This window comes from Cherax quadricarinatus, unplaced genomic scaffold (genome assembly GCF_038502225.1).
Source record: "Cherax quadricarinatus isolate ZL_2023a unplaced genomic scaffold, ASM3850222v1 Contig225, whole genome shotgun sequence".
Classification (NCBI taxonomy): Eukaryota; Metazoa; Arthropoda; class Malacostraca; order Decapoda; family Parastacidae; genus Cherax; species Cherax quadricarinatus.
The window spans coordinates 60,809-204,987 of NW_027195251.1; the positions used below are offsets into that span (position 1 = coordinate 60,809).

General features: G+C 45.2%; 1 protein-coding gene across 1 annotated transcript; it reads left to right on the forward strand.

Annotated features, from left to right (window-relative positions):
* Window positions 1-29,465: 29,465 nt before the first annotated feature.
* LOC128693884 (uncharacterized) lies at window positions 29,466-99,428 on the forward strand. The gene is made up of 5 exons (XM_070080216.1): window positions 29,466-29,658; window positions 30,982-31,332; window positions 80,812-80,945; window positions 98,918-99,155; window positions 99,339-99,428. The coding sequence occupies exons 1-5, from the start codon at window positions 29,466-29,468 to the stop codon at window positions 99,407-99,409; spliced, it is 987 nt and encodes a 328-aa protein (XP_069936317.1). The 3' UTR covers window positions 99,410-99,428.
* The last annotated feature ends 44,751 nt before the right edge of the window (window positions 99,429-144,179 follow it).

Sequence of the window (144,179 nt, forward strand, 5' to 3'; positions counted from 1 at the left end):
ACGAACGAGTGGTATTGATCTATAACAACTTCACTAGCCAAGGATTCGAACCCATGCTGCTTTGGCCCGCCTTATGGTGGGCGAAAACGCATGACACCCTAATCCACTGGACTATACGATCCTTAAGAGTAGCGCATCCAGCGGAACTGGATGTTTTACTCGCTACCCAAGGACACACGATGGTGTGGATGACTCTAGACTAATTTCATTTGGACATTGTTTGGTGTACTAGTACAGCAAGCAGTATCTTATATTATTGTGACCACAAACTAATGGTATTGATCAGTAACAACACTGCACTAGCCAAGTACAACATTCAGTTCTGCTGGATGTGCTACTCTTAAGGATCGTATGGTCCAGTGAATTAGGGCCTCATGTGTTTTCGCCCACCATGAGGCAGGCCAAAGCAGCATAGGATCGAGTCCTTGGCTAGTGCAGTGTTGTTATTGATCAACACCACTCGTTCGTGGTCATAACAATATATATATATATATATATATATATATATATATATATATATATATATATATATATATATATATATATATATATATATATATATATATATGCAATAAGATCACAGTAAACAAATGATTTCAGAATATGCAAAACAACCACTGTGAAAGAATAGAGAAATTCCAAGCGCATTCGTGATTACTCACATTATCATAGTTCGTTGATAATGTGAGTAATCACGAAAGCGTTTGGAATTTCTCTGTTCTTTCACAGTGGTTGTTTTGCATATATATATATATATATATATATATATATATATATATATATATATATATATATATATATATATATATATATATATATAATAATATTATTATTATTATTATTATTATTATTATCATTATTATTATCACACTGGCCGATTCCCACCAAGGCAGGGTGGCCCGAAAAAGAAAAACTTTCACCATCATTCACTCCGTCACTGTCTTGCCAGAAGAGTGCTTTACACTACAGTTTTTAAACTGCAACATTAACACCCCTCCTTCAGAGTGCAGGCACTGTACTTCCCATCTCCTGGACTCAAGTCCGGCCTGCCGGTTTCCCTGAACCCCTTCATAAATGTTACTTTGCTCACACTCCAACAGCACGTCAAGTATTAAAAACCATTTGTCTCCATTCACTCCTATCAAACACGCTCACGCATGCCTGCTGGAAGTCCAAGCCCCTCGCACACAAAACCTCCTTTACCCCCTCCCTCCAACCTTTCCTAGGCCGACCCCTACCCCGCCTTCCTTCCACTATAGACTGATACACTCTTGAAGTCACTCTGTTTCGCTCCATTCTCTCTACATGTCCGAACTACCTCAACAACCCTTCCTCAGCCCTCTAGACAACAGTTTTGGTAATCCCGCACTTCTTCCTAACTTCCAAACTACGAATTCTCTGCATTATATTCACACCACACATTGCCCTCAGACATGACATCTCCACTGCCTCCAGCCTTCTCCTCGCTGCAACATTCATCACCCATGCTTCACACCCATATAAGAGCGTTGGTAAAACTATACTCTCATACATTCCCCTCTTTGCGTCCAAGGACAATGTTCTTTGTCTCCACAGACTCCTAAGTGCACCACTCACCCTTTTCCCCTCATCAATTCTATGATTCACCTCATCTTTCATAGACCCATCCGCTGACACGTCCACTCCCAAATATCTGAATACATTCACCTATTCACCTCCTCCATACTCTCTCCCTCCAATCTGATATCCAATCTTTCATCACCTAATCTTTTTGTTATCCTCATAACCCTACTCTTTCCTGTATTCACTTTTAATTTTCTTCTTTTGCACACCCTACCAAATTCATCCACCAATCTCTGCAACTTCTCTTCAGAATCTCCCAAGAGCACAGTGTCATCAGCAAAGAGCAACTGTGACAACTCCCACTTTGTGTGATTCTTTATCTTTTAACTCCACGCCTTTTGCCAAGACCCTCGCATTTACTTCTCTTACAACCCCATCTATAAATATATTAAACAACCACGGTGACATCACACATCCTTGTCTAAGGCCTACTTTTACTGGGAAATAATTTCCCTCTTTCCTACATACTCTAACTTGAGCCTCACTATCCTCGTAAAAACTCTTCACTGCTTTCAGTAACCTACCTCCTACACCATACACCTGCAACATCAACATATATATATATATATATATATATATATATATATATATATATATATATATATATATATATATATATATATATATATATATATATATATATATATATATATATTTATATGAACTAACTGTCTAAATGATCAATACAGTTTATACTGTGTGGCCTTAATGTTGGTCGTAAAAACAATGACACCGATCTTCTGAAATTAGACGCATAAGATTATATGACAGCAAATGTAATTCATTAGATCAAGGGAAGGTAGATGAATAAATTTAAATATATTATTAGAAAGTTATGATTAACTCTTTCTTCATGCGTGTGATACAATGGAAGAAAAGTGCAGTTTGACACACGACAAGGCCAGTGGACCTGACCCAGCAGCAAGACATGACGGCTCATGCATTCTTTAAGGTGAGTGACCAGAGTGTCCATGAGAGAGACATGTTGCATCATGTAACATAGTGAGTGACCAGAGTGTCCATGAGAGAGAGATGCTGCATCATGTAACATAGTGAGCGACCAGAGTGTCCATGAGAGAGACATGTTGCATCATGTAACATAGTGAGCGACCAGAGTGTCCATGAGAGAGACATGTTGCATCATGTAACATAGTGAGCGACCAGAGTGTCCATGAGAGAGATATGTTGCATCATGTAACATAGTGAGCGACCAGAGTGTCCATGAGAGAGATATGTTGCATCATGTAACATAGTGAGCGACCAGAGTGTCCATGAGAGAGATATGTTGCATCATGTAACATAGTGAGCGACCAGTGTCTCCATGAGAGAGAGATGTTGCATCATGTAACATAGTGAGCGACCATTGTCTCCATGAGAGAGAGATGTTGCATCATGTAACATAGTGAGCGACCATTGTCTCCATGAGAGAGAGATGTTGCATCATGTAACATAGTGAGCGACCATTGTCTCCATGAGAGAGAGATGTTGCATCATGTAACATAGTGAGCGACCATTGTCTCCATGAGAGAGATATGTTGCATCATGTAACATAGTGAGCGACCAGAGTGTCCATGAGAGAGATATGTTGCATCATGTAACATAGTGAGCGACCAGAGTGTCCATGAGAGAGAGATGTTGCATCATGTAACATAGTGAGCGACCAGTGTCTCCATGAGAGAGATATGTTGCATCATGTAACATAGTGAGCGACCAGAGTCTCCATGAGAGAGATATGTTGCATCATGTAACATAGTGAGCGACCAGTGTCTCCATGAGAGAGAGATGTTGCATCATGTAACATAGTGAGCGACCAGAGTCTCCATGAGAGAGAGATGTTGCATCATGTAACATAGTGAGCGACCAGAGTGTCCATGAGAGAGAGATGTTGCATCATGTAACATAGTGAGCGACCAGAGTCTCCATGAGAGAGATATGTTGCATCATGTAACATAGTGAGCGACCAGTGTCTCCATGAGAGAGATATGTTGCATCATGTAACATAGTGAGCGACCAGAGTCTCCATGAGAGAGATATGTTGCATCATGTAACATAGTGAGCGACCAGTGTCTCCATGAGAGAGATATGTTGCATCATGTAACATAGTGAGCGACCAGAGTCTCCATGAGAGAGACATGTTGCATCATGTAACATAGTGAGCGACCAGAGTCTCCATGAGAGAGACATGTTGCATCTTGTAACATAGTGAGCGACCAGAGTCTCCATGAGAGAGACATGTTGCATCTTGTAACATAGTGAGCGACCAGAGTGTCCATGAGAGAGACATGTTGCATCATGTAACATAGTGAGCGACCAGAGTGTCCATGAGAGAGAGATGTTGCATCATGTAACATTGGATCACGTAACTATACATATATCACATTGTTATCACAATTTATTAATCTGGAGCTTAAATAACAACTATTAACCTCAGCCTGATTGTTTCATTCTCTGCACAGTATTTTGCAACAAATTTAAACATTATTATTATTATTATTAATGTGATTGTTATCGTTATTACAAATATGCTGCTGCTGCTGCTGCTGCTGCTGCTGCTGCTGCTGCTGCTGCTGCTGCTGCTGCTGCTGCTGCTGCTGCTGCTGCTGCTGCTGCTGCTGCTGCTGCTGCTGCTGCTGCTGCTGCTGCTGCTGCTTCTGCTTCTTCTGCTGCTTCTGCTTCTTCTGCTTCTTCTGCTTCTTCTTCTTCTTCTGCTTCTTCTTCTTCTTCTGCTTCTTCTGCTTCTGCTTCTTCTTCTTCTTCTGCTTCTTCTTCTTCTTCTGCTTCTTCTGCTTCTGCTTCTTCTTCTTCTTCTGCTTCTTCTTCTTCTTCTGCTTCTTCTGCTTCTGCTTCTTCTTCTTCTTCTTCTGCAAGATATTAAATAATTACCAGAATAAACTTTAAAAGTATTCAAGGAAGCGATTTTTTCGTGAAACAATCAAGGAAGTTATTTCTAGAGATTGTCTTAAACAACTGAAGAAAATATTGAAGAGTTTTGGAGGAGTTATTGGACTATACCAGAATCTCTTGTTAAATTATCCCTTAGTGGAGACAATTAACAAGAAATGTTAGACAATTGTTATGCCTATCGTTCCAGGACGTCGGGACTGAGAAACAAGTAACAGACTAGTTTCCTCTGTGTTGCTCAAAACCTTGTCGATGTCATTCGAAGAAGTGAAATACGTTCCTAGAAAATGGATAAGCGTTTGTGAGTTTGGATATAAAAAATTGTAAAGAGACAGAAGACATTAGTGAGTGAAAAAGTTATTAGGAGACCCCAAAATAAATAACTCATTCCAATTTTTAAAATAAAATAATAAACAAGAGAATTCATACCTTTGAGGGATCCAGAACTGTCATCGCTCAGATGGATATTATAGCACCAAATATAAGTGAAAGTGTGATCTTGACTCGTTCTTCTCCTATCAAATCCATTTTCTCCATCAATGGCAGAGAATAACCAAGTATCATTCATTGAAATCTTACGTCATCGAGTGCCTTCAGAAAGAAGTTAAAGAAGAACTAGTTTTCTCAGTGCACTTATCCCTCTTCTTCAATTACTTTGCTGTAGATTAATGAGCACTCGTTCACACACAGGTAAAGTCTCAGCTTCCAAAATCTACATGAAGCACAGTCAAATGTTCTTGTAATGGTCTTCTGTCTCCATATTGTATGAGACTCCTGTAGCCAAGAATCCTTCAAAAATGGCACCAGATCATTACGAGGAGCAGAAGTGAGTTTAAAAGTTGGTCCGATTATGAAAATAAGTGAAAAATAATCTGAGTTTAGGTGAGTTAGACATACATTTCGTCCCAAAGGAGCGTATATCTAGCATTTTAAATATATCTGAAATGCCTAATGGTATTCACTGGGTTTTGTTGATGGTTTTCCTATTACGGTCTCTAAGGGGGCAATATTCTACTTACATATACCTGAACACTGGAGTGTCTTGGGAAAATGAAAGGGGAATAAAACCTGGCTGACTTACAGCTGGAGTCGTGTGTCACTGGTGTTGACACGAGGCCGAAATCGGTGACTTGACTGAAGACTTGAGAGTGGAAATATTGCACTAATGTTCACCACAAACGTCGTGAATGTTCGTTGCCATCACTCGCAATAGCTTTTATACACTACGTCACTTAATACCATCATTTGTTCGTAGTTTCGTGGATAAACACTACATGATTAGTTCTACCACGAATTTCCTGACTTGTATAAGGGAACTAGTCTAACTTTCCTAGTTTCCTGAGATTATCAGAATGAACAAGAGTCAAGAACACACTGGTCACTACTGTACCTTTGTCCTTTAACGATAAGGCGGCAACGCCCTCCTGACACACGTCTCGTACGTTCCTTGAAGCAATCTAAGCCTCGCCGCCCTCCTTCACCCTCGTTTCTTGTCCGCACAAAGGAATATACTGAATTCAGATTTATATACCTTTCTTGCTACATATTGAAACAGAGAATAACACAAGAAGGTTATCTCAGTAAAATCGAAAACCGAGGCCCTGAATTAAAATCGAAAACCGAGGCCCAGAATTAAAATTGAAAACCGAGGCCCTGAATTAAAGAACAATGACTTCTTGTATATTGAATTTTTATGATTGTTCCATATATAATAATTTTATCCAAATAAAAATCTTTCGAAATAATCACAGATAAAGAAATTTAAATCAAATCAAATACACTATTATCATTGACTCTAAATTGTTATTCAGCGAAATTCTTAATTTCCTGTAACTCGACTTAAAAAAACTGGAAAACTCCAAAATATTCCATAAAATATATACCTAGTAACAGACTTCTTCCCTAAACATGTACAGGTGTCGTAAAGTTCATCAAGTCAGTGTATCCATGAACTTTTGCCCTGATTCTAGTGACACTTACTGGTATTTAACAATATTTCAGTTAATATTTTCCAAGAAATTCAACATTTCGTGGTAATAATTACAAATGATATAAAAGCACACACTTTGTACATTGTTAACTACGGGTATAATCATACCGACTGGTAAGGCAAATATAAAATATTTAGTAAAATTGCCTTGTATCTGGGATGTGTAATTTTGTAATGAAAATTAATATATTGGTAATGATTTATTTTTTGTATTATTAACACATTCCCCCAATGAAAAGCATGGGTGTAACTAGCACGTTAAGAGACAATACAATAAGTGTCAGGGGCCCGAGACTGTTCAACTGCCTCCCAGCATACATAAGGGGGATTACCAATACACCCCTAGCTGTCTTCAAGCTGGCACTGAACAAGCACCTAAAGTCGGTACCTGACCAGCCGGGCTGTGGCTAGTACGTTGGATTGCGTGCAGCCAGCAGTAACAGCCTGGTTGATCAGGCTCTGATCCACCAGGAGGCCTGGTCACAGACCGGGCCGCGGGGGCGTTGACCCCCGGAACTCTCCAGGTAAAGTCCAGGTAAGCATCGGCCGTCTCCCACCAAGGCAGGGTGGCCCGAGAAAGAAAAACTTTCATCATCATTCACTTCATCACTGTCTTGCCAGAGGCATGCTTACAGTACAGTTATAAAACTGCAACATTAACACCCCTCCTGACAGAGTTGTCACGATGTGGAATAGTCTGGGAAGTGATGTAGTGGAGGCACGATCCATATATAGCTTTTAGATGAGGTATGATAAAGCTCATTGAGCAGGAAGAGTGACCTAGTAGCCACCAGTGAAGAGGCGGGGCCAGGAGCTGTGACTCGATCCTTGCAACCACAACTAGGTGAACACACACACACACACACACACACACACACACACACACACACACACACACACATACAAAAGCAAGAGCAGCAGGCAGGAATAACAGGAGAGGGATTGCAATGGATCAGATAGGCTGGAAACAAAGAGTGATGGAGGTGTCGAGGTGTCAGAGTGGGCGCCTGTGTCAAGCGGGGTTCCACAAGGGTTAGTCCTAGAGCCAGTGCTCTTTCTTATATACAGTATACAGTATATGAATGACATGAAGGAAAGGATAGATTCAGAGGTATCCCTGTTTGCAGACGATGTGATGCTAATGTGGAGAATTGTAGCGGATGAGGATCAGGTAAGGCTAAAAGGGATCTGGACAGGCTGCATTCCTGGTCCAACAACTGGTTCCTGGAGTTTAACTCCAACAAGTGCAAAATCATGAAGACTGGAGAAGGTCAAAGAAGACTGCAAACGGAGTACAGGCTAGGGCGGCAAAAGCTGCAAACCTCACTCAAGGAAAAGTATCTGGTGTGAGTATAACACCGAACACAGATGAGGCGCACATTTTGCTGCAGCAAATTGGCGCCTGGCAAACCTAAGAATACCGTTTCGACACTACAGTAAGGAATCATTCAAGACTCTGTACATGGTGTACTTCATGCCCATACTGGAGTATGCAGGGCCAGTATGGAACTCACACCTGGTTAAGCACATAAAGAAATTAGAGGAGGTGCAAAGGTATGCAACAAGACTAGTCCCGGAGCTAAGGGGTATGACCTATGAGAAGAGGTTAAGAGAAATCAACTGGACGACACTGGATGTTAGAAGGAATATTCGGGAACATGATAACGACATAAAATACTGGGAGGATGCTCTACAACAAGAGACAGAAGCACAGTGCAACTGAATTTCTTACTCATATGGTACGAAGACAAACGCAGCTTCATACATCAGATTTTTTAGGGATGCTCTTGAGTGTTACTTCCAGTTGATGTCATACGTTCCAGAGTGACTGGAGGAAGAATTCAAAGCGCTTAACATCAGGCTTTCACGTTGTTTAGACTTACATCTGCAGATACCAGTTTTCCTGGAGGAAGACTTGAAGTGTTAGGTCCTCTACAGAGGACCTAAAATTTGCAATCAAATTAACATCCACCAGGACGTTGACACGCATCCCCAAAGCAGTTGCTCTCACGCTGCTAGCAGATTCGCTGACCTCTTGGAGAAACTCAACCATGCTCCTACAAACAACGGATCCTGGCACAACCTACTGCTATTTGGCAATGCCTGTCTGGCTGTCCCACCAAGAAGGGACAAGTCACTAGCCATATATGTTATTAGAGCAATAAATGCATTACCTAAAGATGACAACCTCGTCTGTCTCCCCACTAGCGCGACAAACACCTGCCGGGCAAATGCCAACAACAGGACACCCGACGCCTCAAAAATCAGAGCTCAAATTAGAAAAAAAAATAGAAGAGGGTAATATTATTGGAGCACTGAGGCTTGTAACCAGTGAGGATACCATCGCTCCTAAAGACGTCAGTACGGCACAAGCTCTGAAGGACAAACATCCACCCAGGGCTCCCAGTACCAACATTGACCTCCCTGACATTGCAGCAGGTGAAGAGCATTAAACCCTACAGGACGCTGTTGTTTAAGGTTTAAGGCCACAACACTTAAAACAAATGCTCAGTTCAACACTTGGTGGTGCTTCAGAGAGGTTGCTGTCCGAACTCAAGAAATTTTCTAATATGTGCCTGGCTGGTAGTGTCCCGGAGGCCATCAGACTTCTTTTCTTTGGTGTCTCACTGTGTGCCCTCCGGAAGAAGGATGGAGGAATCAGGTCCATTGCAGTGGGCAACACCCTTCGGCGCCTAGTCGCCAAGGCTGCAGTAAGAATAGTGAGTCAAGAGCCTGCCTCATGTTGAAACCAACTCAGCTAGGTTTCAGTGTTCAACAAGGCTGTGAAACAGCTGCTCATGCAGCACGAGTATACATCAACAACGTGTCGGATGAAAAAGCCTTGATCAAATTGGACTTTGCCAACACTTTCAACTTAGTCAGAAAGGATGCTGCTCTCCAAGCAGTTTCTAGACACTTCCCTCTATCCCTTCATACAATCGTGTTATAGTATGACTTCTAAACTATTGTTGGGGACCATGAAATTGACTCGAGTGAGTGTGTTCAACAGGGGGACCCTCTTCTGTTTGTGCTGTTTTACCAGGAGCACGAGCCATTGAACCAGCTAATAGCACTCTCCTTGGTGCTCCACTGCCATCGATCTGATCCTAGAAAAATATCTCGGACCTCAGGACGATGGAAGGCAGGATGAAAGATCGATACACATGATGCCTTCAGCCTACTCACCAGGTGCCTGACAATCTCAAAACTTACCTACTTGCTGAGATGCTCCCCAGCCTTCAGCAGTCTGAAATTCAAGGAATATGACTCTCTCCTTTAAGACCATGCTAGAGAGTGCATTGAATCTTTCCCTTGAAGATGGACAGTGGTTGCAAGCCTCACTTCCGGTCAGGCTTGGGGAGCTGGGAGTATGTAAATCCTCTGAGATTGCCCTACCAGCTTTCCTCCCCTCTTCCATAGCATCAAATGAGTTAATAAAACAAATTCTTCTGGAAAAACTCAGTGACTCAGCAGGAATACAGGACCCTAGTTATGCCAGTGCCATCGCTGAATGGGAGACTCTTGCTGCTCCAGCACCAAACCCTAGTGCAGCACTGGCCAACAAAAAGTCAAGCTGGGATGGCCTCATCGCTGAAAAGGTGTTTGCCAACATGCTGTAAGAAACAGGGAGATTGCCTGTTTTCAAGCCGTAAGTGCACATCACTCCGGGGACTTTCTCCAAACAGTTCCCATTTCGGCAATGGGAACACGCCTCGACCCTGAGACCCTCTGTATCGCAGTGGCTCTACGCCTTGTTGCTCCAACTCACACGGAATATTCGTGTATTTGTGGCGATGCACAAGCCGACCAATATGGTCTACATGGTGTTAACTGCTCCAAAACCAAGGGCTGGCATGCAAGACACAACGAAGTCAACGACATCATAAAGAAAACCCATGCTACAGCTGGATGCCCAGCCGAGAGGGAGCCCTGATCTCTAGTAGCCAACAATACCCACAACCCAGCAAACCATCCCGATGGGATCACCATCTATCATTGGAAGAATGGCAAGCTCTTAGCATGGGACTATACCTGTGTGTCCACACTGGCTGACACCTACATCTATCAGTGTCGGGCGACAGTGACGAGCTGCTGACCACAGGGAGGAGTACAAGATCAGCAAGTACAGGGACATAAGCCAACAGTATCAATTTGTCCCAGTGGGATCAGAGATCAGGGGATCATGGGGAAAAATTGTCACACGTTTCCTTAAAGAACTGGGTTCCAGACTCATCGATACCACCAGGGACCTAATGACAGCAACTTTCATGTCCCTGCGCCTCAGCGTGGCCATCCAGAGGGGAAATATTTGCTGCATAATGGGCTGGCGTCCGGCTTCGGAGGAGCTGGAGGAGATTCATAACCTTTGATATATTGTACCAATGTATTTATGTTTGTGTTTTCTGTCAATGTATTCTGTCTATTAATAAAATTTCAGATAGAATATAAAATATAGTGGGAGAACCTTGAGTATCTCTCACACCTCATGTACTGTATAAGCCATCTTTATACCAACAATCTATCTCTTAAATATTTGTTTACCATATTATGTAATAAAATATACCTATTGGTAAAAAAAAGAATGAAAAGATGGGGTGGTAGGGGAAGTGGAATATTCAAACGGCTTCAGGAAGAAATCCAAATATTCTTTCTTTAAGCTTTTTTATCCACTTCTCCGAGGCTGTGGGTCATGAAAGCGCTTGGAATTTCACTATTCTTTCACAGTGATTATTTTGCATATATACACATAATGTTCTGAAAATACGTAGTCACCACAGGACTCTCAGAAATTATATAGGCAAGCAATAGGCAAGCACTGGTTTGGCAATAAAGTTGTGTACGAGTTAACAACATTCCGAGCAGAGTCATTGATGTAGAAAACTTTGGTTGCTCTAAAAGTACATTGGACTGGTGTTCGTGGGTGGGAATTAAATGTTTGGAATGGCCGAGTAGACTTGCTTCACTCTTATGTATTATAGTCATAAGTATAGAAATGTTTGCAGAATTTACCACCTAAATTTGAGTATCACTGTGATATTTTGGTTAAATTGTTGAACTGTTGTTGGAATGAACTTTATGAACCTTATTGATGAAAATACAATGGAAGAAAATATCCAAAACATTTAAATAACACACAAAATATGGTAGGGGAATTTTATCTATAGGGGACGTTTTATCCACCATGGACTTTATTAATTAATAAAGACATTGGTGGATAAACCGTCTTCATAAATTAAATGAAATAACCTATATAAAAAGTCTTTTACAGGTCTAACTAATAACTATAGAGAACATGTGAATGAGTATTTTGTTGACATCATTTATCGACATATTCTATTTGTGATAGAATGATGAGCAAGTTATCTTACACCTCTAAACTTTGTGAACTTTAATAGAAAGACTGAAATTAAAGGTATATAGAAAACTCAGCCAATGATGATAATGTCAACGCCTCTTCTCTGAAACATCAAGAGTGGGTTCTCGATCCTGTCCTCTCTCACAACAACATTCAAATTTGCGTGGAAAAAAAACAAGATTTCGTGAGTCAGCTTTGCTTGGTAGTGGATTAAAATAACACTGTCCCATCGGTTTATCTTACAGGAAGGTCGGTTTAACTGCAGTAGCGAGGTTACCAGTGAGAAAATATATGATGATCTCTCAATTTTTAGAGAGGGATTCTTGATACCATCAGTTAACCCTGTTCCGCAATGTGTTTAATAACAGGGGAGAAAAATGTACCATTAATTTTTTCAGAGAGCGACCAATTCTGCATAGGAAAAGTGACCATTGGCTTTAACAAAGGGCTTCAACAACATCAATGCACATATAGAACACACAACACTAACAATGCATGTGTCGTGCATAGTGGTGTGGAAGCTCACTTTACCAGGGAGAAACCCGACTCGTGGAACGTAATGAAGAGTCAGAAATCATGGAAGCCGTCCATTCCATACTTTCTGTACTGTAAAACTTAACTCTGGCTAAAACACTCGCTTATATTCTACTACCTCAATAACTCTGCCCTAATTTAACTTAGCCAGCATGTTTTAACCTCATCCACCTCTTGGCAGAACGGATGTGGTTTGTTAAAACTCACGAAAGAAATATCATATTAATGTTTTATGCAGTTTTATGTCACTATTACCTATTGTCGGTTTCTAGCCTCATCTATTTTAAAACACCAGTTAATTTTTATTAGTATTGTCACTAACAGATCTTAAACCACTCTGTGCCACACAAGTTTAAGAGATAACTTGTTCACAGACTTCTCAAAGTTTTCCAACTTTAGAACGCTTGCGCAGATCTCTCTTTAACATAATACATTTCAGGTTGCAACGATAGATGCTATAAATTAAACAACTTTGAACTTAAGAAGTTTATTAATTAGCTGGTGAGTCCTGGTTTAATATATTCTCTGCTGGATGCTGTCGTTCCAGTACCTTAATAATGACGCAGTGTTCTTTCCCACTTATCCAATGGAAATGTGTTATAATTTAAGTAAATGTAACCACCCTTGCATGAATCAGGAAACCTGTGTAATCATTAGTTTACAAACCAGTTTGGCAGCAAACTGTAAATGGTTCAGCCTTACAACTATCATCCAGCCCATTTGTCAAACTATTTTCCTTCCCATCAGAGTCAAAACAGAGATATTAGAACAGAAGTGAGCCACAAGCTGTCAAACACCACAACATTTATACGTTACTGTGTGTAGTTGTGGGATGAAGTTTAATCCAGCGCCAATAAAGGTTCCTAGTGGAATAACTCATTCTTTTTGCAATTTTCAGTCAGGAGATTTAGTGAATGTTGCAACTACAGTGTTCAGTTTACTGGACAGAGTTCAGCTGCCTGTACAGTGAAGTGTGCATGATGAACAATATAGTGAGTGTTGTGTTGCTCTGCCAAGCTGAGTGCAATATCTGCCTCTGGTGTTCCACTGCACCTTTGACAACATTGATTGGTTATTGACCATGATAAATGTTCCTACAGTGAATATTATTGCATGAAATCGTTTTTGTTTGTTTCATGCACGTGTGCGTGTGTTTGTGTGTGTTTGTGTGTATATATGTGTTTGTGTGTGTGTGTGTGTGTGTGTGTGTATATATATATGTGTTTGTGTGTGTGTGTGCGTGTGTGTGTATATATGTGTTTGTGTGTGTGTGTGTTCGTGTGTGTATATATGTGTTTGTGTGTGTGTGTGTTCGTGTGTGTATATATGTGTTTGTGTGTGTGTGTGTTCGTGTGTGTATATGTGTGTTTGTGTGTGTGTGTGTGTGCGCGCGTGCGTGTGTGTGTACTCACCTATTTGTGGTTGCAGGGGTCGATTCATAGCTCCTGGTCCCGCCTCTTCACTGATTGCTACTAGGTCCTCTCTCTCTCTCTCTGCTCCATGAGCTTTATCATACCTCGTCTTAAAACTATGTATGGTTCCTGCCTCGACCACGTCACTTTCTAGGCTATTCCACTTCCTGACAAAACTGACTGAAGAAATACTTCCTAACATTCCCTTGACTCATAAGAGTCTTCAACTTCCAATTGTGACACCTTGTTTCTGTGTCCCATCTCTGGAACATCCCGTCTTTGTCTACCTTGTCTATTCCGCGCAGTATTTTATATGTCCTTATCATGTCTTCCCTGACCCTTCTGTCCTCCAGTCTTGTCAGACCGATTTCCATTAACCTTTCATCGTAGGACAATCCCCTTAGCTCTGGGACTAGTCTTGTTGGAAACGTTTACACTTTCTCTAATTTCTTGACGTGCTTGACTAGCTGTGGATTCCAAACTAGTGCTGTATACTCCAGTATGGGCCTGACGTATATGGTGTACAGAGACTTGAACGATTCCTTACTGAGGTATCGGAATGCTCTCCTTTGGTTTGCCAGACACCCGTATGCTGCAGCAGTTATCTGACTGATGTGCCCCTCAGGAGATGTGGTCGGTATTATACTCACTCCAAGATCTTTTTCCTTGAGTGAGGTTTGCAATCTTTGGCCACCTAGACTATACTCTGTCTTCGGTCTTGTTTGCCCCTCCCCGATCTTCATGACTTTGCATTTGGCAGGGTTAAATTCAAGGAGCCTGTTGCTGGACCAGGCTTGTAGCCTGTCAATGTCTTTGTAGTCCTGCTTGATCCTCGACCGATTTGATTAACTTCACATCATCTGCAAACAAGGACACTGCTGAGTCTATTCCTTCCGTTACGTCATTCACATATACCAAAAACAGCACAGGTCCTAGGACTGACCCCTGTGGAACCCCGCTCATCACAGGCGCCCACTCTGCCACCTCGTCAGGTACCATGACTCATCGTTGCCTTCCTGTCAGGTATTCTCTGATCCATTGCAGTGCCTTTTTTGTTATGTGTGCCTGATCCTCTAGCTTTTGCATTAACCTCTTGTGAGGAACTGTGTCGAAGGCTTTCTTGCAGTCCACGAAAATGTAGTCTCTCCGCCACTCTCTCTTGTCTTACATCTGTCACTTTGTCATAAAACTCCAGTAGGTTTGTGACACAGGATTTTCCTTCCCTGAAACCTTGCTGGTTGTCGATTATATGCTTGTTTCTTTCCAGGTGCTCCACCACTCTCCTCCTGATCTTTTCCACGATTTTGCATACTATACACGTTAGTGACACAGGTCTGTAGTTTAATTCCTCGTGTCTGTCTCCTTTTTTTAAAAATTGGGACTGCATTTGCCATCTTTCATACCTCAGGTAGTTGTCCAGTTTCAATGGATGTGTTGAAGATCATTGTAAGTGGCACACACAGCATCTCTGCTCCTTCTCTAAGGACCCACGGAGATATGTCTGGTCCCACCGCCTTTGAGGTATCAAGTTCACATAGCAGCTTCTTCACCTCCTCCTCGGTTATGTGTACCTCATCCAGCACTTGTTGGTGTACCTCCCTGTTAGGATTTCCTGGAGTCCTGCCTGTTTCCACTGTAAATACTTCTCTAAATTTCATGTTGAGCTCCTCGCATACCTCTTGGTCGTTTCTTGTGAACTCCCCATCATCTTTCCACAGTCTGATTACCTGGTCCTTGACTGTTGTTTTCCTCCTGATGTGGCTATACAACAGCTTCGGGACAGACTTGACTTTCGATGCTGTATCATTCTCGTATTGTCGCTGAACCTCCCTTTTTATCTGTGCATATTCGTTTCTGGCTCTTCGGCTAATCTCTTTATTTTCCTGAGTTCTCTGTCTTCTGTACCTTTTCCATTCTCTAGTACACCTAGTTTTTGCCTCCCTACACCTTTGGGTGAACCAAGGACTTGTTCTGGTCTTCCCATTGTTTCTTTTTCCCTTGGTAACAAACATCTCCTCTTCCTCCTTGCATTTTGTCACATAGTCCATCATTTCTTTTACTGGTTTTCCTGCCAGTTCTCTCTCCCACTGAACGTCTTGCAGGAAACTCCTCATGCCTGTGTAGTCCCCCCTTCTGTAGTTTGGTTTTTCCCATCCTATTCCTGTTACTCTCTCCACTTGTAGCTTAACTATCTAGTCAAAGCACAGAACCACATGATCACTAACTCTAATGGGCCTTACATGATATCCTCGGTGTCCGAACTACCCAAGGTGAATACAAGGTCCAGTCTTGCTGGATCACCCTCACCTCTCTCTCTAGTAGTGTTTCTAACATGTTGATGCATGAGGATTTCCAGTACCACATCCATCATCTTGGCTCTCCTTGTTTCGGGACCCCCATGGGGCTCCAGGTTTTCCCAGTCAATCTCCTTGTGATTGAAATCACTCATAACTAGTAACTTTGCTCCCCCCCATGTGTGCTCTTCTGGCCACCTCGGCTAGTGTGTCGACCATTGCTCTGTTGCTCTCTTCGTATTCTTCTGTTGGCCTCCTGCAGTTCTGTGTGTGTGTTTATATGTATGTCAGTGTGTGTGTGTGTGTGTGTGCGTGTGTGCGTGTGTACTCGCCTAATTGTACTCACCTAATTGTGGTTGCAGGGGTCGAGACTCAGCTCCTGGCCCCGCCTCTTCACTCATCGCTACTAGGTCCTCTCTCTCTCTCTGTTGCCTGAGCTTTGTCATACCTCGTCTTAAAGCTATGTATGATTCCTGCTTCCACTATATCACTTGCTAGGCTAATCCACTTCTTCACGATTCTGTGACTGAAGAAATACTTCCTAACATCCCTGTGGCTCGTCTGAGTCTTCAGCTTTTAATTGTGACCCTTTGTCTGTGTCCCCTCTCTGGAACATCCTGTCTCTGTCCACCTTGTCTATTCCACGCAGTATTTTGTATGTTGTTATCATGTCTTCCAGTGTCGTCAGTCCGATTTCCCTCAATCTTTCTTCTTAGGACATTCCCCTGAGCTCCAGAACTAGCCTTGCTGCAAACCTTTGTACTTTCTCTAATATCTTGACGTGCTTGACCAGGTGTGGGTTCCAAACTGGTGTTGCATACTCCAGTATGGGCCTGACGTACGCAGGGTACAGTGTCTTGATCGATTCCTTACTAAGGTATCGGAACGCTATTCTCAGGTTTGCCAGGTACCCATATGCTGCGGCAGTTATCTGGTTGGTGTGTGCCTCCAGAGACGTGCTCGGTGTTATGGTCACCCCAAGATCTTTCTCCTTGAGTGCGGTTTGCAGCCTTTGTCCACCTAGCCTATTCTCTGTCTGTGGTCTTCTTTGCCCTTCCCCAATCTTCATGACTTTGCATTTGGCAGGGTTGAATTCGAGAAGCCAGTTGCTGGACCACGTGTCCAGCCTGTCCACGTCTCTTTGTAGTCCTGCCTGATCGTCATCCGATTTAATCCTTCTCATTAGCTTGACATCATCTGCGAACAGGGACACTTCAGAGTCTATCCCTTCCATCATGGCAATCACATATATCAAAAATAGCATTGGTCCTAGGACTGACCCCTGTGGGATCCCGCTCGTCACAGGCGCCCACTGTGATACCTCATCAAGTACCATGACTCGTTGTTGCCTCCCTGTCAGGTATTCTCTGATCCACTGCAGTGCCCTTCCTGTTATACACGCCTGATCCTCCAGCTTCTGCAATAATCTCCTGTGAGGAACTGTGTCGAAGACCTTCCTGCAGTCCAGGAAAATGCAATCAACTCACCCCTCTCTCTCGTGTCTTACTTCAGTTACCTTGTCGTAAAACTCCAGAAGGTTTGTGACACAGGATTTGCCTTCCATGAATCCATGCTGGTTGATGTTTATAATCTTGTTTCGTTCCAGGTGCTCCACCACTCTCCTCCTGATAATCTTCTCCATGACTTTGCATACTATACACGTCAGAGACACTGGTCTGTAGTTTAGTGCCTCGTTTCTGACTCTTTTCTTAAAAATGGAGACTTTGCCGTCTTCCATACCTCAGGTAGTTGCCCAGTTTCAAGGGATGTATTGAAGATAGTGGTTAGTGGGACATGCACAGTCTCTGCTCCCTCTCTGAGGACCCACGGGTGGATGTCCAGTCTCCTCGCCTTTGAGGTGTCAAAGTCGCTTAGCAGCTTCTGCACCTCCTCCTCAGTTGTGTGTATGTCATCCAACAAGTGTGTGTTGTGTGTATGTGTGTGTGTGTGTGTGTGTGTGTGTGTGTGTGTGTGTGTGGGTACTCACCTAATTGTACTCACCTAATTATGGTTGCAGGTGTCGAGACTCAGCTCCTGTCCCTTCCTCTTCACTGACCGCTACTAGGTCCTCCCTCTCCCTGCTCCACGAGCTTTATCATACCTCGTCTTAAAACTATGTGTAGTTTCTGCCTCCACCACATCGCTTGCCAGACTATTCCACTTCCTAACTACTCTATGACTGGAGAAATACTTCCTAATATCCCTTTGACTCATCTGAGTCTTCAGCTTCCAATTGTGATCTCTTGTTTCTGAGTCCCATCTCTGGAACATCCTGTCTCTCTCCACCTTGTCCATTCCACGCAGTATTTTATATGTCATTATCATGTCTCCCCTGAACCTCCTGTCCTCCAGTGTCGTCAGACCGATTTCCCTTAACCTTTCTTCATAGGACATTCCCCTTAGCTCTGGAACTAGCCTTGTTGCAAACCTGTGCATTTTCTCTAATTTCTTGACGTGTTTGACCAGGTGTGGGTTCCAAACTGGTGCTGCGTACTCCAGTATGGGCCTGACGTGCACAGTGTATAAAGTCTTGAACGATTCCTTACTGAGCTACCGGAACGCTATTCTCAGGTTTGCCAGGCGCCCATATGCCGCAGCAGTTATCTGATTAATGTGTGCTTCTGGCGATGTACTTGGTATTATACTCGAGCCTAGGTTTTTCTTCTTGAGTTATGTTTGCAGCCTTTGGCCTCCTAGCCTATACTCTGTCTGCGGTCTTCTTTGCCCTCCTCCGATCTTCATGACTTTGCATTTGGCGGGGTTAAATTCTAGGATCTAGTTTCTGGACCACGCATCCAGCCTGTCCAAGTCTCTTTGTAGACCTGTCTGGTCCGCGTCTGATTTAATTCTCCTCATTAACTTCACATCATCTGCAAACAGGGAAACTTCTGAGTCTATCCCTTCTGTCATGTCGTTCATGTATACCAAGAATAGCACTGGTCCCAATACTGACCCCTGTGGGACCCTGCTCGTCACAGGCGCCCACTGTAATACCTCATCATGTGCCATGACTCGCTGTTGCCTCCCTGTTAGTTATTCTCTGATCCAATGCAGTGCCCTGTTCCTCTAGCTTCTGTACTAATCTCTTGTGAGGAACTGTGTCGAAGGCCTTCTTGCAGTCCAAGAAAATGCAATCAACCTACCCCTCCCTCTCATTTCTTACTTCAGTTACCTTGTCATAAAACTTTAGTAGGTTTGTGACACAGGATTTGCCTTCCATGAATCCGTGCTGGCTGTCGTTTATAATCTTGTTCTGCTCCAGGTGCTCCACCACTCTCCTGATAATCTTTTCCAAGACTTTGCATACTATACACGTGAGTGACACTGGTCTATAATTCAGTGTTTCATTTCTGTCTCCTTTCTTAAAGATAGGGCCTAAATAACAAAAAGGCACAATACCGTGACTGGAACGATACACAAATAACCCGCACATAAAAGAGAGAAGCTTACGACGACGTTTCGGTCCGACTTGGACCATTGACAAAGTCACACTAACAGAGGTGGAGCAGGACGGCTATATATAGGCAGGAAGAGGTGGAGGTAGTAGTAGTAGTGGTAGTAGTAGTACAAGAATTGTATATAATACCGACAGGATGAAATGACACATGCACAACACCCGGGCATCCCCACCGTAGACGTTTCGCCATCCAGCCAGCCACTGGATGGCGAAACGTCCACAACAAAGACAACCAGACGCCGCACATGTGTCTTAATTTCATCAGTAGTTGTAGTAGAAGAAGAAGAGGTAGTAGTAGTGGTAGTGGTAGAAGTGGGAAATAAGGAAGCCGAGCCAGTCAAATACAAAGGGAGGGGAGCACTGCAAGAGAGCTAGAAACCCACAGAGGGAGAGCAAGCGCACCAAGGTGCGTGAAAGGGGAAGTGGTGAAAAAAATAAATGAAGAAGGAACAGAAACACGAGACAGGAGAGAGAAAAACAACCCAGAGGAGAAAAGGAGAGAGGAAAGGGGAAGAGGAAGAAGAAAAAGAAGAAGAAAAAATGAGGATTCAGGTTAAGTCACGGGTGTTCTGAAGTTTGGAGCATTTTACAATGTAGTGGGAGAGGAAGGCATCTACAGAGACGAAGCCAGGGCTAAGGTTCATACAAGGAAAGTTGTGTATAAGAGAGGATTCAACTAAACGGCGACTGTTCGAGTTGGAAGTAGGGAAGACAGTTTTAGCAGAAGACCAGTCAATAGGATGGCTATGATCTCTGACGTGACAGAAAAGAGCATTGTTAGTGTCGGCAAGCCTAACACTATTTTTGTGCTCCCTATGTCTGTCAGAAAGAGATCGACCTCTGTGGGTTTCTAGCTCTCTTGCAGTGCTCCCCTCCCTTTGTATTTGACTGGCTCGGCTTCCTTATTTCCCACTTCTACCACTACCACTACTACTACCTCTTCTTCTTCTACTACAACTACTGATGAAATTAAGACACATGTGCGGCGTCTGGTTGTCTTTGTTGTGGACGTTTCGCCATCCAGTGGCTGGCTGGATGGCGAAACGTCTACGGTGGGGATGCCCGGGTGTTGTGCATGTGTCATTTCATCCTGTCGGTATTGTATACAATTCTTGTACTACTACTACCACTACTACTACTACCTCCACCTCTTCCTGCCTATATATAGCCGTCCTGCTCCACCTCTGTTAGTGTGACTTTGTCAATGGTCCAAGTCGGACCGAAACGTCGTCGTAAGCTTCTCTCTTTTATGTGCGGGTTATTTGTGTATAGGGCCTAAATTTGCCTTCCACACTTCAGGTAGTTGCCCAATTTCAATGGAATTGAAGATTTAGGCTAGTGGTACACGTAGTGTCTCTGCTTCCTCTCTAAGGACCCATGGAGAGATGTCCGGTCCCACCACCTTTGAGGTATCAAGGTCCTTAGTTGTGTGTAATTCATACAACACTTGTTGGTTTCTCCCTTATTGATGTACCGCACTGTTTTGTCTTCCCATTGTCCCTTCAGCCTCCACTGTAAATGCTTCCTGAAATCTCATGTTGAGCTCCTCACATACTTCCTGGTCGTTTCTTGTGAGCTCCCCACCTTCTTTCCTCAGCCTGATTATCTGGTCCTTGACTGTTGTCTTCCTCCTGATGTGGCTGTAGAGGAGTTTCAGGTCAGACTTGACTTTAGATGCTATATCATTTTCATACAGCCGCTGCGCCTCCCTCTCTATCTGTGCATACTCGTTTCTGGCTCATCGACTAATCTCTTTATTTTCCTGAGTCCTTTGCCATCTGTACTTTTTCCATTCTCTAGAGCACTTAGTTTTCGCCTCGCTACACCTTCGGGTAAACCAAGGGCTCGTTCTGTCCTTCCCATTATTTCTGTTACCCATGGGAACAAACCTTTCCTCTGTCTCCTTGCATTTTGTTGTTACAAAGCCCATCATTTCGTTTACTGATTTTCCTACCAACTTCTGTTCCCACTGAACCTCCTGCAAGAAGGTCCTCATTCCTGTGTAGTCCCCTCTTTTATAGTTTAGCTTTTCCCTTTCTACTCCTGTTACCCTCCCCACTTTTAGCTCCACAATGTATTCAAAGCTCATAACCACGTGGTCACTAGCTCCAAGGGGCCTTTCATATATGATGTGCTCAAAGTCTGAGCTACTCAGGGTGAACACAAGGTCCAGTCTTGCTGGTTCATCCTCCCCTCTCTCACTGGTATTGTCCCTAACATGTTGGTGCATGAGATCTGCCAGCACCACATACATCATCTTGGCTTTCCATGTTTCGAGACCCTCATGTGGCTCCAGGTTTTCCCAATCAATCTCCCTGTGATTGAAGTCGCCTATGACCAGTAACTTCGCTCTACTCGAGTGAGCCCTTCTTACCGCCTCAGCTAGTGTGTCCACCATTGTTCTGTTGCACTAATCATATTCCTCTCTTGGCCTCCTGCAGTTCTGTGGTGGGTTATACATCACTGCAATGACTACCTTGTGTTTCCCTGACTGAACTGTACCTATTATGTAATCCATTTCTCTAATCTTGTCCGTTTCTTCCATTTCTTGACAACCCCACCGGATTTTAATTAGTAGTGCAACCCCTCCTCCCCCTCTGCTCCTATCCTTCCTCAGGATCTGATATCTGGGTGGGAAGATTGCGTCTGTTATTATCCCAGTGAGTTTTGTTTCTGTAACCGCTACAATGTCTGGGGACATCCCCTTGATTCTTTCATGCCACTCCTCACATTTATTCATTATTCCATCCATGTTCATGTACCAAACCTTCAATTTCTTTTCAATAACTGTGGTCTGGGGAGACAGGTGGGCTTGAGGGAGCAGGTGCCCTGGCAGGGGCCTATAGGGGGTTGCTGTGGCAGTGGGGTCTGTGGTGTGGGGTGTGGAGGCAGAGGGCCTATAAGGGGTTTCAGTATGGGTAGGGGTGGTGGTGAGGCGGATGGGGATAGAGGGTACAGTGTGTTGGTTGCTGTGGGTTACTGTGAGGGTGGGGTTTGTGGTGAGGGGGATGGGGGGAGAGGGTACACGGTGTGGGTTACTGTGGGTTTCAGTGGGGGTGGGGTTTGAGCTGAGGGGGATGTGTGGGTTACTAAGGGTTACTGTGGGGGTGGGATTTGTGCAGAGGGGGATGTGTGGGTTACTGTAGGTTTCTGTGGGGGTGGGGTTTGCACTGAGGGGGATGAGGGCAGAGGGTACAGCGAGTGGGTTTTGGGTTAGGTCATTTGATTGCTTTAAGATTGCCATGGTTGTGTTTCTTCTGTGGGTGGTACTGGAGGGGGTTGTGTTTGTTCTTCCACCTGGGCCTGATTTCTCCTGCTCTCCACCTTCTTTGCCTCCCATTCCTCCTTGCAACGTTGCACCCTCTCTTTCAGTGTCATCCTTTCTTCTTGTGTTCTGTCTTGGTCGAGGTACACACTCCAGAACTCCTGATTGTCCCTTAGGCGTGCTTTCTCCTGCAGGATCCGGTTTCGAGCTGACTGCCTTGAAAATCACTTTGACTGAACGCTTTTTTCTTCTCGCAAATCACCCAGTTCTCCAAAAATTTGTCAGCTGGGTCATGTCGTCAAGTTGCTTTCATGATGTTTTCTCTCCTCCTGTTTCTTTGCCTCGTAAGTTTCCCCATCTACTTCTCGGAGCCCATAGACAAAAATGGCCCTCTCCCTTTCGTCCTCCCACTGTGCTTCCCTGAGCATTCTCTGATATGAATTAGTTCCTGCCATTAACACATTTCTTAATGTCTCTTCCCTATCCGGTGTCCCTCTGCTTATTTGTTCCTGGACATGGCAGTTGTCTGTTAGAGCCTCTGTGTGTTGTCTAGCTCCTTCATTGTCTTTAGTCCCCACATTAGTTCTTGCCTTTTCCCATGCTCCCCTTGGGTCCGATAGTCATCGTGTACAGTATATCTCCTTTGTTCCCTACTGTCCCCTCATCGGTGACTGATGTTGTGTGTGTGTGTGTGTGTGTGTGTGTGTGTGTGTGTAATACTTCACAATTTCAGAAAGAGAGATATGCTCAATGTGTTCCATCTTCATTGTTAAATTTTTAATATAATTTAAAAGTCAGTATCTCTGAGCATTACTTTCCTACCTTGAACTCCAGTATAACAGTCGTCCTTCCTGGGAAACAAATACTTTTTAATTTATTCTGGGCATCACATGTTTCTAAGATCACTATTATTGTCTCTTCCTCAACAATCCTAAAATTAATCTCATGTAATATTTTTGCCATAAACTTTATTTTATATGCGGATATATATTCTTCCAGTCACTTGATCATTTATCTTGATATCGATACTCAGAATACTCAGTAGCACATTCTATGTTGATCCGACATTTTTGGTACTTCATCACCAACATAACTAAAAGCTATTTCGAAACTTTGCTACAATGACATGCAAATTAATTAAAAGTTATTTTTAGTAGTGATAAAAATCTGTCGTAAAAATTACTCCCAAATCCGACTTCCTCTCTGGGACTGTCAACATTTTCTCCCGAACTTTGTCTTCTTAATGATCTGTTTTAGCTCGCTCTCATTTACATGTTTTCCAATTTATTTATCAATAATTTATCATTTTCCTTGGTCAATATTAGGCAAGATTCCCCAGGAAACATGACAAGTGTTTCCTGACGCTGGTCTTAGTAATATAACGACCCGACACTCAAACTTTTGGTCATCTGATCAAAACTGTTCACTGGCTTACCGATCTTCGCCTTTAAAAAAAAATTACATTATTGTTCTTATTTATACTAAATCATAATTTAAAATTTATTTTGAATAGAATTTTGGTATCTACATTTATGCTGTTAGACCTTATACATGAAAATATATGTGTGTTATAATAGCATAACTGTGAAAGTAAATTTGCCGCTCAGTGTTTACCATTGTTTGGTATAAACCTTGGTAATAAATACCGACAAGTTGGTTCAGAAAGACACGTTTGTTTCTTATCATACCTTCTAGTACTAACATGTTAATTATAACTTAAATGGATGACTTAACTTTTCTGTTGATTCTTTCTTGTTTCAGTGAATTCTCTCTTCTGAACTTTATTGTTTTTGTCTCTATCTATACCCAGTTTCTAAACATTTCTGGTTAATACATTTGTTTGTTGAAAATGGATTTGTCAGTTAAAAATAGGAGAGGAGAGTTATTAAATGGAGAGTTAGAGGTATTGGGAAGATGGAGGGAATATTTTGAGGAATTGTTAAATGTTGATGAAGATAGGGAAGCTGTGATTTCGTGTATAGGGCAAGGAGGAATAACATCTTGTAGGAGTGAGGAAGAGCCAGTTGTGAGTGTTGGGGAAGTTCGTGAGGCAGTAGGTAAAATGAAAGGGGGTAAGGTAGCCGGGATTGATGGGATAAATATAGAAATGTTAAAAGCAGGTGGGGATATAGTTTTGGAGTGGTTAGTGCTATTATTTAATAAATGTATGGAAGAGGGTACGGTACCTAGGGATTGGCAGAGAGCATGCATAGTTCCTTTGTATAAAGACAAAGGGGATAAAAGAGAGTGCAAAAATTATAGGGGGATAAGTCTGTTGAGTATACCTGGCGAAGTGTATGGTAGAGTTATTATTGAAAGAATTAAGAGTAAGACGGAGAATAGGATAGCAGATGAACAAGGAGGCTTTAGGAAAGGTAGGGGGTGTGTGAACAAGGTGTTTACAGTGAAACATATAAGTGAACAGTATTTAGATAAGGCTAAAGAGGTCTTTGTGGCACCTATGGATTTGGAAAAGGCGTATGACAGGGTGGATAGGGGGGCAATGTGGCAGATGTTGCAGATGTATGGTGTAGGAGGTAGGTTACTGAAAGTAGTGAAGAGTTTTTACGAGGATAGTGAGGCTCAAGTTAGAGTACATAGGAAAGAGGGAAATTATTTCCCAGTAAAAGTAGGCCTTAGACAAGGATGTGTGATGTCACCGTGGTTGTTTAATATATTTATAGATGGGGTTGTAAGAGAAGTAAATGCGAGGGTCTTGACAAGAGGCGTGGAGTTAAAAGATAAAGAATCACACATGAAGTGGGAGTTGTCACAGTTGCTCTTTGCTGATGACACTGTGCTTTTGGGAGATTCTGAAGAGAAGTTGCAGAGATTGGTGGATGAATTTGGTAGGGTGTGCATAAGAAAATTAAAAGTGAATACAGGAAAGAGTAAGGTTATGAGGATAACAAAAATATTAGGTGATGAAAGATTGGATATCAGATTGGAGGGAGAGAGTATGGAGGAGGTGAATGTATTCAGATATTTGGGAGTGGACGTGTCAGCGGATGGGTCTATGAAGGATGAGGTGAATCATAGAATTGATGAGGGGAAAAGGGTGAGTGGTGCACTTAGGAGTCTGTGGAGACAAAGAACTTTGTCCTTGGAGGCAAAGAGGGGAATGTATGAGAGTATAGTTTTACCAACGCACTTGTATGGGTGTGAAGCATGGGTGATGAATGTTGCAGCGAGGAGAAGGCTGGAGGCAGTGGAGATGTCATGTCTGAGGGCAATGTGTAGTGTGAATATAATGCAGAGAATTCGTAGTTTGGAAGTTAGGAGGAGGTGCGGGATTACCAAAACTGTTGTCCAGAGGGCTGAGGAAGGGTTGTTGAGGTGGTTCGGACATGTAGAGAGAATGGAGCGAAACAGAATGACTTCAAGAGTGTATCAGTCTGTAGTGAAAGGAAGGCGGGGTAGGGGTCGGCCTAGGAAAGGTTGGAGGGAGGGGGTAAAGGAGGTTTTGTGTGCGAGGGGCTTGGACTTCCAGCAGGCATGCGTGAGCGTGTTTGATAGGAGTGAATGGAGACGAATGGTTTTTAATACTTGACGTGCTGTTGGAGTGTAAGCAAATTAACATTTATGAAGGGGTTCAGGGAAACCGGCAGGCCGGACTTGAGTCCTGGAGATGGGAAGTACAGTGCCTGCACTCTGAAGGAGGGGTGTTAATGTTGCAGTTTAAAAACTGTAGTGTAAAGCACCCTTCTGGCAAGACAGTGATGGAGTGAATGATGGTGAAAGTTTTTCTTTTTCGGGCCACCCTGCCTTGGTGGGAATCAGCCAGTGTGATAAAATATATATATATATATATATATATATATATATATATATATATATATATATATATATATATATATATATATATATATATATATAATAATAATAATAATAAAAATAAAACATTTGTTGAAGATTGAGACACTTATGCAACATATGGGAATCTTTATCGAGGAAACGTTTCGCCACACAGTGGCTTCATCAGTCCAATACAAAGCAGAAAGGTGTAAAGAGAGATGGAATTTGAGGTAATCAGTCCCTTGGAGAACATACAGAGAAGAATGACTAAAATGATTTACTGTATAAGGTATCTCCCGTATGAAGATAGACTTAGAGCCTTGAATCTCCAATGTCTGGAGAAATCATCGAAGTGTGCAAGTGGATGATGGGCACAAACAAATGTGATATTAATTAAGTAGTGAGGGTGTCCAGAGTTGTGGATACATGGAACAATCTTCTGAGTAGGGTGATCGAGGCTAGGACCTTGGGTAGCTTTAAAAAGAGATTGGACAGATATATGAGTGGGAGCTGGGTTTGATTGGTGTCGTGGGTATGGGAGCAAATTCTTGAGAAGTTTTGGGTAGGGGTGGTTTTGATTAGGACCTGCCTTGTATGGGCCAATAGGCCTTCTGCAGTGTTCCTCCATTCTTATGTTCTTAAGTTAGATCAGGGGATGAAATATGCTGTGAGGTTAGGGAAGGAGGGAGAGGCAGACAACTGCAATATCAGGTGCCGAGGTGAAACAGTGGGACAAGCTTATGGGTAACATATTTTTTGTAAGATTCATATACAATATGAGTGGTTGATCCTGCTAATTACATGAATTTCCTTGGTTTGTTGGACTGTAATAGATAATGAATTGTAGTTGTCTCCAGAATCTTGCATTTTGTTCTTTGCTTCCCTAATACAGGCGCAGAGTTGCTCCATTCATGATGAAGAAGTGCAGATTATGTTGAACGATGCTCAGGTTGTTGATACTGCCTATCCTGTGTGAATATTTGTGTTGCTGTAGGCTAGTGTGAAGCAAATGTTTTGTTTCATCAATACAAATCATGTTCTCTCCCTTGCAAAAGTAGTGATGCTCTTGAGCCTTTAAAGTCAAGAGATTTCCTTTACCTGTAACACCTACACAAGACAACTTTAAGAAAATCATCGCACACAAGTCACATATCTGAGGTAATGTAATTTTATTTGATTATTTTCCTTAGACGCTATCATCATCAACAATTAAGGAATGCAAAAAATAGTGGAATCCGTCACGCAGTTTACCCTGGAAGAAGAAAGGGACCAATGAAGATTCTTTACATTCATTTTTTAAAAGAAGGAAGAACTTGAAATAAACTCAAAGTTTATAGAAAACTCACTATTGTGGAGGTTTTGATACCATGTTGTCCCAGCAGGAATGCTTCATCATAGGTTTTGATACCATGTTGTCCCAGCAGGAATGCTTCATCATAGGTTTTGATACCATGTTGTCCCAGCAGGAATGCTTCATCATAGGTTTTGATACCATGTTGTCCCAGCAGGAATGCTTCATCATAGGTTTTGATACCATGTTGTCCCAGCAGGAATGCTTCATCATAGGTTTTGATACCATGTTGTCCCAGCAGGAATGCTTCATCATAGGTTTTGATACCATGTTGTCCCAGCAGGAATGCTTCATCATAGGTTTTGATACCATGTTGTCCCAGCAGGAATGCTTCATCATAGGTTTTGATACCATGTTGTCCCAGCAGGAATGCTTCATCATAGGTTTTTGCTCCTAGCCATAAAAATATATAGTGAATAATTTCATTAAGATTAAACTGACTTTACTTTTCTTTACTCATCATCCACTCTAACAGGAAGAATGATCTACAGAATATATTCTCCAGCAGAGAGAACATCTTATAACTGGAGGATCCAGCAACTGATATGGGAAGCTGCATAAGAGATGGTAAATTCGATTCCCATAGAAATAAAGGGAAATAAAATAGGAAGAGGAGAGGTAGAGGTAAATATTTATTAATGGGGTTGAAAAGGCCAAAAGGAAGATATATGAAGACAACAGTGTGAGATAAAAGAGATTGAAAATATCATCAAACTGACAGGATAGGAGATTATAACTGAGGTGACAGGTTTTCAGAGAATAGGGAGATATGCAAAGGAGAAAAAATACCCAGCCAAACTAATTTTTAAATCAGAAATGGTTAAAAAAAAAAAGTTCTTGCTGTAGAAACCACAGCTAAAAAACTCAAAATACCAGCATGTTAGGTAAAAGGACACAAGTGCAACTAATGTGACATTTTAATGTGGTAACATTTCGCTCTCCAGGAGATTTATCAAGCCATTAACGGCTTGATAATGGCTTTATCAAGCCATCCAAGTGAACCGTTGTCAGAGCTAAACGTTTCCACAATAAAATGTCACATTAGTTGAACTTGTGTAATTTTATGTAACATATTGTCGATAATTCTACCAGCATTAATACAAAATACCAGCAAGTGTACAGAACACAAAAGCAATGACAGAACCTGATAGAAAGGGTACAAAACACAAGGGGCTGAAAAGAGAGAAAAGGTTAAAGACACGGAAACCCAGACCTTGGAGGACCAATGAACACACCCATCAACAGAACCACTCACGTGACATCTCAAACTCTACAACCCCACTGCAACCAAACACAATGACCCATAACAAGCTGTACATAAATGGCATACAGTACCTACTGGGTATCATTATTTGTAGAAGTGGCTTTATCAATATGATACAAGGACATAATTGAAGAATTATATCCAAGAGATGAGGTAATCAATCAGCCTCTGAGTTGTTGAACAGGAAGTTCATCAACTGAAGGAATTGAAGTACAGTCATTTAATGGATATAATTCTTCGCTTTATGTCCTTGTGTTACATTGATAATGGGGTATCCCCAGACATAGCACTCATAGAAACAAAGCTCATGGGGATGATAACTGATGCAGTCTCTGCAACCAGATATCAGATCCTCAGGAAAGATATAGGGAGCATCAAAAAAGGGGAATTCTGGGGACTTAAGAGGAATGCACATATGGTAAGCAAGGGGCTACATAGTAAGAACTCTTCAGAATAGGAGACCCAAGGTGGTGATTGTAGTGATGTACAACCAGAAACAGAATAGGAGGACGCCAAGACAACAGTGCAATGACAGCAACATAGCAATAGTGGACACTAGCTGAGGTAGCCAGACGGGCCCACATGGGCAGGCAAAGTTACTATACATGGGGAATTTCAACCACCAGATCGACTGGGAAAACCTGGAGCCACATGGGGGACCAGAGGAAGGCTAAGATACTGGAGAACTAGAGAACTAAAGTGCTAGAAAACCTTATGTACTAGCATGTTAGGGACGCAACTAGAGAGAAAGGAGAGGACTATCCAGCAAGGCTGGACCTTGTATTAACCTTGAGTAGTTCCGACATTGGGGATATATATAAAAGGTCCCTCCTCGCTAGTGATCATATGGAGCTTAGTCTCGAATATAAAATTTTAACAGAGGAGATTAAAGCAGACCCTAATGAACATGAGAATCCAAACGTCAAAATAAGGAACTACACTGACATGTGGCACTTCCTGCATGAGGTGTAATATGGGAGAGAACTGGAGGAAACGACCATACATGAAATAATGGAACAAGTGACTACAAAGTGTAAAGAGGCAGAGAGGTAATTCGTACTCAAGAGCAAAAAAAATGGGAAGACCAGAGTGGCCCCAAGTGCAGAAAGGTCGAAGTGAAGTCCGCCAGAACATGTAAATAATGTTTAGAAACAAAGTGCCGATGAAAATGAGGAGCTATGCAGGAGAACCAGAAATGAATATGCAAGGGTAAAGAGGGAGGCCCAGAGGCATTATGAAAATGACATAGCATTGAACGCCAAATCTGATTTAAGACTATTATACAGCCACATCAAGAGAAAAGTAACAACCAATGACTATGTAATCAGGATGAGGAAAGGAGGAGGGGAGCTCAGAAGAAACGACCTGGAAGTATTCTCAGTGAACCTCAGTGATGACAGAAAGGCTTCAGCAGACCGAGGTGGTAGGGTACACCAATAAGTGCTGGACACACTACACAGAAGAAACCTCTATGTAATTTAGATACCCTTAAGTTCGGTGACTATAAGGAAACCAGATAAATTAGAAAGCATTGGAATTTATATAACATCTTTAAGTCAATATAGCTGAAAGATGCGCAGTTCCAAAAATCATGCGTAATTTTCGTGGTAAAACATTACTTCAGACGATAACTAATTTTTCCTGTTTTAGACGAATTCGTACAATTTTTTTTTCTAAATAGCCCGTCTAGCATAAAATTCCTAATTTGTAGGTAACGGTAAAACCTCCATATAAACATTAATGTTTTTTTCTACTTGCAGTTGTTGTTACTGGTTTGCACATCACAAAGGTAACGGTGCCGACACCGGTAGCGGTGGGTGATGGCGGATGGCTTGAGTGTGAGTTTGTGGACGAGGGTGACAGCATCTACGCCCTGAAGTGGTACTTGGGCTTGGACGAGATCTACCGCTGGACACCAGCAGAGAGCCCACCCATAAAGACCTTCCCAGTGAAGGGTGAACCCCTGACCGTGGACACAAAGACCTCAAACAGAGGAAGAGTTAGAATCCAGGACGTAACTCTCGGGGCGTCAGGTGTCTTCCGTTGCGAGGTGTCAGCTGAGGCACCAGACTTCCACACTGAGTCTGATGTTGCCACTATGACTGTTGTGGGTGAGTATCAGATGCTTACATGGCTCATTAGTGTCATAATGCATTGCAAAAGTTGTGAATACGACTTGTGAAGAAGGATGCTAGTCCTCTTTGACAAGGAATAAGAGATGTGAGAGTGACTGGTCTCATGTGCAGCTCAGATAAACAGCAAGTTGTAGAGAGATTAGCAGAACATGAATGTCTTGTTCTTCTCTTTCCGGTGAAATTGTCATTATGAAACAATTTATATCTGGCCAACAAGAGGGCGTATAATTGTTGTAAGGTTTTATGTTTGATGGTTTGAACAAGTGTACGTTGTAACTTCTTAATGAAAATAGCTCTGTTATCATATACGTGGTTGTAAGGTTGTGATGTTTAACTTAGAATATTGTACGTGATGGTCACGTTCTTTTATCAATTTTAATATTTTTTATACCACTGTAATATGGCGTATTGATTGCCAACAATGTGTTAGTGGTGTGCAGTGCTGTTAGTGGTGTGCAGTGCTGTGTTAGTGGTGTGCAGTGCTGTGTTAGTGGTGTGCAGTGCTGTGTTAGTGGTGTGCAGTGCTCTGTTAGTGGTGTGCAGTGCTGTGTTAGTGGTGTGCAGTGCTGTGTTAGTGGTGTGCAGTGCTGTGTTAGTGGTGTGCAGTGCTGTGTTAGTGGTGTGCAGTGCTGTGTTAGTGGTGTGCAGTGCTGTGTTAGTGGTGTGCAGTGCTGTGTTAGTGTGCAGTGCTGTGTTAGTGGTGTGCAGTGCTGTGTTAGTGGTGTGCAGTGCTGTGTTAGTGGTGTGCAGTGCTGTGTTAGTGGTGTGCAGTGCAGTGTTAGTGGTGTGCAGTGCAGTGTTAGTGGTGTGCAGTGCTGTGTTAGTGGTGTGCAGTGCTGTGTTAGTGGTGTGCAGTGCTGTGTTAGTGGTGTGCAGTGCTGTGTTAGTGGTGTGCAGTGCTGTGTTAGTGGTGTGCAGTGCTGTGTTAGTGGTGTGCAGTGCTGTGTTAGTGGTGTGCAGTGCTGTGTTAGTGGTGTGCAGTGCTGTGTTAGTGGTGTGCAGTGCTGTGTTAGTGGTGTGCAGTGCTGTGTTAGTGGTGTGCAGTGCTGTGTTAGTGGTGTGCAGTGCTGTGTTAGTGGTGTGCAGTGGTGTGTTAGTGGTGTGCAGTGGTGTGTTAGTGGTGTGCAGTGCTGTGTTAGTGGTGTGCAGTGCTGTGTTAGTGGTGTGCAGTGCTGTGTTAGTGGTGTGCAGTGCTCTGTTAGTGGTGTGCAGTGCTGTGTTAGTGGTGTGCAGTGCTGTGTTAGTGGTGTGCAGTGCTGTGTTAGTGGTGTGCAGTGCTGTGTTAGTGGTGTGCAGTGCTGTGTTAGTGGTGTGCAGTGCTGTGTTAGTGGTGTGCAGTGCTGTGTTAGTGGTGTGCAGTGGTGTGTTAGTGGTGTGCAGTGCTGTGTTAGTGGTGTGCAGTGCTGTGTTAGTGGTGTGCAGTGCTGTGTTAGTGGTGTGCAGTGGTGTGTTAGTGGTGTGCAGTGGTGTGTTAGTGGTGTGCAGTGCTGTGTTAGTGGTGTGCAGTGCTCTGTTAGTGGTGTGCAGTGCTGTGTTAGTGGTGTGCAGTGCTGTGTTAGTGGTGTGCAGTGGTGTGTTAGTGGTGTGCAGTGCTGTGTTAGTGGTGTGCAGTGCTGTGTTAGTGGTGTGCAGTGCTGTGTTAGTGGTGTGCAGTGCTGTGTTAGTGGTGTGCAGTGCTGTGTTAGTGGTGTGCAGTGGTGTGTTAGTGGTGTGCAGTGCTGTGTTAGTGGTGTGCAGTGGTGTGTTAGTGGTGTGCAGTGGTGTGTTAGTGGTGTGCAGTGGTGTGTTAGTGGTGTGCAGTGGTGTGTTAGTGGTGTGCAGTGCTGTGTTAGTGGTGTGCAGTGCTGTGTTAGTGGTGTGCAGTGCTGTGTTAGTGGTGTGCAGTGCTGTGTTAGTGGTGTGCAGTGCTGTGTTAGTGGTGTGCAGTGCTGTGTTAGTGGTGTGCAGTGCTGTGTTAGTGGTGTGCAGTGCTGTGTTAGTGGTGTGCAGTGCTGTGTTAGTGGTGTGCAGTGGTGTGTTAGTGGTGTGCAGTGCTGTGTTAGTGGTGTGCAGTGGTGTGTTAGTGGTGTGCAGTGGTGTGTTAGTGGTGTGCAGTGCTGTGTTAGTGGTGTGCAGTGCTGTGTTAGTGGTGTGCAGTGGTGTGTTAGTGGTGTGCAGTGCTGTGTTAGTGGTGTGCAGTGCTGTGTTAGTGGTGTGCAGTGCTGTGTTAGTGGTGTGCTGTGTTAGTGCTGTGTTAGTGGTGTGCAGTGCTGTGTTAGTGGTGTGCAGTGGTGTGTTAGTGGTGTGCAGCTGTGTTAGTGGTGTGCAGTGCTGTGTTAGTGGTGTGCAGTGCTGTGTTAGTGGTGTGCAGTGCTGTGTTAGTGGTGTGCAGTGGTGTGTTAGTGTGTGTGCAGTGGTGTGCTGTGTTAGTGGTGTGCAGTGCTGTGTTAGTGGTGTGCAGTGCTGTGTTAGTGGTGTGCAGTGGTGTGTGTTAGTGGTGTGCAGTGGTGTGTGCTGTGTTAGTGGTGTGTGCTGTGTTAGTGGTGTGCAGTGGTGTGTTAGTGGTGTGCAGTGCTGTGTTAGTGGTGTGCAGTGCTGTGTTAGTGGTGTGCAGTGCTGTGTTAGTGGTGTGCAGTGGTGTGTTAGTGGTGTGCAGTGCTGTGTTAGTGGTGTGCAGTGCTGTGTTAGTGGTGTGCAGTGCTGTGTTAGTGGTGTGCAGTGGTGTGTTAGTGGTGTGCAGTGCTGTGTTAGTGGTGTGCAGTGGTGTGTGTTAGGGGTGTGCAGTGCTGTGTTAGTGGTGTGCAGTGCTGTGTTAGTGGTGTGCAGTGCTGTGTTAGTGGTGTGCAGTGCTGTGTTAGTGGTGTGCAGTGCTGTTAGTGGTGTGCAGTGCTGTGTTAGTGGTGTGCAGTGCTGTGTTAGTGGTGTGCAGTGCTGTGTTAGTGGTGTGCAGTGCTGTGTTAGTGGTGTGCAGTGCTGTGTTAGTGGTGTGCAGTGCTGTGTTAGTGGTGTGCAGTGCTGTGTTAGTGGTGTGCAGTGCTGTGTTAGTGGTGTGCAGTGCTGTGTTAGTGGTGTGCAGTGCTGTGTTAGTGGTGTGCAGTGCTGTGTTAGTGGTGTGCAGTGCTGTGTTAGTGGTGTGCAGTGCTGTGTTAGTGGTGTGCAGTGCTGTGTTAGTGGTGTGCAGTGCTGTGTTAGTGGTGTGCAGTGCTGTGTTAGTGGTGTGCAGTGCTGTGTTAGTGGTGTGCAGTGCTGTGTTAGTGGTGTGCAGTGCTGTGTTAGTGGTGTGCAGTGCTGTGTTAGTGGTGTGCAGTGCTGTGTTAGTGGTGTGCAGTGCTGTGTTAGTGGTGTGCAGTGCTGTGTTAGTGGTGTGCAGTGGTGTGTGTTAGTGGTGTGCAGTGCTGTGTTAGTGGTGTGCAGTGCTGTGTTAGTGGTGTGCAGTGCTGTGTTAGTGGTGTGCAGTGCTGTGTTAGTGGTGTGCAGTGCTGTGTTAGTGGTGTGCAGTGCTGTGTTAGTGGTGTGCAGTGCTGTGTTAGTGGTGTGCAGTGGTGTGTTAGTGGTGTGCAGTGCTGTGTTAGTGGTGTGCAGTGCTGTGTTAGTGGTGTGCAGTGCTGTGTTAGTGGTGTGCAGTGCTGTGTTAGTGGTGTGCAGTGCTGTGTTAGTGGTGTGCAGTGCTGTGTTAGTGGTGTGCAGTGCTGTGTTAGTGGTGTGCAGTGCTGTGTTAGTGGTGTGCAGTGCTGTGTTAGTGGTGTGCAGTGCTGTGTTAGTGGTGTGCAGTGCTGTGTTAGTGGTGTGCTGTCCGGTGTTCGTGGTGTGCAGTGCTGTGTTAGTGGTGTGCAGTGCTGTGTTAGTGGTGTGCAGTGCTGTGTTAGTGGTGTGCAGTGCTGTGTTAGTGGTGTGCAGTGCTGTGTTTGTGGTGTGCAGTGCTGTGTTAGTGGTGTGCAGTGCTGTGTTAGTGGTGTGCAGTGCTGTGTTAGTGGTGTGCAGTGCTGTGTTTGGGGTGCTGTGGTGTGTTAGTGGGGTGCAGTGCTGTGTTAGTGGTGTGCAGTGCTGTGTTAGTGGTGTGCAGTGCTGTGTTAGTGGTGTGCAGTGCTGTGTTAGTGGTGTGCAGTGCTGTGTTAGTGGTGTGCAGTGCTGTGTTAGTGGTGTGCAGTGCTGTGTTAGTGGTGTGCAGTGCTGTGTTAGTGGTGTGCAGTGCTGTGTTAGTGGTGTGCAGTACTGTGTTAGTGGTGTGCAGTGCTGTGTTAGTGGTGTGCAGTGCTGTGTTAGTGGTGTGCAGTGCTGTGTTAGTGGTGTGCAGTGCTGTGTTAGTGGTGTGCAGTGCTGTGTTAGTGGTGTGCAGTGGTGTGTTAGTGGTGTGCAGTGCTGTGTTAGTGGTGTGCAGTGCTGTGTTAGTGGTGTGCAGTGCTGTGTTAGTGGTGTGTGCAGTGTGTTAGTGGTGTGCAGTGGTGTGTTAGTGGTGTGCAGTGCTGTGTTAGTGGTGTGCAGTGCTGTGTTAGTGGTGTGCAGTGCTGTGTTAGTGGTGTGCAGTGCTGTGTTAGTGGTGTGCAGTGCTGTGTTAGTGGTGTGCAGTGCTGTGTTAGTGGTGTGCAGTGCTGTGTTAGTGGTGTGCAGTGGTGTGTTAGTGGTGTGCAGTGCTGTGTTAGTGGTGTGCAGTGCTGTGTTAGTGGTGTGCAGTGCTGTGTTAGTGGTGTGCAGTGCTGTGTTAGTGGTGTGCAGTGCTGTGTTAGTGGTGTGCAGTGCTGTGTTAGTGGTGTGCAGTGGTGTGTTAGTGGTGTGCAGTGGTGTGTTAGTGGTGTGCAGTGCTGTGTTAGTGGTGTGCAGTGCTGTGTTAGTGGTGTGCAGTGCTGTGTTAGTGGTGTGCAGTGCTGTGTTAGTGGTGTGCAGTGCTGTGTTAGTGGTGTGCAGTGGTGTGTTAGTGGTGTGCAGTGCTGTGTTAGTGGTGTGCAGTGCTGTGTTAGTGGTGTGCAGTGCTGTGTTAGTGGTGTGCAGTGCTGTGTTAGTGGTGTGCAGTGGTGTGTTAGTGGTGTGCAGTGCTGTGTTAGTGGTGTGCAGTGCTGTGTTAGTGGTGCAGTGCAGTGGTGTGCAGTGCTGTGTTAGTGGTGTGCAGTGCTGTGTTAGTGGTGTGCAGTGGTGTGTTAGTGGTGTGCAGTGCTGTGTTAGTGGTGTGCAGTGCTGTGTTAGTGGTGTGCAGTGCTGTGTTAGTGGTGTGCAGTGCTGTGTTAGTGGTGTGCAGTGCTGTGTTAGTGGTGTGCAGTGCTGTGTTAGTGGTGTGCAGTACTGTGTTAGTGGTGTGCAGTACAGTGTTAGTGGTGTGCAGTGGTGTGTTAGTGGTGTGCAGTGGTGTGTTAGTGGTGTGCAGTGCTGTGTTAGTGGTGTGCAGTGGTGTGTTAGTGGTGTGCAGTGCTGTGTTAGTGGTGTGCAGTGCTGTGTTAGTGGTGTGCAGTGTGTGCAGTACAGTGTTAGTGGTGTGCAGTGCTGTGTTAGTGGTGTGCAGTGCTGTGTTAGTGGTGTGCAGTGCTGTGTTAGTGGTGTGCAGTGGTGTGTTAGTGGTGTGCAGTGCTGTGTTAGTGGTGTGCAGTGCTGTGTTAGTGGTGTGCAGTGGTGTGTTAGTGGTGTGCAGTGCTGTGTTAGTGGTGTGCAGTGCTGTGTTAGTGGTGTGCAGTGCTGTGTTAGTGGTGTGCAGTGCTGTGTTAGTGGTGTGCAGTGCTGTGTTAGTGGTGTGCAGTGCTGTGTTAGTGGTGTGCAGTGCTGTGTTAGTGGTGTGCAGTGCTGTGTTAGTGGTGTGCAGTGCTGTGTTAGTGGTGTGCAGTGCTGTGTTAGTGGTGTGCAGTGCTGTGTTAGTGGTGTGCAGTGCTGTGTTAGTGGTGTGCAGTGCTGTGTTAGTGGTGTGCAGTGCTGTGTTAGTGGTGTGCAGTGCTGTGTTAGTGGTGTGCAGTGCTGTGTTAGTGGTGTGCAGTGCTGTGTTAGTGGTGTGCAGTGCTGTGTTAGTGGTGTGCAGTGCTGTGTTAGTGGTGTGCAGTGCTGTGTTAGTGGTGTGCAGTGCTGTGTTAGTGGTGTGCAGTGCTGTGTTAGTGGTGTGCAGTGCTGTGTTAGTGGTGTGCAGTGCTGTGTTAGTGGTGTGCAGTGCTGTGTTAGTGGTGTGCAGTGCTGTGTTAGTGGTGTGCAGTACAGTGTTAGTGGTGTGCAGTGCTGTGTTAGTGGTGTGCTGTGTTAGTGGTGTGCAGTGCTGTGTTAGTGGTGTGCAGTGCTGTGTTAGTGTGTTAGTGTTAGTGGTGTGCAGTGCTGTGTTAGTGGTGTGCAGCTGTGTTAGTGGTGTGCAGTGCTGTGTTAGTGGTGTGCCGTGTTGTGTTAGTGGTGTGCAGTGCTGTGTTAGTGGTGTGCAGTGCTGTGTTAGTGGTGTGCAGTGTGTGTTAGTGGTGTGCAGTGGTGTGTTAGTGGTGTGCAGTGCTGTGTTAGTGGTGTGCAGCTGTGTTAGTGGTGTGCAGTGCTGTGTTAGTGGTGTGCAGTGCTGTGTTAGTGGTGTGCAGTGCTGTGTTAGTGGTGTGCAGTGCTGTGTTAGTGGTGTGCAGTGCTGTGTTAGTGGTGTGCAGTGCTGTGTTAGTGGTGTGCAGTGCTGTGTTAGTGGTGTGCAGTGCTGTGTTAGTGGTGTGCAGTGCTGTGTTAGTGGTGTGCAGTGCTGTGTTAGTGGTGTGCAGTGCTGTGTTAGTGGTGTGCAGTGCTGTGTTAGTGGTGTGCAGTGCTGTGTTAGTGGTGTGCAGTGCTGTGTTAGTGGTGTGCAGTGCTGTGTTAGTGGTGTGCAGTGCTGTGTTAGTGGTGTGCAGTGCTGTGTTAGTGGTGTGCAGTGCTGTGTTAGTGGTGTGCAGTGCTGTGTTAGTGGTGTGCAGTGCTGTGTTAGTGGTGTGCAGTGCTCGGTTATTGGTGTGCAGTGCTGTGTTAGTGGTGTGCAGTGCTGTGTTAGTGGTGTGCAGTGCTGTGTTAGTGGTGTGCAGTGCTGTGTTAGTGGTGTGCAGTGCTGTGTTAGTGGTGTGCAGTGCTGTGTTAGTGGTGTGCAGTGCTGTGTTAGTGGTGTGCAGTGCTGTGTTAGTGGTGTGCAGTGCTGTGTTAGTGGTGTGCAGTGCTGTGTTAGTGGTGTGCAGTGCTGTGTTAGTGGTGCAGTGCAGTGCAGTGCTGTTAGTGGTGTGCAGTGCTGTGTTAGTGTGTGTGCAGTGCTGTGTTAGTGGTGTGCAGTGCTGTGTTAGTGGTGTGCAGTGCTGTGTTAGTGGTGTGCAGTGCTGTGTTAGTGGTGTGCAGTGCTGTGTTAGTGGTGTGCAGTGCTGTGTTAGTGGTGTGCAGTGCTGTGTTAGTGGTGTGCAGTGCTTAGTGGTGTGCAGTGCTGTGTTAGTGGTGTGCAGTGCTGTGTTAGTGGTGTGCCGTGCTGTGTTAGTGGTGTGCAGTGCTGTGTTAGTGGTGTGCAGTGCTGTGTTAGTGGTGTGCAGTGCTGTGTTAGTGGTGTGCAGTGCTGTGTTAGTGGTGTGCAGTGCTGTGTTAGTGTGTGTGCAGTGCTGTGTTAGTGGTGTGCAGTGCTGTGTTAGTGGTGTGCAGTGCTGTGTTAGTGGTGTGCAGTGCTGTGTTAGTGGTGTGCAGTGCTGTGTTAGTGGTGTGCAGTGCTGTTAGTGGTGTGCAGTGGTGTGTTAGTGGTGTGCAGTGCTGTGTTAGTGGTGTGCAGTGCTGTGTTAGTGGTGTGCAGTGCTGTGTTAGTGGTGTGCAGTGGTGTGTTAGTGGTGTGCAGTGCTGTGTTAGTGGTGTGCAGTGCTGTGTTAGTGGTGTGCAGTGCTGTGTTAGTGGTGTGCAGTGCTGTGTTAGTGGTGTGCAGTGCTGTTAGTGGTGTGCAGTGGTGTGTTAGTGGTGTGCAGTGCTGTGTTAGTGGTGTGCAGTGCTGTGTTAGTGGTGTGCAGTGGTGTGTTAGTGGTGTGCAGTGCTGTGTTAGTGGTGTGCAGTGCTGTGTTAGTGGTGTGCAGTGCTGTGTTAGTGGTGTGCAGTGCTGTGTTAGTGGTGTGCAGTGGTGTGTTAGTGGTGTGCAGTGCTGTGTTAGTGGTGTGCAGTGCTGTGTTAGTGGTGTGCAGTGCTGTGTTAGTGGTGTGCAGTGCTGTGTTAGTGGTGTGCAGTGCTGTTAGTGGTGTGCAGTGGTGTGTTAGTGGTGTGCAGTGCTGTGTTAGTGGTGTGCAGTGCTGTGTTAGTGGTGTGCAGTGCTGTGTTAGTGGTGTGCAGTGGTGTGTTAGTGGTGTGCAGTGTTGTGTTAGTGGTGTGCAGTGGTGTGTTAGTGGTGTGCAGTGCTGTGTTAGTGGTGTGCAGTGCTGTGTTAGTGGTGTGCAGTGCTGTGTTAGTGGTGTGCAGTGCTGTGTTAGTGGTGTGCAGTGCTGTGTTAGTGGTGTGCAGTGCTGTGTTAGTGGTGTGCAGTGCTGTGTTAGTGGTGTGCAGTGCTGTGTTAGTGGTGTGCAGTGCTGTGTTAGTGGTGTGCAGTACAGTGTTAGTGGTGTGTAGTGGTGTGTTAGTGGTGTGCAGTGCTGTGTTAGTGGTGTGCAGTGGTGTGTTAGTGGTGTGCAGTGCTGTGTTAGTGGTGTGCAGTGCTGTGTTAGTGGTGTGCAGTGCTGTGTTAGTGGTGTGCAGTGCTGTGTTAGTGGTGTGCAGTGCTGTGTTAGTGGTGTGCAGTGCTGTGTTAGTGGTGTGCAGTGCTGTGTTAGTGGTGTGCAGTGCTGTGTTAGTGGTGTGCAGTGCTGTGTTAGTGGTGTGCAGTACAGTGTTAGTGGTGTGTAGTGGTGTGTTAGTGGTGTGCAGTGCTGTGTTAGTGGTGTGCAGTGCTGTGTTAGTGGTGTGCAGTGCTGTGTTAGTGGTGTGCAGTGCTGTGTTAGTGGTGTGCAGTGCTGTGTTAGTGGTGTGCAGTGCTGTATTAGTGGTGTGCAGTGCTGTGTTAGTGGTGTGCAGTGCTGTGTTAGTGGTGTGCAGTGCTGTGTTAGTGGTGTGCAGTGCTGTTAGTGGTGTGCAGTGCTGTGTTAGTGGTGTGCAGTGCTGTGTTAGTGGTGTGCAGTGCTGTATTAGTGGTGTGCAGTGCTGTGTTAGTGGTGTGCAGTGCTGTGTTAGTGGTGTGCAGTGCTGTGTTAGTGGTGTGCAGTGCTGTGTTAGTGGTGTGCAGTGCTGTGTTAGTGGTGTGCAGTGCTGTGTTAGTGGTGTGCAGTGCTGTTAGTGGTGTGCAGTGGTGTGTTAGTGGTGTGCAGTGCTGTGTTAGTGGTGTGCAGTGCTGTGTTAGTGGTGTGCAGTGCTGTGTTAGTGGTGTGCAGTGCTGTGTTAGTGGTGTGCAGTGCTGTGTTAGTGGTGTGCAGTGCTGTATTAGTGGTGTGCAGTGCTGTGTTAGTGGTGTGCAGTGCTGTGTTAGTGGTGTGCAGTGCTGTGTTAGTGGTGTGCAGTGCTGTTAGTGGTGTGCAGTGCTGTGTTAGTGGTGTGCAGTGCTGTGTTAGTGGTGTGCAGTGCTGTATTAGTGGTGTGCAGTGCTGTGTTAGTGGTGTGCAGTGCTGTGTTAGTGGTGTGCAGTGCTGTGTTAGTGGTGTGCAGTGCTGTGTTAGTGGTGTGCAGTGCTGTGTTAGTGGTGTGCAGTGCTGTGTTAGTGGTGTGCAGTGCTGTTAGTGGTGTGCAGTGGTGTGTTAGTGGTGTGCAGTGCTGTGTTAGTGGTGTGCAGTGCTGTGTTAGTGGTGTGCAGTGCTGTGTTAGTGGTGTGCAGTGGTGTGTTAGTGGTGTGCAGTGCTGTGTTAGTGGTGTGCAGTGCTGTGTTAGTGGTGTGCAGTGCTGTGTTAGTGGTGTGCAGTGCTGTGTTAGTGGTGTGCAGTGGTGTGTTAGTGGTGTGCAGTGCTGTGTTAGTGGTGTGCAGTGCTGTGTTAGTGGTGTGCAGTGCTGTGTTAGTGGTGTGCAGTGCTGTGTTAGTGGTGTGCAGTGCTGTTAGTGGTGTGCAGTGGTGTGTTAGTGGTGTGCAGTGCTGTGTTAGTGGTGTGCAGTGCTGTGTTAGTGGTGTGCAGTGCTGTGTTAGTGGTGTGCAGTGGTGTGTTAGTGGTGTGCAGTGCTGTGTTAGTGGTGTGCAGTGCTGTGTTAGTGGTGTGCAGTGCTGTGTTAGTGGTGTGCAGTGCTGTGTTAGTGGTGTGCAGTGCTGTTAGTGGTGTGCAGTGGTGTGTTAGTGGTGTGCAGTGCTGTGTTAGTGGTGTGCAGTGCTGTGTTAGTGGTGTGCAGTGGTGTGTTAGTGGTGTGCAGTGCTGTGTTAGTGGTGTGCAGTGCTGTGTTAGTGGTGTGCAGTGCTGTGTTTTTCCTAAAATATTTTGTGCCATGAAATGTAAACATTACTTGAATTTTAGGCATTATAAGACTGTCATAGAGCCACCTCATACTGTGGTCACCTTACATCTCTGCAACACTGAGCTGTCACAGTAGGCATTATAAGACTGTCATAGAGCCACCTCATACTGTGGTCACCTTACATCTCTGCAACACTGAGCTGTCACAGTAGGCATTATAAGACTGTCATAGAGCCACCTCATACTGTGGTCACCTTACATCTCTGCAACACTGAGCTGTCACAGTAGGCATTATAAGACTGTCATAGAGCCACCTCATACTGTGGTCACCTTACATCTCTGCAGCACTGAGCTGTCACAGTAGGCATTATAAGACTGTCATAGAGCCACCTCATACTGTGGTCACCTTACATCTCTGCAGCACTGAGCTGTCACAGTAGGCATTATAAGACTGTCATAGAGCCACCTCATACTGTGGTCACCTTACATCTCTGCAACACTGAGCTGTCACAGTAGGCATTATAAGACTGTCATAGAGCCACCTCATACTGTGGTCACCTTACATCTCTGCAGCACTGAGCTGTCACAGTAGGCATTATAAGACTGTCATAGAGCCACCTCATACTGTGGTCACCTTACATCTCTGCAGCACTGAGCTGTCACAGTAGGCATTATAAGACTGTCATAGAGCCACCTCATACTGTGGTCACCTTACATCTCTGCAGCACTGAGCTGTCACAGTAGGCTTTATAAGATTGTCATAGAGCCACCTCATACTGTGGTCACCTTACATCTGTGCAACGCTGAGCTGTCACAGTAGGCATTATAAGACTGTCATAGAGCCACCTCATACTGTGGTCACCTTACATCTCTGCAACACTGAGCTGTCACAGTAGGCATTATAAGACTGTCATAGAGCCACCTCATACTGTGGTCACCTTACATCTCTGCAACACTGAGCTGTCACAGTAGGCATTATAAGACTGTCATAGAGCCACCTCATACTGTGGTCACCATACATCTCTGCAACACTGAGCTGTCACAGTAGGCATTATAAGACTGTCATAGAGCCACCTCATACTGTGGTCACCATACATCTCTGCAGCACTGAGCTGTCACAGTAGGCATTATAAGACTGTCATAGAGCCACCTCATACTGTGGTCACCTTACATCTCTGCAACACTGAGCTGTCACAGTAGGCATTATAAGACTGTCATAGAGCCACCTCATACTGTGGTCACCTTACATCTCTGCAACACTGAGCTGTCACAGTAGGCATTATAAGACTGTCATAGAGCCACCTCATACTGTGGTCACCTTACATCTCTGCAACACTGAGCTGTCACAGTAGGCATTATAAGACTGTCATAGAGCCACCTCATACTGTGGTCACCTTACATCTCTGCAGCACTGAGCTGTCACAGTAGGCATTATAAGACTGTCATAGAGCCACCTCATACTGTGGTCACCTTACATCTCTGCAGCACTGAGCTGTCACAGTAGGCATTATAAGACTGTCATAGAGCCACCTCATACTGTGGTCACCTTACATCTCTGCAGCACTGAGCTGTCACAGTAGGCATTATAAGACTGTCATAGAGCCACCTCATACTGTGGTCACCTTACATCTCTGCAGCACTGAGCTGTCACAGTAGGCATTATAAGACTGTCATAGAGCCACCTCATACTGTGGTCACCTTACATCTCTGCAGCACTGAGCTGTCACAGTAGGCATTATAAGACTGTCATAGAGCCACCTCATACTGTGGTCACCTTACATCTCTGCAGCACTGAGCTGTCACAGTAGGCATTATAAGACTGTCATAGAGCCACCTCATACTGTGGTCACCATACATCTCTGCAACACTGAGCTGTCACAGTAGGCATTATAAGACTGTCATAGAGCCACCTCATACTGTGGTCACCTTACATCTCTGCAACACTGAGCTGTCACAGTAGGCATTATAAGACTGTCATAGAGCCACCTCATACTGTGGTCACCTTACATCTCTGCAGCACTGAGCTGTCACAGTAGGCATTATAAGACTGTCATAGAGCCACCTCATACTGTGGTCACCTTACATCTCTGCAGCACTGAGCTGTCACAGTAGGCATTATAAGACTGTCATAGAGCCACCTCATACTGTGGTCACCTTACATCTCTGCAGCACTGAGCTGTCACAGTAGGCATTATAAGACTGTCATAGAGCCACCTCATACTGTGGTCACCTTACATCTCTGCAGCACTGAGCTGTCACAGTAGGCATTATAAGACTGTCATAGAGCCACCTCATACTGTGGTCACCTTACATCTCTGCAGCACTGAGCTGTCACAGTAGGCATTATAAGACTGTCATAGAGCCACCTCATACTGTGGTCACCTTACATCTCTGCAGCACTGAGCTGTCACAGTAGGCATTATAAGACTGTCATAGAGCCACCTCATACTGTGGTCACCTTACATCTCTGCAGCACTGAGCTGTCACAGTAGGCATTATAAGACTGTCATAGAGCCACCTCATACTGTGGTCACCTTACATCTCTGCAACACTGAGCTGTCACAGTAGGCATTATAAGACTGTCATAGAGCCACCTCATACTGTGGTCACCTTACATCTCTGCAACACTGAGCTGTCACAGTAGGCATTATAAGACTGTCATAGAGCCACCTCATACTGTGGTCACCTTACATCTCTGCAGCACTGAGCTGTCACAGTAGGCATTATAAGACTGTCATAGAGCCACCTCATACTGTGGTCACCTTACATCTCTGCAACACTGAGCTGTCACAGTAGGCATTATAAGACTGTCATAGAGCCACCTCATACTGTGGTCACCATACATCTCTGCAACACTGAGCTGTCACAGTAGGCATTATAAGACTGTCATAGAGCCACCTCATACTGTGGTCACCTTACATCTCTGCAACACTGAGCTGTCACAGTAGGCATTATAAGACTGTCATAGAGCCACCTCATACTGTGGTCACCTTACATCTCTGCAACACTGAGCTGTCACAGTAGGCATTATAAGACTGTCATAGAGCCACCTCATACTGTGGTCACCTTACATCTCTGCAACACTGAGCTGTCACAGTAGGCATTATAAGACTGTCATAGAGCCACCTCATACTGTGGTCACCTTACATCTCTGCAACACTGAGCTGTCACAGTAGGCATTATAAGACTGTCATAGAGCCACCTCATACTGTGGTCACCTTACATCTCTGCAGCACTGAGCTGTCACAGTAGGCATTATAAGACTGTCATAGAGCCACCTCATACTGTGGTCACCTTACATCTCTGCAGCACTGAGCTGTCACAGTAGGCATTATAAGACTGTCATAGAGCCACCTCATACTGTGGTCACCTTGCATCTCTGCAACACTGAGCTGTCACAGTAGGCATTATAAGACTGTCATAGAGCCACCTCATACTGTGGTCACCTTACATCTCTGCAGCACTGAGCTGTCACAGTAGGAATTATAAGACTGTCATAGAGCCACCTCATACTGTGGTCACCTTACATCTCTGCAGCACTGAGCTGTCACAGTAGGCATTATAAGACTGTCATAGAGCCACCTCATACTGTGGTCACCTTACATCTCTGCAACACTGAGCTGTCACAGTAGGCATTATAAGACTGTCATAGAGCCACCTCATACTGTGGTCACCTTACATCTCTGCAACACTGAGCTGTCACAGTAGGCATTATAAGACTGTCATAGAGCCACCTCATACTGTGGTCACCATACATCTCTGCAACACTGAGCTGTCACAGTAGGCATTATAAGACTGTCATAGAGCCACCTCATACTGTGGTCACCATACATCTCTGCAGCACTGAGCTGTCACAGTAGGCATTATAAGACTGTCATAGAGCCACCTCATACTGTGGTCACCTTACATCTCTGCAACACTGAGCTGTCACAGTAGGCATTATAAGACTGTCATAGAGCCACCTCATACTGTGGTCACCTTACATCTCTGCAACACTGAGCTGTCACAGTAGGCATTATAAGACTGTCATAGAGCCACCTCATACTGTGGTCACCTTACATCTCTGCAACACTGAGCTGTCACAGTAGGCATTATAAGACTGTCATAGAGCCACCTCATACTGTGGTCACCTTACATCTCTGCAACACTGAGCTGTCACAGTAGGCATTATAAGACTGTCATAGAGCCACCTCATACTGTGGTCACCTTACATCTCTGCAACACTGAGCTGTCACAGTAGGCATTATAAGACTGTCATAGAGCCACCTCATACTGTGGTCACCTTACATCTCTGCAACACTGAGCTGTCACAGTAGGCATTATAAGACTGTCATAGAGCCACCTCATACTGTGGTCACCTTACATCTCTGCAACACTGAGCTGTCACAGTAGGCATTATAAGACTGTCATAGAGCCACCTCATACTGTGGTCACCTTACATCTCTGCAACACTGAGCTGTCACAGTAGGCATTATAAGACTGTCATAGAGCCACCTCATACTGTGGTCACCTTACATCTCTGCAACACTGAGCTGTCACAGTAGGCATTATAAGACTGTCATAGAGCCACCTCATACTGTGGTCACCTTACATCTCTGCAACACTGAGCTGTCACAGTAGGCATTATAAGACTGTCATAGAGCCACCTCATACTGTGGTCACCTTACATCTCTGCAACACTGAGCTGTCACAGTAGGCATTATAAGACTGTCATAGAGCCACCTCATACTGTGGTCACCTTACATCTCTGCAGCACTGAGCTGTCACAGTAGGCATTATAAGACTGTCATAGAGCCACCTCATACTGTGGTCACCTTACATCTCTGCAACACTGAGCTGTCACAGTAGGCATTATAAGACTGTCATAGAGCCACCTCATACTGTGGTCACCTTACATCTCTGCAACACTGAGCTGTCACAGTAGGCATTATAAGACTGTCATAGAGCCACCTCATACTGTGGTCACCTTACATCTCTGCAACACTGAGCTGTCACAGTAGGCATTATAAGACTGTCATAGAGCCACCTCATACTGTGGTCACCTTACATCTCTGCAGCACTGAGCTGTCACAGTAGGCATTATAAGACTGTCATAGAGCCACCTCATACTGTGGTCACCTTACATCTCTGCAGCACTGAGCTGTCACAGTAGGCATTATAAGACTGTCATAGAGCCACCTCATACTGTGGTCACCTTACATCTCTGCAACACTGAGCTGTCACAGTAGGCATTATAAGACTGTCATAGAGCCACCTCATACTGTGGTCACCTTACATCTCTGCAGCACTGAGCTGTCACAGTAGGCATTATAAGACTGTCATAGAGCCACCTCATACTGTGGTCACCTTACATCTCTGCAGCACTGAGCTGTCACAGTAGGCTTTATAAGATTGTCATAGAGCCACCTCATACTGTGGTCACCTTACATCTGTGCAACGCTGAGCTGTCACAGTAGGCATTATAAGACTGTCATAGAGCCACCTCATACTGTGGTCACCTTACATCTCTGCAACACTGAGCTGTCACAGTAGGCATTATAAGACTGTCATAGAGCCACCTCATACTGTGGTCACCTTACATCTCTGCAACACTGAGCTGTCACAGTAGGCATTATAAGACTGTCATAGAGCCACCTCATACTGTGGTCACCTTACATCTCTGCAACACTGAGCTGTCACAGTAGGCATTATAAGACTGTCATAGAGCCACCTCATACTGTGGTCACCTTACATCTCTGCAGCACTGAGCTGTCACAGTAGGCATTATAAGACTGTCATAGAGCCACCTCATACTGTGGTCACCTTACATCTCTGCAACACTGAGCTGTCACAGTAGGCATTATAAGACTGTCATAGAGCCACCTCATACTGTGGTCACCTTACATCTCTGCAACACTGAGCTGTCACAGTAGGCATTATAAGACTGTCATAGAGCCACCTCATACTGTGGTCACCTTACATCTCTGCAACACTGAGCTGTCACAGTAGGCATTATAAGACTGTCATAGAGCCACCTCATACTGTGGTCACCTTACATCTCTGCAACACTGAGCTGTCACAGTAGGCATTATAAGACTGTCATAGAGCCACCTCATACTGTGGTCACCTTACATCTCTGCAACACTGAGCTGTCACAGTAGGCATTATAAGACTGTCATAGAGCCACCTCATACTGTGGTCACCTTACATCTCTGCAACACTGAGCTGTCACAGTAGGCATTATAAGACTGTCATAGAGCCACCTCATACTGTGGTCACCTTACATCTCTGCAACACTGAGCTGTCACAGTAACAGTAGGAATTATGTAGTGTCTTGAAGCTCTGTGATGTTTAGAAACACTTTTACAGCAATATATCCATGATTTATCTCCGTTATTGTGTTACTTATGTTTCCTTTTACATTACCAATAAGTGATTAAAAAAACAAGATAATCACTTGCAAACTGTATTCATAATTACTCACAGGTAACCCACACCTAGAGAGGAAGCTGCACATAACTAGATGACATTACTCACGAGTACACTACACCTAGAGAGGAAGCTGTACATAACTAGATGACATTACTCACGAGTAAACTACACCTAGAGAGGAAGCTGTACATAACTAGATGACATTACTCACAGGTAACCCACACCTAGAGAGGAAGCTGTACATAACTAGGTGACATTACTCACGAGTAAACTACACCTAGAGAGGAAGCTGTACATAACTAGATGACATTACTCACAAGTAAACTACACCTAGAGAGGAAGCTGTACATAACTAGATGACATTACTCACAAGTAAACTACACCTAGAGAGGAAGCTGTACATAACTAGATGACATTACTCACAAGTAAACTACACCTAGAGAGGAAGCTGTACATAACTAGATGACATTACTCACAAGTAAACTACACCTAGAGAAAAGCTGTACATAACTAGATAACATTACTCACAGGTAAACTACACCTAGAGAGGAAGCTGTACATAACTAGATGACATTACTCACAGGTAACCCACACCTAGAGAAAAGCTGTACATAACTAGATAACATTACTCACAGGTAAACTACACCTAGAGAGGAAGCTGTACATAACTAGATGACATTACTCACAGGTAACCCACACCTAGAGAAAAGCTGTACATAACTATATAACATTACTCACAAGTAAACTACACCTAGAGAGGAAGCTGTACATAACTAGATAACATTACTCACAGGTAACCCACACCTAGAGAGGAAGCTGCACATAACTAGATGACATTACTCACAAGTAAACTACACCTAGAGAGGAAGCTGTACATAACTAGATAACATTACTCACAGGTAACCCACACCTAGAGAGGAAGCTGCACATAACTACCTGGAGTTTACCTGGAGAGAGTTCCGGGGGTCAACGCCCCCGCGGCCCGGTCTGAGACCAGGCCTCCTGGTGGATCAGAGCCTGATCAACCAGGCTGTTGCTGCTGGCTGCACGCAAACCAACATACGAGCCACAGCCCGGCTGATCCGGAACTGACTTTAGGTGCTTGTCCAGTGCCAGCTTGAAGACTGCCAGGGGTCTGTTGGTAATCCCCCTTATGTGTGCTGGGAGGCAGTTGAACAGTCTCGGGCCCCTGACACTTATTGTATGGTCTCTTAACGTGCTAGTGACACCCCTGCTTTTCATGACATTACTCACAGGTAACCCACACCTAGAGAGGAAGCTGCACATAACTAGATGACATTACTCACAGGTAAACTACACCTAGAGAAAATCTGTACATAGCTAGATGACATTTCGGTCAATTCTGAATCATTATGAAGTCACCTGGTATATGAACAGTGCTTTAGAACGCATCATAGTTATCAGTCCACCAATATATCTGATGTATTCAACCTCTGCTAACTTTCTATATAACTCAGGAAGTGTTACAAGTTTTGTATTGAAATGTTAATCTTTTAAACCAAACATTTCCTAATAACATTTTTAATAAATTTATAAATTTCCTGCGTCAGTCCATATGTTTGCGTGCAGATGTGACTGCCCAGACACCACGCCGCACAACGGGGCCCCGTGGCCTGGTGGCATAAGCTCTCGCTTCACACGGTGAGGGTCCGGTTTCATTTCCCGGGGAAGGGGTGGAAACATTGGATGTGTTTCATTACACCTGTTATCAATGTTCACCCATCAGTAAAATGGGTACCTGGGTGTTAGTGGACTGGTGTGGGTCGCATCCTGGGACAAAACTGACCTAATTTGCGGGAAATGCTCAGCATAACAAGCGGCTTTCTATATAGTAGTATGTCATTGATGTCAGCTATGGTCTGTATACCTTGTACATGTACTTGTAGAAATAAAGATATTATTATTATTATTATTATTATTATTATTATTATTATTATTATTATCATTATTATTGTTGTTATTATTATTATTATTATTATTATTATTATTATTATTATTATTATTATTATTATTAACAGACGTGAGCATAACTTGAAATGCCTCCAGTGCCTCGCTGCTTCCCCAGCCTCCATGAAACTTCGTACAATATCTTCATAACTCTAGTAACTTGACTGGAGCAAAGGTAGGGAAACTGCACCTTTACACGAATTATCTAACACTTAACAAGAGTGCGGAAGATAGGCGTTCTACACCGACGCTTGACGAACCAAAAGAATCTCCCTTGACTGAAGCAATCAAGGAAAACAAGTCCTGGCTATTACTCAGAAGCAAGAAAAGGCCATATCTTTTCTACAAAGCAACTATACACAAATACAAGATAACGTTACCAGTCAAGTTAAGAGAATAAGTGAACTGGTATCCATAGATAATTAGCAAATTATCAAAACGAAGCAACCCTGACCACTCAAGATCTGATAACTTCTTTGCAATCACGTTTGGACCCCGGATTCGAGGGATCCAAACGTGATTGCTTAAAAGTCGAAGCAGCCGATCGTGAAGAGCTTAGTCGTTTTCTACAGAAGTACCTGCTGAAAATTGTGTAGGATTGTGTTGGATGCTTCTAAAAGTGACGTTAAATATAATATTAACCCTGAAACATCGAAGAAATATATAGGATAGCAAACTTGTGGCTAGTGTCTTGTTACAGAATGAGACATCTATTAAGTAAAGATATCTCCAGAGAGATTAGTTAGGTTGGTAGACAGCAAACACCCAGGGAGGTACTACCATCCTGTGGTAGTAGGTTGGTAGACAGCAAACACCCAGGGAGGTACTACCATCCTGTGGTAGTAGGTTGGTAGACAGCAAACACCCAGGGAGGTACTACCATCATGTGGTAGTAGGTTGGTAGACAGCAAACACCCAGGGAGGTACTACCATCATGTGGTAGTAGGTTGGTAGACAGCAAACACCCAGGGAGGTACTACCATCCTGTGGTAGTAGGTTGGTAGACAGCAACCTCCCAAGGAGGTACTACCATCCAGCCAAATGCGTGTGTAATGGAATCCTGTGGTTGTTTTACAAGATATCATATAAGGCGTAGTGAATATAGTTTGTAGGACTACGTATTGGTAGTAAAATAACTGATGTGCAGACTTCAGGATGCGCATATTATAGAGGAGCCACAGATATATAAGATCATATTTTAGTTGAAGCGACAGTTATAGTGAAAGGTTTATAAACCAAAGGAGGAGACAGCTAGCATAAGATATAAACAACTATTGGAAGAAAGATGGGCTATGGAGAATATAGACAATGAGATAGATGAGGAATGGTGTAGATTTAAGAATATAGCGTAAGAATGTTTAGCAGAAGAAGAGCTCTTCATAGAATGATAATGTAGAGTAGTAAGAGGGGAAAAAATAGCATATGAGAGGATTTTACAAAGTAGAATTGATTCGAGAAGGGTGAAATATATGGAGAGAAAAGGAAAGGTTAAGAGAGTAGTAAAGGAATGTAAAAAGAGACCAAATGAGAGTGGGTGAGATGCTATCAACAAATTTTATTGGATTGAGATTAATAAGCTGAGACTGTCAACGGAATGAATGGATTTGACTGCTACAAATAGAAGAGGAGAATTATTAGATGGAGAGCTATAGGTGTCGGGAAGATGGAGGGAATATTTTAAGGAACTGTTAAATGATGATGAAGATAGGGAAGCTGTGATTTCGTGTATAGGGCAAGAAGGAATAACATCTTGTAAGAGTGAGAAAGAGCCAGTTGTGAGTGTTAGGAAAGTGCGTGAGGTAGAGGGTAGAATGAAATGGGGCAAAGGAGCTGGGATTGATTGGATAAAGATAGAAATGTTAAAAGCAGGTGGGGATATAGTTTTGGAGTGGTTGGTGCTATTATTTAATAAATGTATGGAAGAGGGTAAGGTACCTAGGGATTGGCAGAGTGTGCATAGTTCCTTTGTATAAAGGCAACGGGAACGAAAGAGTGGAAGAAAAAAGCTCAATACCATAGCTGAAACAACACAAAAATAACCTGCACATAGGAGAGAAGAGCTTAGGTAAGGGTAAAGAGGTTTTAGTGGCATTTATGGAATTGGAAAAGATGTATGATTGGGTGGATAGGGGGACGATAAGGCAGATGTTACAAATGTATGGAATAGGAGGCAGGTTACTGAAAACAGTGAAGAGTTTTTACGAGGATATGGAAGCTCAAGTTAGAGTATGTTGGAGAGAGGGAGATTATTTCCTAGTAAAACTTGGCCTTAGACAGGGATGCATGATGTCACCATGGTTGTTCAATATATTTATAGATGGAGCAATAGGAGAAGTGAATGCTCGGGTGTTAGCAAGAGGTGTGGGATTGAAAGATAGAGAATCTAACACAAAGTTGGAGTTGTGACACTGGTATTTTGTTGATGAAATTCTGAAGAGAAGTTGCAGAATTTGGTGGATGAGTTCGGTAAGGTATGTAAAAGAAGAAAATTTAAACGTGAACATAGAAAGAGTAAGGTGACAATGATAAAAGCTTTAGATAATGAAAAATTGGATATCGGATTGGAGGGAGGGAGTATGGAGGAGGTGAATGTATTCAGATATTTGGAAGTGGACGTGTCAGCAAATGGGTCTATGAAAAGTTATGACACGAATGGCAGTAATAACCAGCCATACCCAGAAATCTCTGGACTCCCTATCTTGTGACCCTGGAAAAGCAGAGATAGTATGAACCTTTGTATCAGTGGGAGTAACATTATCTTGACCAGTGCAAGAACCGAGGTATGTAATCATAGCTTGCTAAAAAGAACACTTTGCCAATTTCACAGTGAAGTCGTGTGCCAGTCTCTCAAACAATGTTCTGAGCCATGTCACTACAAACCACTAAGTCGTCCAGGTATGCTTCAACTCCGTTCAAGCTGTAAGTAAACTCATTCATCAGGCGTTGAAAGGAAAAAACAGCATTGCATAAACCAAACGGTGTGACGAGATAGTTGAACAGTCCATCTTACACAGTTCATTCATGTAGGTTCGCCAGTACTTCCGGCGATGGCGACCCAGCGAGCTTGAGCAGTGAAGGCAGAGATGTCTTGAGCATGCTTAGTAAGTGGAATTTGACAATATCCATGTAAGAGATCTAAAAGGCTAACATACTAAGCTCCCAACACATGATCAATAATGTTGTCAATGCATAGGAGGGGATTATCCATCTTATAAGGTAACTGCATTCACCTTATGATAATCAGTGCACATCCTGAAGCTGCCCTCAGGTTTGGGTACAAAAATGCAAGGTGGCGTTCCACAGGGATCAGTCTTGGGCCCGTTGTTGTTTATAATATATATCAATGATCTTGATGAAGGAATTACTAGTGATATGAGCAAATTCGCCGATGACACGAAGATAGGTAGGATAATTGATTCAAACGTAGATGTTAGGGAACTTCAGGAGGATTTAGACAAACTCTACTCTTGGTCAGAAAAGTGGCAGATGCAGTTCAATGTAGATAAATGCAAGGTTTTGAAGCTCGGGAGTGTCCATAACCCTAGCACTTATAAGTTAAATAATGTAGAACTTAACCATACAGATTGCGAAAAGGACTTGGGGGTTATGGTAAGCAGCAACCTTAAACCAAGACAGCAATGCCTAAGCGTACGTAATAAGGCAAATAGATTACTGGGATTTATATCAAGAAGTGTAAGCAACAGAAGTCCAGAGGTCATACTGCAGCTTTATACATCATTAGTAAGGCCTCACCTAGATTATGCAGCTCAATTCTGGTCTCCATATTACAGAATGGACATAAATTCGTTAGAAAACATTCAGCGTAGGATGACTAAATTAATACATAGCATTAGAAATCTTCCTTATGAAGAAAGATTGAAGACTCTTAAGTTACATTCACTTGTTAGACGAAGAATGAGGGGAGACCTGATCGAAGTGTATAAGTGGAAGATAGGTATTAATAAAGGGGATATTAACAAGGTCTTGAGGATATCTCTCCAAGAGAGAACCCGCAGTAATGGATTTAAATTAGATAAGTTTAGATTTAGAAAGGACATAGGAAAGTATTGGTTTGGAAATAGGGTAGTAGATGAGTGGAACAGTCTACCTAGTTGGGTTATTGAGGCTAGGACTTTGGGTAGTTTCAAATTTAGGTTGGATAAATACATGAGTGGGATGGGTTGGATTTGAGTGGGACTTGCACATCAGAGCTTATTTCTTGGGTAGCATTGAAAATTGGGTAGGTCAAATGTTTGTTAGTGGGATGAATTGTAAAGGACCTGCCTAGTATGGGCCAACAGGCCTGCTGCAGTGTTCCTCCTTTCTTATGTTCTCTTATGTTCTCTTATGAAGCCCATGGACTTATACTGCATTCTATCAATCCATGTGATGACAATCAACTTCTTTTCTCAGTGCTTTGTTTTGTTGGATTCTTATGATGAAATTACTTAACAGGTAATGCACCCTGTACATCCATGTTAGGAACACCCCGTGTAGAGCGTTTAGGTACAGCACTGAACAAGTAATGGTATTCAAGTATTATGAGTTTAATGTCACTAGCTTCATCAGAAATTTCTCGAGTGATTGTAGTGTCAATGAATTTTCTAAATACACCTCTATACCTCTGAAGACGTCAGGTAGACTGACGTGATCTTCCTAGGAATACAGTAACAGTAGGTAGAGGACTAATATAGTATGCCTTGAGCTGATTAACATGGTACACATGATCTAATTTTTCTCTTCCCAGGCATGTATACTAAATTTGTGTCATTAAGTTTTTTGACTACCACCAAGGGGCCATCATGCCTTGCTTGTAGAGCATGACATAAGAACATAAGAAGGAACACTGCAACAGGCCTACTGACCCATGCAGAGCAGGTCCATGTCCCCCCACATGATTAGACCAATGACTGGCCCCCCGGATTAGCGCAGTAACCCACCCAGTCTGGTCACCACCACTCAAGGATGGAGCACTGCACCAGACCCAGCAGCACAAGCTAGTCAGGTCCAACTCACACCCACCCACACCCACTCATGTATTTATCTAACCTATTTTTAAAACTACACAAAGTTTTAGCCTGAATAACTGTATTCAGGAGTTTGTTCCACTCATCCACAACTCTATTACCAAACCAGTGCTTTCCTATATCCTTCCTGAATCTGAATTTTTCCAACTTGAAACCATTGCTGCGAGTCCTGTCTTGGCTGGAAATTTTCAGCACACTATTTACATCCCCTTTATTTATTCCTGTTTTCCATTTATACACCTCGATCATATCCCCCCTAATTCTACGCCTTTCGAGAGAGTGCAGATTCAGGGCCTCAGTCTATCCTCATAAAGAACATTTATGATGCATGGGATCATCTTTGTCATCTCCTCTATACGTTTTCCAGAGAAATTATATCCATTCTGTAATACGGTGACCAGAACTGAGCAGCATAGTCTAAATGAGGCCTAACTAAGGATATATAGAGTTGAACAACCTGAGGACTTCTATTATTTATACTTCTAGATATGAAGCGCTAAGAATTCTGTTAGCTTTATTGCCACTAATTTCTGAATCATCTTATCACTTGCTATCAAGGAATGAGAGTAGAGGCCACCTCTAGAATCCACGCCGACAAAGCATCATGAGTCAGCTTGTAATTATTGACAAGTTTACACTAATCTGATAGAGTACAGATTTTAGGTAAAATTAGACTGTTAGGAACTAATAGAAATATAAAGCGCAGTTTTTGGCTTTAATATATGTTTACACTAGGTAGAAACGAGTAGAGATATTAGATAAGTAGTGACATCTAGCAGTGCTCCAGCTATGTAGAATTTTACCCAGCTAAGTCTATTTAAAGACATGAAGTGAAATATATTTAGGTTCAGTGGATTCGGCCTCCTTGCAGCTGCATCCAAGAAGGCCTTTTCGCTGTGAATCGTGATATCCCCACAAGAGACCTGTAGAATGTTAAATCATTATATTTTGCCCCAAAGGAGCTTATGTTTTTAGGAGTTGTACTCACTTGTTTTGGGCTCAAAGGCCCACCTATCACGACCTGGAATAGTACAGCTTTAATAACTTTGTATCTTCTTGACTACTGCAGTATTTAATAGGCTCTACAAGTGAGAATTAAGACTTACCTTGCTCGTGTATCTTGAGCTATGGTGTTGACAGCACCAATTAGGCCGATATCGGTGACTGGATTGAAGGCTGAGGTGTCTCGAGGAATGTTGCACTACTGGGAATGTTCTGCAATCACTAGCACTGGTTACACTTCACTATTCAGTTCCAGGATTTGTCCATAGTTTCATGGTATTTTACACAACAGGAAGACCAGTTACACTTCACTGAGTAATTAGTTCTACGGCGAATTTCTGAGACTGTCAAAATGAACAAGAGGCAAGAACATGCTAGTCGCTACTGTCCCTTTGTCCCTTTCAGTGGTAAGGGGGCGATGCCCGCGTGACGCGCGTTTCTCGTCTGTCTCTTGAATCCAGCCTGAGCTCTCCTGTGCACTATGCCCTCATTCTAGCCCTGAAATGCTGACCTCTGCATTCTTTCTCTCTTTGCTCAACACTGCAACAATATTCAATACAAATGATAGATTTCTTGTTATCTATCTATGCACTGCAATTCATCATAGTCCCACATTGCAAATAAAGTGGGCAGAGGGTTTTAATTTTCCTGCTGCACTACATGACCTAATAACCATCCCTCTCCCTTTTGCTACCCAGTACCCCAGCATCTTTCCCTGCCCGGCGGCGCTATATGACCCTTCTAGGTTTAGTGCTTTTTAATTATAATAATAAATACCCTAAAACATCATTGAAGGAGAAAGATTAATTAAAAATCCGTCAGCTAGGTTTGCGATTCTACCAAATGTTTATGTGGTAATGAAGACTCATATGCCAGGATACCCAGCCCCTCCTGTTATAAGTCCAGGATACCCAGCCCCTCCTGTTATAAGTCCAGGATACCCAGCCCCTCCTGTTATAAGTTCAGTATACCCAGCCCCTCCTGTTATAAGTTCAGTATACCCAGCCCCTCCTGTTATAAGTTCAGTATACCCAGCCCCTCCTGTTATAAGTTCAGTATACCCAGCCCCTCCTGTTATAAGTTCAGTAGACTCGGACACACACAACCTGTCTAAATGGCTGGTTAAACTTTTAACTTCCATGGTCGGTAGGATCTCGGATGGACATAAAAATAATGTTGACCTCACTGAAAGGCGACGGAAATTAAATGTCCCACATGACTTTACCCAAGTGAGCTTTGACAGACTCCAATGGAAATAAGTCACTTTGTCTGACTTCTCTGGGTTATCCTAGGTTCTCTCTATATATGCTGTTATGAACGATAATATGTAAGTGTATTTGTGTATACCTGAATAAACTTATGTCAGAGTATACTGCCTCTCCAGTATACTGAATATAAGCAACTCACAACCCCGTGTTAAGTCGCAGCTTCATCTGGGCGGAGTCTCGCCAGATACGAACATTTAGTACGTTACACCTGTTCTCAGCAGGGGTATACCTGCTTTAATTGTCAATGACAATACACTTGCAGTAAGACTATTAACTTTTTTTCTTACGACCATAATTTCCCACGAGACGAAGCTTATTGCCTCAAATATTATCACGTTTCAGATGTGCCTTGCCGTGGAGGCTACCGCTAAACCTCCTCTTGTAATTTCCCCATCTCACCAGCCTGTTATAACTACATCCAGTCTGAGAGGTGTAACGGATGTTTGTTCTTGTGGGCCCTAGAGATGTGCCCACATAAGTGGTTAGAAACATCTGCTGTTGGACTCGGGAGCTTCTTTATACCACTAAGTGGTCAGCAGACTACATTTCTAAGTTTGTTTAGGAAAATGACGGACCAGGAGATGTACCCCCAGGATGTGTAACATATAACCCTTGTTTACCCTTAAGAGACCAGAGATGTGTTTAAGAGCCACATAAGTGGTCAGAAACATCTGATTTGGGACCTAAGTTTATACCTACGTAAGTGGATAGGTTTCCTGCTTGGAGGAATCTGAAGATACACCTTTGGTAGTATGCATATACCTATGATTGTACCAGGAGCTGTATCTCCTGGTACCCTCATGATAAGCTGCTTGACAGCTTATGACAGCTTATCACTGAAGCTCCCAGAGACACAATTAGAAACTGGTAAAAAACTGAACTTGAAAAATGGAATAAAATGTCCGAGTCATAGTGTAAAAACCCAAATTTCCCCCCAAAATTAAATAAAAATTTCGAAAAATCGAAAAAAAACTCGATCCCAGGATTTGGAGCGAGTCATTGCAAATGGTAAGGTGCGAGTTATAACGGGGTGGCGAGTCAACGTGAAAGGACTAAATTTAAAAAATAAAAATCGAAAAAATTCGGAAAAACCGAAAAAAATGATTCCAGGATTTGGAGTGAGTCATAGCAAGAGTGTCAATTCCAAGTCATAGTGAGGAGGCGAGTCAAAATGAGGCGAGTCAAAATGAGGAAGCGAGTCATAATGAGGAAGCGAGTCATAGTGAGGAGGCGAGTCATAATGAGGAGGCGAGTCATAGTGAGGAGGCGAGTCATAGTGAGGAGGCGAGTCATAGTGAGGAGGCGAGTCATAGTGAGGAGGCGAGTCATAGTGAGGAGGCGAGTCATAGTGAGGAGGCGAGTCATAGTGAGGAGGCGAGTCATAGTGAGGAGGCGAGTCATAGTGAGGAGGCGAGTCATAGTGAGGAGGCGAGTCAAAATGAGGAAGCGAATCATAATGAGGAAGCGAGTCATAATGAGGAGGCGAGTCATAGTGAGGAGGCGAGTCATAGTGAGGAGGCGAGTCATAGTGAGGAGGCGAGTCATAGTGAGGAGGCGAGTCATAGTGAGGAGGCGAGTCATAGTGAGGAGGCGAGTCATAGTGAGGAGGCGAGTCATAATGAGGAGGCGAGTCATAATGAGGAGGCGAGTCATAATGAGGAGGCGAGTCATAATGAGGAGGCGAGTCATAGTGAGGCGAGTCATAGTGAGGAGGCGAGTCATAGTGAGGAGGCGAGTCATAGTGAGGAGGCGAGTCATAGTGATGTTATTGCTGTTCTTACTGTTGAACAGCGGTTTAGTGCCGATGAAGGTAGCGTAGGTAGCAATGATACGGCCGTGGACTAGATTGGCTTTAATCGGGTAGGAGTGAGTACACAACGGGCAGTGTGAGGAAGTGACCGCAAGCCAGTCCGTGGAGGGGGAGTACCTGTGTACCTCAAGTCGGTCGAAGCGGGAGTGAGAGAGGGTGGACTGTGTGTCCCACCGACCTAGGTAGGCCTACAGAGGGCAGCACTGAATGCCGCGAAATATGAACTAGTCAGAGCAGACGGCTAGGCTGTGTGCTCTGCCAGTACAGGCTGTCTACATTTGCTCGGCCACGCACGACGCGACAATACTGGTGGGCCCATAGGTATAAAGGAATTACACTAGCTACCCCAGAGAGGGACTGGCTTTCGCTCACTGGTAAATAAAAAAAATGGACAAAAAAATGCAACAGGCAAAAAAAAACTCTCCCATCCAGGGGAAGAGAAAACTGGTTTGCCCGCGCTGTTTCATCGAGTAGAGAGCCGGGAGACGTCAGCACTGGAACTAAAATCTTCTATATACAGGTTGTCCGCAGGGCTGAACATCAGTTGACCACTCGTCTACTAACGTTGTTGCACGCTCACATCTGCAAACAATGACTGACAGTAGCATTTCCTAAGGTGTGACATGTAACTCAGAGGGCAGCACTGCCCTGACCGTAATACAGGCTTTTTCCTTTAGTTAAAAAAACACTGGTGCACATACATACAATAATACTATATCCATGGAATTCATTACACTCTGGGTACCCTTCTAAAAGTATTTACATAATTACATGATGTTGTCCACCCTGACTCTATTATCGCCTAGCTATACAATGTGTGTGCATTTATACCCATTTCTGCAAGCAAACAATTAGCATAACTAGCGTAGGAGTCGGACAAGTCAGTAGGTACGTCAATGTCACAGAAATGTACTGTTGTCCTGGGTCACAGGCCATAAGTATGGAGCCTTACTGGGCCGTCTTCCGTACCAGCAGTAGTGGGAGAAGGGGTAGACGGTTTGTCCCTAACATTAGTCTGATCGTGGCGTTGCAACGCACGCGCCTCCAGCTCTACTTCGGCCTGCATATGGTCCACATACTTCATGTGATCAAGGTGGGCTTCCTTGATAGCTCCCGTAGCAATCTCCCTCACCTCGAACTTATTGCCACGGAGCTGTCGTAGGACACGGTAAGGACCCACAAACTTTGGGACAAGTTTGTGCATACCTGGGGTCTGCACTGGGTTGAGCAACATAACTTTGCAACCTGGTTCCACTTTGCTTTCCTTGGCGCGGGCATTGCGCTCTGACGTGAACCTATCAGTAGCTTTCATAAGGTTCTCTCGTACCCGCTGGAAGACAAGCTGCGTTGTCCTCATCTTTACTACACTGGGGTTATCAGTATCGTAAGTAGGTCTAGGTGGAGTAAACAGAATTTCATATGGTAAGCGCTTGTCATAGCCATACAAAGCAAAATGAGGTGTCTCACCGATCGAGCTGTTGAGGGAGGAATTTAATGTACACTGAACATCTGGGATAGCCTCATCCCATGTAGTACAACTTGGGTTAACGGTTACTCTGAGCACCTCCAGGACTTTGCGATTTGTACGTTCAGCAAGACCATTACTCGCAGGGTGGCGTGGAGCTACTGGCGCTTGATGAATGTTGAATCTGGAGCAAAGATCCTGCATTATGCCATTTATAAACTCAGACCCATTGTCTGACAGAAGGACACGTGGGCAAGTATGACGAAGAACAACATGCTCACGGAAAGCACTAGCGACCGTTTCAGCGGTTTTATCAGGAATGGGTACTAATTCACTGTACCGCGTCAAGTTATCTACCATTACAAGCAGGTGCTTATTTCCCTTCTCCGAGGTCGAGAAGTTCGTCAACAGGTCGACAGAAGTTCTCTCCCAGGGCTCCTTTGTAATGGGATACTTTAGAATGGGGTTAGGACCTGTAATGGTACCCTTGTGCTGTAGGCAGACAACACACTGGTGTACATGCTTGGCAATGTCCGATGCCATCTTAGGCCAGAAATATTTCATTCGTGCCTGTTTGATACTGCGGTCCTTCCCGGGGTGCGCTACACCTGGGACATTGTGGATCAACCTAAGAGTAGCTGGTATCATGGACTCTGGTATCACCAGTTGGTATACGGTTCTGCCGGGGTCCACCAGCTGTGCAACACGGCACAGTACTCCTTGGTTGACCACTAAATCCTTCAGTGGAACGGGAGACTTGACCTGTAAGTCAACGTCCTCCTTGGTAAGGAAACGAAGGACTGGAGACCACACAGGGTCCTGTCGTTGGGCTCTCTCGAGATCCTCAACAGAGAACGAATTGCCGACACTCACGAATGCTATATGTCTCGACAGGGCGTCAGCTACAACATTTTGCTTACCTGGGACATAGCAAATTTCAGGGTTGTAGTCATTGAACGTGAGCGACCACCGAGCATGCTTTCCCGAGAGGTTCTTATTTGCAAAAAGGGCCAATAAGGGTAAATGATCTGTATAAATCTTGATAGGATAATGATAGATGATATCCCGAAAATGACTCAGGGCCCATACAATGGCTAAAGCTTCTAGCTCTGTCACTGAATAATTGACTTCCGCTTTAGTAAGAACACGGCTAGCATAGGCAATAGGCTGTTGCTTCCCATTAGATTCTTGTGACAAGACTGCACCGATGCCAACTTTGCTGGCATCAGTCGTCAAGGTAAATGCCTTGGTGAAATCAGGGAATCTAAGGGTTGGGGCTGATGTTAACTTGTTCTTAAGAATGACAAAAGCTCGTTCCTGATCGCACGTCCACTCAAAAGGGGCATCCTTCTTGAGTAAGCGTGTCAGGGGTGCAGCAATGGTGGAGAAACCTGCGATAAAGGTGCGGTAGAAACCCGCCAGGCCTATGAAGGACCGGACTGCATCCGCCGTCATGGGTCTGGGGAATTTCTGCACGGCCGAGATTTTAGACTCGTCCGTCTTTATGCCATTCTGAGTTACTACGTGACCCAGAAATTTTATTTCCTTCCGGAGGAAATGACATTTGGAGAGCTTTACCTTAAGATTTGCCTGAGCTAGCCTGTCCAATACCCTGTCAAGTTTCTCAAGATGTGACGGGACATCTTGTGACATGACTATGAGATCATCCAGGTAGACCATGAGCGTGCCACCTAGGAGGGTACGGAAAATTGTCGTCATCAAACGACTAAACGTGATTGGGCTTCCGCGCAAGCCGAAGGGCATCCTCCTGAACTGGTAATGACCAGTTGGAGTAGAGAAAGCTGTCAACTCTCTACTCTCATCATCGAGGGGGATCTGCCAGAACCCTTGAAGAAGATCAAGAGTTGAAAAGACCTTATTATCGCCGATGTTCTGCAACAGGTCGTTCAGAACTGGCAATGGAAAACGGTCTGGGATGGTACATGCATTCAGTTTCCTGTAATCGATAACAGGGCGCCAGGTTCCGTCTTTCTTGGGAACCAGAATAAGGGGAGCATTCCACGGGGAAGTGGACTCCTCAATAACTCCATCACGGAGCATCCGTGTAATGAGTTCTTCGGCGAAGACTCTTTGCGCATGTGGCAGGCGATACGCAGGTACATAAATGGGTTTAGTACCTTTGTCAAGTGGAATACGGTGAGAGATCAGTGAGGTCAAACCCATTGACTCACCATCTAGTGCAACTGCAGAACGTGCACGATTGAGAACCTGGAGAAGTTTTGGAACCTCTTCAGGATAGTCTGTCAAAGCTAGATCATCTTCCTGCACTGGCCGGGTGTTGGAAGAGTCAGCAGCAGACTCGCCTGGGAGAACTGCACTCACAAGGAAGTCAGCTGGGGCTTCACCCTCCACTCTCACCGGGAGAGGGAATCTGACAAGGTCAACAAGTGAGGTATTCTTCCGCAGGGGAAATTCTCGACTATGCATGTTGACAACAAGGACTTGCAACTTACCACGTTGCACTGTGTGCAAGGATGGTTCAAGGGAGAGGCCCTTGACTCGGCATGTGTCGTTGTCAACCAGCACATGGTCTCCTTCAAAAGCTCTGCTCACGTACACCGTAACAGGAGTGAGCGAGTTAGCTGACAAAGTGACGTCATACTTTGTACAAGCAGTAACTCTGCTCGCTGATGCCATGACACGAGTCAGACAGTCGCCTGCCGACAGGGATACTGCGGCTTGACAACTGCTGGTCTCTACAACAGCGTCAGAGTTAGAGTGAAGGTTAGACTGGGCGTCCCCAGACTGGGTTTCACTGGTAACTACGCGCTGATGGCCAGGAGGTGATGGGCAACGAGCTCTACTACGAGGTCGATCAGGACGAGAGACCGACCCCGGGGAGAATGTGCTATGGAAACCACCGGTTTCCAACGATTCTAGGCACTGTGCGTACTCTGAGACGGAGTAGCACGTAGTGGATCCTAAGCGCACGCCCCAGAAGGGCACATCCACTCCGTTGAATTCCGCTTTCCACTCAGCTGGATCTAAACGGATCCTAAGATCTGCCATGGTTTTGAACCATATGAGCAGGTCACCATGGAAAACAATACCATCTACGACTAAGAATTTTGCGGACAGCTTGTGACCCTGGACCACAAATTCTAGCGTTGTGCGACCGCAAACCGTCAGCGGTTTACCTGAGACTCCTCTCAAGGTCTGAATGGCAGATGGCTCTGTCAACATGGCCGCGTGAAGGCCAATGTCTCGGAAAAAGGTGGAGCGGACAATGTTAACCACCGAACCTGTGTCTAGGAAAAGCTGAACAGGCTTATTGTGGACAGTGGACTCGATGAGCGGTCCACATGGGTTGTCATACCGAACATGAAGGCATGACAGGCCGACGAGATCCCCGGAGTCACAGCTGCTCGAGGCTCGACACTTGTTGACGAGGCTCGACCTGGAAGGTACGGTAAGAGTCTCAGCAACAACGTCAAGACACTCGGTTTCCTCACTGTCGGCAAGCGTATCACTGCCCAGGGCGGCGAATGCATTGCGGACAGGGACAGAATACAGCGACTCCGACAGGGTTACTACGTCTTTCGCTGGTTTTGCGGACGCGCCTCTTCCCCCGAACTAGTGGAAGGGCTTCTACGAGCATGTGCATTGCGCGACGACTGCTTGCTCCACTCAGCTGTCAGCATACTTCGCAGCTTGTTACACTCATGGGAGGTATGACTGGAAGTATTGTGGTAAACACAGATTCCCTCGCGAGACTGGGCATGGGGACGGTGACGGTTACCTTGATACTGAGCGTGGGGACTGTGACGGTTACTTTGCGGGGACTTAAGTTTGTAACACTCAGATCGGTAGTGCCCTCGTTTGCCACAGTTGAAACAAGTCACTACACGCTTACCGGGTGAGGTTGGGGGTGGTGTCTGCTGGCGACGTTTCGCCCTGGTCCAGGAAGTCGATGACTGCCTTTTTGTATAAGACCGACTGTTGTTACTGTGGTCGCTATTTTTACTTAGGCGCGTATTAGTGGGACTGGGGTTAGAACCTTTGTGGGTTGGCTGTCTGACAGCAGCAGCAAAAGTGACTTCCGGCTGCGACCGCGGGGTCACTGCGGACGGCGCTGCAAGGATGGGTAGGGGATCATCCGCAAAGCGGCAAACCTTGCCTTGCTCGGAAGGCGGCTTGAGCGAGTCGATGGCGTCATATGCACCCAGGACGTCGTGCTGAGGGCCGAGTCCTAGCGCATCAATGGCAGCCCAGAGGTTAGGGGCGGAATCCCTCCGCATGATGCCGACAGCCAGCATGGGGATGATGTCTTTAATAGCCATACGGCCATCACCATCCGCCCACTTAGTGGAGTTGACGGCATCAGTAAAGTCCGTGGCGGCTTGCTCGAAACGGCAAACGCAAGCCAGGGGGCTTTCGTGCCGGTATTGACATTCGGCCAAGACGCTGGTAACGATGTCAATGTAATGGCGTTGGCGACTACGCCGAAAATAACGCCTAAATTCCTCCTTAAGTTCACCCCAAGACTGAATCTTACAAACGCGCTTGAGCTGCACAAAGGCACCTATATCACCCTGGGTGAGATCCACTGCTGCAACAGCAGCACGAATGTACTGTGTATCCGTTGGGCTATCAAATAGAGCCTGAACAGTCGCCTCGACTGACTGCAGCCATGGCTCTAAACTATTTGCACGACCGTCAAAAATAAGGGTCAGGTATGGACGATGAGCCGGCCCACTGGTGGTCGAGGCTTGAGCCACAAGTTGACCAACTGTCGCTGGGGCTTCGATGCCCTGCCGCGTGCTCACGCTGGCTGAGGCACCATTGCTGGCACCAGCAGAATCTGGGGTAACGGCATGGCCACTGCGTGTCTTAGTCATGACGTCGATTGTTGAAATGCAAGTAGGTCACGAAGATGGTAAACAGGTCAGAGCAAGAAATGGTATGCACTGGCTACAATTCAAAACAGAGTCAAAGAGAACTCAGCACCACAGTACTAGGTAAACTGCTTAGTGATAGAAATAATTTGAGCAAAACAACAATAAAAAGGGAAATAGTGATACACTCTGAAAACAAAATAAGAGATGTATGCAAGTGAATGTACTACAGGGAAGTGCACAAAATGAAGCTAAGGATAGTCAATAATTTCACCAGGAATCTGGCAACAAAATTTATGAAAAGGAGTTGAACTGTAAACACTGGTAGCAAAAATTGCACAAAATTAAAATAAATCAGGTACTACACAACACTAAACTGTGCTGCAAGTTTAAAAAGATTGCGGGTGCTAGCAGTAGCAAATTGAAACGCAAAAAAAAAGGTAATTCACTTGCACAAGGGAAGTTGGCACAAAAAAGATATCAGAGTATGGAATAGTGCCAAAAATCACACAAAAAAAAATACACTGACCAGAATTGCTATATTGCACACAAAATAAAATTAATAAAAATGCAAATTATTAAATTCAAGAATATGGCAAAGGTTAACTGGTGTTAGCAGGGTGTACACTGGCAAAAAGAAAAAAAAATTTGCACAATCTCAAGGTCAAAATTAATTAACTTCACAAGGAATTTTGGTAATTAATGGTAAATAAGCAGGTTCCCAAAAATACACTCAATGACTTGGGTATATAAAATAGCAAAAAGCAATGCACATAGGTGAATATTCACTGATAAAACATAGAATATATGTAGAGCAAAATAAATGGGGGAACAGAAAAAAAAAAATTTAATGGGCTAGGCACAGATTGTATGACTGCAGGTAGAATATACTAATACTTAAGTACTTGAAGATTACACTTATAAAAAAAAACTAACAAACAAAACAGTGCAGGGGTGTCAACAATCTGTGGCTAACTTGCAGGTGCAACTAAAAAAAAATAACAGCACACAGGAATTACATGAAAACTGTATGTGAGAGGTAAATTGTATAAATGGTTAACACTGAACAATTTAAATCAATAACTGAGGTGCAAGAAGCAGAATAGAAAAAACTGGAATTTAAAATGTAGGAGTGCAAAAATAAATTCACAAAATTTAAGCTGTAGGTAAATGGCAAAATGTGCACTGATGACACTGAACAATTTACTGAAGTATGGCTTCAGTAACTAACTGTATTGGTGCAGGACAGTTAAATAATGTCACAAAATATTAGGAAATGCTAGGTAAGTCACTGTTTACTTAACTTTGAGTGCAGGTGGACGAAGGTACGGCAGGTGCTGGAACTTTCAGTGATGTTCTAGTGACACTACACGCCTCGTAGCATTTGTATACTGCTATGGGGCTTCAATGTCGTAGAAAAAAAATATCAGAAAGGACTTGGGAAGAACAGGAAGGACCGGAGTAACTCTGTGGAGGTATAAGATATTAGACGTGGGTACCCGGCGTGAACCACAGCTGGTGTATGGTTGTTTACACTGGCAAGCGTGTCTGGGCGCGCTGACTGACTGCGGCTTCAGCACACGGAGAACAAAACATTTACTGCACTACTCGAACGTGCTAAAAACAAGCTTAAGTGAAACTTTGAACTGGGACGAGTAAGTTTTACTGTAACAAATCACTGGGGAAAACAGAACTGGTGATGAACTGGGAATAAAACAACAAGGGAAAGGGAAAAAAAAAAAAAAAAAATTTTTAAACTGGGCAACACAAAAAAAAACTGCACTGGCTGGAGATACGTAGGCGCTGAGTAGTAGTAGACACTATGATGAGTCACGAGCTGCTGTAGACGCTGAACTTTGCTGGCTTAGGGGCTAAGCCAACTGGGTTCCCACGTGGCTAAGCCAGGTAGAACTTCTTGGAGGAAACTGGGAAGAACACAACACACATGGACGGCGAGAAGGACGTCTTTGCCTAGCAGATAAGGCTGTATAGAGGGCTGGTGTGTTTACACGCTGATTAGGGTATAAACCAACCCGAGAGCTGCCTCGTGGTCACTCGTGGAGCCACACGAAGCCAACACACTAACGACCTCACCTCTACTTCTTGTAGCTGAGAAGGGCGTAGGGACGCTGTAGGAGGCAGGAGAATGGTGCTGGAGAGTGTTGAAGGGCTGTAGAGAGGGTGATGAGGTGAACACGTGACTGCTAAGGCTGGAGATGACGCCGTGATGCCTATGTCCAGATTTTGTGGGAAAAATCTAGGACGAAGATCTATCTCGGGTCCCGTCAAGACGCTGGGAGTAGCAGATAACTCTTTAGGCTAGCAGGTGCGTTGGATGACGACGGATGATGTTGACTGGTGTCGACCGATCCCCTCCACCCTGAAGAGGCTCACAAGGCCGCTGACTCCGCTGTCACCACTGTTATTGCTGTTCTTACTGTTGAACAGCGGTTTAGTGCCGATGAAGGTAGCGTAGGTAGCAATGATACGGCCGTGGACTAGATTGGCTTTAATCGGGTAGGAGTGAGTACACAACGGGCAGTGTGAGGAAGTGACCGCAAGCCAGTCCGTGGAGGGGGAGTACCTGTGTACCTCAAGTCGGTCGAAGCGGGAGTGAGAGAGGGTGGACTGTGTGTCCCACCGACCTAGGTAGGCCTACAGAGGGCAGCACTGAATGCCGCGAAATATGAACTAGTCAGAGCAGACGGCTAGGCTGTGTGCTCTGCCAGTACAGGCTGTCTACATTTTCACGGAGGCGAGTCATAGTGAGGAGGCGAGTCATAGTGAGGAGGCGAGTCATAGTGAGGAGGCGAGTCATAGTGAGGAGGCGAGTCACAGCCTGAATGAACCAAATATCGAAAAAAAAAAATAGAAAATTTGTCGACGAGCTCTCAGTTCCCGGAGAGAGCTCTTACTTTCTGGAGAGATCTCTTACTTTCTGGACAGAGCTCTTACTTTCTGGACAGTGCTCTTTCTGGACAGAGCTCTTACTTTCTGGACAGAGCTCTTACTTTCTGGACAGAGCTCTTACTTTCTGGACAGATCTCTTACTTTCTGGACAGAGCTCTTACACTCTGGAAAGATCTCTTACTTTGTGGAGAGATCTCTTACTTTCTGGACAGAGCTCTTACTTTCTGGAGAGATCTCTTACTTTCTGGAGAGATCTCTTACTTTCTGGAGAGATCTCTTACTTTCTGGAGAGATCTCTTACTTTCTGGACAGAGCTCTTTCTTTCTGGACAGATCTCTTACTTTCTGGACAGATCTCTTACTTTCTGGACAGATCTCTTACTTTCTGGAGAGATCTCTTACTTTCTGGACACAGCTCTTACTTTCTGGACAGAGCTCTTACTTTCTGGACAGAGCTCTTACTTTCTGGACAGATCTCTTACTTTCTGGACAGAGCTCTTACACTCTGGAAAGATCTCTTACTTTCTGGAGAGATCTCTTACTTTCTGGACAGAGCTCTTACTTTCTGGACAGAGCTCTTACTCTCGGGACAGAGCTCTTACTTTCTAAAGAGAGTTCCTACTTCCTGGAGAGAGCTCCTTCTTCCTGTAGAGAGCTCTTACTTCCCGGATAGAGCTTCTACTTCCTGGACAGAGCTCCTGCTTCCTGGACAGAGCTCCTACTTCCTGGAGAGAGCTCCTACTTCCTGGACAGAGCTCCTACTACCTGGAGAGACCTCCTACTACCTGGAGAGAGATCTTACTTCCCGGTGAGAGCTCCTACTTCCCGGAGAAAATTTCTACTTCCTGGAGAGAGCTCCTACGTCCTGGAGAGAGTTCCTACTTCCTTGAGAGAGCTCCTACTCCCAGGAGAGAGCTTCTACTTCCCGGACGGAGCTCCTACTACCTGGAGAGAGCTCTTGCTTCCTTGACAGAGCTTTTAAGTCCTCGAGAGAGCTCCTATTTCTTGTAGGGCGCTCCTACGTCTTTGGGAGAGCACTTACTTCCCAGAGAGAGCTTCTGCTTGCTGGACAGAGCTTCTACTTCCTGGACAGAGCTACTACTACCTAGAGAGAGCTCCTACTTCCTGGAGAGAGCTCCTACTACCTGGACAGAGCTTCTACTTCCTGGACAGAGCTCCTACTTCCTGGAGAGAGCTCCTACTTCCTGGAGAGAGTTCCTACTTCCTGGAGACAGCTCTTACTTCCCGGAGAGAGCTTCTACTTCCAAGAGAGAGTTCCTACTTTCTGGACAGAGCTCTTACTTTCTAAAGAGAGCTTCTACTTCCTGTAGAGAGCTCTTACTTCCCGGAGAGAGTTTCTACTTCCTGGAGAGTGCTTTTACTTCCAGGAGAGAGCTCCTACTTCCAGGAGAGAGCTTCTACTTCCTGGAGAGAGCTCCTACTTCCTGGACAGAGCTCCTACTTCCTGGAGAGAGTTGCTACTTCCTGGAGAGTGCTCTTACTTCCCGGAGAGAGCTCCTACTTCCTGGAGAGAGCTCCCACTTCCTGGAGAGAGCCCCTACTTCCTGGAGAGAGCTCCTACTTCCTGGAGAGAGCTTCTACTTCCTTGAGAGAGCTCCTATTTCTTAGACCTCCTCCTTCCTGGAGAGAGCTCATGCTTCCCGGAGAGAGCTCCTACTTTCTGGAGACAGCTCCTACTTCCTGAAGAGAGCTCTTACTTCCTCGAGAGAACTCCTACCTCTTGGAGAGAGCTCCCACTTCCTGAGAGACCTTCCACTTCCAGGAGAGAGCTCCCACTTCCAGGAGAGAGCTCCCACTTCCAGGAGAGAGCTCTTACTTCCTCGAGAGAGCTCCTACTTCCAGGAGAGAGCTCCCACTTCCTGGAGAGAGCTCTTACTTCCTCGAGAGAGCTCATACTTCCAGGTAAGAGCTCCCACTTCCCTGAGAGAGCTCCAACTTTGCGGAGAGAGCTTCCACTTACCGGAAAGAGCTTCCAATTCCTGGAGAGAGCTTCCACTTCACGGAGGGAGCTCCCACTTCTCGGAGAGAGCTCCCACTTACCGGAGAGAGCTCAGACTTCCCGGAGAGAGCTCAGACTTCACGGAGAGAGCTTCCACTTTCCGGGGAGAGGTCCATCTTCCCAGAGAGAGCTCCCACTTTGAGGAGAGTGCTCCCTCTACCTGGAGAGAGCTGCCATTTCCATATGAGAGCTCACACTTCCCGGAGAGAGCTCCTACTTTCTCGAAAGATCTTCTACTTCCTAGAGTGAGCTCATTCTTCCTGGAGAGAGCTCTTGCTTCCTGGACAAAGCTGCTACTTCTTGGAGAGAGCTCCTACCTTCTTGAGAGAGCTCTTACTTCCCGGAGAGGGCTGCTACTTCCTGGAGAGAGTTCCTACTTCTTGGAAAGAGCTCCTACTACCTAGAGAGAGCTCCTGCTTCTTGGAGAGATTTCCTACGTCCTGGAGAGAGCTCCTACTTGTTAGAAAGAGCTCATACTTGCTGGAGAGATCTACTTGATGGAGACAGCTGCTGCTACTTGGAGGGAGCTCCTACTACCTGGAGAGAGTTCCTGCTTCCTGGAGAGAGCTCCTACATCCTGGAGTGGGGTCTTCCCGGAGAGAGCTCCTATTTCCTGGAGAGAGCTCCTACTTACTGAAGAGAGCTCTTAATAACTAGAGAGAGCTCCTACTTCTTGGAGAGAGCTCCTACGTCTTGGAGAGAGCTCCTACTTGCTAGAAAGAGCTCATACTTGCTGGAGAGATCTACTTGATGGAGACAGCTGCTGCTACTTGGAGGGAGCTCCTACTACCTGGAGAGAGTTCCTGCTTCCTGGAGAGAGCTCCTACATCCTGGAGTGAGGTCTTCCCGGAGAGAGCTCCTATTTCCTGGAGAGAGCTCCTACTTACTGAAGAGAGCTCTTAATAACTAGAGAGAGCTCCTACTTCTTGGAGAGAGCTCCTACGTCTTGGAGAGAGCTCCTACTGCCTGGAGAGAGCTCTTACTTCCCGGAGAGAGCTTATACTTCCTGCAGAGAGCTCTTCCCGGAGATGCTTTTACTTTCTGGAGAGAGCTCCTACTTCCCGGAGAGAGCTCCAACTTAATGATGAGAGCTCCGACTTCCTGGAGACAGCTCCTACTTTCTGGAGAGAGCTCTTCCCGAATAGAGCTCTTCCCGAAGAGAGCTCCAACTTCCTGAAGAGAACTCTTACATTCTCGAGTGAGCTTCTACCTCTCGGAGAGAGCTGCAACTTCCTGAGAGACCTTCCACTTCCGGGAGAGAGCTCCCACTTCCTGGAGAGAGCTCCCACTTCCTGGAGAGAGCTCGTACTTCTTGGGAGAGCTCCTACTTCCTTGGAGAACTCCTTCCTGGGAGAGCTGCTCCTTCCTGGAGAGAATTCCTACTTCTTGGATGGAGCTCTTACGTCCTTGAGAGAGCTCTTACTTCCCGGAGAGAGCTCATACTTGCTGGAGAGAGCTCCGACCTCTTGCAGAGAGCTCCTACTACCTGGACAGAGCTCTTACTTCTTGGAGAGAGCTCCTACTTCATGAAGAGGGCACTTCCCGGAGAGAGCTCCTACTTGCTTGAGAGAGCTCCTACTATTTAGAGAGAGCTCCTTCGCCCTGGAGAGAGGTCTTACTTCCCGGAGAAAGCTCTTACTTCCCGGAGAAAGCTTCTACTTCCTGGAGAGAGCTCCTACTTCCTTGGTAGGGCTCCTACTTCAAGGAGAAAAGTGCTACTTCCTGGAGAGAGCTCCTACTTCCTGGAGAGAGCTCCTACGTCTTTGGGAGAGCACTTACTTCCCAGAGAGAGCTTCTGCTTGCTGGAAAGAGCTCTTACTTCTTGGAGAGAGCTACTTCCTGGACAGAGCTCCTACTTTCTGGACAGAGCTCCTACTTTCTGGACAGAGCTTCTACTTCCTGGAAAAAGTTCCTACTTCCTGGAGAAAGCTCCTACTTCCTGGAGAGAGCTCTTATTTCCTGTAGAGAGCTCTTACTTCCCGGATGGAGCTTCTACTTCCCGGATAGAGCTTCTACTTCCTGGACAGAGCTCCTACTTCCTGGACAGAGCTCCTACTTCCTGGACAGAGCTCTTACTTCCTGGACAGAGCTCCTACTTCTTGGACAGGGCTCCTACTTCCTGGACAGAGCTCCTACTTCCTGGACAGAGCTTCTACTTCCTGGAAAAAGCTCCTACTTCCAGGAGAAAGCTCCTACTTCCTGGAGAGAGCTCCTACTTCCAGGAGAGAGCTTCTACTTCCTGGAGAAAGCTCCTACTTCCTGGAGAAAGCTCCTACTTCCTGGAGAAAGCTCCTACTTCCTGGAGAAAGCTCCTACTTCCTGGAGAAAGCTCCTACTTCCTGGAGAGAGTTCTTACTTCCCGGAGAGAGCTCCTACTTCCAGGAGAGAGCTCCTACTTCCAGGAGAGAGCTCCTTCTTCCTGGAGAAAGCTCCTACTTCCTGGAGAGAGTTCTTACTTCCCGGAGAGAGCTCCTACTTCCAGGAGAGAGCTCCTCCTACGTCGAGAGAGCTCATGCGTCTGAGAGAGAGTTCTTATGTCCTGGAGAAAGGTCTTCCCGGAGAGAGCTCCTATTTCCTGCAGACAGCTCCTACTTCCTGGAGAAAGCTCTTCCCTGAGAGAGCTCCTACTTCCCGGGGAGAGCTCCCACTTCCCGGAGAGAGCTCCCACTTCCCGGAGAGAGCTCCCACTTCCCGGAGAGAGCACCCACTTTCCTGAGAGAGCACCCACTTTCCTGAGAGAGCACCCACTTTCCTGAGAGAGCTCCCACTTTCCGGAGAGAGCTCCCACTTTCCGGAGAGAGCTCTCACTTCCCGGAGAGAGTTTCCACTTCCCGTATAGAGCTCCAACTTCCTTTGGAGAGCTCCCACTTCCAGGAGAGAGCTCCCACTTCCAGGTGAGAGCTTCATCTTCTCGTAGAGAGCACCCGCTTCTCTGGGAGAGCTTCCACTTCCAGGAGAGAGCTCACACTTCGAGGAGAGAGCTTTTACTTCCCGGAGAGAGCATCTGCTTCCTGGAGAGAGCTCCCACTTCCCAGAGAGAACTCACACTTCCCGGAGAGAGCTCCTACTCCCAGTAGACAGCTATTACTTTCTGGACATGGCTCTTACTTTCCAGAGAGAGTTCCAATTTTCTGGGAAGAGTTCTTACTTCCAGTAGAGAGCTGCCACTTCCATGAGAGTGCTGCCACTTCCAGGAGACAGCTCCCACTTCCCGGAGAGAGCTCCCACTTCTAAAAGAGAGCTCCCACTTCCAGGAGAGAGCTCCCACTTCCAGGAGAGAGCTCCCACTTCCAGAAGAGAGGTCCCACTTTCCGGAGAGAACTACCACTTCCAGGAGAGAGCTCTCATTTCCAGGAGAGAGCGCCTACTTCCTGGAGACAGCTCTTACTTTCTGGACAGAGCTCTTACTTCCCGAAGAGAGCTTCAACTTCCTGGAGAGAGCTCTTACTTCTTCGAGAGAGCTCCCATATCCCGGAGAGAGATCTCACATCCCGGAGAGAGTTCCCACTTTCTGGAGAGCGCTCCCACTTTCTGTAGAGAGGTCCCACTTCCCTGGGAGAGCTCCCACTTCCAGGAGAGAGCCCCAACTCTCTGGAGAGAGCTCCCACTTCCCGGAGAGAGTTCCCACTTCCTGGAGAGAGCTCCCACTTTGAGAAGAGAGCTATCACTTTCAGTAGAGAGCTCTCATTTCCCAGAGAGAGCTCCCACTTCCCGGAGAGAGCTCCCACTTCCATGAGATACCTCCCGCTTCCTGGAGAGAGCTCTTGTTTCATTGGAAAGCTTCTTCTTGGGAGAGCTCCTACGTCCTTGAGAGAGCTCTTACTTCCCGAAGAGAGCTCCTACTACCTGGAGAGAGCTCCTGCTTTTTGTAGAGAGCTCTTTTGTCCTGGAGAGAGGTCTTGCTTCCCGGAGAGAGCTCTTACTTCCTGAAGAGAGCTATTACTACCTGGAGAGAGCTCCTGCTTCTTGGAGAGAGCTCCTACGTCATAGAGAGAGGTCTTACTTCCCAGAGAAAGCTAATATTTCCTGGAGAGAGCTTCTACTTCCTGAAGAGAGCTCCTACTTCCTGAAGAGAGCTCCTGCTTTTTGGAGAGAGATCCTACGTCCTGGAAGGAGCTCCTACTTGCTAGAAAGAGCTCCGACTTCTTGAAGAGAGCACCTACGTCTAGGAGAGACGTCTTGGAGAGCTGCCACTTCCAGGAGAGAGCTAACACTTCCCGGAGAGAGCTTCTACTTCCCGGAGAGAGCTCCAACTTCCTGGAGAGAGCTCTTGCTTCCTGTGAGAGCTCCTTCCTGGGAGAGGTCCTACTTTCTGGAGAGAGCTCCTACTTCTTGGAGAGAGCTCCTACGTCCTTCAGAGAGCTCTTACTTCCCGAGGAGAGCTCCTAATTGCTGGGGAGAGCTCTTACTCCTTGGAGAGAGCTGCTGCTTCATGAAGAGAGCACTCCCCGGAGAGAGCTCTTACTTCTTGGAGAGAGCTCCTGTTTCATGAAGAGAGCACTTCTCGGAGAGAGCTCCTACTTGCTTGAGAGGACTCCTGATTCTTGGAGAGAGCTCCTACGTCCTGGAGAGAGGTCTTACTTTCCGGAGAGAGCTCCTACTTCCTGAAGAGAGCTCTTACTACCTGGAGAGAGCTCATGCTTCATGGAGAGAGCTCCCACGCCTTGGAGAAAGCTCTTACTTCCCGGATAGAGCTTCTACTTGCTGGATAGTGTTTCTGCTTCTTGGAGAGAGCTCCTATTGCCTGGAGAGAGCTCCTGCTTCTTGGAGAGAGTTTCTACGTCCTTTAGAAAGCTCTTACTTCCCGAAGAGAGCTTCTACTCCTGGAGAGTGCTCTTACTTTTCGGAGATTGCTTCTGCCTCCTGGAGAGAGCTCCTACTTAATGGAGGGAGATCCTTCTTCCTGGAGACAACTGCTCCTTCTTGGAGAGAGCTCTTACTTCCCGAAGAGAGCTCTAACTTCCTGGAGAGAGCTCTTTTTCGAGAGAACTCCTACTTCCCGGAGAGAGCTCCCACTTTCCCGAGAGAGTTCCCTCTTTCCGGAGAGAGCTCCCACTTCCCGGAGAGAGTTTCCACTTCCCGTAGAGATTTCCCACTTCCTTTGGAGAGCTCCCACTTCCACTAGAGAGCTCCCACTTCCAGGAGAGAGCTCTCACTTCCCGGAGAGAGATTTCACTTCCCGGAGAGAGCTCCCACTTCCAGGTGAGAGCTCTCACTTTCCAGAGAAAGCTCCCACTCCCCGGAAAAAGCTTACACTTCCCGTAGAGAGCTCCCACTTCCCTGGGAGAGCTCCCACTTCCAGGAGAGTGTTTTCATTTCTAGGAGAGAGCTCCCACTTCCCGAAGAGAGCTCCCACTTCCAGGAGAGAGCTCCCACTTTTCGCAGAGAGCTCCCACTTTTCGCAGAGAGCTCCCACTTCCCGAAGAGATCTCCCACTTCCCGGAGAGAGCTCCCACTTCCCTGGGAGAGCTCTCACTTCCAGGAGAGAGCTCCCACTTCCCCGAGAGAGTTTCCATTTTCTGGAGAGAGCTCTTACTTCCAGGAGAGAGCTCCCACTTCCAGGAGAGAGCTGCCACTTCCAGGAGAGAGCTCCCACTTCCCGGAGAGACCTCCCATTTCCAGAAGAGGGCTCCCACTTCCAGGAGAGAGCTCCCACTTTCAGAAGAGATTTACCATTTCCCGGAGAGACAGTTCCCACTTCCTGGAGAGAGCTCCCACTTCCCGGAGAGAGCTCTCTCTTCCAGGAGAGAGCTGGCGCTCCCCGGAAAGAGCTGCCACTTCCAGGAGAGAGCTGGCGCTCCCCGGAAAGAGCTGCCACTTCCAGGAGAGAGCTCCCACTTCTCGGAGAGCGCTCCCACTTCCCTGGGAGAGCTCTCACTTCCAGGAGAGAGCTCCCACTTCCCCGAGAGAGTTCCCATTTTCTGGAGAGAGCTCTTACTTCCAGGAGAGAGCTCCCGCTTCCAGGAGAGAGCTCTTACTTCCAGGAGAGAGCTGGCGCTCCCCGGAAAGAGCTGCCACTTCCAGGAGAGAGCTTCCACTTCCCGGAGAAAGCTGTCACTTCCGATTCATAGCGAGATATTACCTACTACTTGCTAATATATCACATTCAGCGCCGAGTGTGTCCTGCCCTTCCATCAAGCTAAGATAAGCAGCAGTATGTTCACGTCTTAGAGGGTTGAATAGTGAGAGAATGATTTTATCGTCGCTGCTTCAGTCATGTCTCAGGGAAAATAAAACATAATTATCCCATCACAGTTATTAACTGGGACAATACCTGCAAAAATTATCACTCACGATACCTGGAGCCACAAAAATTATCACTCACGATACCTGGAGCCACAAAAATTATCACTCACGATACCTGGAGCCACAAAAATTATCACTCACGATACCTGGAGCCACAAAAATTATCACTCACGATACCTGGAGCCACAAAAATTATCACTCACGATACCTGGAGCCACAAAAATTATCACTCACGATAACTGGAGCCACAAAAATTATCACTCACGATACCTGGAGCCACAAAAATTATCACTCACGATACCTGGAGCCACAAAAATTATCACTCACGATACCTGGAGCCACAAAAATTATCACTCACGATACCTGGAGCCACAAAAATTATCACTCACGATACCTGGAGCCACAACCTCGAATTTAACTATAAAATATCTTGGCTCTGAAAATCGAAAATATCATCATGTTGATCAGTAACACATCATGTTGATCAGTAACACATCATGTTGTTGATCAGTAACACATCATGTTGATCAGTAACACATCATGTTGTTGATCAGTAACACATCATGTTGATCAGTAACACATCATGTTGTTGATCAGTAACACATCATGTTGTTGATCAGTAACACATCATGTTGTTGATCAGTAACACATCATGTTGTTGATCAGTAACACATCATGTTGTTGATCAGTAACACATCATGTTGATCAGTAACACATCATGTTGTTGATCAGTAACACATGTTGTTGATCAGTAACACATCATGTTGTTGATCAGTAACACATCATGTTGATCAGTAACACATCATGTTGTTGATCAGTAACTCATGTTGATCAGTAACACATCATGTTGTTGATCAGTAACACATCATGTTGTTGATCAGTAACACATCATGTTGATCAGTAACACATCATGTTGTTGATCAGTAGCACATCATGTTGTTGATCAGTAACACATCATGTTGTTGATCAGTAACACATCATGTTGTTGATCAGTAACACATCATGTTGTTGATCAGTAACACATCATGTTGATCAGTAACACATCATGTTGTTGATCAGTAACACATCATGTTGATCAGTAACACATCATGTTGTTGATCAGTAACTCATGTTGATCAGTAACACATCATGTTGTTGATCAGTAACACATGTTGATCAGTAACACATCATGTTGTTGATCAGTAACACATCATGTTGTTGATCAGTAACACATCATGTTGATCAGTAACACATCATGTTGTTGATCAGTAACTTATGTTGATCAGTAGCACATCATGTTGTTGATCAGTAACACATCATGTTGTTGATCAGTAACACATCATGTTGTTGATCAGTAACACATCATGTTGTTGATCAGTAACACATCATGTTGATCAGTAACACATCATGTTGTTGATCAGTAACACATCATGTTGTTGATCAGTAACACATCATGTTGTTGATCAGTAACACATCATGTTGATCAGTAACACATCATGTTGTTGATCAGTAACTCATGTTGATCAGTAACACATCATGTTGTTGATCAGTAACTCATGTTGATCAGTAACACATCATGTTGTTGATCAGTAACACATCATGTTGTTGATCAGTAACACATCATGTTGTTGATCAGTAACACATCATGTTGTTGATCAGTAACACATGTTGTTGATCAGTAACACATCATGTTGATCAGTAACACATCATGTTGTTGATCAGTAACACATCATGTTGTTGTTCAGTAACACATCATGTTGTTGATCAGTAACACATCATGTTGTTGATCAGTAACTCATCATGTTGTTGATCAGTAACACATCATGTTGTTGATCAGTAACTCATCATGTTGATCAGTAACACATCATGTTGTTGATCAGTAACACATCATGTTGTTGATCAGTAACACATCATGTTGTTGATCAGTAACTCATCATGTTGTTGATCAGTAACACATCATGTTGATCAGTAACACATGTTGTTGATCAGTAACACATCATGTTGTTGATCAGTAACACATCATGTTGTTGATCAGTAACTCATGTTGATCAGTAACACATCATGTTGTTGATCAGTAACTCATCATGTTGATCAGTAACACATCATGTTGTTGATCAGTAACTCATCATGTTGATCAGTAACACATCATGTTGTTGATCAGTAACTCATCATGTTGATCAGTAACACATCATGTTGTTGATCAGTAACACATCATGTTGTTGATCAGTAACTCATCATGTTGATCAGTAACACATCATGTTGTTGATCAGTAACTCATGTTGATCAGTAACACATCATGTTGTTGATCAGTAACTCATCATGTTGATCAGTAACACATCATGTTGTTGATCAGTAACTCATGTTGATCAGTAACACATCATGTTGTTGATCAGTAACACATCATGTTGTTGATCAGTAACTCATCATGTTGATCAGTAACACATCATGTTGTTGATCAGTAACACATGTTGTTGATCAGTAACTCATCATGTTGTTGATCAGTAACTCATGTTGATCAGTAACACATCATGTTGTTGATCAGTAACTCATGTTGATCAGTAACACATCATGTTGTTGATCAGTAACACATCATGTTGATCAGTAACACATCATGTTGTTGATCAGTAACACATCATGTTGATCAGTAACACATCATGTTGATCAGTAACTCATGTTGATCAGTAACACATCATGTTGATCAGTAACACATCATGTTGTTGATCAGTAACTCATGTTGATCAGTAACACATCATGTTGTTGATCAGTAACACATCATGTTGATCAGTAACTCATCATGTTGTTGATCAGTAACACATCATGTTGTTGATCAGTAACACATCATGTTGTTGATCAGTAACACATCATGTTGATCAGTAACACATGTTGTTGATCAGTAACACATCATGTTGTTGATCAGTAACACATCATGTTGATCAGTAACACATGTTGTTGATCAGTAACACATCATGTTGTTGATCAGTAACACATCATGTTGTTGATCAGTAACACATCATGTTGTTGATCAGTAACACATCATGTTGATCAGTAACACATCATGTTGATCAGTAACTCATCATGTTGATCAGTAACACATCATGTTGATCAGTAACACATGTTGATCAGTAACACATCATGTTGTTGATCAGTAACACATCATGTTGTTGATCAGTAACACATGTTGTTGATCAGTAACACATCATGTTGTTGATCAGTAACACATCATGTTGATCAGTAACACATCATGTTGTTGATCAGTAACACATCATGTTGTTGATCAGTAACACATCATGTTGTTGATCAGTAACACATCATGTTGATTAGTAACTCATGTTGTTGATCAGTAACACATCATGTTGTTGATCAGTAACACATCATGTTGTTGATCAGTAACTTATGTTGATCAGTAACACATCATGTTGATCAGTAACTCATCATGTTGTTGATCAGTAACACATCATGTTGATCAGTAACACATGTTGATCAGTAACTCATCATGTTGTTGATCAGTAACACATCATGTTGTTGATCAGTAACACATCATGTTGTTGATCAGTAACTTATGTTGATCAGTAACACATCATGTTGATCAGTAACTCATCATGTTGTTGATCAGTAGCACATCATGTTGTTGATCAGTAACACATCATGTTGTTGATCAGTAACACATGTTGTTGATCAGTAACACATCATGTTGATCAGTAGCACATGTTGTTGATCAGTAACACATGTTGTTATCAGTAACACATCATGTTGTTGATCAGTAACACATCATGTTGATCAGTAGCACATCATGTTGTTGATCAGTAACACATCATGTTGATCAGTAGCACATCATGTTGTTGATCAGTAACACATAATGTTGATCAGTAACACATCATGTTGTTGATCAGTAACATTCCTTATGACTGGTGTGATCGTCATCCTCCTCTCTCTTGCACAAACATCAATTATATCAAAGTCGGATTTTCTGTCTTTGTCTTCATCCATTAAACAGTGAAGGTCTTTTATGACTATAACATCAATTATTAATCAATTCTCCTTAACAGTGACCAGTCATCAAGTTCTTCTTACATTTATGGTATTAATGTTGTCAACGTGTATTTCGATTTTCATGTTTTCTTTATTGTTCTCATGCCCCATCATTCGACCAATCCCTTGGAAATCTCAGTATCTCTTTCAATTACTCAAGACTTTTTCCCTCACAGATCTGCCTGATGAGGAGCCCCGAATCAGTGGTGGAGGGTCTGGGCACCAGGTGCATGACATAGTGCTGGTGAACTGCTCCTCCCCCGGGTCACAGCCTCCAGCATCCCTCACATTCTACGTCAACCAGGAGCTGGTAACTTCTCCTCCACCACCAGTACGTGGTTACCCACTCACGAAATCATTATAACATGATTTTAAACAAATCACACAACGGGTGGGTCTGAAACCCATGGTAAGCTAGTCCAAAACTGGCAGACCAGTGTGTTAACCACTGGTCTTTACTGGCCTAACAACATTTATCGTACACTTCAAGAATTGAGACACGCAACATATGGGAATCTTTATTGAAGAAACGTTTCGCCACACAGTGGCTTCATCAGTCCAATACAAAGTAGAAATCGGTAAGGAGAGGAGTACGAGGTAATCAGTCCCTCAGCCTGGAGTCGATGTGTTAGTCCATCATTCTTACAAGACTGATGGACTGAACACCTCGACTCCAGGCTGAGGAACTGATTATCTCATACTCCTCTCCTTACCGATTTCTACTTTGTATTGGACTGATGAAGCCACTGTGTGGCGAAACGTTTCTTCAGTAAAGATTCCCATATGTTGCATAAGTGTCTCAATTCTCAACTTGTCGGTTTTCAAAACCATTCATCACATCATACACTTGCGAGTTTTTTTATTCGCTTACCATGAGTTTGAACCTCTCACATTATGTGATTTGCTTGCAAGAGTGTTATTACGATTTCGTGAGTCATGATGGCGGCTTTGAGGGTACTAGAGATAGAGCAAGCAAACATCATGCCTGCCAAGAGTCTTCTGTAAAATAAAACCTACAACTGTGGACACAGTGGGGCCAATGCCAACATTATTATTGTGTATAAAAATACATCTGTTAGGTCGGCATGAACCAGTAAGTAAGTTTATTCAGGTATACACAAATACAGTTACATAGATTATCATACATAGCATATGTGGGATAACCCAAAAAAGTCAGTGACTTCTTTCCATTTGGGTCCTTTTATTACCATATTATTAAATTATAAAAGAGATAATATCTTGTTATTATATTATAAAGGAGATAATATCTTGTTATTATATTATACCGGAAATCATATCTTATTATACTATGAAGAAGATAATATCTTATTATTATACTCTAAAGAAAATAGTCTAGGAATAAGGTTAATAAGTTATAAATATTTACATGTGTTAGCTAGAAAAATAGCTAACACATGCTATGACTGGCTTTGACATGTGCAGGCAGTCTGTTCCATTCCTTTATTGCTGTACAATAAAGTTGTTTGAAGCCTGGCCACTGACTGTGGCTACTACAAAGTTGTGCTCTCTCCCCCTAGTACTATGATTGCTGCGGTTCCCAACCTTAACAAAATTGGCAGCAAGACATTCTGGACACTGTGAGCAACTATATAAACTTGATTTAACTTCAGTTGTTTTACTCTGTCTTCAACATTCAGCATATCCAACTGCTGTAATTCATCCTGGCCTACATGCTCTCTTCGACCCAGGTCCAGGATGAATCTTACCATTTTGTTCTGGGCGATTTGCGCTCTATCTTCCATTTTGTTTTTTGTCAATGCAGAGTACCATGAAGAGCAAGCGTAGTCCATATGACAATGTATAATGGCTAGACATAGGGTCCTGCGAGCCTCAGTAGGTAGACACTGTGCTTGTCTGTAGAGGAACTTCAGTCTGGCATTCGCTTTCTTTACTACACTGTTCCCTAACAATTCTTCTGACATGCATAGGTCAATGGGGATTCCCAGATATTTTACTGAGGAAACTGAAGTGATGGGCTCCCCATTACACCGGACATTAAAATTATTTACTCTTCTCAGTTTATCTTTCGTGCCAAAGAGTGTGGCTTCCGTGTGACGATAGTTTGTTGTCTACTAACCATTTGTTGCAGGACTTCAGTTCTAGTGTTATTACATTATCTATATCTTGTGGGTCTTTACCTAACATTAATAGAGAACTTTCATCCACATACAGTAGGAGTTTGCACTTGACACCGATGGGCATATTGTTTATATAACATAGGAATAAAAGCGACCCAGAATAGAACCTTGGGGAACTCCACGTGCTATCGACAGGGATTCTGATTCTGTTTTGTTGATTTTGATGATTTTGCTTCCTGTTCCTAAGGTAAGACTTAAACCAGTCTATGGAACCTTATCCGATAACTTGAAGTTTCTTTCATTATATATTGTGGTTGACAGAATCGAAGGCCTTTTGCAGGTCTAAGGTTACCATACCTATGAGGTTCCCCATTGACATTTCAGTTCTCAGGTAATCCATCAGATTAATTAGGGAGGTGTCGGTTGAGTAAGATCTTCTAAAGCCCGATTGATAGCTATGGAGAATGTTGTTGTCATTAAGGTACTTAACTACTTGAGAGTACACCGCCCTCTCTAGAATTTTAGATATACTGAGTATACTAACAGGCCTATAGTTGCTTACATCAGACCTACTATTTTTTCTTGAAGATAGGAGTAACTCTGGCCTCCTTGAACCCCTCCGGTACGGTATTAGTGGTGATGGACAAATTTATTATGTGAGCAATGAGGATTGACAATTTAGAAGCACCATCTTTTAGGAACTTAGACGGGATGTTATCAGGGCCTGTGCTCTTAGTTGGGTTTAACCTGCTTAATTCTTTTTGCACGAAGTCATGAGATACACTTACTAGTTGACAAGCGTTTGGGGTTACCTTTATTGGTATAGTATGTTTTAGACTTATCAGAGTCTGTGCTAAAGGTATTTGATGCAGCTGGTAGTTTACTTACTAGTGTTGATGCGACAGTTGTGTAGTGTGAATTAAAACAATTTGCCACTTTAGTTGTTTCGTGGCATATCTAGTTATCGATATTTAGTACTATGTTAGATCTATCTATTGGTTTATGGCTATATACCAACTGTTTTATTGTTGCCAGAGCTTTCAAGGGTTATTCTTGAACTATTCAATTTTTGAGCAATAGTGCCTTGCCTTTGCTCTTTTTATAAGTCTCTGCACTCTGTTCCTCACCTTTGGAATTCATTTAGTGCTGCAATATCCTGTCTGTTTGCCTTACATCTTTTTAGCAGCTGGTCTCTGAATTTCATATTATCTAATATCTCAGTATTCATCCAGGGTTCAGTTCTTCGTTTAATCCTAACCTCTTTAACTGGTGCAATATTATCAAGGATGGTAGTGAACATTGTTTTGAATTTTTCCCAGGCATCGTTTACGTCCGTGCAACTTGTTATCTCTGTCCAGTCACAGTTGTGTAGCCTATTTACCAGTGTTTCTATACTGTAGTTTCTAGTTGACCTCATTTTTATTGTCCTGTGTAGGCCTATCCTATCCCTAGTGATTTTCCTGGTGCAGTAAATGATGAAATGATCACTAAGACCTGTGGTAATGACGCCTGACTGACTAATGTTCTCAGAGCGGTTACAAAGTAGTATATGGTCAGTTAGGGTGACTGAGAATTGTGCGATCCAATTTGGTGTATTAATTAATTGACTGTACCTCCCGTCTCCAGGACTCAAGTCCAGCCTGCCGGTTTCCCTGAATCCCTTCATAAATATTACCTTGCTCACACTCCAACAGCACGTCAAGTCCTAAAACCCATTTGTCTTAATTCGCTCCTACCTAACACGCTCACGCATGCATGCTGGAAGTCCAAGTTCCCCACATACACAAAAACCTTTACCCCCCCAACCTATCCTATGCCGATCCCTACCCCACCTTCCCTCCACTACAGATTCATATACTCTCGAATATATATATATATATATATATATATATATATATATATATATATATATATATATATATATATATATACATACTACCCATGAAAGCAATAATATTCCTGTTGTTTGAAATTCACAAGTTAGACATGTATGGAGACATGTATGGAGACATGTATGGAGACATGTATGGAGACATGTATGGAGACATGTATGGAGACATGTATGGAGACATGTATGGAGAGTGCATTTTGTAACTGGTTCATCAAGAGACAACGTAGAAAGGATATAAATAAATATAAACATGAAGATACAATAAGAAAAATACTCAGATACCTGCGTCAGTTGTGTCCGCCATGATGCAGAGAAGCATAACACAGAGGTGATGCTGCTAGCCAAGCACACCTTACCTCTGCATTTACTGTAGATCTCTGTTGGGAACGTCTGGTGGGAACGTCTCATGGGAACGTCTGGTGGGAACGTCTGGTGGGAACGTCTCATGGGAACGTCTGGTGGGAACGTCTGGTGAGAACGTCTGGTGGGAACGTCTGGTGGGAACGTCTGGTGAGAACGTCTGGTGGGAACGTCTGGTGGGAACGTCTGGTGAGAACGTCTGGTGGGAACGTCTGGTGGGAACGTCTGGTGGGAACGTCTGGTGAGAACGTCTGGTGGGAACGTCTGGTGGGAACGTCTGGTGGGAAAGTCTGGTGAGAACGTCTGGTGAGAACGTCTGGTGGGAACGTCTGGTGGGAACGTCTGGTGGGAACGTCTGGTGGGAACGTCTGGTCGGAACGTCTGGTGGGAAAGTCTGGTGAGAACGTCTGGTGGGAACGTCTGGTGGAACGTCTGGTGGGAACGTCTGGTGGGAACGTCTGGTGGGAACGTCTTGTGGGAACGTCGGGTGGGAACGTCGGGTGGGAACGTCGGGTGGGAACGTGGGGTGGGAACGTCGGGTGGGAACGTCTGGTGGGAACGTCTGGTGGGAACGTCTGGTGAGAACGTCTGGTGGGAACGTCTGGTGGGAACGTCTGGTGGGAACGTCTAGTGGGAACGTCTGGTGGGAAAGTCTGGTGAGAACGTCTGGTGAGAACGTCTGGTGAGAACGTCTGGTGGGAACGTCTGGTGGGAACGTCTGGTGGGAACGTCTGGTGAGAACGTAGGGTGGGAACGTCTGGTGCGAACGTCTGGCGGGAACGTCTGGTGGGAACGTCTGGTGGGAACGTCTGGTGAGAACGTCTGGTGGGAACGTCTGGTGGGAACGTCTGGTGAGAACGTCTGGTGAGAACGTCTGGTGGGAAAATCTGGTGGGAACGTCTGGTGAGAACGTCTGGTGGGAACGTCTGGTGGGAAAGTCGGGTGGGAACGTCTGGTGGGAACGTCTGGTGGGAACGTCTGGTGGGAACGTCGGGTGGGAACGTCGGGTGGGAACGTCTGGTGGGAACGTCTGGTGAGAACGTCTGGTGGGAACGTCTGGTGGGAACGTCTGGTGAGAACGTCTGGTGGGAACGTCTGGTGGGAACGTCTGGTGGGAACGTCGGGTGGGAACGTCTGGTGCGAACGTCTGGTGGGAACGTCTGGTGGGAACGTCTGGTGAGAACGTCAGGTGGGAACGTCTGGTGGGAACGTCTGGTGAGAAAGTCTGGTGGGAACGTCTGGTGGGAACGTCTGGTGGGAACGTCTGGTGGGAACGTCTGGTGGGAACGTCGGGTGGGAACGTCTGGTGGGAACGTCTGGTGAGAAAGTCTGGTGGGAACGTCTGGTGGGAACGTCGGGTGGGAACGTCTGGTGGGAACGTTCTGGTGGTAACGTCTGGTGGTAACGTCTGGTGGGAACGCCTGGTGGGAATGCCTGGTGGGAACGTCTGGTGGGAACGTCTGGAGGGAACGTCTGGTGGGAACGTCTGGTGGGAACGTCTGGTGAGAACGTCTGGTGGGAACGTCTGGTGGGAACGTCTAGTGAGAACGTCTGGTGGGAACGTCAGGTGGGAACGTCTGATGAGAACGTCGTGTGAGAACGTCTGGTGGGAACGTCTGGTGGGAACGTCTGGTGAGAACGTCTGGTGGGAACGTCTGGTGAGAACGTCTGGTGGGAACGTCTGGTGAGAACGTCTGGTGAGAACGTCTGGTGGGAACGTCTGGTGAGAAAGTCTGGTGGGAACGTCTGGTGGGAACGTCTGGTGGGAACGTCTGGTGGGAACGTCTGGTGAGAAAGTCTGGTGGGAACGTCTGGTGGGAACGTCGGGTGGGAACGACTGGTGGGAACGTCTGGTGGGAACGTCGGGTGGGAACGTCTGGTGGGAACGTCTGGCGAGAACGTCTGGTGGGAACGTCTGGTGGGAACGTCTGGTGAGAACGTCTGGTGGGAACGTCTGGTGGGAACGTCTGGTGGGAACGTCTGGTGGGAACGTCTGGTGGGAACGTCTGGTGAGAACGTCTGGTGGGAACGTCTGGTGGGAACGTCTGGTGAGAACGTCTGGTGGGAACGTCTGGTGGGAACGTCTGGTGAGAACGTCTGGTGGGAACGTCTGGTGAGAACGTCTGGTGGGAACGTCTGGTGGGAACGTCGGGTGGGAACGTCTGGTGGGAACGTCTGGCGAGAACGTCGGGTGGGAACGTCTGGTGGGAACGTCTGGTGAGAACGTCTGGTGGGAACGTCTGGTGGGAACGTCTGGTAGGAACGTCTGGTGGGAACGTCGGGTGAGAAAGTCTGGTGGGAACGTCTGGTGGGAACGTCGGGTGGGAACGTCTGGTGGGAACGTTCTGGTGGTAACGTCTGGTGGTAACGTCTGGTGGGAACGCCTGGTGGGAATGCCTGGTGGGAACGTCTGGTGGGAACGTCTGGTGGGAACGTCTGGTGGGAACGTCTGGTGGGAACGTCTGGTGGGAACGTCTGGTGGGAACGTCTAGTGAGAACGTCTGGTGGGAACGTCTGGTGGGAACGTCTGGTGAGAACGTCGTGTGAGAACGTCTGGTGGGAACGTCGGGTGGGAACGTCGGGTGGGAACGTCTGGTGGGAACGTCTGGTGAGAACGTCTGGTGGGAACGTCTGGTGGGAACGTCTGGTGAGAACGTCTGGTGGGAACGTCTGGTGGGAACGTCTGGTGGGAACGTCTGGTGGGAACGTCGGGTGGGAACGTCTGGTGCGAACGTCTGGTGGGAACGTCTGGTGGGAACGTCTGGTGAGAACGTCAGGTGGGAACGTCTGGTGGGAACGTCTGGTGAGAAAGTCTGGTGGGAACGTCTGGTGGGAACGTCTGGTGGGAACGTCTGGTGGGAACGTCTGGTGGGAACGTCGGGTGGGAACGTCTGGTGGGAACGTCTGGTGAGAAAGTCTGGTGGGAACGTCTGGTGGGAACGTCGGGTGGGAACGTCTGGTGGGAACGTTCTGGTGGTAACGTCTGGTGGTAACGTCTGGTGGGAACGCCTGGTGGGAATGCCTGGTGGGAACGTCTGGTGGGAACGTCTGGTGGGAACGTCTGGTGGGAACGTCTGGTGGGAACGTCTGGTGGGAACGTCTGGTGAGAACGTCTGGTGGGAACGTCTAGTGAGAACGTCTGGTGGGAACGTCAGGTGGGAACGTCTGATGAGAACGTCGTGTGAGAACGTCTGGTGGGAACGTCTGGTGGGAACGTCTGGTGAGAACGTCTGGTGGGAACGTCTGGTGAGAACGTCTGGTGGGAACGTCTGGTGAGAACGTCTGGTGAGAACGTCTGGTGGGAACGTCTGGTGAGAAAGTCTGGTGGGAACGTCTGGTGGGAACGTCTGGTGGGAACGTCTGGTGGGAACGTCTGGTGAGAAAGTCTGGTGGGAACGTCTGGTGGGAACGTCGGGTGGGAACGACTGGTGGGAACGTCTGGTGGGAACGTCGGGTGGGAACGTCTGGTGGGAACGTCTGGTGGGAACGTCTGGTGGGAACGTCTGGTGGGAACGTCTGGTGGGAACGTCTGGTGGGAACGTCTGGTGGGAACGTCTGGTGGGAACGTCTGGTGGGAACGTCTGGTGGGAAAGTCTGGTGAGAACGTCTGGTGGGAACGTCTGGTGGGAACGTCTGGTGAGAACGTCTTGTGGGAACGTCTGGTGGGAACGTCTGGTGAGAACGTCTGGTGGGAACGTCTGGTGAGAACGTCTGGTGGGAACGTCTGGTGGGAACGTCGGGTGGGAACGTCTGGTGGGAACGTCTGGCGAGAACGTCGGGTGGGAACGTCTGGTGGGAACGTCTGGTGAGAACGTCTGGTGGGAACGTCTGGTGGGAACGTCTGGTAGGAACGTCTGGTGGGAACGTCGGGTGAGAAAGTCTGGTGGGAACGTCTGGTGGGAACGTCGGGTGGGAACGTCTGGTGGGAACGTTCTGGTGGTAACGTCTGGTGGTAACGTCTGGTGGGAACGCCTGGTGGGAATGCCTGGTGGGAACGTCTGGTGGGAACGTCTGGTGGGAACGTCTGGTGGGAACGTCTGGTGGGAACGTCTGGTGGGAACGTCTGGTGGGAACGTCTAGTGAGAACGTCTGGTGGGAACGTCTGGTGGGAACGTCTGGTGAGAACGTCGTGTGAGAACGTCTGGTGGGAACGTCTGGTGGGAACGTCTGGTGAGAACGTCTGGTGGGAACGTCTGGTGAGAACGTCTGGTGGGAACGTCTGGTGAGAACGTCTGGTGAGAACGTCTGGTGGGAACGTCTGGTGGGAACGTCTGGTGGGAACGTCTGGTGGGAACGTCTTGTGAGAACGTCTGGTGGGAACGTCTGGTGGGAACGTCTGGTGAGAACGTCTGGTGGGAACGTCTGGTGGGAACGTCTGGTGAGAACGTCTGGTGGGAACGTCTGGTGGGAACGTCTGGTGAGAACGTCTGGTGGGAACGTCTGGTGAGAACGTCTGGTGGGAACGTCTGGTGGGAACGTCGGGTGGGAACGTCTGGTGGGAACGTCTGGCGAGAACGTCGGGTGGGAACGTCTGGTGGGAACGTCTGGTGAGAACGTCTGGTGGGAACGTCTGGTGAGAGCGTCTGGTGGGAACGTCTGGCGAGAACGTCTGGTGGGAGCGTCTGGTGGGAACGTCTGGTGGGAACGTCTGGTGGGAACGTCTGGTGAGAACGTCTGGTGGGAACGTCTGGTGAGAACGGACGTCTGGTGGGAACGTCTGGTGAGAACGTCTGGTGGGAACGTCTGGTGAGAACGTCTGGTGAGAACGTCTGGTGGGAAACCACATCCGGTATTTTATCTATAATTTTATCCAAGGTATATGATAAAATCCAAGATTTTTGAATAGATTACAAGTTCTTGGATTTTATCCAAGAACCTAGATATTATTCAAGATCTTGGAATTTATAAAAGAATTTGGATGAAATGCAAGATCTTGGATATGTTCAAAAAACTTAGAATTTTTCCAGGATATTGGATAGTATCCAAATCTTGGAATTGATCCAATATGTTAAATTTTAACAAAGTTCTAGGATTTTATCGATAGATCTTGGAATGGAGTCAAAGTTGTTGGATTTTATCCTAAATCGTGATTAAAATCTTGGTCTTATATTTTATCCAAGATCTTTGAAAAATGTTCAAAATCTTAGAGTATATTCCAAGACCTTGGAAAATATTCAAGATCAAGGAGTAAAGTTCAGGTTCTGGGATAAAATACAAGATGTTGGATTTTATCCATGATTTTATATATTATCCAAGCTCAAGGAATTTGTCCAAGATCTTGTAATTAAGACTCAAGAAATCGTCTTGGTCTAGTGGCTAACGCGACGGGCTGGAGTTTTGAGACTCTATGACCGCGGGTTCAATCCCGGCCGGGGGTATGGTTTATCTTGTAATTAAAAAAAATAGAAAGTTGGATTTTATCGAATATCTTGGATAAAATCCAACTTCTGGAATACAACTTAATTCTTACATAAAATCCAAGATCCTGGATAAAATAAAGATCTTGGACAAAATCCAAGATATTTAATAAAATCCAAAATTTTGCAATTTATCCAGGATCTGGAATAAAGTCGTAAATATTACGTCCAATTCAGCTTCTTGAATTTTCTAGAAAACTTTAAATTACTCATAATCTTGGAATAAATTCCTTGATCTTGCGTTTATTTCCAACATCATGGATAAAAATCTGAAAACTTGGATATGGCAGGACATTTATCCAATCAACATTCCAGTTACTATAAGAGAAGTTATTTACGGCACTGGGCAAGCAAAATCCAGAGTTATGTTCCACGTTGCCGGCCGTACCCTCCCACCAGAGGTTGTTTTTGCTGTAAGATTCATACTGGACGGTCAAGTAGGAGGTCTCAACACAGGTAACATTCATCACAGAGAACTATGTAGCAATGCATGTGCACAGAAGCTCAAAGAAACGCATCCAGAACTCCTAGGTGACCTCTCGATTCAGTGCATTCAGTACCTATTACAATAGCATTCCCGCCTTCCAAATCATAGTGCTGCAAGGAACCTCCCTACTCATCATCCCTTGAAGAAGGAACATTTGCAGTTTGCCTGGAAAATTCGCTCTGGAGTGTTGACTGGAAAAAAGTCATGTGGACAGTTGAAAACATATTTTAGTGCATTCAAGGTCGTCAAAGTAGGGTGCAGTGCCCCTCCTGCATCAGCAGGTACCGCTCTACAAGGTCGTCAAAGTAGGGTGCGGTGACCCACTTGCATCAGCAAGTACCCCCCTACAAGGTCGCCAAAGTAGGGTGCGGTGCCCCTCCTGCATCAGCAAGTACCGCCCTACAAGGTCGCCAAAGTAGGGTGCGGTACCCCTCCTCCATCAGCAGGTACCGCTCTACAAGGTCGTCAAAGCAGGGTGCGGTGCCCCTCCTGCATCAGCAGGTCCCGCCCTTCAAGGTCGTCAAAGTAGGGTGCGGTGCCCCTCCTGCATCAGCAAGTACCGCCCTACAAGGTCGTCAAAGTAGGGTGCGGTGCCCCTCCTCCATCAGCAGGTACCGCTCTACAAGGTCGTCAAAGTAGGGTGTGGTGCCCCTCCTCCTTCAGCAGGTACCGCTCTACAAGGTCGTCAAAGTAAAGTGCGGTGCCATTCCTCCATCAGCAGGTACCGCTCTACAAGTCGTCAAAGTAGCAATAGTGCCTTGCCTTTGCTCTTTTTATAAGTCTCTGCTCTCTGTTCCTCACCTTTGGAATTCATTTAGTGCTGCAATATCTTGTTTGTTTGCCTTACATCTTTTTAGCAGCTGATCTCTGAATTTCATATTATCTAATATCTCAGTAGTCATCCAGGGTTCAGTTCTTCGTTTAGTCCTAACGTCTTTAACTGGTGCAATATTATCAAGGATGGTAGTGAACATTGTTTTGAATTTTTCCCAGGCATCGTTTACGTCCGTGCAACTTGTTATCTCTGTCCAGTCACAATTGTGTAGCCTATTTACCAGTGTTTCTTTACTGTAGTTTCTAGTTGACCTCATTTTTATTGTCCTGTGTAGGCCTATCCTATCCCTAGTGATTTTCCTGGTGCAGTAAATGATGAAATGATCACTAAGACCTGTGGTAATGACGCCTGACTGACTAATGTTCTCAGAGCGGTTACAAAGTAGTATATGGTCAGTTAGGGTGACTGAGAATTGTGCGATCCAATTTGGTGTATTAATTAATTGACTGTACCTCCCGTCTCCAGGACTCAAGTCCAGCCTGCCGGTTTCTCTGAATCCCTTCATAAATATTACCTTGCTCACACTCCAACAGCACGTCAAGTCCTAAAACCCATTTGTCTTAATTCGCTCCTACCTAACACGCTCACGCATGCATGCTGGAAGTCCAAGTTCCCCACATACACGAAAACCTTTACCCCCCCAACCTATCCTATGCCGATCCCTACCCCACCTTCCCTCCACTACAGATTCATATACTCTCGAATATATATATATATATATATATATATATATATATATATATATATATATATATATATATATATATATATATATATATATATACTACCCATGAAAGCAATAATATTCCTGTTGTTTAAGATTCACAAGTTAGACATGTATGGAGACATGTATGGAGACATGTATGGAGACATGTATGGAGACATGTATGGAGACATGTATGGAGACATGTATGGAGACATGTATGGAGAGTGCATTTTGTAACTGGTTCATCAAGAGACAACGTAGAAAGGATATAAATAAATATAAACATGAAGATACAATAACGAAAATACTCAGATACCTGCGTCAGTTGTGTCCGCCATGATGCAGAGAAGCATAACACAGAGGTGATGCTGCTAGCCAAGCACACCTTACCTCTGCATTTACTGTAGATCTCTGGTGGGAACGTCTGGTGGGAACGTCTCATGGGAACGTCTGGTGGGAACGTCTGGTGGGAACGTCTCATGGGAACGTCTGGTGAGAACGTCTGGTGGGAACGTCTGGTGGGAACGTCTGGTGAGAACGTCTGGTGGGAACGTCTGGTGGGAACGTCTGGTGGGAACGTCTGGTGGGAACGTCTGGTGAGAACGTCTGGTGAGAACGTCTGGTGAGAACGTCTGGTGAGAACGTCTGGTGGGAACGTCTGGTGGGAACGTCTGGTGAGAACGTCCGGTGGGAACGTCTTGTGGGAACGTCTGGTGGGAACGTCTGGTGGGAACGTCTGGTGGGAACGTCTGGTGGGAACGTCTGGTGGGAACGTCTGGTGGGAACGTCTGGTGGGAACGTCTGGTGGGAACGTCTGGTGAACGTCTGGTGGGAACGTCTGGTGGGAAAGTCTGGTGAGAACGTCTGGTGAGAACGTCTGGTGGGAACGTCTGGTGGAAAGTCTGGTGGGAACGTCTGGTGGGAACGTCTGGTGAGAACGTAGGGTGGGAACGTCTGGTGCGAACGTCTGGAGGGAACGTCTGGTGGGAACGTCTGGTGGGAACGTCTGGTGGGAACGTCTGGTGAGAACGTCTGGTGGGAACGTCTGGTGAGAACGTCTGGTGGGAACCTCTGGTGGGAACGTCTGGTGGGAACGTCTGGTGGGAACGTCTGGTGAGAACGTCTGGTGGGAACGTCTGGTGAGAACGTCTGGTGAGAACGTCTTGTCGGAACGTCTGGTGGGAACGTCTGGTGGGAACGTCTGGTGGGAACGTCTGGTGAGAACGTCTGGTGAGAACGTCTTGTCGGAACGTCTGGTGCGAACGTCGGGTGGGAACGTCTGGTGGGAACGTCTGGTGAGAACGTCTGGTGGGAACGTCTGGTGGGAACGTCTGGTGGGAACGTCTTGTGAGAACGTCTGGTGGGAACGTCTGGTGGGAACGTCTGGTGGGAACGTCGGGTGGGAACGTCTGGTGAGAACGTCTAGTGGGAACGTCTGGTGGGAAAGTCTGGTGAGAAGGTCTGGTGAGAACGTCTGGTGGAACGTCTGGTGGGAACGTCTGGTGGGAACGTCTGGTGAGAACGTAGGGTGGGAACGTCTGGTGCGAACGTCTGGCGGGAACGTCTGGCGGGAACATCTGGCGGGAACGTCTGGTGAGAACGTCTGGTGGGAACGTCTGGTGGGAACGTCTGGTGGGAACGTCTGGTGAGAACGTCTGGTGAGAACGTCTGGTGGGAAAATCTGGTGGGAACGTCTGGTGGGAACGTCTGGTGGGAACGTCTGGTGGTAAAGTCGGGTGGGAACGTCTTGTGGGAACGTCTGGTGGGAACGTCTGGTGGGAACGTCGGGTGGGAACGTCTGGTGGGAACGTCTGGTGAGAACGTCTGGTGGGAACGTCTGGTGGGAACGTCTGGTGAGAACGTCTGGTGGGAACGTCTGGTGGGAACGTCTGGTGGGAACGTCGGGTGGGAACGTCTGGTGGGAACGTCTGGTGGGAACGTCTGGTGGGAACGTCTGGTGGGAACGTCTGGTGAGAACGTCTGGTGGGAACGTCAGGTGGGAACGTCTGGTGGGAACGTCTGGTGAGAAAGTCTGGTGGGAACGTCTGGTGGGAACGTCTGGTGGGAACGTCTGGTGGGAACGTCTGGTGGGAACGTCTGGTGGGAACGCCTGGTGGGAACGTCTGGTGGGAACGTCTGGTGAGAAAGTCTGGTGGGAACGTCTGGTGGGAACGTCGGGTGGTAACGTCTGGTGGTAACGTCTGGTGGTAACGTCTGGTGGTAACGTCTGGTGGGAACGCCTGGTGGGAATGTCTGGTGGGAGCGTCTGGTGGGAACGTCTGGTGGGAACGTCTGGTGGGAACGTCTGGTGGGAACGTCTGGTGAGAACGTCTTGTGGGAACGTCTGGTCGGAACGTCTGGTGAGAACGTCTGGTGGGAACGTCTGGTGGGAACGTCTAGTGAGAACGTCTGGTGGGAACGTCTGGTGGGAACGTCTGGTGAGAACGTCTGGTGGGAACGTCTGGTTGGAACGTCTGGTGAGAACGTCTGGTTGGAACGTCTGGTGAGAACGTCTGGTGGGAACGTCTGGTGAGAACGTCTGGTGGGAACGTCTGGTGAGAACGTCTGGTGGGAACGTCTGGTGGGAACGTCGGGTGGGAACGTCGGGTGGGAACGTCTGGTGGGAACGTCTGGTGAAAAGGCTGGTGGGAACCTCTGGTGGGAACGTCTGGTGGGAACGTCTGGTGAGAACGTCTGGTGAGAACGTCTGGTGGGAACGTCTGGTGGGAACGTCTGGTGGGAACGTCTGGTGGGAACGTCTGGTGGGAACGTCGGGTGGGAACGTCTGGTGAGAACGTCTGGTGGGAACGTCTGGTGGGAACGTCTGGTGGGAACGTCTGGTGGGAACGTCGGGTGAGAACGTCTGGTGGGAACGTCTGGCGAGAACGTCTGGTGGGAACGTCGGGTGGGAACGTCTGGTGAGAAAGTCTGGTGGGAACGTCTGGTGGGAACGTCTGGTGGGAACGTCGGGTGGGAACGACTGGTGGGAACGTCTGGTGGGAACGTCTGGTGGGAACGTCGGGTGAGAACGTCGGGTGAGAACGTCGGGTGAGAACGTCTGGTGGGAACGTCTGGTTGGAACGTCTGGTGGGAACGTCTGGTGGGAACGTCTGGTGAGAACGTCTGGTGGGAAACCACGTACGGTATTTTATCTATAATTTTATCCAAGGTATATGATAAAATCCAAGATTTTTGAATAGATTACAAGTTCTTGGATTTTATCCAAGAACCTAGATATTATTCAAGATCTTGGAATTTATAAAAGAATTTGGATGAAATGCAAGATCTTGGATATGTTCAAAAAACTTAGAATTTTTCCAGGATATTGGATAGTATCCAAATCTTGGAATTGATCCAAGATGTTAAATTTTAACAAAGTTCTAGGATTTTATCGATAGATCTTGGAATGGAGTCAAAGTTGTTGGATTTTATCCTAAATCGTGATTAAAATCTAGGTCTTATATTTTATCCAAGATCTTTGAAAAATGTTCAAAATCTTAGAGTATATTCCAAGACCTTGGAAAATATTCAAGATCAAGGAGTAAAGTTCAGGTTCTGGGATAAAATACAAGATGTTGGATTTTATCCATGATTTTATATATTATCCAAGCTCAAGGATTTTGTCCAAGATCTTGTAATTTAAAAAAAAATAAAAAGTTGGATTTTATCGAATATCTTGGATAAAATCCAACTTCTGGAATACAACTTAATTCTTACATAAAATCCAAGATCCTGGATAAAATAAAGATCTTGGACAAAATCCAAGATATTTAATAAAATCCAAAATTTTGCAATTTATCCAGGATCTGGAATAAAGTCGTAAATATTACGTCCAATTCAGCTTCTTGAATTTTCTAGAAAACTTTAAATTACTCATAATCTTGGAATAAATTCCTTGATCTTGCGTTTATTTCCAGCATCATGGATAAAAATCTGAAAACTTGGATATGGCAGGACATTTATCCAGTCAACATTCCAGTTACTATAAGAGAAATTATTTACGGCACTGGGCAAGCAAAATCCAGAGTTATGTTCCACGTTGCCGGCCGTACCCTCCCACCAGAGGTTGTTTTTGCTGTAAGATTCATACTGGACGGTCAAGTAGGAGGTCTCAACACAGGTAACATTCATCACAGAGAACTATGTAGCAATGCATGTGCACAGAAGCTCAAAGAAACGCATCCAGAACTCCTAGGTGACCTCTCGATTCAGTGCATTCAGTACCTATTACAATAGCATTCCCGCCTTCCAAATCATAGTGCTGCAAGGAACCTCCCTACTCATCATCCCTTGAAGAAGGAACATTTGCAGTTTGCCTGGAAAATTCGCTCTGGAGTGTTGACTGTAAAAAAGTCATGTGGACAGTTGAAAACATATTTTAGTGCATTCAAGGTCGTCAAAGTAGGGTGCAGTGCCCCTCCTGCATCAGCAGGTACCGCTCTACAGGGTCGTCAAAGTAGGGTGCGGTGACCCACTTGCATCAGCAAGTACCCCCCTACAAGGTCGCCAAAGTAGGGTGCGGTGCCCCTCCTCCATCAGTAGGTACCGCCCTTCAAGGTCGTCAAAGTAGTATGCGGTGCTCCTCCATCAGCAAGTACCGCCCTACAAGGTCGTCAAAGTAGGGTGCGGTGCCCCTCCTGCATCAGCAAGTACCGCCCTACAAGGTCGTCAAAGTAGGGTGCGGTGCCCCTCCTGCATCAGCAAGTACCGCCCTACAAGGTCGCCAAAGTAGGGTGCGGTACCCCTCCTCCATCAGCAGGTACCGCTCTACAAGGTCGTCAAAGCAGGGTGCGGTGCCCCTCCTCCATCAGCAGGTCCCGCCCTTCAAGGTCGTCAAAGTAGGGTGCGGTGCCCCTCCTGCATCAGCAAGTACCGCCCTACAAGGTCGTCAAAGTAGGGTGCGGTGTCCCTCCTCCATCAGCAGGTACCGCTCTACAAGGTCGTCAAAGTAGGGTGTAGTGCCCCTCCTCCATCAGCAGGTACCGCTCTACAAGGTCGTCGAAGTAGGGTGCTGTGCCCCTCCTCCATCAGCAGGTACCGCCCTACAAGGTCGTTAAAGCAGGGTGTGGTGCCCCTCCTCCATCAGCAGGTACCGCTCTACAAGGTCGTCAAAGTAAAGTGCGGTGCCCCTCCTCCATCAGCAGGTACCGCTCTACAAGTCGTCAAAGTAGGGTGCAGTACCCCTCCTGTATGAGCAAGTACCGCCCTACAAGTCGTCAAAGTAGGGTGCGGTGCCCCTCCTCCATCAGCAGGTACCGCTCTACAAGGTCGTCAAAGTAGGGTGCCGTGCCCCTCCTCCATCAGCAAGTACCGCCCTACAAGGTCGTCAAAGTAGGGTGCGGTGACCCTCCACCATCAGCAGGTACCGCTCTACAAGGTCGTCAAAGTAGGGTGCGGTGCCCATCCTTCATCAGCAGGTACCGCCCTATAAGGTCGTCAAAGTAGGGTGCCGTGCCCCTCCTCCATCAGCAAGTACCGCCCTACAAGGTCGTCAAAGTAGGGTGCGGTGACCCTCCACCATCAGCAGGTACCGCTCTACAAGGTCGTCAAAGTAGGGTGTGGTGCCCATCCTCCATCAGCAGGTACCGCTCTACAAGGTCGTCAAAGTAGGGTGTGGTGCCCATCCTCCATCAGCAGGTACCGCCCTACAAGGTCGTCAAAGTAGGGTGTGGTGCCCATCCTCCATCAGCAGGTACCGCCTTACATACACGTTAGGCGTCGTACTTCCTTTTTAAAAAAAAAAGTTACAAAAGATGCTAACTGCTACATTATCATTCTGGAGGACTACCTTCTGAATATTTATGCTAGTGTCCCATGTCACGAGGTCAAAAAATGTACCTTTAGCGGCATCATGAGAAAAATATTAAGTTTTACAGTGGCCAGGAAATAGTCCAGATATCAGTCTTATTGAGAATGCTTGGATCATCATGTTAAAAGATGGAATCCTGCCGCATTTCATCCATGTTGTGCCTGCAACAAGGGATAAGACATTTAGGTCAACCATTGATTGCTTCAGAAATCTGAGTGAAAGCATATCCAGACACCTCCAGATGGTCATCAAGGCCAAGGGGGAGATAACGAAATATTAATGTAGGTATCCAGTATTACACTTTTTGTTTGTATATTTGTAACAATTATCATAATAATAAAGGAATGGTGAAAATTTCAGACTTATTAGGTGCAAGCATAAGGTCAAAATAATTAAGCCATGAAGATGAATTTAAAATGCAACATTTTGTCATGAAGAGCAGTAGGCAATGTATGGGTGTTCATAGAAATTGGAAGCTGGCATTGGTTACTTCCTGGAAATTTACAATATGTAGACAAATTATAAATTCATTAATAACTAAAACCCTTGTCATTAATGTGCCTGAGTGAGCTATGTTCCATCACCAACACTTTACACTCGTGACCAACTTCTGCTGTCCAACTCTAACCTACATTTCTCGTTTTTCACTCTTTTTATAAATCCATCTTCCTCACTCAGGCGGACCCCGGCTGGCTGATTCCCTACGCCCCCCTGGAAGACCCAGAGACGGGTCTAGAGACGGCGATTCTTGGTCTCCGTTTTCCTCTACAGCCCAGACTACTAAGTAGAGGAAGTGTGTCTGTTAAGTGCACCGCTGCCATCTCCAACCTCTACTTTAAAAGTACCGAGGCCTCAATTCCGGCTGACGTTCCTTTCCAAGCCTCCATTATGGAGGGCCGAGCAGCAGCTGGGAGAGGTGAGTAATGGATTGTTGATGGCCAAGCTGAGAGATGGGTTGAACGTGGTGGTGGGTAGGCTAGCGGAGGTAGGCTTATCATACTGGGTTTTGGAGTAACCGAGGTGGATTGTTAAATATATTAAATATAAACAGAGAGGAGCTTTTGAGAAGGTAATAACACTGTTTTATTGTCTGTTCCAGGATGTCCAGCTAGTGCATGCAGTGGCCTCTCTGTAATAACGTCAATTATCCTGCTGATCCTGACTCACTGAAAGGTGAGGTACTACCGTGTGTTTCACATATTATCATTAGGAAAACGCTAATACTAGCTTGGAGAATGGATTTTCAACTCTGCTATGAAGTTTCAGACATCATTCTCATGAACAGGTTGTTTTGGAATAATGTGTGAATTCGAATTTTATTTAGTGTAAATTTGTAAACTTTTTAATGGACATTCAGAGCTTGAAAAGCTTTTGTTTATTGTGGGAAACGAAAGATTTAAGCTAAAATCAGATTTCGTTAAAAAGTTCCATAACATGTGTCGTTCTGACGACTTTTGTTGTACGAAATATGTGACTAAGGTTGTCGATATCCTTATTAAAATGTGTTTTTCTCTTTATAGTTATTATGCAGATGCTCACAGTGACAAAAAATCATTGATGCCAAAATTTACAAGCAGCACAAGACTCTAGCAGTCATTGACAGAAAAGATTTATTTACCTTGTAACTCTGAACTGAAACATTGTATAAATATATTGATACATTGTAATGTGAGTTATATATTTGTTGTACAGTGACATACACAGTTGCATATGTATAAACATTTTTTAATTAGTCCTGTCCAATAAACGAAGCAGCTAATTAAGAATTACATCATTTCAGAAAACTGGGCCTAAATATACAGAAACGTGAGAAATATTCTTCTGTAAATATAATTTGAATGAAATTCGGGAGAAGTAAAAAATGCAGACTAATTACGTGCAACCATAAGGTCCTAATAACTTAAGTGCCATCTTAAGGTCACCAGAATTAATGAGTTCCACTCCAAAATCAACAGACCTTGGCCGCCAGATCAAGGTTAACAAGGTCTGAGTGGCACTTGAAGGTCAACGTAACTTACACGCATCCTTAAAGTCAACATAATACAAGCAGTACTTGAAAGAGAACCTAACTTAGAAGATACTTTGAGGAGAAGAGAACTTTAGTGCTGTCTTAAAGGTCAACAGAACTTGAGCTCAAGAACAACTGGGAATAATGATTTATTCGTTTTTATAAGAAAATATTGAGCAACATGCAAGACTTACCACATTTTTATATAGCAGATCATATTGGTGAGAAATTCTTGCTAGTGAGACACTGAGCGAAGTTGCAACCAGTGAGAAGTTTATGCAAGTGAGAAGGTCTTCCTAGTGAGACAGAGCGAAGTTGCAACAAGTGAGAAATTTATGCAAGTGAGAAGGTCTTCCTAGTGAGACATTAGAGCGAAGTTGCAACAAGTGAGAAGTTCACACAAGTGAGAAGTTCATTCGGGTGAGTAGTCATACTAATGAGAATTTCGTACCAGAGAGAATTATAAACTGTTAGAGAAGTTTGCACTAGTGACGAATTTATACTGGTAAGAAATTCATACTAGTGTGTTCATACATGAGAGAAACCCATACAGAAGTTCATACTAGTGAGTAGTTCATTCTAGGGAAAAGTTCGTACACGGTAGACGCTCATACTAGTGAGAAATGCATATGAGAAGTTCCTTCGAGTGAAAAGTTCATACTAGTATATAGTGAACATTAATCTTGGTAAATGTGAACAAATGTGACGTTACTTGCACTGTCTTTATGACGTTACTTGCACTCTATGACGTTATTTGCACTCTATGACGTTACTTGCACTCTATGACGTTACTTGCACTGTCTTTATGACGTTACTTGCACTCTATGACGTTACTTGCACTGTCTTTACGACGTTACTTGCACTCTATGACGTTACTTGCACTCTATGACGTTACTTGCACTCTATGACGTTACTTGCACTCTATGATGTTACTTTCACTCTGTGACGTTACTTGTACTCTCTCTATGATGCTACTTAAGAACATAAGAAAGGAGGATCACTGCAGCAGGCCTGTTGGCCCATAGTAGGCAGGTCCTCTCTCAATCAGAACATAAGATGAAATTGAGACACATGTGCAACATCTGGGTATCTTCATTGTAGACGTTTCGCCATCCAGTGGCTTTATCAATACAAATTCCAGGACATAACTTGAAGACAGGAGAACTATGTACAGAAGATGAGGTAATCAGTCCCTCAACCTAGCAGTAGGTGCGAAGAGCACTGTAGTCGTGGAGATTCTGAAGCAGAAGCGAACGAACGAACGAACGATAGTACAGGTAAAATCCCAAATGGGATGAGCGGGAAGACGAGACAGACGAAGAATAGTGCTGGAGAGGAGTGTTCATAGTCATAGAAATAGAGCCAGGGCTTAACCCAGCAGCGAAGGCGATCGTGGGACAGATATTGAGAAGAGAAATTCAGGCTCTTCTATTGGGACTCCGGTGGGGTGAGCGGGAAGGACGGGACAGGCAAAGATTAACGCTAGAGAGGAGTGTAAAATTGAGCCATGTCTTAACCCTAAAGCTAAGGCGAAACCGGGTCAGAGAATGGTACCTGTCAGAGAATCCAAGGTTATTTGCAAATAGGGTTAGGAGGAGGATCATACAAGGAGTAGAAAAGGTTGTGTTGGTTTGTGGGTCTGCGAATGTCTTCGTCAAGGAGAGAGGTCCAGTAGTCATGTCGTGTTTCAAGTTTGTCTATGTCTGTCTGTCACTGAGCGTCTTCCAGTACAGATTCAGCGCAGGGATGTCTAATTGGCATGGAGAGACTCGCTTGTGGCGAAGTCTTCCCATTTGACATCAAGCACCCAGCGCAGTGCCTTGTTCTGGACACGCTGCAGTTTAAGTAAGTTCGTTTTAGCTGCAATAGAGAGGGCTAGAGGAGAGTAAGTTATCAGAGGACGTATTAGGGATTTGTAGAGGTGTAGTTTGGTGCTTTGGGAGGCATGTTTTAGCTTGTAGAGGCCCGCAAGGGCCTTACTAGCTATTGCTTGTCTTGAGTGAATGTGTCCATGTAAGCGAAGAAGGTAGTCAAGATTAACGCCAAGGACAGTGACAGATTGTGTGAAGGGGATGTAAGTGCGGGTGTCAGCTGTTCTGAGCTCGACAGGTAATAGAGGATCGTGTTTCCTGTAGTTAAAATATGTAATGCTGGATTTAGCTGCATTGGTTTTGATACTCCATTTTTGTTCCCAGATGGCTATCCTGTCGACCTTATTTTGTGTTTTGTGTGTGAGTGTATCTATATTGGCATGAGTGATAAGTTGTGTAATGTCGTCTGCATAGGCTAGTGTGATGGAGTTGTGGTATACAGGTGTTGGAATGTCGTTAGTGTATAAAATGTAGAGGGTAGGGGAGAGGACAGATCCCTGGGGTACTCCAGCATTTAGTGTGAAGTAGTCAGAGTAACACCCTTGGAATTTTATTCTCATGGTACGGCCGTCTAGGAAGTTGCAGGGGAGTTTACTAGTAGTGAGAGGCAGGTTAAAGTTAGTGCAGAGTTTGTACTTGAGCCCTTCGTGCCAGTGTCAAAAGCCTTTTCAACGTTTTTTGCAACCAGGGCTGTCCTGTTTCTTTGTTTTGTGTTTATGTGGATGTAGTTGAGAATGATGCTAATGGCATCCTGTGTGGATCTATGTGTTCTGAAGCCAAACTGGCCATCAGAAAGTAGAGAGTTGTGTTCCAGGTATCTGCGAAGGCGATGGTTGATGAGTTTTTCAAAGAGTTTTCCTAAAGTTTCTAGGAGGCTGATAGGGCGATAGTTTCTAGGATCAGAGTGGTCTTTTTTGGGTTTATGAAGGAGGATAGCAGTAGCAGCTTTGAAGAGGGAAGGGAAGTATCCAGAGGCAAGGGAGGCATTGAGGAGGTTTGTGTAGGCATTAATGATAGGAAGGTGTTCTAGGATAATATGGTTTAGGCCAGAGGCACCAGGAGCCTTGGGAGGAAGGTGTCTGAGAAGAGTTTTAATGTCTGTGTTGGTGAAAGGAGTGTCGAGTTCTTGGGAGGTGAGAGAGTCTAGATGGATGTGGCTATCTGGTGTTGTTTCATGTGTGTGTGCAGTGTTCCAGTGTTCTATGTTCTGAATGTGTTGAATAACGTTAGGGTGAGGTAGGTGAGGGTGGAAGATGTTCTCCCAGATGTGTTTGAAGATGTTGGTAGCAGCCTGCAGGTCTGAGATGTGTGTGTTGTGGGTGATGTGTTTGAATTTGTTGGTGGGAGTTGTGCCTCTGATTTTTTGATAAAGTTCCAGAAGGCTTTAGTGTTTTTAATACGCTGTTTGTCTGCTTGTTGTATGAGTCGTGACCAGTGATTGTTGTGGTCTTGGTCTAGGCTGTGTAAAATGTTGTTTCTAAGGTAAGTGAGATCTAATCGGACTTGATTAAATCTGTGTGTGTTGTAGTGCAGTATAACCATAATGGCGGATACGTTGAGGGGCTTTGAGGCAGGTACTGTTTAGCAAAACAATATCTGGCCTCTCTGCTTCAAGGAGCTAGGCCAGTAAGTGTCTACTTGTATAGTAAGAACGCACGTTGAACTGAATCACTTTAAACATGATTTAATGGTTTCGTCAAAGCAAAGTTAATGTCGGGGGAGGAGTTTGGATTAAAGCCCATGATAGTGGTGCCATCGGTGGATGTGTGTTTGTAGGTGTTACGGACCCATTTCCTGGAGGGGGAGGAAGAGATGGATCTGTTTTTATGTTCTTTAGTCTGTATATCAGAAGTTGGGGCAGGTTTAGAGTTGAGTGGATTTCGTTTGGAGGAGGAGTTGGACCTGGATGAAGTCTTGGATGTGGTGGAGGAGGAGTGGGCGATGGTGGATGCAGAGGAAGTGGAAGCTTTGGTAATGGAGGAAGAAGTGGGCAAAGAGGTGGGGGGAGTAGTAGAAGTAGTTAAGAGGGGTGTTGGTAGGAGGGGTAGATGTGAAGAGGGGTAGGGGCTGAGGGGTGTTGGTGGGAGTGAAGTGTGGTAGGGGAGGAGGAGAGCAGGAGAGTTTAGGAAGAGGGGGAGTGAGAGAGGTTGTAGGGGGGTTAGAAGAGAAGCAAAAAGGAGGGATGATTAGAGAGGGAAGATTGTTAGCAGACAAGATTAGGTTAAGGACATGTGAGTAGTCTGGTAAGCTTGAGAGATTACCATCGCAGAGTGGGCAGCAGTGGCGAGTTGACAGTTAGTTTTGTAGTCTAGTGTGGGTGTAGGCATAGATGGAGAGGTGTTTGTAGTTTGTGTGTTGGTGTTTGATGTGTGTAGGGTAGATGAGGTAGACCAAGTGCGTGGGGAGGCCCTTGCATCGGGGGTGGGGGAGGGCAGTTTGGTAGGAGAGGGAGGTACAGGGATTGGGTTGGGGAGGGAGGAGAAAATGTCTTTTCTAGAGGGGGAGGAATTTGCAACTGCAGTGTGTGACCCGCCACAGTTAGAACATTTAAGGGAGAGGTTGCAGGTATTCCAGAAGTGGCCAGTTGCTGAACATCTGGAGCAGACTTGTGTAGATGTGCATGTTGATAAATTAGACACATGTGCAACTCTTGGGTATCTTTATTGAGGAAACGTTTCGCCACACAGTGGCTTCATCAGTCCATACATAGGAGAAACTTGAAGAACAGGAGGAGAATGAGGTAATCAGTCCCTCAACCTTGAGTCGATGTGTTCAGTCCATCAATCTTGAGTAGAATACGGCAGATGAGCGGAGAAGCAGCTTATAAACCGTATGGCAGGACACTGTCAGACACTGCAACTTCTTGGGATCTTAATACTTGGGAATTCTTCGCTTGCCTAATTCTTGGGCACAACCTACTTCCACATTGAACAAATGTGACACTACCTATGACTGCTGCACCTCTCCTGCCATACGGTTTATAAGCTGCTTCTCCGCTCATCTGCCGTATTCTACTCAAGATTGATGGACTGAACACATCGACTCAAGGTTGAGGGACTGATTACCTCATTCTCCTCCTGTTCTTCAAGTTTCTCCTATGTATGGACTGATGAAGCCACTGTGTGGCGAAACGTTTCCTCAATAAAGATACCCAAGAGTTGCACATGTGTCTAATTTATCAACATGTCGGTTCTCTGAACCATTCATCTACAAACAAAGATGTGCATGTGTTTTTGTCGTGGCCGAATTTGTAGCATTTAAGACATTGTGTGATTGGGTGGAAGTTCGGAGTGAAGAGTGTGTTTGGAGGAATGCGGATGGTCTTGGCAAAGATTTCTTGACTGAAGAGTGTAGAGGCTCCAGAAGGAGTAGAACAGCGTATTTTGAGAATGGTAGAGTTTTCCGGTCTGTTAATATCGTCAACAGAGACTTTGTTCTTAGTACTGATGTCTTTTATTAAGTCTTCTTTGTCTGTATCATAGGCTGTCAGGAGAGAGAAGTCTACGTGTTTAACAATGACTGTACTTTTGGCACTGTGCTCAGCAGTCCAAATAATGGTGAAGCCTGCGTTGAGAAGTTTTTGTCTGGTATCGGTTGAGGTGTACGTTTCGTAGGAATGTTTGCCAAGAAGGAGTTTGAAGCCTGAGTTGGTTTTAAAGACTTTAAGTTGAGGTGCACCAGTGATCTGATATAATAAATTTTTAGGACAGATAGTGGCGTCAGGATTAGAGAATTTGAGGTTCAGAGAGAAGGAATTGGAAAAGTTTAGGAAGACCTGACATTATTCAAAATCTTTCATCTCGTCCACTGTCAGCCATAGAAACCGAAGCCCTCAGCTTAGGCCTCAAATTCGCAACAGGAATTACAAAACCAAAACAAGACCTCAATTTCATCGCCAAAAACTACAGACACAATGATTCCGACTTCCAAAAAGGTTATCTTCAAGGCATCATCTCAGCAGCCATCTCTACACGCAGCTCCCCAGTCATACCTCGACGTTACATCATTGCACTTAAAGGTTTAGCAGAAGACACGACCATCAGGGTCACCACCGCTGATAAAGGAGGTGGTGGTGTTATCATGAACACTGACGACTACAGGAACATAATGCTCAATCTACTTAATGACCCAGATACCTACAAACCCCTCACAACTAACCAAGTGGACAACCTTACTAAAACTTTTCTTCAAAGGACTTGCTGCATTCTGAGGAACTCAGAACAGGGGAAGAAACTTCTGCACACCATACCCAGCAACCCCAGACCTGCCAGAATGTACGGCCTACCAAAAACTCACAAGCCTGGTATCCCATTGAGGCCCATATCTTCGGGAATAGACAGCGCTCCCCACCAACTCTCAGGAATTCTCGCAAAACACCTTTCCAAACTCTTGGGCACTATCAGTCCAGCACATCTCAAACACTCGGGTGATCTTCTCACTCTCATTCGCAACATCAACATCAGGAACAAGAAACTTTCCAGCCTTGACGTAACTTCCCTATTCGCCAAAGTACCTACTACACAAGCCATCGATCTCCTGCGCAGAAAAATTGATGATTCACTTGATCTTCCTATTCCAGCCAGCGATTTCATCGACCTCGTTGATCTATGTGACGGCTTTACGAGTGTCTCTTTCGAAAATCACCTCTTTCAACAGACTTTTGGTCTACCCATGGGCTCGCCACTCAGTGCCGTCCTGGCGAACTTATACATGGAACATCTGGAAGCCGAGCGTTTCTCCACCATTATTCCTTCGACTGTCACCTGGCTCCGTTATGTTGACGACATTCTCCTCATAACTCCCAGGCACTTCAACGTTCAAGCAGTCCAAGACAAGCTCAACCAGGCCGAGCCCTCAATCCAGTTCACACTTGAAGAAGTCGACAACACTCTTCCTTTCCTTTATGTTCTTCTCTGCAAAGCTGACCATGAACTTCGTTTTAAAGTTTATCGAAAACCAACCAACCAAAACGATCTTCTCACCACGACACCAAAACTAAACGTGGTGTAATTATAGGCTTCTTCCTGCACGCACTCAGAATCTGCAGCAATGAGTTCCTTGAGGAAGAATGCACTATAATTGAACAAGTATTTTCTAAATTCCACTATCCTCTTCACTTCATCAGAGACTGCAGACGGTGGGCATTAAACATCTTCAACACACCAAGAGAAGACACTGCCGAGAAGAGATACATAGTCCTCCCCACCAACTTCATTGCCAAACATGTTTCCAACATCTTTACCAATACATCATTCCAAGTATTTACCTTCAAAACCACGACCATCAAGGACATCACCAGTAGTAGACAAGACAAGCTTGCATCCTCTACAGGGGTATACATAATCCCTTGTAATGACTGCACCAAATTATACGTGGGCGAAACATCAAGAGACCTCCAAACACGTATTTCAGAACACCAATACGCAAGCAGGACTGACGATACAAGGAATGCCTGTGTACAACATCGCAATTCACACAACCATTTAATTAACTACAGAAACTCAAGACTTATCGCCACAGAAGACAACACTCAATACCGAAGAATCCTGGAATCATCGCTTATCTCTATAACCAACAATTTCAACCAGAACAACGGCTTCTATAACATAGCTGAACCACTTGCCAAGAAACTTCTTCATCGCTATCCCACATAAGAACATAGAACACTGCAGAAGGTCTGCTCACAGCTTATCCAATACCCTTCCAAGCTACCCAAGATTTTAGACTTTATAACCCCACCCGGTAGATCATTAGATGCAGCATTCTCCACCTGACCTCAACAATCTGAACCTGACTATAAATACTCACGTACCTTCCACCCGCAGTGGGACAGCGGGAGCATCGACACCATGCCCAGCCCTTCTAGGGTAGGGTAGGTGCCTGAGCCAGAGCTTTCAGCTCACAAGACTGTCATTCCCGTTAGCCCCCTTGGGGCGGGGATGGATGGCAGACCAGAGAGACCTAGCTTCTCCCTACGAGCCCCGTGAGGGCGTGGAATGTGGCTAGGCCTGGAGACAGTTGGTCCCAGAGATGAGTACGATCGACACCATGCCCAGCCCTTCTAGGGCAGGGTTGGTGCCTGAGCCCGAGCTCGTAGCTCACAAGATGAGGGGGTACTTGGGCCTCCTCAACCTCAACCTTGGAGTAGGTGCTTTTCGCACCTACTCCAAGGTTGAGGGACTGATTACCTCATCTTCTGTATATAGTCCTACCGTCTTAAAGTTATGTCCTGGAATTTGTATTGATAAAGCCACTGGATGGCGAAACGTCTACAATAAAGATACCCAGATGTTGCACATGTGTCTTAATTTCATGCCTAGAGTTATTTTTAAAGGGACCCATCTTATCTCTAACTTTTGTTCTATAAACCTGGAAAAAACTTTTTGGGATAGTTTTCGAATCCCTAGCAACTTTAATTTCATAGTCACGTTTAGCTTTTTTATCCAGTTTTTAACGTCCCTCTTAATGTCAATATACCGATTCATAAGATGATCCTCACCTCTTTTGATACGCATATAAATTCCTTTTTTTCTGTCCAGAAAGATATCTGAGCCTATTATTCATCCATTTGAGGTCATTTCTATTAAATCTAATTTCCTTATATGGGATAAATGTCCTTTGATCAGCATGTATTGTGTTAAGAAAGCTGTCATGCTGATAGCTCTCTTCGTTACTCCAGTCCACAGTTGATAAGTGTTCTCTAAACCCATTGTAATCTGCTAAGCGAAAATCTGGGACCAGTATTGAATTATCCCTACTATCATACTTCCGTTCAATGCTAAATGTAATTAATTTGTGATCGCTTGTGCAGAGTTCCTCTGCAATTTCTAAATTATTAACAAGGGTTTCCTTGTTTGCCAAACGAAGTCAAGCAGGTTATTTCCCCTTGTAGGCTCTGTCACAAACTGCCTCAAAAAACAATCCTGAACTACTTCTAAGAAGTCGTATGATTCTAAATTCCCAGTCAAGAAATTCCAATCAATATGACTAAAGTTAAAGTCTCCAAGAATTACTACATTATCGTGCCTTGTGGCCCTAACAATTTCCTCCCATAGTAGTCTCCCTTGGTCCCTATCTAAATTTGGGGGACGGTATATCACACCTAAAATTAATTTTTCATGCCCCTCTGAAAATTCTATCCAAACAGACTCTGTATGTGTTACTTCAGACTTAATACCCGTTTTTATGCAACAGTTCAAGCGATCTCGGACATACAATGCCACCCTGATGTGGTCAGTCCATCAGTCTTGAATAGAATATTGAATAGAATATTCTATTCAAGACTGATGGACTGACCACATCGACTCAAGGTTGAGGGACTGATTACCTCATTCTCCTCCTGTTCTTCAAGATTCTCCTTTGTATGGACTGATGAAGCCACTGTGTGGCGAAACGTTTTCACAATAAAGATACCCAAGAGTTGCACATGTGTCTAATTTATCACTCTTCTTCGTGCTCACAGCTATCGCAACAGACACAACTTCCTACAAGATTGCCTGGCCGAGAAGGTGATCCCTAAGTCTACTCCTGCACAACTCGCCAACTCCACACACCCCTTCTCTCCAGCTACCCAACTTAACGGAATGTGCCGAAGAACTTTCTAACATCGCTAAGGAAACCTTTGAAACTGCAAGGAATATGAGGGCCAATCTTAAGATTGACCAACACACTGCTGAGCATGAAGATTGAGACACTTATGCAGCATATGGGAATCTTTATTCAGGAAACGTCTCGCCACACAGTGGCTTCATCAGTCCAATACAAAGAGGAAGGCGTAAGGAGAGGAGGAGTATGAGGTAATCAGTCCCTCAGCCTAGAGTCGATGTGTTCAGTCCATCAATCTTGTAGAATGTACAGCATAGGGCCGTAGACGTGGCTTATATACTGTAGTGAGGTGAGGTGAAGCAGGTGGAGGCGGGGTCATAGTGGTACCATCCACTAGTCGAAGTAGGTCTTCGTCCAAAGGTTGAACAAGTGTTGAAGAATTCTTTGTAACAAGATCCCATGATGCTGCAGTGTCTGCCAGTTGTGATGAATGGTTTGAAAAACCGACAAGTTGAAGATTGAGACACTTATGCAGCATATGGGAATCTTTATTCAGGAAACGTTTCGCCACACAGTGGCTTCATCAGTCCAATACAAAGAGGAAGGCGTAAGGAGAGGAGGAGTATGAGGTAATCAGTCCCTCAGCCTGGAGCTGTACATTCTACAAGATTGATGGACTGAACACATCGACTCCAGGCTGAGGGACTGATTACCTCACACTCCTCCTCTCCTTACGCCTTCCTCTTTGTATTGGACTGATGAAGCCACTGTGTGGCGAAACGTTTCCTGAATAAAGATTCCCATATGCTGCATAAGTGTCTCAATCTTCAACTTGTCGGTTTTTAAAACCATTCATCACAACTGCTGAGCATATTCTCAGCACAGTCACCACAGCCAACCACCAACAGAAGATCAAACTCAATCGCAAACTTCAGTACCTCTGCACTAACAGTCGATGGAAGGAAATGGGACGCGAATCCCTGGTAAACAACCTATCGTCACGCACCTTAACTGACTACGAGAAACAAGCACTGAGTCTGGGACCCAAATTTACCACCAACATACGCAATCCTATCAACTCAACCTAGTTACAAGGAACCATAGACACAGTGACAGCAACTTCCAGAAGGGTTATATACAGGGCATTGTAGATGAATGGTTCACAGAACCGACACGTTGATAAATCAGACACATGTGCAACTCTTGGGTATCTTTATTATGGAAACGTTTCGCCACACAGTGGCTTCATCAGTCCATACAAAGGAGAATGTTGAAGAAGAGGGGTAGAATGAGGTAATCAGTCCCTCAACTTTGAGTCGATGTGGTCAGTCCATCAATCTTGAATAGAATACGGCTTATGAACGAAAGAACGAAAGTTCAGGTAAGATCCCAAATGGGATGAGCGGGGAAGACGGGACAGACGAAGAATAGTGCTGGAGAGGAGTGTTCTTAGTCGTAGAAATAGAGCCAGGGCTTAACCCAGCAACAAAGGCGATCGTGGGACAGATATTGAGAAGAGAAATTCAGGCTCTTCTGTTGGGACTCCGGTGGGGTGAGCTGGGAGGAAGGGACATGCGACGTTTAGAGCTAGAGAGGAGTGTAGAACTGAGCCATGACTTAACCCAATAGCTAAGGCGAACGTGGGTCAGAGAATGGTACCTGTCAGAAAAGGTACCTGTCATAGAATCCAAGGTTATTTGTAAATAGGGTTAGGAGCAGGATCATGGAAGGAGTAGAAAAGGTTGTGTTGGTTCGTGGGTCTGCGAATGTCTTCGTCAAGGAGAGAGGTCCAGTAGTCATGTCGTGTCTCAAGTTTGTCTGTCTGTCTGTCACTGAGCGTCTTCCAGTACAGATTCAGCGCAGGGATGTCTAATTGGGCATGGAGAGACTCGCTTGTGGCGAAGTCCTCCCATCTGACATCAAGCACCCAGCGCAGCGCCTTGTTCTGGACACTCTGCAGTTTAAGTAAGTTTGTTTTTGCTGCCAGAGAGAGGCAAGCAAAGAATTCCCAAGTATTAAGATTCCAAGAAGTTGCATTGTCTGACAGGATTGTAGATGAAGGGTTCACAGAACCGACATGTTGTGTCTAATTTATCAAAGTGTCGGTTCTGTGAACCATTCATCTACTATCCTGTCAGCCACAGCACCTTCTTGGGATCTTAATACTTGGGAATTCTTCGCTTGCCTAACCCTTGGGCACGACCTACTTCCACATTGGGCAAATGTGACACCACCTATGACTGCTGCACCTCTCCTGCCTACGGTTTATAAGCTCCTTCTCCGCTCATAAGCCGTATTCTATTCAAGATTGATGGACTGACCACATCGACTCAAGGTTGAGGGACTGATTACCTCATTCCCCTCCTGTTCTTCAAGCTTCTCCTGTGTATGGACTGATGAAGCCACTGTGTGGTGAAACGTTTCCTTAATAAAGATACCAAAGAGTTGCACATGTGTCTAATTTATCAACGAGCAGCAACCTTAAACCAAGACAGCAATGATGAAATTGAGACACATGTGCAACATCTGGGTATCTTTATTGTAGACGTTTCGCCATCCAGTGGCTTTATCAATACAAATTCCAGGACATAACTTGAAGACAGGAGAACTATGTACAGAAGATGAGGTAACCAGTCCCTCAACCTAGCAGTAGGTGCGAAGAGCACCGATGAGCCTATTCCTAGTTTAAAGTCCTAACAGCTCCCTCCACTGCAGTTGCCAGTGCCCCCACCCCAGACCTAGATAAGTGAACCCCATCCCTGGCATACATGTCATTTCGGCCATAGAAGAGGTCCCAGTTGTCAATGAATGTTACCGCATTTTCCTTACAGTATTTGTCCAGCCAGCAATTGACACCAATTGCCCTGGACAACAATTCATTTCCAACTTCTCTCCTTGGCAAAATACCACATATGACAGGGTTCTCACCCTTCCTTCTAATTATTTCTATTGCTGACCTATACCTGCTAATCAGGTCTTCACTCCTACGTCTGCCAACATCGTTGCCTCCAGCACTGAGACAGATAATAGGATTGCTCCCATTACCTCTCATGATGTCATCCAGACGGCTATCAATATCCTCCATCCCAGCCCCAGGAAAGCAAACCCTCTGTCTCCTACTCTTGTCCTTCAAGCAGAACGCCCTATCCATATACCTAACTTGGCTATCCCCAATAACAACAATATTCTTACCTTCCTTGGTGTCGTTCGTCGTGACGTTCCCAGTAGTCGACTCACATTCGTCGGGTAGCACGGAGAATGCATTAGATGTTTCCACAACAATTTCCACAGAAGTCTCTTTCTTCTTCATCGTTTCTACCTTTCCATTCGTCTTCTTGATCGTCAACTTCGTTCCATGCTGTCCAGCCACTTACCAGTTTCCCTTCTTGACCTGAGGAGTCAAAACAGGAGGACTTCTACGAATCTTCTTGTTTTCCTCGGTCAGTCGCCGAATCTCCATCTTTGGCATCCTCAATTCTTTCTTAAGCTGTTGGTAAAGTTGCTTGATGGAGGGCATCTTGATTCAGTCCGTAGAGAGCACACTCGACACGTCCTCCAGGAACTTTGTCAAGCTGATAAGAGGAACCTGAACTTGTTCGTTCGTTCGTTCCTATGCTGCATTTCCTACAAGAGTGATGGACTGAACACATCGATTCCAGGTTGAGGGACAGATTACCTCAAACTTCTCTCCTTACCCATTTCTACTTTGTATTGGACTGATGAAGCCACTGTGTGGCGAAGCGTTTCTTCAGTAAAGATTCCCATGTGTTGCAGACGTGTCTCAATTCTTCAACTTGTCTGTTTTCTAAACCATTTATTACAATACCCATCTTCCACTCATACACTTTGATCAAGTCTCCCCTCATTCCTCGCCTAACAAGTGAATGTAATTTAAGTCTTCGATCTTTCTTCATAAGGAAGATTTCTGATGCTTTGTATTAATTTGGTCATTCTACGCTGAATGTTTTCTAACGAATTTATGTCCATTCTGTAATATGGAGACCAGAATTGAGCTGCATAATCTAGGTGAGGCCTTACTAATGATGTATAAAGCTGCAGTATGACCTCTGGACTTATGTTGCTTACACTTCTTGATATAAATCCCAGTAATCTATTTGCCTTATTACGTACGATTAGGCATTGCTGTCTTGGTTTAAGGTTGCTGCTCACCATAACCCCCAAGTCCTTTTCGCAATCTGTATGGTTAAGTTCTACATCATTTAACTTATAAGTGCTAGGGTTATGGACACTCCCGAGCTTCAGCCCCTTGCATTTATCTACATTGAACTGCATCTGCCACTTTGCTGACCAGGTATTAGGTTTGTCTAAATCCTCCTGAAGCTCCCTGATATCTACGTTTGAATCAATTATCCTACCTATCTCTGCGTCATCGGCGAATTTGCTCATTTCACTAGTAATTCCCTCATCAAGATCATTGATATATATTATAAACAACAACGGGCCCAAGACTGATCCCTGTGGAACGCCACTTGTTACTGATCCCCACTCTGATTTAACCCCATTTATGGACACACACTGCTTCCTGTCTGTGAGATATGACTCGATCCACTAGAGCACTTACCCCCCAATGCCATGAGCTGCCACTTTCCTTAACAGTCTTTGGTGCGTAACTCTATGAAAAGCCTTACTAAAATCTAAGTAAATAATATAAAATTCTTTATCGTGATCAACAGTCTCAAAAGCTTTACTACAAAAAGTTAATAAATTAGTTAAACAAGAACGGCCTCTCGTGAATCCATGCTGGGTATCATTTATCAAGCTATGCTTATCGAGATGGCTTCTTATAATCTCAGCTGTAATTGACTCTAGTAATTTGCCTACATTTGAGGTAAGGCTTATTGTGCGGTAATTTGACGGTAACGACTTGTCCCCTGTTTTAAAAATAGGAATTACATTAGCCATTTTCCACATATCAGGCACTACACCTGTTTGAAGAGATAAATTAAAAATATTAGTTAATGGTTCACAGAGTTCCATTTTGCATTCTTTAAGAACCCTTGAAAAAAGTTCATCAGGACCCTGTGATTTATTTTGCTTCAGTCGGACTATCTGCTTCACAACCCGCCATAAAAATTAATTACTGGAATATTGTTAGTGTCTTCCTGTGTAAAAACCGAGAGAAAATAATTATTTAAAATCGAGCACATTTCATTCTCTTTGTCAGTAAGATGCCCATAGTTATTTTTAAGGGGACCTATCTTATCTCTAACTTTTGTTCTATAGATCTGGAAAAAACTTTTTGGGTTAGTTTTCGAATCCCTAGCAACTTTAATTTCAAAGTCCCTTTTAGCTTTTCTTATTCCCTTTTTAATGTCCTTCTTAATGTCAATGCACTGATTCATAAGATGACTCTCACCTCTTTTGAAACGCCTATAAATTCCTTTCTTATGCTCTAGTAGATATTTCAGCCTATTATTCATCCATTTTGGGTCATTTCTGTTTGATCTAATTTCTTTTTACGGGATAAACGTTCTTTGAGCAACATGTATAGTGTTCAGAAAACTGTCATATTGATAGCTCTCTTCGTTACCCCAGTCAACAGAAGATAAGTGTATTCTAAGCCCATCGTAATCTGCTGAGCTAATATCTGGGACTGTTACTGAGTTATCCCTACTATCATACTTCCATTCAGTGCTAAATGTAATTGATTTGTGTTCGCTAGCACCGAGTTTAGACTTTTTTAACCTAAGGTGTATGTATGTATAATGTTCGCCCCATAAGTTTCGTGGCTCTGGCAGCCACGAGTTTGGTCTGTCGTAGGCTGATTGGGACAGTAATCCCAACATGTGGATAGTCTGTTGCTGCCTTGGCTGCATCATCTGCCGCCTCATTTCCCCGGATGCCAGCATGGCTGGGGATCCAGTTCAATGTCGATCTATTACCCTGAACTTCTAAGGCTGTCATTATGCTCAGGATCGATGTGATGAGGTGAACATTGTCCTGTGGTTGAGGATGGGAGAGGGCATTGATTGCAGAGGTGGAATCAACATGTATGACAGGTCGGAGTCGATGTCGTAGGGCATGTGACAATGCCTGCTGAATCGCCACCAGCTCAGCTTGAAGGATCGTGCAGTGGTCAGGAAGTCGCCAGCCTTGTGTGTGACCATTGTGGTACAGTCCAGCTGCTGCTCTCTTCCTGTCAGGGTCGACAGAACCATCTGTGAAATACACTGCACATGTGCCTCCCTCTGTCAGTGCCATGCTTGTCTCAGCATGATTGCTGAGGGTGTCTTGACTGCAGAGACACTTAGAGATGGGTAGCTGCATGATGAAAACATCGGCTGGATCTGGGCGCCAGGGAGGTGGTGGATGGTATCCAGCAACAGGAAGGTCACAACTCTTCTCACAGAGCAGCTGTACAGGCAGCAGCTTCCGCCCAGCAGCACAAAACGAACGAATCCAGGAGTAGTCCGTGAAGAGTGTGGGATCTTGTGACATGGTTGTTAATATCCGTCTCCTTAGTGGGGTACCTTGCTGCCGGTGCAGAATCGTGGCCACTTTGCAGGCGTTTATGTATCTTACTCTGTCAGCCAAGGAAGGAAGCCGGGCCTCAGATCTGAGACATACTGTGTTGGTCCAGATGGGGGCACCAAGCATAGTTCTTATCGCCTGGTTTTGTACGACCTCCACCCTTTGCCTGCTCTGCGGGAAGAGATGAGCTTAAGCCGGTGCACCGTAGTCAATGAGCGATTGTATAGCTTGTATATAGTACAAGCGAAGTACATCTTTGCTTGCCCCTGCACGGTGCCTCGTCATGGCTCTCATGGCGTTGAGTCTGAGTAGAGCACGTGACCTGACATACTCGGCCTGTTTCTGAAAGGTCAGCTTTTTATCAATGTAGATTCCCAAGTACAGGTAGGAGCCTCTGCACTCAAGTTCTATATCCTGAATACGTAATCTATTCACAGGATCTGGTCCCTTGAACATCATTGCAAGAGATTTCTTGGCCGAGATCTTGAGGCCTAGTTCCTTGCAAGACTGCGTAATTAGGTCCAAAGCTCTCTCAGCCTGTCGTTCTAAATTGCCTTTCCCATTCACTACTAGTGCAAGATCATCAGCATAGCTGAGGAGCTGTGTACCACTATGAAAGGGAAGGCTCACAAGTTCCTACATAAGGATGTTAAACAGGGTAGGACTGAGCACACCTCCTTGTGGCGTACCGTTTTCCAGGGTTTTAAAGGAAGAGTAGTGTCCCTGAAAGCTGACACAGACCTGCCTGCCCCTAAGGTAGGACTCTATCCAGGCCAGGAGGCGTCCTTTGATTCCCTTCCGAGCTAGTATTGCCAGAATTGCTGTGGGGCTGGCTAGCTCAAATGCCTTCTCAAGGTCGAGGTAAACGACGATACTAGGTTTTTTGTTGCTATCAGCAATCTTGCTTAGTAGAGTGGTTATGCACTCTGCTGTTCCCACTCCTTTGGTGAAGCCAAATATGTGATGATGAGAGGGTCCAAGTTTCCATAGGAGGCGGTTTAACACTATCCTCTCAGCAGTCTTGGCTAAGCAGCTGGTCAGCGATATGGGTCTCATACTGCCTGGGTCCTTGGGCTTTGGAATTGGTACGATTGTAGCTTTCTTCCAAGCTGCTGGGAGTGTCCTGGCCCTCCACGACTTGTTAATGACGTCTAGTATGGCCTCCCATCCACTCTGCCCAGCCCGTGCAATCATGGAGTACGTCACACCATCGATGCCCGGGGCAGTGTCACCTGTGTTCTTAATGGCACGTCGGAATTCCAAGTCCGTGATGTCTACATCAGTCACATCTTCCGACTCGCATGCAGCTTGTATCGTTAGCTGGCGCTGTGGCAGAAGATCCGTCTGTATATTCCGGATGTCCTGTGGGAGCTGAGTGGAGGTTCCCCTGGAAGTGAAAAGCTCCACTAGTTTCTCTGCTTCCTGGGATGGGTTCGGGTGTGCTGGTGGCCTCGGCTTGCTCTTGCCAGTTGCTATGTTGAGCTTGCCCCATATCTCAGATAAGGTGGTGTGATGCCCGAATGTTGAGCACCACTCCAGCCATTTCTCAGTTTTTACTCTGAGAGAGATTTTGCGGGCATGCTGCACAATGGCTCTCAGAGTATTCCTGTTCTCTGCCGTAGGGTTACGCCTGTATAGCTTCCTAAAAGAGTTGATGCGGTGGTTCTGCTCCCGCACCTCGTCGTTGTAGAATCACCAGTCTCTTTTGTGAGTGCGTCCTGTGGACTTCTTTGGAATTGCGCACTCTGCTGCCTGGATGAGAACAGTGATTAGCTCCTGTTCAGCCGTATCACAGTCTTCAGATAGAGAGTATGTGGACCACCAGTTATGAAGATAATCCTGGAACACCTTCCAGTTGGCCCTCTTTACGTCCCATCTAGGAGGCAGCACAACTGTGGGAGGCCTGTTGATGTTGAAGGTGGTGATAACTGCAAAGTGGTCACTGACAAGGTGAGGATGAGTTTCAGATGTGGCTCCTGCTGCGAGTTGTCTTGACCCGAAGGTAAGGTCGAGGCAGCCACCCAACAGGTGTGTGGGGTCTCCATTGTTTAGCAACTTTACCTCTGGAATATCGTGTAGGAGCATTGCTATATGTCTGCCAGCAGCATTGGTTGCTGAGTGAGAGTGCAGAATAGGGTGATGTGAGTTGAAATCTCCACCCACAATAATACACTAGTAATAAGCAGAAAGAGGTAGATATTGAAAAGCCAGTGACACTAGGTGATAAGGACAGTAATAGGTATAGTAGAAAAACAGAAATGAGAAGGAAGGGTAAAGAGAAAAGAGAGCCTTTCAATGTATATTATGCTAATAGCCGTAGTGCTAGGAATAAGATGGATGAGTTGAGATTAGTTGCTAGTGCAGGTAATATTGATGTATTTGCCATAACTGAGACGTTGTTTAATTAAAAAAAGTCGGGACATGCCTGCGGAATGTCACATTCAGGGTTTTAAATTGTTCCAAGTAGATAGAAGTATCGGGAAGTGGGGTGGGGTGGCATTGTATGTCCGAGATCGCTTTAACTGTTGCATAAAAACGGGTATTAAGTCTGAAGTAACACATACAGTCTGTTTGGATAGAATTTTCAGAGGGACATGAAAAATTGATTTTAGGTGTGATATACCGTCCCCCAAACTTAGATAGGGACCAAGGGAGACTACTATGGGAGGAAATGGTTAAGACCGTAAGGCACGATAATGTAGTAATTCTAGGAGACTTTAACTTTAGTCATATTGATTGGAATTTCTTGACTAGAAATTTAGAATCATACGACTTCTTAGAAGTAGTTCAGGATTGTTTTTTGAAGCAGTTTGTGAGAGAACCTACATGGAGAAATAACCTGCTTGACTTAATTCTGGCAAACAAGGAAACCCTTGTTAATAATTTAGAAATTTCAGAGGAACTCGTTGCTAGCGACCACAAATCAATTACATTCAGCATTACATGGAAGTATGATAGTAGGAATAACTCAGTAACAGTCCCAGATTTTCGCTTAGCAGATTACGATGGGCTTAGAGAACACTTATCTGTTGACTGGGGAAACGAAGAGAGCTATCAATATGACAATTTTCTGAACACTGTTCATGCTGCTCAAAGAACGTTTATCCCGTATGAAGAAATTAGATCAAACAGAAATGACCCAAAATGGATGAATAATATGCTGAAATATCTACTAGGTCATAAGAAGGGAATTTATAGGCATATCAAAAGAGGTGAGGGTCATCTTATGAATCAATATATTGACATTAAGAGGGATATTAAAAAGGGGATAAGAAAAGCTTAAAGGGACTAAAAGGGTTCTTAAGGAATGCACGATGGAACTCTGTGAACCATTAACTAATATTTTTAATTTATCTCTTCAAACAGGTGTAGTGTCTGATATGTGGAAGATGCCTAATGTAATTCCTATTTTTAAAACAGGGGACAAGTCGTTTCCGTCAAATTACCGCACAATAAGCCTGATCTCAATTGTAGGCAAATTACTAGAGTCAATTATAGCTGAGATTATAAGAAGCCATCTCGATAAGCATAGCTTGATTAATGATACTCAGCATGGATTCACAAGAGGCCGGTCTTGTCTAACTAATTTATTAACTTTCTTCAGTGAAGCTTTTGAGGCTGTTGATCACGATAAAGAATTTGATATTATTTACTTAGATTTTAGTAAGGCTTTTGATAAGGTTCCGCACCAAAGACTGTTAAAGAAAGTGGCAGCTCATGGCATTGGGGGAAAAGTGCTCTCGTGGATCGAGTCATGGCTCACAGACAGGAAGCAGAGTGTCCATAAATGGGGTTAAATCTTCGTCTAACAAGTGAATGTAATTTAAGGGTCTTCAATCTTTCTTCATAAGGAAGATTTCTAATGCTATGTATTAATTTAGTCATTCTACGCTGAATGTTTTCTAAAGAATTTATGTCTATTCTGTTATATGGAGACCAGAACTGAGCTGCATTCTCTAGGCGAGGCCTTACTAATAATGTATAAAGCTGTAATATAACTGCTGAACTTCTGTTGCTTACTCTTCTTGATATAAATCCCAGTAATCTGTTTGCCTTAATACGTACGTTTAGGCACTGCTGTCTTGGTTTAAGGTTGCTGCTTTTCATAACCCCCAAGTGCTTTGCGCAATCTGTATGGCTAAGTTCTACATTATTTAACTTATAAGTGCTATGGCTATGGATACTCCCGAGCTTCAAAACCTTGCATTTATTTCCATTGAACTGCATCTGCCACTTTTCTGACCAGGTATTAAGTTTGTCTAAATCCACCAGAAGTTCCCTGATTTCTACGTTTGAATCAGTTATCCTACCTATCTTTGTGTCATCGGCGAATTTGCTCATATCACTTGTAATTCCCTCATCAAGATCAGTGATATAGATTATGAACAACAACGGCCCCAAGACTGATCCCTGTGGAATGCCACTTGTTACAGATCCCCACTCGGATTTAACCCCGTTTAAGCGCACTCTCTGCTTCTTGTCTGTGAGCCATGACTCAATCCATGAGAGCACTTTTTCCCTAATACCGTGAGCTGCCACTTTCGTTAACAGTCCTTTTGGTGCGGTACTCTATCCTAAGCCTTACTAAAATCTAAATAAACAATATCAAATGGCCTCTCGTGAATCCATGCTGAGTATCATTAATCAGATTATGCTTATCCAGATGGCTTCTTATGAAATCCATACCACTAACTATTCCTAGTTTAAAGCCCTAACAGTTCCCTCCACTTCAGTTGCCAGTACCCCTACCCCAGGCCTAGATAAGTGAACCCCATCCCTGGCATACATGTCATTTCTGTCATAGAAGAGGTCCCAGTTGTTGATGAATGTTACCGCATTTTCCCTACAGTATTTGTCCAGCCAGCAATTGACACAGTTGCCCTGGACAACCATTCGTTTCCAACTCCTCCTCTTGGCAAAATACCACATATGACAGGGTTTCCACCCTTCTTCCTAATTATTTCTATTGCTTACCTATACCTGCTAATCAGGTCCTCACTCCTACTTCTGCCAACATTGTTGCCTCCTGCACTGAGACAGATAATAGGATTGTTCCCATTATCCTTCATGATATCGTCCAGACGGCTAACAATATCCCCCATCCCAGCCCTAGGAAAACATACCCTGTGCCTCCTCTTCCTGTCCCTAAGACAAAAGGCCCTATCCATAAACTAAAACAATGTTCTTACCTTCACTTTTGGAATTCGAAGTGACGTTCTCGATGGTCTTCGTTTGGGTTTCAAAGGATGACTCACTCACGTCTGCCAATGCTTCCTTGGTGCTCGTTGTGACGTTCCCAGTAGACAACCCACATTCGTCAGGTAGCACCAAAAATGGGTTGGAAGTTTCCACAGTAGTCTTCTGGTTCTTCGTTGTTTCTGACTCTCCAACAGTCTTCTTGATCCTCAGCTTGGTTCCATGTTGCCCAGCCACTGACCAGGTTCCCCTCTTAACCTGAGGACTCACAACAGGAGGATTACTACGAATCCTTATGTTCTCCTCCGTTAATCGCCGTATCTCCAGCTTAGCAACCATAAGCTCCTCTTTTAGCTGCTGGTAGAGTTGCTCAAGAGAGGGCATCATGGTTCAGATTCACAGAGAGCACACAAACAGGTCTTCACAGTCTCTCTGAGACGTTACTTGCATTCTCTCTATGACGATACTTCCACTCTCTCTGTGACGTTACTTGCACTCGCTCTATGGCGTTACTTGAACTCCCTCTATGACTTTACTTGCACTCCATGACGTTACTTGCTCTCTATGATGTTACTTGCACTCTCTGCCTACAACAGATTTGACTGAAAAAGTTACAAATACTTCCCAGTTTACAAAGTTAGTGCAAGGGGATAAAATATAACAAAAATGTGAACAATTCTGAAAACGCATTGATCAGAAAATGAGACGCAGTTAATTATATATGAACATAAATATGCGAGTGTTGAAACGAATTAATAAAAATTATATATGAAATGAGACCTAGCAACTAGGTAATCTATGCTTATTTGAGAATATACTCAATATTTTGAATTACCTGATTGGACTTGGAAATAAACGACAACATTAAGTGATTAACGTACAACTTTCTATAATTCATTACGTTTGTGAGCAGGGAAATTTGTGTGCAGTATAGAAGTATTTATTCACAAGACTGTTTCAGATCACAATATAAAACCTGTTAATTGTGGCAGTAATTAGTTTAAATAAGAGTGTTCCTATGAATTCATTTATTAGCTTTATTTTATTTATTTCTTCAGATATTACTCTAATTCTGGATAGGTGTCGCTGACACTTTCATTATAATAAAGCACCGAAATTATTTGAGAAATATATAATAACATTGTGTTATCACTTGGAGTGTAATTCAAGCAGACTACTGGACCATATTGAACATTACACCATCTATACCTTCTTTATGTTGAATTCGACGTGAGGATGTTAAAAAAGGTATTTTCTTATGTCTACCATTTATTGTAAATGGGAAAAGTTCAGGTTATAATTTTTTTTTATCCTTTTACAATAATTAGTCTACATGAATATCTAATGGTTAGTAATTTATGTAATGCAGTGAGTGCTCCTGTAGGCCTCATCATATTACTCAATAATTATATAAATTAATAACTCTTATTCCTCTGGTCAATACCTCGACCATACTTGACACAGTATAAACAATACCTCGACCATACTTGACACAGTATAAACAATACCTCGACCATGCTTGCCACAGTATAAACAATACCTCGACCATACTTGACACAGTATAAACAATACCTCGACCATACTTGCCACAGTATAAACAATACCTCGACCATGCTTGCAACAGTATAAACAATACCTCGACCATACTTGACACAGTATAAACAATACCTCGACCATGCTTGCCACAGTATAAACAATACCTCGACCATGCTTGCCACAGTATAAACAATACCTCGACCATGCTTGTCACAGTATAAACAATACCTCGACCATGCTTGCCACAGTATAAATACCTCGACCATGCTTGCCACAGTATAAACAATACCTCGACCATACTTGACACAGTATAAATACCTCGATCATGCTTGCCACAGTATAAACAATACCTCGACCATGCTTGCCACAGTATAAACAATACCTCGACCATGCTTACCACAGTATAAACAATACCTCGACCATGCTTGTCACAGTATAAACAATACCTCGACCATGCTTGCCACAGTATAAACAATACCTCGACCATGCTTGCCACAGTATAAACAATACCTCGACCATACTTGACACAGTATAAATACCTCGATCATGCTTGCCACAGTATAAACAATACCTCGATCATGCTTGCCACAGTATAAACAATACCTCGACCATGCTTGCCACAGTATAAACAATACCTCGACCATGCTTGCCACAGTATAAACAATACTTCGACCATGCTTGCCACAGTATAAACAATACCTCGACCATGCTTGCCACAGTATAAACAATACCTCGACCATGCTTGCCACAGTATAAACAATACCTCGACCATACTTGACACAGTATAAACAATACCTCGACCATGCTTGCCACAGTATAAACAATACCTCGACCATGCTTGCCACAGTATAAACAATACCTCGACCATACTTGACACAGTATAAATACCTCGATCATGCTTTCCACAGTATAAACAATACCTCGACCATGCTTGCCACCTTATAAACAATACCTCGACCATACTTGACACAGTATAAACAATACCTCGACCATACTTGACACAGTATAAACAATACCTCGACCATGTTTGACACAGTATAAACAATACCTCGACCATGCTTGCCACCTTCTAAACAATACCTCGACCATGTTTGCCACAGTAAAAATAATACCTCGACCATCTTTCCCACAGTATAAACAATACCTCGACCATTCATACAACATTATAAACAATACCTTGACCATGCTAGCCACATTATAAACAATACCTCGACCATATTTGCCACAGTATAAATAATACCTCGACCATCTTTGCCACGGTATAAACAATACCTCGACCATGCTTGCCACAGTATAAACAATATCTCGTCCATGCTTGCTACAGTATAAACAATGCCTCGTCCATGCTTGCCACAGTATAAACAATACCTCGACCATTCATGCCACAGTATAAACAATACCTCTACCATTCATGCCACAGTATAAACAATACCTCTACCATTCATGCCACAGTATAAACAATACCTCGACCATGCTTGCCACAGTATAAATACCTCGATCATTCTTGACACAGTGTAAACAATACCGCGACCATTCATGCCAGGGAATAAACAATACCTATACCATCCGTTCCACACAATAAACAATACCTCGACCATGTTTGGCACAGTATAAACAATACCTCGATCATGCATGCCACAGTATAAACAATACGCCGACCATGCTTTGGACATTACAAACAATACATCGACCATGTTTGCCACAGTATGAACAATACCTCGACCATTATTGCCACAGTATAAACAATAGCACGACCATGTTTGCTACATTATAAATAATACCTCGACCATGTTTGCCACAGTATAAACAATAACTCGACCATTCATGCCACAGTATAAACAATACCTCGACCATGCTTGCCACAGTATAAATACCTAGATCATGCTTGACACAGTATAAACAATACCGCGACCATGGTTGCCACAGTACAAACAATACCTTGACCATTCATGCCACAGTAAAACAATACCTCGACCATGCTTGCCACAGTATAAACAATACCTCAACCATGCTTGCCACAGTACAAACAATACCCCGACCCTGCTTGCCACAGTATAAACAATACTTCGACCATGTTTGCCACAGTATAAACAATACCTCGACCATGTTTCCCACAGTATAAACAATAGCTCGACCATGGTTGCCACGGTATAAACAATACTTTGACCATACTTGCCAGGGTATATACAATACCTCGACTATGATATGGCCTTGGATGCAATCGAAGAAAATCAGAATGCATATGTAATATACACAGACTTTGAAAAGGCGTTTGACATGTGTGATCATGGCGTAATAGCTCACAAAATACGTGCTAAAGGAATAAATGGCAAAGTGGGGAGATGGATCTTCAACTTCCTAACCAATCGAACACAAAGAATAGTGGTCAACAGAGTTAAATCTGAGGCTGCCATAGTGAAGAGCTCTGTTCCACAAGGCACAGTACTCACCCCCCATCCTGTTCCTCATCCTCATATATGACATAGACAGAGATGTAACCCACAGCACCGTGTCATCCTTTGCAGACGATACTAGGATCTGCATGAGGCTGTCATCTATCGAGGACACGGTTAATCTCCAAGATATAAACAAACTTTTCCAGTGGGCAGCGGAAAACAATATGATGTTCGATAAGGTCAAATTACACCTACTCCGTTATGGAAAGCTGGAGGAGATAATAACTAGAACAGAGTATACTACAAACTCTGGCCATACAATAGAGCGGAAAAATAATGTAAGGGACCTGGGAGTGGTAATGTCTGAAGATCTCACGTTCAAGGATCACAACAGTGACACGATCACAAGTGCAAAGAAAATGATAGGATGGATAATGAGAATGTTCATAACGAGAGATGCCAAGCCAGTGATAATTCTTTTCAAATCACTTGTTCTCTCTAGGCTGGAATACTGCTGTACATTAACATCTTCGTTCAAAGCAGGTGAAATTGCAGATCTAGAGAGTGTTCAGAGAACCTTTACTGCGCGTATAAGGTCTGTCAAGCACCTTAACTACTGGGAACGCTTGGAAGCACTTGATTTGTACTCGTTGGAGTGCAGGAGAAAGAGATATATCATAATCTACACTTAGAAAATCCTGGAAGGAATGGTCCCGAATCTGCACACAGAAATCACTCCCTATGAAAGTAAAAGACTGAACAGGCGATGCAAAATACCCCCAATTAAAAGTAGAGGCGACATTGCTACACTAAGAGAAAACACCATAAGTGTCAGGGGCTCAAGACAGTTCAACAGCCTCCCATCAAGCATTAGGGGAATTACCAATAAACCCCTGGCTGTCTTGAAGAGAGAGCTGGACAGATACCTAAATTCAGTGCCAGATCAGCCGGGCTGCAGTTCGTACGTTGGACTGCGTGCGGCCAGCAGTAACAGCCTGGTTGATCAGGCCCTGGTCCACCGGGAGGCCTGGTCGTGGACTGGGCCCCGGGGGCGTTGATCCCCGGAGTAACCTCCAGGTAGACTCCAGGCAGGTAGACCATGCTTGCCACAGTATAAACAATACCTCGACCATGCTTGCCACAGTATAAACAATACCTCGGCCGTGCTTGCCACAGTATAAACAATACATCGACCATGCTTGCCACAGTATAAACAATACATCGACCATGCTTGCCACAGTATAAACAATACATCGACCATGCTTGCCACAGTATAAACAATACATCGACCATGCTTGCCACAGTATAAACAATACATCGACCATGCTTGCCACAGTATAAACAATACATCGACCATGCTTGCCACAGTATAAACAATACATCGACCATGCTTGCCACAGTATAAACAATACATCGACCATGCTTGCCACAGTATAAACAATACATCGACCATGCTTGCCACAGTATAAACAATACATCGACCATGCTTGCCACGGTATAAACAATACATCGACCATGCTTGCCACAGTATAAACAATACATCGACCATGCTTGCCACAGTATAAACAATGCATCGACCATGCTTGCCACAGTATAAACAATACATCGACCATGCTTGCCTAGGTATAAACAATACATCGACCATGCTTGCCACAGTATAAACAATACATCGACCATGCTTGCCACAGTATAAACAATACATCGACCATGCTTGCCACAGTATAAACAATACATCGACCATGCTTGCCACGGTATAAACAATACATCGACCATGCTTGCCACAGTATAAACAGTACCTCGACCATGCTTGCCACAGTATAAACAGTACCTCGACCATGCTTGCCACAGTATAAACAATACATCGACCATGCTTGCCACAGTATAAACAATACATCGACCATGCTTGCCACAGTATAAACAGTACCTCGACCATGCTTGCCACGGTATAAACAATACTTCGACCGTGCTTGCCTCAATATAAGCAATACTTCGACCTTGTTTGCCACAGTATAAACAATACCTCGACCATCCATGCCACAGTATATACAATACCTCGACTATTCATGCCACAGTATAAACAATACCTCTTCCCTGCTTGCCACAGTATAAACAGTACCTCATCCATGCTTGCCACAGTATAAACAACTCGGCAGGATTACTGAGAGTTAGTTTAACAACAAGTATCGTGGGTATATTGGCATGCCTTGAGCCTTTTTCGTCAATGAACTTTTGTCAGTAATGTGACTGGCTGTCACAACCAGCTAGTGAAGTCAGCAACACACTAAGAGTATACATCAGATACAAAGGAAAAAACTTGATTACACTTTGATATTCATTCTTGAATCATGATGTGATTATGATTTCAACAATGACACAAATTTTTGAAGTGATACTTAAAGCTGAGCAGTTGTGGGAAACCCATAAAGCTGATCAGTTGTGGGAAGAGCCTAAAACTGATAAGTTTTGGGAAGATCCTGAAGCTGATCAGTTGTGGGAAGAGACTAAAACTGATCAGTTGTGGGAAGAGACACATAAGTACAGATAAAACGCCAGAAGATACCACTAAAAACGGTTTACTTATTAAAAGGCTTAATCTCTGCATGTCTCTCTCCACAAAATCAACAGCAACGACCAGACATGTATTTATATTTTGCTGTTGAGTGTCAAGATATATTATTGTAAATAAAAAAAATTACAAAAATTGAAGATACAGTAAGTAAAATATTTATATGTAGAATTATAGAAAAACTTAATGTGTTAATTATGTATCATTTTTTTCAAAGGATTTTTCAAAAGCAATGTGTTAAAAAAATGTTATTTAATACAAGTGATGTTAATAAATATTATACATGTAAATTATAACCAGATTATATCATGTGAGCGTTTTATTACCTTATATAAAGTGAAGGTGAGATATATCAGAGTTTTACGTGAGTGTGATGCTGGTAGTGTGATGCTGGTAGTGTGATGCTGGTAGTGTGATGCTGGTAGTGTGATGCTGGTAGTGTGATGCTGGTAGTGTGATGCTGGTAGTGTGATGCTGGTAGTGTGATGCTGGTAGAGTGCTGCTGGTAGTGTGATGCTGGTAGTGTGATGCTGGTAGTGTGATGCTGGTAGTGTGATGCTGGTAGTGTGATGCTGGTAGAGTGATGCTGGTAGTGTGATGCTCGTAGTGTGATGCTGGTAGAGTGCTGCTGGTAGTGTGATGCTGGTAGTGTGATGCTGGTAGTGTGATGCTGGTAGTGTGATGCTGGTAGTGTGATGCTGGTAGTGTGATGCTGGTAGTGTGATGCTGGTAGTGTGCTGCTGGTAGTGTGATGCTGGTAGTGTGCTGCTGGTAGTGTGATGCTGGTAGTGTGATGCTGGTAGTGTGATGCTGGTAGAGTGATGCTGGTAGTGTGATGCTGGTGGTGTGATGCTGGTAGAGTGCTGCTGGTAGTGTGATGCTGGTAGTGTGATGCTGGTAGTGTGATGCTGGTAGTGTGCTGCTGGTAGAGTGCTGCTGGTAGTGTGATGCTGGTAGTGTGCTGCTGGTAGTGTGATGCTGGTAGAGTGCTGCTGGTAGTGTGATGCTAGTAGTGTGATGCTAGTAGTGTGATGCTGGTAGTGTGATGTTGGTAGCGTGCTGCTGGTAGTGTGATGCTGGTAGTGTGCTGCTGGTAGAGTGCTGCTGGTAGTGTGATGCTGGTAGAGTGCTGCTGGTAGTGTGATGCTGGTAGTGTGCTGCTGGTAGTGTGATGCTGGTAGTGTGCTGCTGGAAGTGATGCTGGTAGAGTGCAGCTGGTAGTGTGATGCTGGTAGTGTGATGCTGGTAGTGTGATGCTGGTAGTGTGATGCTGGTAGTGTGATGCTGGTAGTGTGATGCTGGTAGTGTGATGCTGGTAGTGTGAAGCTGGTAGTGTGATGCTGGTAGTGTGATGCTGGTAGTGTGCTGCTGGTAGTGTGCTGCTGGTAGTGTGATGCTGGTAGTGTGCTGCTGGTAGTATGATGCTGGTAGTGTGATGCTGGTAGTGTGATGCTGGTAGTGTGATGCTGGTAGTGTGATGCTGGTAGTGTGATGCTGGTAGTGTGCTGCTGGTAGAGTGCTGCTGGTAGTGTGCTGCTGGTAGTGTGATGCTGGTAGTGTGCTGCTGGTAGTGTGCTGCTGGTAGTGTGCTGCTGGTAGTGTGATGCTGGTAGTGTGATGCTGGTAGTGTGCTGCTGGTAGTGGGATGCTGGTAGTGTGATGCTGGTAGTGTGATGCTGGTAGTGTGATGCTGGTAGTGTGATGCTGGTAGTGTGATGCTGGTAGTGTGCTGCTGCTAGTGTGATGCTGGTAGTGTGATGCTGGTAGTGTGCTGCTGGTAGTGTGCTGCTGGTAGTGTGATGCTGGTAGTGTGATGCTGGTAGTGTGCTGCTGGTAGAGTGCTGCTGGTAGTGTGATGCTGGTAGTGTGATGCTGGTAGTGTGCTGCTGGTAGAGTGCTGCTGGTAGTGTGATGCTGGTAGTGTGCTGCTGGTAGTGTGATGCTGGTAGAGTGCTGCTGGTAGTGTGATGCTAGTAGTGTGCTGCTGGTAGTGTGATGCTGGTAGTGTGATGCTGGTAGTGTGATGCTGGTAGTGTGATGCTGGTAGTGTGATGCTGGTAGTGTGCTGCTGGTAGAGTGCTGCTGGTAGTGTGCTGCTGGTAGAGTGCTGCTGGTAGTGTGATGCTGGTAGAGTGCTGCTGGTAGTGTGATGCTGGTAGTGTGCTGCTGGTAGTGTGATGCTGGTAGTGTGCTGCTGGAAGTGATGCTGGTAGAGTGCTGCTGGTAGTGTGATGCTGGTAGTGTGATGCTGGTAGTGTGATGCTGGTTGTGTGATGCTGGTAGTGTGAAGCTGGTAGTGTGATGCTGGTAGTGTGATGCTGGTAGTGTGCTGCTGGTAGTGTGATGCTGGTAGTGTGATGCTGTTAGTGTGTGCTGGTAGTGTGATGCTGGTAGTGTGCTGCTGGTAGTGTGCTGCTGGTAGTGTGATGCTGGTAGTGTGCTGCTGGTAGTGTGATGCTGGTAGTTTGATGCTGGTAGTGTGCTGCTGGTAGTGTGCTGCTGGTAGTGTGATGCTGGTAGTGTGAAGCTGGTAGTGTGATGCTGGTAGTGTGATGCTGGTAGTGTGCTGCAGGTAGTGTGATGCTGGTAGTGTGCTGCTGGTAGTGTGATGCTGGTAGTGTGATGCTGGTAGTGTGATGCTGGTAGTGTGATGCTGGTAGTGTGATGCTGGTAGTGTGATGCTGGTAGTGTGCTGCTGGTAGAGTGCTGCTGGTAGTGTGATGCTGGTAGTGTGCTGCTGGTAGTGTGATGCTTGTAGTGTGCTGCTGGTAGTGTGCTGCTGGTAGTGTGATGCTGGTAGTGTGCTGCTGGTAGTGTGATGCTGGTAGTGGAATGCTGGTAGTGTGATGCTGGTAGTGTGATGCTGGTAGTGTGATGCTGGTAGTGTGATGCTGGTAGTGTGCTGCTGCTAGTGTGATGCTGGTAGTGTGATGCTGGTAGTGTGCTGCTGGTAGTGTGCTGCTGGTAGTGTGATGCTGGTAGTGTGATGCTGGTAGTGTGCTGCTGGTAGTGTGCTGCTTGTAGTGTGCTGCTGGTAGTGTGATGCTGGTAGTGTGCTGCTGGTAGTGTGATGCTGGTAGTGTGATGCTGGTAGTGTGCTGCTGGTAGTGTGCTGCTTGTAGTGTGATGCTGGTAGTGTGCTGCTGGTAGAGTGCTGCTGGTAGTGTGATGCTGGTAGTGTGATGCTGGTAGTGTGCTGCTGGTAGAGTGCTGCTGGTAGTGTGATGCTGGTAGTGTGCTGCTGGTAGTGTGATGCTGGTAGAGTGCTGCTGGTAGTGTGATGCTAGTAGTGTGATGCTGGTAGTGTGATGCTGGTAGTATGATGCTGGTAGTGTGATGCTGGTAGTGTGATGCTGGTAGTGTGCTGCTGGTAGTGTGATGCTGGTAGTGTGATGCTGGTAGAGTGCTGCTGGTAGTGTGATGCTGGTAGTGTGCTGCTGGTAGTGTGATGCTGGTAGTGTGCTGCTGGTAGTGTGCTGCTGGTAGTGTGATGCTGGTAGTGTGCTGCTGGTAGTGTGATGCTGGTAGTGTGATGCTGGTAGTGTGATGCTGGTAGTGTGATGCTGGTAGTGTGATGCTGGTAGTGTGATGCTGGTAGTGTGATGCTGGTAGTGTGATGCTGGTAGTGTGCTGCTGCTAGTGTGCTGCTGGTAGTGTGCTGCTGGTAGTGTGCTGCTGGTAGTGTCCTGCTGGTAGTGTGATGCTGGTAGTGTGCTGCTGGTAGAGTGCTGCTGGTAGTGTGATGCTGGTAGTGTGATGCTGGTAGTGTGCTGCTGGTAGTGTGATGCTGGTAGTGTGATGCTGGTAGTGTGTTGCTGGTAGAGTGCTGCTGGTAGTGTGCTGCTGGTAGTGTGATGCTGGTAGTGTGATGCTGGTAGTGTGCTGCTGGTAGAGTGCTGCTGGTAGTGTGATGCTGGTAGTGTGATGCTGGTAGTGTGATGCTGGTAGTGTGATGCTGGTAGAGTGCTGCTGGTAGTGTGATGCTGGTAGTGTGCTGCTGGTAGTGTGATGCTGGTAGTGTGATGCTGGTAGTGTGATGCTGGTAGTGTGATGCTGGTAGTGTGCTGCTGGTAGTGTGATGGTAGTGTGATGCTTGTAGTGTGCTGCTGGCAGTGTGCTGCTGGTAGTATGATGCTGGTAGTGTGATGCTGGTAGTGTGATGCTGGTAGTGTGATGCTGGTAGTGTGCTGCTGGTAGTGTGCTGCTGGTAGTGTGATGCTGTTAGTGTGCTGCTGGTAGCGTGATGCTGGTAGTGTGATGCTGGTAGTGTGCTGCTGGTAGTGTAATGCTGGTAGTGTGATGCTGGTAGTGTGAAGACCTGTTTGCGTGCTCTCTACGAATTGAAGCAAGATGCCCTCCATCGAGCAACTTTACCAACAGCTTAAGGAAGAATTGAGGTTGGCGAATATGGAAATTTGGCGACTGACCGAGGAAAACAAAAAGATTCGTAGTAGTCCTCCTGTTTTGAGTCCTCAGGTAAAGAAGGGAAAGTGGTCAGTGGCTGGACAGCAGGGAAAGAAGTTGACGATCAAGAAGACGAATGGAAAGGTAGAAACGATGAAGGAGAAAGAGACTGCCGTGGAAACTGTTGTGGAAACATCTAATACATTCTCAGTGCTACCCGACGAATGTGAGTCGACTACTGGGAACGTCACGACGAACGACACCAAGGAAGCTACGAATATTGTTGTTGTTGGGGATAGCCAAGTAAGGTATATGGATAGGGCGTTCTGCTTGAAGGAAAGGAGTAGGAGACAGAGAGTTTGCTTTCCTGGGGCTGGGATGGAGGATATTGTTAGCCGTCTGGATGACATCATGAGAGGTAATGGGAGTAATCCTATTATCTGTCTCTGTGCTGGAGGCAACGATGTTGGCAGACGTAGGAGTGAAGACCTGATTAGCAGGTATAGGTCAGCAATAGAAATAATTAGGAGTAAGGGTGGGAACCCTCTCTTATGTGGTATTTTGCCAAGGAGGGGAGTTGGAAATGAATGGTTGTCCAGGGCAATTGGTGTCAATTGCTGGCTGGACAAATACTGTAAGGAAAATGCGGTAACATTCATTGACAACTGGGACCTCTTCTATGGCAGAAATGACATGTATGCCAGGGATGGGGTTCACTTATCTAGGTGTGGGGAGGGAGCACTGGCAACTGCATTGGAGGGAGCAGTTAGGACTTTAAACTAGGAGTAGTTAGTGGTATGGGTTTTGGCAGGAAAACAGTGGAGTCCCAGTGTAGTAATATTACGAGTTCTAGGGGAACTAGTAATAATAAGAACGAGGTAGATATTGAAAAGCCAGGGACCTTGGGTGATAAGGACAGTAATAGGTTTAGTAGAAAAAAAGAAATGAGCAGGAAGGGTAAAGAGAAAGGAGAGTCTTTCAATGTTTATTATGCTATTTGCCGTAGTGCTAGGAATAAGATGGATGAGTTGAGATTAGTTGCTAGTGCAGGTAACATTGATGTATTTGCCTTAACTGAGACGTGGTTTAATTCAAAAAGTCGGGACATGCCTGCGGAATGTCATATTCAGGGTTTTAAATTGTTCCAAGAAGATAGTATTGGGAAGGGGGGTGGGGTGGCATTGTATGTCCGAGATCGCTTGAACTGTTACATAAAAACGGGTATTAAGTCTGAAGTAACACATACAGAGTCTGTTTGGATAGAATTTTCAGAGGGGCATGAAAAACTGATTTTAGGAGTGATATACCGTCCCCCAAACTTAGATAGGGACCAAGGGAAACTACTGTGGGAGGAAATTGTTAAGGCCACAAGGCACGATAATGTAGTAATTCTAGGAGACTTTGACTTTAGTCATGTTGATTGGAATTTCTTGACTGGGAATTTAGAATCATACGACTTCTTAGAAGTATTTCAGGATTGTTTTTTGAAGCAGTTTGTGACAGAACCTACAAGGGGAAATAACCTGCTTGACTTAGTTATGGCAAACAATGAATCCCTTGTTAATTATTTAGAAATTTCAGAGGAACTGGGTGCTAGCGACCACAAATCAATTACATTTAGCATTGAATGGAAGTACGATAGCAGCGATAACTCAGTAACCGTCCCAGATTTTCGCTTAGCAGATTACGATGGGCTTAGAGAACACTTATCATCTGTTGACTGGGGTAACGAAGAGAGCTATCAATATGACAGTTTTCTGAACACTATACATGCTGCTCAAAGAGCGTTTATCCCATATAAAGAAATTAGATCAAATAGAAATGACCCAAAATGGATGAATAATAGGCTCAAATATCTACTAGAGCATAAGAAAGGAATTTATAGGCGTATCAAAAGAGGTGAGGGTCATCTTATGAATCAGTATATTGACATTAAGAGGGACATTAAAAAGGGGATAAGAAAAGCTAAAAGGGACTATGAAATTAAAGTTGCTAGGGATTCTAAAACTAACCCAAAAAGTTTTTTCCAGGTCTATAGAACAAAAGTTAGAGATAAGATAGGTCCCCTTAAACTATTGGCACCTTAAACTATTGGCACCTTACTGACAAAGAGAATGAAATGTGCTTGATTTTAAATAATTATTTTCTCTCGGTTTTTACACAGGAAGACACTAACAATATTCCAGTAATTAATTTTTACAGTGGGCTAGAAGAAGATAAATTATGTAACATCACAGTCACTAGTGAGATGCTTGTGAAGCAGATAGACAGACTGAAGCAAAATAAGTCGCCGGGCCATGATGAGGTTTTTTCAAGGGTTCTTAAGGAATGCAAAATGGAACTCTGTGAACCATTAACTAATATTTTTAATTTATCTCTTCAAACAGGTGTAGTGTCTGATATGTGGAAGATGGCTAATGTAATTCCTATTTTTAAAACAGGGGATAAGTCGTTACCGTCAAATTACCGCCCAATAAGCCTGACCTCAATTGTAGTCAAATTACTAGAGTCAATTATAGCTGAGATTATAAGAAGCCATCTCGATAAGCATAGCTTGATTAATGATACTCAGCATGGATTCACAAGAGGCCGGTCTTGTCTAACTAATTTATTAACTTTCTTCAGTAAAGCTTTTGAGGCTGTTGACCACAATAAAGAATTTGATATTATTTACTTAGATTTTAGTAAGGCATTTGATAGAGTTCCGCACCAAAGACTGTTGAAGAAAGTAGCAGCTCATGGCATTGGGGGAAAAGTGCTCTCGTGGATCGAGTCATGGCTCACTGACAGGAAGCAGAGAGTGTCCATAAATAGGGTTAAGTCCGAGTGGGGATCTGTAACAAGTGGCGTTCCACAGGGATCAGTCTTGGGCCCGTTGTTGTTTATAATATATATCAATGATCTTGATGAGGGAATTACTAGTGATATGAGCAAATTCGCCGATGACACAAAGATAGGTAGGATAATTGATTCAAACGTAGATGTTATGGAACTTCAGGAGGATTTAAACAAACTCTATTCTTGGTGAGAAAAGTGGCAGATGCAGTTCAATGCAGATAAATGCAAGGTTCTGAAGCTTGGGAGTGCCCATAACCCTAGTACTTATAAGATAAATGATGTAGAACTTAGCCATACAGATTGCGAAAAGGACTTGGGGGTTATGGTGAGCAGCAACCTTAAACCAAGACAGCAATGCCTAAGCGTACGTAATAAGGCAAATAGATTACTGGGATTTATGTCAAGAAGTGTAAGCAACAGAAGTCCAGAGGTCATACTGCAGCTTTATACATCATTAGTAAGGCCTCACCTAGATTATGCAGCTCAGTTCTGGTCTCCGTATTACAAAATGGACATAAATTCGTTAGAAAACATTCAGCGTAGGATGACTAAATTAATACATAGCATTAGAAATCTTCCTTATGAAGAAAGATTGAAGACTCTTAAGTTACATTCACTTGTTAGACGAAGAATGAGGGGAGACCTGATCGAAGTGTATAAGTGGAACATAGGTATTAATAAAGGGGATATTAATAAGGTCTTGAGGATGTCTCTCCAAGAGAGAACCCGCAGTAATGGATTTAAATTAGATAACTTTAGATTTAGAAAGGACATAGGAAAGTATTGGTTTGGAAATAGGGTAGTTGATGAGTGGAACAGTCTACCTAGTTGGGTTATTGAGGCTGGGACTTTGGGTAGTTTCAAATCTAGGTTGGATAAGTACATGAGTGGGAGGGGTTGGATTTGAGTGGGACTTTCACATCAGAGCTTATTTCTTGGGTGGCATTGAAAATTGGGTTGGGCAAATGTTTTATTAGTGGGATGAATTGTAAAGGACCTGCCTAGTATGAGCCAGCAGGCCTCCAGCAGCGTTCCTCCTTTCTTATGTTCTTATGTTCTCATGATGCTGGTAGTGTGATGCTGGTAGTGTGATGCTGGTAGTGTGATGCTGGTAGTGTGATGCTGGTAGTGTGCTGCTGGTAGTGTGCTGCTGGTAGTTTGCTGTTGGTAGTGTGATGCTGGTAGTGTGAATCTGGTAGTGTGATGCTGGTAGTGTGATGCTGGTATTGTGATGCTGGTAGTGTGATGCTGGTAGTGTGCTGCTGGTAGTGTGCTGCTGGTAGTGTGCTGCTGGTAGTGTGATGCTGGTAGTGTGATGCTGGTAGTGTGATGCTGGTAGTGTGATGCTGGTAAAGTGCTGCTGCTTGTGTGATGCTGGTAGTGTGATGCTGGTAGTGTGATGCTGGTAGTGTGCTGCTGGTAGTGTGCTGCTGGTAGTTTGCTGTTGGTAGTGTGATGCTGGTAGTGTGAATCTGGTAGTGTGATGCTGGTAGTGTGATGCTGGTATTGTGATGCTGGTAGTGTGATGCTGGTAGTGTGCTGCTGGTAGTGTGCTGCTGGTAGTGTGATGCTGGTAGTGTGATGCTGGTAGTGTGATGCTGGTAGTGTGATGCTGGTAAAGTGCTGCTGCTTGTGTGATGCTGGTATTGTGATGCTGGTAGTGTGATGCTGGTAGTGTGCTGCTGGTAGTGTGCTGCTGGTAGTGTGCTGCTGGTAGTGTGCTGCTGGTAGTGTGATGCTGGTAGTGTGATGCTGGTAGTATGATGCTGGTAGTGTGATGCTGGTAGTGTGATGCTGGTAGTGTGATGCTGGTAGTGTGATGCTGGTAGTCAATGTTGCATCAGTGTGCTGCCGGTACTCAGTGTTGCGTCAGTGTGCTGTCGGTACTCAATGTTGCGTCAGTGTGCTGCTGGTACTCAGTGTTGCGTCAGTGTTCTGCCGGTACTCAGTACTGCGTCAGTGTGTTGCCGGTACTCAGTGTTGTGTCAGTGTGCTGCCGGTACTCAATGTTGCGTCAGTGTGCTGACGGTACTCAATGTTGCATCAGTGTGCCGCTGGTACTCAGTGTTGCATCAGTGTGCTACCGGTACTCAATGTTGCGTCAGTGTGCTGACGGTACTCAATGTTGCGTCAGTGTGCTGACGGTACTAAATGTTGCATCAGTGTGCCGCTGGTACTCAGTGTTGCATCAGTGTGCTACCGGTACTCAATGTTGCGTCAGTGTGCTGACGGTACTCAATGTTGCGTCAGTGTGCTGACGGTACTCAGTGTTGCATCAGTGTGCTGCCGGTACTCAATGTTGCGTCAGTGTGCTGACGGTACTCAATGTTGCGTCAGTGTGCTGCCGGTACTCAATGTTGCGTCAGTGTGCTGACGGTACTCAGTGTTGCATCAGTGTGCTGCCGGTACTCAATGTTGCGTCAGTGTGCTGACGGTACTCAATGTTGCATCAGTGTGCCGCTGGTACTCAGTGTTGCATCAGTGTGCTACCGGTACTCAATGTTGCGTCAGTGTGCTGACGGTACTCAATGTTGCGTCAGTGTGCTGCCGGTACTCAATGTTGCGTCAGTGTGCTGCCGGTACTCAATGTTGCGTCAGTGTGCTGACGGTACTCAATGTTGCGTCAGTGTGCTGACGGTACTCAGTGTTGCATCAGTGTGCTGCCGGTACTCAATGTTGCGTCAGTGTGCTGACGGTACTCAATGTTGCGTCAGTGTGCTGACGGTACTCAATGTTGCGTCAGTGTGCTGCCGGTACTCAATGTTGCATCAGTGTGCTGCCGGTACTCAATGTTGCATCAGTGTGCTGAATTTCTAACCATTTCTTGAGAGCTGTTTGATCCCTACGGGTCGAAACCCGTAAGGGTCGTTTATATTTTTGCCACTTTAATGGTCGTGTCATCAACGTCCTTAGCATGTTGATGAGAAGGCAGTTTAATTATACCTATAAAAAATTGCATGCAAGAGATTCACCGTTATTTAAGCACATATAATATGGGTAAGGTGTAACTAAGACAATTTTTACTCAACAAATTCAGTTACACCTCTGAGGCAGGTGGGACTTAACGTCACAATAGGTCACTGAACTGTGACTCCTCAGATGCCCCGACTCCTCAACCACACTCACACCAATAACCAATAACTCTGGTAAAATTGAATTAATGACTCTATGAAATGTCTGTGACTTCATTGAGCACGTGGTAGTATCTGTTACACTTGATATTAACCTTTGCTCACCAGTGTGACAGTGACAGGTGTGACCTCTGCTCACCGGTGTGACAGTGGCAGGTGTGACCTCTGCTTACCAGTGTGACAGTTGCACGTGTGACCTCTGCTCACCAGTGTGAGAGTGGCAGGTGTGACCTCCGCTCACCGGTGTGGCAGTGACATGTGTGACATCTGCTCACCAGTGTGACAGTGACCTTTGTGACCTCTGCTTACCAGTGTGACAGTGACAGGTGTGACCTCTGCTCACTAGTGTGACAGTGACAGGTGTGACCTCTGCTCACTAGTGTGACAGTGGTGAGCAGAGATCTTCAGTGTTAGTGTAGCTTCAGTGCACTTAGAGTGTAAATTATGTTAGGCAGGTTGGGTAGTACTTCGATCGTGGCCGTCATGGGTAGGACAAGTATCCAATTGTTTATTGGCTTGTAAAGCGCTGAGGGAATCTGAAGTGATCACAAATGTCGAAGGCGACTTATTGTAATATGAAGAAGCGCTATGAGGCTGGCATACAACTCGGCAGCAAAATTACTAGCTGAATCTAACAAATGACCTCGGACAACATCTTCAGGGAATACTGCTGCGAACCCAACACCGTCAGAAGATTTAGAACCATCTGTATAAACAGCGGTGGCATGAGCATGTGACCGGAAGTGATCGAAAAAAGAGAGCGCGAAGCAGTCATAGGCAAGAGAGCTTTGGCGGACGGAAGTAGGCGAGAATAGACACGAACAGTCGGAACTTCCCAAGGGAGAAGGGAAAAAGGAGATGCTGAATGAACATACAAGGGAGACAACTAGAGACTGGGTGGGTCATTGGGCTAATCTGGGGGGGATGCATGGACCTGCTCCGCATGGGTCAGTAGGCCTGTTGCAGTGCTCCTTCTTTCTTATGTTCTAAAGTCCGGAGTGAGTGAAGACGAAGAGAAAACGGTCGGAGTAGGCAGGGGCACCAAAGAAATAATAGGCTTCTACTGGTGTCTGAGACCAACCTATACGTAGAAGAAGCATGAAGGTCACGAGCGCGGACAAAGTAACGAAGACAATGAGCATCACGACGAACAGCTAGGGAAGGAACATTCGCCTCAGCATAGAAACTTTCAACAGGGGATGAACTAAAGGCACCAAGGCATAAACGTAAACCTTGATGATGAAGGGGAACTAACTTAGAAAGAGTTGTAGGAGAAGACGCAGAATAGACTTGGTCGCCATAATCCAGCTTGGACAAGACTAGGGTGGAATGTAAACGGAGGAGAGTTCGGCGATCTACTCCCCATGAACGATGTTTAAGAATTTTAAGGAGATTCATCCGACCATGGCAAGCTGCCTTAAAGAAGAAATGCGAGGTTTTCATGACAGCCGGCGATCGAAGAGAAGGCCAAGAAACTTGACCGTATCACGTTCTGTAATACGTGAGCCATGTAAATACAGTGGAATATCTGGGATAAGAGGACATCTAGTGAAGCTAATGAAACGGGTTTTCGAACTAGAAAATTTAAAACCATGAGAAGTGGTCCAATGGGAAACTCGGTCAATCGCATCCTGAAAGGAGGCTCCTACTAGGAGACAGTCAGCGCCTGCATAAGCTATAGTGAAGTTATCCACATAAAGTGGCAACCAAATATGCGATGGAAGAATGGAAAGTAGGTCATTTATAGCTAAGAGATAAAGGGTAGTGCTAAGGACACAACCTTGTGGGACTCCCTCGGCTTGAACAAAGTCAAAGTCGAAAATGTCTGTCAGTTAAGAAAGCAGCAAGGAAGGTTGGTAGATTACCGTGGAGGCCTCAGGAGTGCGCTTGGGCTAACATGTTATACCTCCAAGTGGTGTCATATGCCTTCTCAATATAAAAAAAAAAGACTACTAGGACGGAGTGTTTGTTAGCAAAGGCATTTTGCATATACATATCTAAGTGGAGCAAAGTAGAGCGACCCTTGTGAAAGCCATATTGGTGTGGGGAAAGACTATTGTGAGTCAAAAAGAACCATATCAGACGTCTATTCACCAATCGTTCCATCACCTTGCAGACTACACTTGTCAGGGTAATGGGACGATAGTGAGAGGTATCAAGCCCCGAGGTGCCTGGTTTGCGAAACGGTAGTACAGTGGCAGATTTCTATTGTTGAGGGAGAACCCCTCGTGCCCAAATAAGATTGAAAAAACGTAAAAGGACTGTAAGGGCAGTAGAATGCAGATGTTGTTGCACAATGACATGAATATCATCAGGTCCAGCTGCTGATGACCGGCAAGCGGAAAGTGTGGACTCTAGCTCTAGGAGAGTGAAAGGTATGTTATGCAGCTCCATTCCATCAGAGGGGAAATCCAAGGGCAATTGCTCCTTAGATGCCAGAAATGAGGAACAAAGGTGAAGCCCTTTTGAGAAATAGACAAGATAGTTTCCGATTTCTGTGGCAACTTCAAGAGGTTCCGCAACACTAAGACCAGCAACCCACTAAAACGGGAGTTGGGTCCGGAGTGTACTTGCCACACAACTTCCGTACCTTCCAAACCGCACACATAGGGGAAGAAGAGGTAATGGTAGACACATAGTCTTGCCAACAAATGTGTTTAACATTGCGTGTGACGTGGCGAGCAATTACCCTTGCCTGCTTCAAATCAAAAAGACGATCTGAGTTCGGATTATATCGATAATGCACTGCACGGGTGTTACACCCTTTTGTTCATTTTAAGTATACTGTTTCTACTTGTTATTATCACAATGATATTCTTTTACATGTTATTTTTGCTATTTCACTTAATATTATATTCAGGAGTAATTACATTGGTAGCTAAAATGGATTTACTCGACTTTATAATATTATCTGGTCGTATTACTTAGCTTTGTATATAGGTAGGTTGCTTAATTAGTCTCAACTGCTGGTGTGACCTGGCCAAACACCAGTAAGTGATTTGAGCTGCTCAACCCCTGCTCCGACCGAGTCAAAGTGGGCTGGTAAAGCCTCACTGAGTTCAGTTCATACCTTCCTCTGGACCAGGAAGGGTCTCGGGAAGTGACCACCTCTAAACCAACATTCGCCTCCGTAGAAAATACCAGGAATTTTCTGAAACTCATTGTTAAGACATATCTCGGTTGGAGAAGGTGGTTGGGAAGCTCTTAGAGAAAGTGAAGTCAAGTGATCAAGCCTCTGTGGTGTAGAGGGCTTATTGCAGAGTGAACCCTATGGAAGAGCTCTATCAATGTGGTGTTCAAGATTTTACAGCAATGCCAGTGCCTGTACATATGCTGATATTTCCTGACTCATTCAGAGCCATTTGTAAATACATATCCTAGTACTGTGATGTTTTAATAAGTGTTCTAATCATAGTGCAAAATATGAGAAAGTGGATTTAAGTGGTTTTGGTTATTAATAAATTAAATGGAATCCAAGGAAATTCCTTTTTCTCCATGGATGAAGACCCCTAGACGTGTTAAGTTTGTTAGCTTGTTACGGAAAGCACTGTAACCCAGGGACCAACTATGTTTGAAACAAAGTGGGGGGCCTGTCTGGGAGCTGTTCTCTGATCCAAGGTGCTGGAGGAAATATCAGCCCTAGGAAGTAAGTGCCAATCCCATGAAAGTGAGCTGCTGTTCAGGTACCCATAAAATTAACTATGGAGGCTCAAATGCAACAGTTAATATGTGCTGGCAAATTGCCGTACACCTAGGAGTGAAGTATAACAAATATTACACCGCCGAGACCACTTGATCTATTTTGAGAAACATGCTGTTTCTGGAACAAGGAGAGGTGGATGACATTGACGATACTGATGAGGCAAGTCTAATATCTCAGTTTGAAGACTTGGACTGACCACTTGGAGCAGAAGGACTTGATCTTGGTGGCCTTCCAACTTCCCTACCCTCTGGTGATGTGGCTGAGCCAGAATCAAAGGGAGCTGCTGGTGAGCTGACATCCCTGGGAGAGGTGCCTGAAATTGGGGCGTCTAATCAATCAGTTTCCGACCCTGGTTCACTAGAAGCACCCGGCGCAGGTGCTCGACCCAAGGAAAGACGGGAAAACTTGTATCCCCCAACTCCTCCACTACCGTCTGGGCCCATATCACAGAGCCAGTTCGAAAGAATGGAGCGCCTTATTATTTTACAAACGGCCCAAATAGAAGCTCAAAGGAAGCTGAATGCAGAAGAGTTCGAGAGGGACACCATACTCTACAAACGTCAGCGGCAAAGGGAAGGAGTTGTCAGGCCCGAGGCCCCCAGAAATCCTTTCAACATTCATAAAGCAGCATCTTTGGTGCTCAAGTTTTGCGAGCCTGATCTGGACACATACTTCGATACGTTTGAAAATCAGGCTCGACCTATGCAGCGGCCCCGAAAATTCTGGGCTGTCTTGTTGCATACGACGCTGACTGGTAAAGCTCGAGAATGTACCATGGCTTTGCCTTACGAAAAGTACATACAATATGACTCCGTCAAAAAGGTCATAATGGAGACCTATGATCTACTCCCTTTGAGCTACCAGCAAGCCTTCCATACTCTGCAAAGGTTACCAGGGCAAACTTGGGTGGACTTCGCCAGGCAGAAGATAGCTTTCGAGAGGTGGCAAAGAGCCTCACAAAGCAACACCGTAAGCAGCCTAACCCATTTAATACTACAAGAGGACTTCTATAATTTTATATCTGGGGATTTGCGGAAGTTCCTGATCGACCGTCCAACACCTGATGTGATAGAGACCGCTGCACTGGCCGATCGCTACGAGATCTCCAGCCAGCTGATCCATGATAGAACATCCAGAGAGGAAGCAGTAAAATTGGGCTAGAAGGTTCGACCAGTTAAGTCAAGAAGAGAACCTCGCCAAAAGTTTCCTTAAGCAGTGACCTCTCGAACCCTGGATAAGCCATGCAATGGTGACCGGTTTCAACCACGACAGGACCGGGAGGTGTATAAAGCCAGGAAGAACTTGTCCTGTTCATATTGCCAAGAGGAAGGTCATGTGAGAAACCAATGTTATCAGCTGGAAAGGGAGAGGAAAAATAAGTATCGAGAAGGTGCTTCTATGCAGATGGTGTCTTCAGTAGCCCACACGCAGGGGTGTCTACAGACGGATCTAGAGCCGGCAGGGCCGAAGACCGCTTCACCGAGATGACCAGAGACAAGGGCCATTTCAGGGCAAGAAATTGAAAAGGCAATGAGCCCATATTTTTCAGAAGGAAAAGCTGGTATTGACGAGTGTCAAGCGGTACCTGTTAAAACCTATAGGGATACGGGGAGTTACCTGACATTGTTAAAAAAGGGAATCTTCTCTTTATCTGACCGCACTTATACGGAGATAGATGCACTTCAGGAGGCTTATGGAGGAGCCGTCTCTAGAGTTCCCCTCCATAGGATATACCTAGACCTGGGTTGCTATAAAGGATATGCGACTGTCGGTATATCAGACGAAGGATTTCCTATTAAGTCTGCTGACCTACTGATAGGAAATGACCTAAGCTGCGAAGGAATCAAGAAAGAACCTCTGGTGATAGAGAATACATCGGGAGAGGATTATGTGGTTGAGGCTCATAGGAAGGATCTATGTACTTAATTCAGTGGTGACCTGTACTTAACTCAATCGTGACCTGTATTTAACTCTGGGAAGAAGTGTCTTGTGTGCTTCCATGGACTGAACCAAGATGCCCTCCATCAAGCAACTTTACCAGCAGCTTAAGGAAGAATTGAGGGTAGCGAAGATGGAGATACGGCGATTGGCAGAGGAAGAGAGGATTCGTAGTAGTCCTCCTGTTTCGAGTCCTCAGGTCAAGAAGGGATCATGGTCAGTGGCTGGACAGCAGGGGATGAAGTTGATGATCAAGAAGATGAATGGAAAGTCAGAAACGATGAAGAAGAAAGAGACTGCTGTGGAAACTCTTGTG

Excerpts from the sequence above, each read along its gene's own strand:
- LOC128693884 (XM_070080216.1), top strand. The coding sequence starts at position 29,466 with ATGTCCTTGTGTTACATTGATAATGGGGTATCCCCAGACATAGCACTC. Across the intron at positions 31,333-80,811 it reads TGCCACTATGACTGTTGTGG|ATCTGCCTGATGAGGAGCCC; the intron begins GTGAGTATCAGA and ends TTTCCCTCACAG. Across the intron at positions 99,156-99,338 it reads CCGAGCAGCAGCTGGGAGAG|GATGTCCAGCTAGTGCATGC; the intron begins GTGAGTAATGGA and ends TGTCTGTTCCAG.